Here is a 144179-nt window from a genome sequence, read left to right as displayed (position 1 = left end):
CGCACAGAAGCTCAAGCACTACAATTCGATCGCTCTATCAAGCAAAGACAATTATTACGCTCAATAAAATCAGGAAGCAAGATAGTCTGATCGAACAAATTCTGGATTTGAGTTTATAAAAGAAATGAGAGAATAAAATTTGGTTGGAGCACAAATCATAGCCTTGCAAAGTTGGGATGGTTGAGCGCGTGATTCGTATTTAATTAAGGATAATGTGATGAGCTGGTATGAAAGGACACATGAATTAGGCTGCCCGATGCTATCAAACAAATACATTTTATAATAATAAAAAAATAATTATGTTTAAATTTTACAAAAAAAAGTTTTAAAAGCATATCTAAAAAGATTTGTGTTATATTGTGTCGGATGCATTTAAAATAATACATGCAAATAACATATATAATTGTAATACAATGTGCCTTGAAAACTATAATTGTATGGGACTCGCAAATGGTACATGTATGACAAGATTTAAAGCATTTTTATGAAGTAATTATATGTGTCGTTTATTTGTGATTTTGATATTATATGTTTGAGAATTTCAATTTTTATAACATATATTTTAATTTTAATTATTTCATCTCGTGTATTGGATGTAGCATACATAAGTTTAGTGTTACATCAACATCACGTTAATGTCAAATCAATGTTACTTAAAAAATTAAAATTAAAAATACAAAACAAATATAGTAAATTAAAACTAAACGTATGATAAAAACAAAAACAAAACAAAAGACAATACCAAAAATACAACTTTTTTGTCATTTATTTGTTTGATAATATAAGTTAACCTAACTATTTTTACTATGTGAGTAGTTATTGCATTCCGTTAACTTTAACATTTGTGTTTAGAAAATGAATTAATAGAATCATTAAAATTTTATTAGTTTCTGCAACTCAATTTATTTTTAAAATATAAAAGTATATATATATATATATATATATATATATATATATATATATATATATATATATATATATGAGTAGGTCTCATGTGAGATCGTCCCACGAATCACAATCTGTGAGACGGGTCAACCCTACCCATATTCACAATAAAAAGTAATACTTTTAGCATAAAAAGTAATATTTTTTCATGGATTATCCAAATAAATCTCCGTTTCACAAAATACGACCCGTGAGACCGTCTCACACAAGTTTTTGTATGTATATATATATATATATATATATATATATATATATATATGCATTAAAGGAGAATATTCTCAGCAATCCAAATATTTCTGTATTTATTATGGACGAGATTTCATAAAAATTAATTAATTGTTGAATTGTGGGATTACCGGAATAACCTCAATCTAAAAGTTCTAATATAACCAACAACAGAAGATAATAATAGTAGAACCTGATAGCTGCAGAGCAGGGGAACCGATCGGTTGAATTTTTCAAATCGGTGGCTGCTAAACATTCGAAATTTTTTCTTCCATCATCCAAGAAAAGGGAGAAAAAAGTGGCACTACGCCGCCGAGTTTATTGCGTGGCCCGGCGGTCGACTCTTCCCGTATTCCCCCAGCCTGAGCATGGCAAGCCTTCCGCTCCGCAACTTTTGTTAATTTACATGTGTTTTGACATTTCCAGGTATTCTATTTTAGTTTTATTGTCATTCATTTTGTTAATGAACTCGTTTGATTCGGGTGATCAGGAAATGGGATGATTTTTTTTTTGGTTGGATTTGTTGAATTTGGATGCTTTTGTGATTCTTGAGTTGCAGATTGCGAGGTTTTGTCGAAGAGATCGAAAACAACTGTGATTTTGGAGGAAATTGATAGAGTATATATATATATATATAGTAATGACAAGGCAAATCGTGCTGCGTCCGCCAGGTTCGATGGTTGACCGGCGGCAGCCGCTGCTGGAGAACTCAGACAGCAGGTCACGGGGAGGCGTGAGGAAGGTGAGGCTGGCGGAGGTTGCGGGAGGCACGGCGGCGGAGTGCGTAGCGGTGTGCTGCTGCTGTCCCTGCGGGATTGTCAACCTTCTTGTGCTGGCTGTATACAAGTTGCCTGCGGGGCTATGCCGGAAGGCCTTGAGGCGGAAGCGGCGCATGAAGCTGATGAAGAAAGGGCTTCTGCAGCCACGGAAGTGCGGTTGCGATGAAAAGGAGATGCAGATGCACTCGGTAGCCATGGTTAATACTCTAGAAACGGGGGACAACAAGGAGGTGATTGAGCTGGAGAAGGAGATGTGGGAAAAATTTTACAGCGCTGGATTCTGGAGGAGTTCTTCTCAAAAAAGTGAAAATTAAAACTGTAAAAAAAAAAAGTTCTAAAATTGCTGCTTAATTTACTGGGAAAGTGTTTGATACATATTGTTTTGTTTCTTGCCCTTTGAAAAAGCTATTAGAGAAAATCTTTTTTCGTGATGGAATTACTGTCTTTGTATTCCCTTTTCATGTTAATGTGAGAAATTCACATTAAAAAAAACATTCTAATACATGTTGATAGTAAGATTCTTAAATTTCGATTCTTATTATTCGGAGAAGGTGAGAGTTTTTTAACTCATGCATGTCGATTTGAGTATGTCTTTTGTGAGACGATCTCACGAATCTTTATTTGTGAGACGGGTCAAACCTACCGATATTCACAATAAAAAGTAATATTTTTTCATAGATGATCTAAATAAGAGACGTCTCACAAAATACGACCCGTGAGACGTCTCACGTAAGTTTTTGGCCTTAGATTTTACGTCAATGTGTTGTTACGATTGCTGCTTCAATGTAGCACCATTTTTTACGCTGGACTAGACCAACACCACAAGCTGCTCAGCACCACAATTTTTTTATGTAATTATTATTTTATATTTAAATTAGATAATATATTTTATAATGTTTTTTTTTTGTAATTTTAAATAATTATTAGATTTATTAACGTTGAAATAAAAAAAAAAATTATTATTGGAATATTATATTGTAGTCAGAATGTAGGGCTAATGGGTTAAAAATGATTTTTACGTAGAACATATATTGCGCCATGGATTGCAGATATCTAATACACTAATACGACTCCAAGCCGTTTCCCGTTGAACTTGTATAATTGTAGCAAATGACTAAAAATTGATGGTTGGCAAATGGGATAGAATTTAAAATTGACAGCACAATACATAAGAACAGAAATCGACATCCCTCAACATTTACGAAATATATTAATTAATCTACAACTCGCCGTATAAATATATTTAATAAAATTCTTTCAACATAAAATATATAAAAATATAAATAATATTTAATAATTATACATTTCTTAAAAAATAAAAAAATTTGGATCAACCAAATTTAATCTGAATCCGATTATTTTTTCAGGTCAGATATCGGATCCAACTCATCCTTATCCGAACCCGAAACTTTCAACCCAACTTTATTTTTTGGGTCAAATCAAATGGGATTGTCGGATCATATTTGACACCCTCTATTAACTATTTTATAAAACGATTCGATAAAAACAATTGTAAATAAAAATGTGCGTTTAGGTTCGGACTTCGGCCTGTGATGCTCAGATACATCGGACTTTCGGTTCGTTTTTTTTTAATGAAAATGATTAATATGTAAATAATCTTCAGAAGTTAAAAGCATCTCTTTCTAATAAATAACTTTTTCCCCTCGTTCCCCGTTAGACGTTAGTATTTACCAAGTTACATTTTTTACACAACAATAAAAAATTCCACGATTTTTACATTATTTCTCACACTTCACTTTTTCTTATTTAACATTTTTTTTAATATTCTGATTATTTATATCATCAAAATTATGTTTATGTTATTGTAGTTACTAGATTATAATTCTATTATATGATTTACAAATATTAATTTATGGACACTATTCCTTCTTACGTTTTACCAAAATTATTATTATTCGTTCATGTTTATATAATTTTTATTACTATAGCAAGTAAATCTTTCGTGAGACAGTCTCACTGATCTTTATATGAGACATGTCAACTATGTTCATATTTACAATAAAAATTAATATTTTTTTATAAGTGATCTAAATAGAATATATATCTCAAAAAATTGACATATAAGACTATGTCGCGCGAGTTACCCTCTTCTAAAAAAAAAAAAGTGTATTTGTCAATAGTAACCGAGATCATAATGATGAATGTGACAATTGACATCTAATGGACCATACATAATCGATTATCTTCTGGTAGTATTCTCTTAAGTAAACTTAATTATCAAAAATAAATTATATTTTCCGGCATTTTATTTTAATATTCTCCTTTATAATCATTAAATAATATCTTGATAGGAACGTCTTTGTCACACACAAAGACGAGTTAATGTTATTTGCTGATTCTAGAAGGCGAAGAAACTACAGACTTCCATTGGAGAAATAATAATAATAATAATAATAATAATAATAATTTATTCTTACTAAATCAAGGGGAAACATCATGTCCAAATCTAACTATTAACCTCCTTTAAGTTTAAGAACATTTTAATTTTTGTAAGTAAACATTGTCTTAATTGATATTAATTATGGGTGTTTTGGTAAGATATGTCAAAAAATTTCCACCTAAATGATCGATACGAGAAAAATTATGCCGATATCATATTAAATTTTGGTACAGTACAAATAGCATATCGATTATACTGAATTTTTCAGGTATATTCGAAATATTGGTATTATACCGTTCATATCAAAAAATCGATTGCTACAAAAAAAAAAAAAATTGCAGTTTGGTTACAAAAGATTTTAAACAAAATTGTACTCAAATAGAAGAACATGATAGGAAAATAAAAAATACTTCTATCACACAATTGTTTTCTTATTTTATTTATGATTTCATACTTAAAAATATTATATTTTAAAAATTTATAAAAGTTGCTTCGGTGTTTCGGTATACGCGGAAATACCAAAATTTTCAAAATTTCATATTGATATTATGTCAAATTTTTTGGTATAGTTATCATATCGTCATGAAATTTTCAGTACGATGACTTGGTTATGGCAAAGATTTCAGCGGTTTTTCCACCCTTAGGATTAATAGCTATATTATAATTCATATGCCTTTTTTTAGGGGTGTCAATCGGGTGGGTTGGGTTGGGTTTCGAGTCAACCCGCGAATTTTTTTCCCAACCCGAACCCGAAGCAACCCGAAAACCCTCAACCCGAACACGAACCCGACTCAACCCGTATAACCCGCCTAACCCGAAATTTATTTATTTTTTTAAAAAAAATTAATGAAAAAAGTGATCTGTAACTCTGTATCTTAAATATTTGGCTAAATATTTAACAAAACTCACTTCGTTCACCTGGATGGCTGGAAGAGAAGCAGATTATCCGTGAAGGGTTTCACTTGGACTCTTGAGTGAGAAGCGGAGAAAGATACATCATACGCCTAACGCCGGGAGGCTGGAGTGCTGGACGAGATGTCGAGATAGAAATGAGAAGTCAACAATGGTTCATCTTTAGATACAGTAGAGAATTAATGGGTTGGGCTTTATTTTAGTTTAAAAAGGAAGAAACCATGTGCCTAGAAAATAGTTGTGTAAATTCACCAAATTGTAAAACTTTCTTTTTAAAAAAAAAACATGATGGGTCGGGTGGGTTCCGGGAAATTTTTTTTTTCGGGTTTGCATTCGGGTCCGACCCGTTTCGACCCGAACCCGAAAAGCATAAACCCAAACCCGATATTTTTCGTGTCGGGTTAGCGTGTCGGGTTCATTTTTGACACCCCTACTTTTTTTACGAGATAATTCATATGCTAATAACCCCAAGTAAATGTAATCTAAACACATTAATTATGTTCAACAATTTTTTATATTATATTAAAATTACTCATTAAATAAAGGTAAAATGATATTTTTCTTTTTAAACATTTTTCAATAATTTTCTTAATTTGAAGTGGAACTAAGCTCGAGTCTCATAAATACTAGTTACTCTGCACACGCGATGCGTGTGTACAATCTTTTTTATTATTATCGATGGACTAAAGTGAAATTTGAAAAAATATGGAGGGATTAGATTGATATTTGAATGGTTGAAAAAATAAATAAATAAAAGTGTTTGTTGAAATTTAAAAAAAACAAAAAACAAAAGTAAGGGTAAAATTGGAAAAAAAGTTGGTGTCCTCTCAAGGTAGTTAGTATAGTGCCCTCACACTTAATAAATAGTATAGATATAGATATATATTTTAGGAAAAATAAACATTTGGAAAAGAAATAAGGTGATCTTGGCAAATCTAAAACTAAAATTTTGAAAGGAAAAAATTAATACATATCAATCGGATTTGACCCAACTGAGACTGGAGTGAGTCTTATGTGAGACCGTCTCACGGATCTTAATTTGTGAGACGGGTCAACCCTACTCATATTCACGATAAAAAGTAATACTCTTAGCATAAAAAGTAATATTTTTTCATAGATGACCTAAATAAGATATTCGTCTCATAGATACGACCTGTGAGACCTTCTCACACAAGTTTTTGCTCTGAGATTGATTTTGATTTTGATTCTGACTCAAAATTGGTTGTAACTTTATTTGCCCCAAAATTGCTACGCTGTTTAGAAAATTGATCAAAAGTTAAAAAGAGAGTTTTGATTGACATAATAATTGAAGGGCCGTACTTTGAATATTGAGGGGTCAGCGTCGGACGGGGAGTCCAGGTGCTTTCGAAAATGGTTGCAATATTGCAGAATGAGCCTCCACAAAATGGTCCCCTTTGTCCTCTCTCATCAATACTCCCCACATCTCCTGACTCTAACTCATCCAATCAAGTGCCCAAATCGTGGCACACTGCCCAATTCTACGAAAAATTTGAAATTTAAAATGTATATTGATTTTAGTAGGATAAATCAGGTAAGCTAGATTGACGATTTACCGGACCAGATATGTGTTTCATGAGAAAGCTAGAGGCTGGACAAATAGTCCTCGAACGGAATGATATGCACACTTTTAAGAGCAAAAACCGTCAGTGAAACATCCAAGATTTTTCAAGCGTGGTCAGTCCGACACTTAAATCAACCAATTGTTTATGGAAAAGAAAATGCAATGTAGAAAGTATATATTGAGTCTTGAATTTGTTTTCGGTGTCCGATCGCTCCTCATGGTAAGATGACTGTCTGTGCTTTGCTCCTGACAATGTCATATATATTTATAAAATTTAATTAAGATTGAACCTGTTAGTCGCTCAACCTCCCCTTCTTACATTTGTGTCAAATTGTTGTGGAAGTTGGGGTGGGATCAAAGCACAATTCAAATACCGTGGCAATCTGTGAGGCATATTCTCAAATTTCAGACTTTAAATTTAAGTTATATCGATGCTTTTGTATGTAATGTAAATGGAAAAAGAAGTGCTCTTGTCGGATCATGCGATGTTCTGGACATCTTGGGCAACGCATTACTTATGTAGAGGTAATGGTATTACATACTATGCAAATTGTTCGAATCTCAACATTCATTACACCCTATTTAACATTGAGGCAATTTGGTTGGGCTTTTGTTTGTTTCTGGAAAAGAATACTGACACTTCGGTCTATATTTTTCGACATTTGCTCATAACTCATCTGGTCTCATGTTTGGAACGAAGTTTTGGGTCTGAGATCCAATTGTAACAAACTAGTGAAACTACAACTAAAATAAAAGTCAGTTTTTTTAAAAAAAATTGGCCAACAAGTACATTATTTAACCTTTTAAATAAAATTAACTTTGATTAATATAGGGATATCGTTATGTGAAAAAATATATTATTGTAATATTAATTTTCTGTCTACATTTTCAAGCCTAGTTCCTCTAGACAGGGAAAAGATTTTGTTATTAGCCCAATTCACCACCCATTCACCTTTGGGCTGTGAGAAGGATAAAATAATGAGTAAGAAGCCCCAACCCAACTACCCAAAACCAAATAAAATGTGGTCCATATGGTGACATGAATTAACCCTTTTCTTCCCCCATTATTCGAGAGGACAAATCAATTTTTTTTTCTTCTTTTTTATTTACAATGGAGGAGGGGAAGGTTGGAACATGAGTCTATGTCAAGTGTAGTTCCGAATATTTGTCGTTTTATTAAAAGTTATAGCTTCGAATAACGATGCAGCTCAAATCTATTAAATTGTTCAACAACTCAAACACCACGTTTCGATTACTCTATCCAGCATGCATAATTATTGTACCCAACAATCTTTCTCTCAATAATTGTATTCGTTACAACTGAAGAGAATCGAACTTGTAATCTTAACTCTGATATTAATTGTAGGACGTTTTACTAAAATCTATTCGCTGGTGGTAGCAATCATGAACAATTATTGTACTCTACTCAACAATCTCTCTCTCAATGACTACACTAATTGCAACCAATGAGAATTGAACTCGCGACCTTGACTCTGATATTAATTGTAGGATCGAGTGCTTTTCGATTTACCAAAACCTATCACGATTAGTAACGATGTAACTCATATATTTTAAACTGCATAACAACTCAAATTACACGTTTCGATCGTGTCACCCATCTTTAATAATTATTCCACCCAATATCAATAAATGACATTCATGATGCCACTTGGACTAACGCCCACCGGCCACAAATCTATAGTTTTAAGCTTCACTAAACGATGAAAAAAAATTTGTAACTAAACCCCATAATTATTTGTAATTTAAACCCATAACAAATTATTTTGTAAAAATACACTCGAGGTTCGGGCGAGAGACTTCAGATTATTTTCTTTCAAAAAAGTGATTTCGATTCATTACAATGATTTCGAACGCAAAATCTCATTTGAAACCTAAATTTTTAGTGTCAAATAAGACATTGAATTAGATAATTATCGAATTTATGAGATTGTCATTTATCCAATTTGGGAGTTCCGAATAATTACATTTCTATACTAAATGTAAGATTAAAACCAAACACCCACCGAGTAATTTATGATTCGGAGCTTTGATTTGTTTCACTTGAACTGTGGGGAAATTGGTACATAATGTCTTGAATAAAAAAAAAATAAATGAAATACCCAAAAATCGAAGCAAGTCGCTTAGCATTAACAATATATTCATAGATACATATAATTTTTAAGAGTATATATCTTGTGAGACGGCTTCACAAATATTTATTTGTAAGATGGTCAATCTTATCGATATTCACAAAAAAAGTAATATTATTTTATGAATGACCCAAATTAAAGTTCCGTCTATGATTCGTGAGACTATCTCAAACAAGTTTTTATCCATTTTTAAAATATATTAAATAAGATTCACATTTTTTATATTGCATTTATATATATGAATTGAGAAACGACAGAGCATCGGCATTTGGCCGAAACGTCCTAGTTGAAGTGTGACTGTGACATAGAAACAAGCGTTATTTTTACGCGCTTCTTTAGGGGCGTGGACATAAATCATTTTCGGACGTGAACGCTGGCCTCTTCACGAGTTCCCTTGAAATGTTCCAACCTCTTACACTGCTTGCTAAGCCACCGATATGCATTTATTTTTATATTGTATTATTATATAACAAAATTAAATACAATTTTTTTGAATCGATCCAACTGGTTTTTGATCAAAATTTGATAGTTTTGATTGATAAAACGATGGTGATGTCCAGATCAGACTCGTGACTCATTCTTTATCGAACTACTGGTTTGTTTGGATTTTAAAAACACTATTAGCAGGAACCCAAATATAACACCGAGATAACAGTTAAAAAATATACTATGTCTCTTGTAAAATAGTTTAATAAATCTTTATTTGTGAGATTAGTCAATCATATCAATATCCATAATAAAAAGTAATACTCTTAGCATAAAAAATAATACGTTTTCATGGATGACCCAAATAAGAGATCTGTCTCACAACTCGTGAGACCGTCTCACAAAATTTTTTGTCTAAAATTTTTTACATTTTTCTTCCAATTTTATTCTTATATGATACTAATATTATATTTTTGTTTTTTTTAAAATTTCAACATATACTTTATTTTTATTTTTTTATTTCAATAATTTAAATACCAATTTAGTCCTTTTATAATTTGTTAAATTTTATTTCAGTTCATCGATAATGATAAAAATGACTATATATACATCCGATGTATGTACTAACTAACTAGTTACAGAAGACCGATGATTCTCAAATTTAACAAAAGGAAAAAAAACGCTACGAGGACGGCTTACTGAACGGTTCACCGACTGCTAACTCCGCGTGGTCCCACTACCGATCTGTCTTCCATATGCCCTTTTTTTTGTCTTATTTTTCTTCGGTTATTTTACGCAACAAAAATTTCGACTTTTTATCTTAGATTATCCTTTATATTTCTGGAAAAAATATAATTTATGATTATATTTATTAGAAATAAAATCTTTATGTAATAGAAACTTATTATAAAATCTTGAGATTTAGTCAAAGTTAGTGTTAACAAAATGAGGGAACAGTAAATACAGGAAACATCACGTCAACCCTTTCTCCTTACATTACACAGCCCACTCCCCAAAGCTGAAGCCACATTTCTCTTGCACAAACCCAACCCCACTGTTCCTTATTCTCCACAAATACGCAAAGGAACGCTACCATTAATCTTCTTCTACACTGAGACACCAACCCAACTCACTCCTCTAACGCCATGGATTCTCAGATCTATGGCGTCCTTAATCTTGTTTTATTCACCCTTTTCGCTTTTCTGGCAATCACGGCTTCTGCATTGCCTGAAAATCTCTTGGTCAAGTCCTCAAACGCGGCGGCACAAATCAATTCCAATTCGGTTCTTGTAGCACTTTTGGATTCTCACTACACCGAGCTCTCGGAACTCGTGGAGAAAGCACTCTTGCTGCAGACTCTTGAAGAGGCTGTTTCTAAGCATAATATCACTATTTTTGCTCCTAAGAATGAAGCTTTGGAACGGGATTTGGACCCGGAGTTCAAGCGCTTCTTGCTGGAGCCTGGAAATCTCAAATCCCTGCAGAATCTTCTTCTGTTTCATATGATTCCAGCTCGCATTGAGTCCAAACATTGGCCCGTGGGGGTAAAAAAGAAGTCTGTTCATCACGCCAGCCTCTGCCGCGATGCGAATGGGGAGAAGATTCAACTGACCGAGACGAATGGTGAGAAAATTGTGGGAATGGCGAAGGTTGTCAAATCAGATGATGTAGTTCGTCCAGATGGAATTATTCACGGCATTGAGAGATTGTTGGTCCCGAAATCTGTTCAACAAGATTTCAACGCGCGGCGGAGCTTGAGGGCAACCTCTGCCGTAATACCAGAAGGTGCACCGGAAGTTGACCCAAGGACCCACAGGCTGAAGAAACCTGCGCCGCCTGTACCAGTCGGTTCTTCTCCGATACTGCCCATCTTCGACGCTTTGGCTCCCGGCCCGTCCCTGGCTCCGGCACCGGCTCCCGGTCCTGGTGGACCGCACCACCACTTTGACGGCGAGAGTCAGGTCAAAGACTTCATTCAAACCCTCCTGCATTACGGAGGATACAACGAAATGGCGGATATCTTGGTGAATCTCACCTCGCTGGCTTCAGAAATGGGAAGATTAGTCTCAGAAGGTTACGTGCTCACAGTATTAGCTCCAAACGATGAAGCAATGGCGAAATTGACTACAGACCAATTAAGTGAACCCGGTGCCCCGGAGCAAATCATGTATTATCACCTGATTCCCGAATACCAAACAGAGGAAAGTATGTACAACGCGGTGAGGAGATTTGGGAAGGTAAAGTACGACACATTGAGACTGCCGCATAAGGTGGCGGCGGAGGAGGCCGACGGGTCTGTCAAATTCGGGCAAGGAGAAGGATCCGCCTACCTGTTTGACCCGGATATCTATACAGACGGGAGGATCTCTGTTCAGGGAATTGATGGGGTCCTGTTTCCAACAGAAGAAAGCAAACTTCCTCCTAAAGCTGCCACTGTTGCTAAAGTTGCTTCCAAACCAAGAAGAGGTACGATGTTAAATTAATTAGTTACTGTTCTTAATTACACTTTCGTTAATTAATTAGTTGTAGATAATTGGTAGTGTTTGAGTGGCCGTAACCTGTGAATCGACGAGGATTCATGTTGTCCCCGATGTGACAATAATTGCCACATAATTCGGTGTCGATGGACGTGTCGAAGAGGAACACTAGCATTAGGCTTTACAGCTGCCATGTTATTTGGCTTTTTCCATCGTTTTGGTGTCGGGAACCAGTCCATTAATATGGGTCTCAACTGCTAACGAGCCTGTTCATGCCTAGGTTTAACCACCGCAAGACTTACGTTTCTTGCCGGTTCTCAATACCTTTGGATGCAAGAAAAGTCTCGGTATTTTTTTCAGGGATACATTAGGCTGGCTGTAATAATCACCATATTTCACTTTCAATACCCTTGTTGGCCAAAAAAGTGCTAGTTTTTTGGGGGTTTTCGTTTTTAGAAACCAAGGAACGAGATGACAGGCTGAAAGAAATATTTTTGTGTTGATAGTTTGGGGAAAAATTCGATCCTCAATGGCCAAGATTATTAGGTATTTGCTTTTTGTCGGTTGGGGGACTCGATCCCATGCTGTAGGGAACACCAAAAATAATCTTCTTGATATTTTAAAAGAATTTGATGCAGACAATCAATGGGCTTCTGTTGAGGCTCTATGGCTTGTTAATGTTCCTTAATACATGAGGGACCTATATGTAAAAAATAGCAACTCGGGTCTTTCCTGTTTACAACGTGAGATTCATGCAGCAAAGAATGTTTCTTTGATCCTTGGTCTGCATGATTGTAAAACATTAACATGTTGTAATGCCTATGTTACATGTAAATCATTCACTTGGTCAGCATTTGCCAAAACAACAATAAAAGTATAGAACACGCATAATGTCATAAAAACCATTTCAGCCTAGCTGTGTGGCATAATACTATTCTTGATTTTACGGCACCAGTTTTCAGACCAGCCTGTTTTTTGATGAGTTGTTCAATTTGGTGTGCTGTGGCTTTCAGTGAATTTATGTATAGTTGTTGACAGAAAAATATATCTTAATACTTCCTTTATGTGTATAAAATAAAGTTGGCATCAAATTTATTTCTCCTCATTTCGTCGGTGACAATGAATATAAAGATTGGCCCCACGGATAATAATGCTAATAACTTTGGAAAAACAATGTACACATAAAATTTGCAAGGGTTTGCTAAGTAAAGTAAAAGCTCTATAATTAAGCTTTGTGAAATTTCATATCTTTAAAAGTTCGTTTTCCTTGTTTTCACTGAAATATTTTAAAATCTTGAAATATTTTAGATGAATAGGGTATTAGTTTATAATCTTGAGAAGGGATTTTAATTATTTAATCAAATTATTGTATATATTTGTATCTTTTTGGTGGAATCTTACTATTTTGTTTGAATTTTTGTACAGGAAAATTGTTAGAAATGGCGTGTACATTGCTTGGGGCTGTTGGACAAGACTCTCGTGTCTCTAGCTGTTATTAAAAAAGTTCATACTTGGGAAATGTGGAGGAAAATAATAATAATATAATAATAAAAATAATAAATAATAATAAAAATAAAAATAATAAAATTTTAAAAGGATACAAAATGCTTCAGAAAAAGGTGAGTGAAATATTCAGTTTTTCTATTTAAATTTAAAATAGTATATCATAGAAATATGTTCGGAAAATAACTTATTTATTTATTTAAAAATGCAGCTCTTGATCAGAGGAAGGCCGTAAATGGTGGTGTGGTTGGTGCTTGCGTTGCAGTAAACGCTTGAACTCTCAGAGTAGAGGTTTTTGTTTTTGTTTTTTTTTAAATTATTTTTTCCTTTTTTTATTTTGATTTAAATACTGTAATTAAATGTCGATTTTTTTATTTGTAATTAAGTGTTTTTTTCCTCCTGCCGACGGTTTCTGCAAAATATTTAAGCTCCTTCCTTTTCTCTTTATTTTACTGATGTTTTTTGTATTTATCAATTATTCATGATATTAAGACAAATCAATCGCAATTAAAAAAAAAATTCAAGGGACAAAGAACAATTAATTCGTTAATTATTTTAATGTTTTTATATTGTTGTCAAAGAATCGTGCAAACTTTCATTTGAATATATATATATATATATATATATATATATATATATATATATATACATATTATATATATAATAATGCACGATTGACTTTAATACTTATATATATATACATATTATATATATATATAATTAATAATGCACGATTGACTTTAATTACTTATGCAACAAATGTTTTATTTTAAATCTTGCTTACATGAAATTGTTAAATATTCAAGCAATCGAAATATAAACGTTTTTTTCTTAAAAAAACAAAAAAAATTATTGACTTTATAATGTAGAAAACAAGTTACTAATTTTGAATTGTCTGATAATCCCTGTCTTGTTGATTTTTGAAGGCCAGAGATGGGACATTGCACCTTACGTGAAAAACCATGTATTAACCACCATTTTAAAGTCATTTTCAAATATAATATTATATATATATATATATATTTATATATATTTATATATATATTTATATAAGTAGGTCTTTTGTGAGACGCTCTCACGAATATTATCTGTGAGATAGGCTAACCCTATCGATATTCACAATAAAAAATAAAAATGTTAGCATAAAAAGTTATACTTTTTCATGGATGACCCAAATAAGATATCCGTCTCACAAAATACGACTCGTTATACCGTCTCACACAAATTTTTGCATATACATGTCATTATCAATTATTGGTACACGATCAGTTTGCTTCCAACTAATTATTACTCCATCCATTCATTAAAATACATTAAATATTTTATTGCGATGTGACCAAATACATTTCTTTTTTTAATTAATAATTAATTACACGTTCAACTCTTAATCACGCTATAATCAATAAGAACTGAGCTGTCTCGCGTGGAATTAATAGTTTGTGGGGACTTAACAATTCGTCCACTTTATTCTTTTATTTATTGGCGACCCAAAAAGTCTCAAGCATCACCAGCAAATCTGAATTACATTTCTAATTTCTTCAACATATTATTTTTTGAAGCTCATGTTGGTCAAAATTAATTCAAATTCGACCACGAAAATTCTCCGACCGACCGTTCGTCTCTCCGACTATTACAAATACTGTGCATTGTTACGTGTTCAATTATTTTTACAGATTAATAGACAATAATTTGATGTAGTTTTTGGGGTTTATTCAATTGATTAACGACCTAAATCTAAGATAATTAATAGCTTAAAATAATAAATCATGTCTCTGAAAATTTCTCTTCGATGCACATCTCACAGCTGTGCAATCTCTATTATGGATCCCTCTAAATTTCTCTAGAAATCTATTTTCAAGACAAAAACTTGTATGAGACGGTCTCACGGATCGTATTTTATGACATAGATATTTTATTTGGGTCATCCATGAAAGAATATTACTTTTTATGCTAAGAATATTACTTTTTATTGTGAATATAGGTATGGTTGATCCGCCTCACAGATAAAGATTTGTGAGACCGTCTCACAAGAGACATACTCCTATTTCTATTGACATTGTCAAAATTATGAAATTTAAAAAATATCCGGGCTTGTTTGATTTAACTTTTTTTTAAGACGTTTTATTTATTTTCAAGTATAGAAAATTCACCTTTTGGGCCCAACAGATATAGTCCACAAGATTTGGACCAAAATCCAGTCCAGCAAGAAAACCTAAAACGATGTTGGCCCATCGACGGAGAGATCCAATAATCAACGTCGGTTCATTTTCTTTTAACAAAATAAACAATAAAAGAACCATCTTTTTTATTTCGTACAAAAATTTGTATATTTTTGCCTTTAATTCTACGCATATGTACATATATGAATTACATTTATGACACTGAAAAAGAAAATCTGTGAAAAAAAGAGGAAATCATAAATAGAAGTATTGAACTTAGCCCAAAAAAGAATTCGAATTTAGTGCAACATATTATAAGAATATGGAAATATGATAAAATTCAGCATCTCTTTTTTACATAGCATTGTAATAGACTGAAAAGAACATATTTATACGACTCAAAACATTAACATATAACAACAATATTCACAACAAAAAGGCAAACTTCAGAGTCTGAACATTGTGCAAGAACCCCAATTTAAAGTTTGATTAATAAATAAATGAATAAATCCCTTTTAACCTTGAGTAACAACTTCAGAAGCAATTGCCACCGAAGTTGTTGAACCAAGAAATTTTCCATTTTCATTGGAAAAATTATTTTCTGGACATTCTTCAACCTGATTCTCTAGTTCCCGGATTTCTTCTGAGCTAGGTGCATTGATTTGCACTTCTTTTTTCTCTGTCTCCCCGTTTACTTTTTTAGCAGCCAAAGATTGTCGTGTACGAGGTTTGGATTCCAAGCTTTTGATGGATTTCTTTACCGAAACCACATTGCCCTTATCACCATTTGCCTCAGAAGAATTATCTAACGCCTGATTTTCTTTAGTTATGATTGGACTGAGAGTGGAACCTCCATTTTCAAGCGAGTTCCTAGCAGTGGATTCAGTGCTTTTACGCCTTCCAAGCTTAGGAGATACGGGTCGTGTAGTTGGAATCTGATCAAATGAAAAGACAAAATAAAAGGATCATGCTGAACTAGTTTTACTAGTTTGATCATCAAATATTAATGGGTCTCACATACCTTCTTGAGTTCAGCTTTTGGAGGGGGATCTTTGTAGAAACTCGGCATAGGTGTAGCTTTAAAAGTCAAACTCTTCCTCAATTGCTTAATTTCAGCCTCTTGATTCTCCTATCACATCAAACACAAGAACATAAAATCATGAAACAAACCAAATTCCATCATAGGTATGAGAACTTAACAGCACATCGGTATCCTGTCTGATCTCAAGCACCTTGGATTTTGCTTCCAGATTGCTCACTTCAACTTCCTTGGCATGTATTTTCTTCTCAATATTCGAATAAAACTGATGATCAATAGCATGTTATTCATCGGAAGGTTCAATATTTTTTGAAAAAAAAACAGAGATATGTATGGCACATGGTCGACCTCTTTTCGCTTTTCAGCGCGCTCTTCCAATCTAAAAGGGAATGCTGAGACATTATTCTTATGTTGAGAAGTGGCATTTCTGTTCAAATCATGCAAATTCATCAACGTTTCTGTTCTATGGGAAAAATTTAAGACAAGAAAAAGGAAGATAATGGTGTCTAATCTGAAACACTACGATGAAGTAATGGAACCAGTATCCTCCTCCTCCTTGACAGGCAACGCATTGTTGATATGCTCTGAATTCTTTTCAACCAATCTTCGAATATAAACAAAAAATCAACAGTCAGAGCATCATTCAAAGAAGCATTCCATTAAATCACGAGCTTCTCAAGTGACAAAAACCAATGAAGTATAAAGAAAAGCCACTCCCACATACCCAGCAGAACCCGGATTGGCCGCATTTCCATTCACATTTTCATGTTTCACTGGCTGAGTCAGCCACAAACAATTGCTCAATCGTCAGAGAAGATACTGAGAATGCAAGAAAAATGACGGGAAAACATGCAGAAATTAAGGTTTACCCAAGATTGACGAATCCTCGGTGCGTTCCCTGAACTTGTTACGCCCTCAAAATGCTCTGCTTTTGCACCATTTTTCTGCGACTTCACTGGATGCGTGTCAATGCTTCTTTTCATAACATCGGAGTGGCGGCCTTTGGCTGGAAACGAGAGGCTCTGGCTCAAACTAGGCTTAGTATTACGGCCAAGCACAACCGATCCTTTCGAGCCAGTAGATTGATTCTTTGATGATTTGTTCTTTGGACCATTACCATTGAAATCTCGTTTAGTTTGAGTTGATGCTCTACTTTTTGATACAAATTCAGACAATTTGGCTTCTGGACCAGAAAAATCGACACCCTTCTTTTCCTTTATCAAATCTTTGTACACTTCTTTTCCACCAGAAACTGGTTCTCTGTGGCTGATATTTTCTGTCTCACCCAAAGTTGACTCTTCCCCATTAATTTCCTCTGTGTTGAGTTTCTTTTCGTCATCAAGTTGAGCTCCATTATTCGATTCCATCCCAGAAAAAAGTATCCTAGACAGATCCGCAAAAGTAAAATAATCAATGACCCAAAATAAAAAACCACCCCATTTTCAACTGAATCAAAGCAATAGGTAAATGAAGTCAGCAAATCTGAAACATATATATAAGAAAACCAAGAAAGAAACTTCAAGTCTCGAGTTGCTGACATTGGATCCAGATTATTAGTTAACAAGGTACATATAAAAAACTGATTTTTTTCCCAGTAGTAACAAAGCCAGTTCAAGATTTTACACCGTAAAATCAAACAGAGCATTGGGCCGAATGCTAGAGAAATACCATACTTAACAATAAACAAGAGATTCCAGAAAGATCAGAATTGAAAACCCATGGATCTTGAACAAGTTGGTGTCAAGAAACTTGAGCAAAATCTAGAATAACAGTGATCAAAACAGTAAAATTTTGATCCCATTCCAAAGCCAGAACAAGATTAGAAGCAGTTAAGAACGATAAAACAGAAGGATTACCCTGTTTTAAGGAAGTTGGACTGATGATGGCGAGATCGTATTGAAGCGCAAAACTGTGCCGCAGAGTAGAATTATGAGTGGAATTTGAATGATGTTTTCTATAAAAAATGACGTGTGTAGTTCGACAAAACTACGTGTGAAGGAAGAGAGAGGCAGGTGAAATTACCGTAATGACCAGTCAACAAACCATATTCAATAATAATTTTATTTTTAACAAGCAATACAAATTCTTAAAAAACCAAAATAATCTGTGTAATATCAGATTTGCTCACTGTTCTCAATCTCTCAGTACGAGTCATTTTAGTTGAGAAATTTATAAGGGGTTATTCTTTCTAGAATTGCGCAGGTGTGCACCAAGTCTTCAGTGCAATCTTAATTGATAAAAACTTGTGTGAGACAATCTCACGGGTCGTATTTTGTGAGACAGATTTCTTATTTGGGTCATCCATGAAAAAATATTACCTTTTATGCTAAGAGTATTACTTTTATTGTGAATATCGGTATAACTGATCTGTCTCACAGATAAAGATTCGTGAGATCATAAGTTTACTACTTAGAATGAATGTTCCTATGCTTGGAGAAGAGGCAAAGGTACTTAGTCTCTTGGATATTTACTCAACTTGATAAGTTCATGGTAAAATCAAGAAACAACCAACAATTTCACACAAGTCATTTATTTTATGCCATTTATGTGTAGCTTGCCATGATGGTAGCAAAAGGACACCGGCATGCTATATTCAATGTAATGTTTTTTGAGAAATCAACTTTTTGCTTGACAAAACCGGTACAGTAGTTCATCTCAATTGAGTTTTATGCGTTCGACGGTAAAAAATATGAAAAATAAAATGTATCAGTTTGACGTTTAGTTTTATACATTTAGATTTCTATAATGAAATTGAAGTTACATGGCTTATAATTGTGGTTTGTCCCAACTTACAAATATTCATATATGAGTCGATATGATACTGATCTTCAAGGTAAGTCGATGTAATAATAATGTATTTTTCCGATCTTTGTTTTTGCCATTCTGGAGGGTAAATTGGATATTTAAGCATCTCCATAAGTCAAATATTGATCACGGCGGCTGTTACAGGGAGGGGTAAAGGCGTAAAGTAACATTTTTGCCAGTGAAAAGTACAAGGGCGATGTTGTAAAAACGGAGAAGACAAATGATTGATTCAAATAAAACCAAGCGAAAGAAAAACTGTAGAAGAACGTGGGGGGTTACTAAACTGGAATGCTGGGGGCCATGGGGTGTCGAGCGGAAGCTGACGTGGTTATTTGGAGCAACCTGATTGGTCCTCTGCTTGACGTGTCATCACCTAATCTTGATAGCGAACTGCGTAAATTAGGATAATGCTCCAATTATTGTTGTTTTTATAGTGGAAGATGTATGGATATAAACGAATTCAAGAACTTGACTGCTTAAAAAATTCAATCGAGATCGTTCGTTAAGTTTATTGAGCAAAATTCAAGTTTGAGTTCGAGTTCAAGCTTAAAGATATTTGGTTTGTAAGCTCATATAAATGTTCGCGAGCTCGAGCTCGGTTCATTTATGTGGCTCGAGCTCGGTTAGTTTGTTGGACGGTAAGTGTGCAATAACTCTAGAATTGGAAGACAACTATATGATCTCACATCGATATCTTAGTCGCACTTTTGACTTAAAATGCTCGACGAGCTCGAAAACGATCTTTCTTGACTAGCCGAGCTCGAGTCAGTCTCATTATACATGATAAACGAGATATTAACAAATCGATCTCGATCTACTCGTGACATTAGTAATTTCAAAACGAACCGAGATCGAGCCTCATGAAAAAATATCGAATTGAGCTTGAGCTCATCTTAAATTAGTCGAGCAAGTCTGATACTGTTTGACTCTGTTCATTTACATCCCTAATGCACACACAACGATTACTATTGTTTTAAGTCCATCAAATGATACTAAACAATTAACACTAAATTGTTCTCAATTTAGAAAGATTCCATATTTTGGTGTTTCTCAAGATGGTTACCATGATGTCTTATTTTTTATTTTATATAATAATATAGATGATATATTATATTTATATATAATCAAAAATTTTTTATTAATAAAACCGAGTAGCATCTTATATAAACTAAAATATCAATAATATCACTTGTAAATAATTAATTCTATACACAAGTTATATATTTTTATATATATAAGAAAACTATAGTGAAAACGTCTTAAAAATTAATTTTGTGAGATAAATATCTGACATGACATATTTCAAGAAAAACTATTATTTTTATGAACGATTTTCTGAATACATAAATAAAAGATTTTAAAAAAATCAACCAATAGCACATTTCGTATGTATTGAATATTGAGGTGGGCATAGTTCCTTTAGAGTGATATTAGCCGTTGTTTTGGGTCAAAGCAATTTTCCGTCGTTGGATGAGGAAAAAGGCCGGGGGATGCTCGTGGGTGATATGTTGTATTCAAAGCTGGCCGCCTCTTGTGTACAACTGGAATTTGTGTCGATCCTAATTAAGCTCTCATTTATTATCCATTTAATTATACTCTTAAATTAAGTGTCTCTCTTGATGGAAATTCTTCGATCGAGCCATATCCATTAATCATGTTTGGACCAAATTTTTTTAATGAGATTTCTAAATCTTTCGTCTCCCCATGTATTCATAGATATTAAAAAGATTTCGTTTATACATCATTTCAAATTTATGAATTTTTTAATATTCTTCTGTAAATTTAAGTCTAAATATATAACCTAAGAGTTTTCGGATCAATCACGACGTCCTTAATAAAAATTTGTCTTATGGATGGTTAGGTTGCAAATGAATAAACATGAGCAAATTGAGATCCAACACACTATGAAACACGAAATCCATGGATGATTCCTCCACTCACTCCTTCATAAAAGTTGCGCGCATCACTTTCACTTAGATTTTATAGAATAAAAAATCACTCAATTTAAATTTTATATGAGAGAGATATGTTCGAAATACTAGAATTGCTTGAAAAACAGTCCGAAGAATGGTTGAAAGTTTTTTGACCTTGTCCAATGATTATATCTCTTGAGTCGTTGATTTATGAGCAGAGTCTTGAACATAAAAGTTGTAACCATTTTTTTTTTATTATTTTTCCATAGAATCAAGAATTACTCAATTCTAAATTTTTATGAGAGATTTATGATCAAAATATCAGAACAGGTCAAGTCTAGCAAGCAGCTGTATCTGTGTACAGAACCAGAAAAGTCATCACGATTATCAGATTTTTAACCTCCGATTAGGACTTTGACTTTAGAAGATGATTTGTATATCATTATAGTGGCTTTCTAACGCATGCTAAATCATTTCATTACGATAATCGAACTTAAAGATATGACCAAAATAACAGACATTGTCAAGCTGTTTGGTGTATCCGTGACTTCCAGCTTGATCTTGAAACCACTATTTCACCTAGATAACATCCGAACTAGCCTGACCGACCCGATAAATGATTTGTTGCAAATTGGGTTTTCTATCCAGTCATTTTACCCGCTTGTCAATTTGATCAATTAACTATGAGATGTTATTGAAATACTGCAATTTACCATAATCTAGCTGTTTGCTAATGGTAGTAAATTCTAACTTAAATAAATATATTGAAAACACAAAGATTACTAGCATTTCCACAACCCAACGCTAGAAAGATGGGAAGGACTGTACGTAGAGTTTAGTCATTGACAAACATATATATTATTTGTTTAAAGTATGATATTGAAATCTTTATTTTGAAGCACTGACAAATGATATAAATATATATTTTGAACATATCTTATTTATGTTATTCTTAATTTCCGCCTCACCACTTATATGATTAAAATATATGAGACTAATATCAGTTAGCCATGACATTCATGATATGTTCCATGCATAAGTTCGATATCCATTAAATTATGAATATCTATAAATACACATACTATTTTTATTTTGAAATTTCCGTTGAAAAATGAATTTAAATGCCGAGAGGATTCTCCTGTTTACCGAGTGACGACCATATCAATCATTCACCCCCTCTCAGATAAAAATGAAGAAGAGATCGAGAAAGATGAGCATTAATCCAATTATGGGGATGGTGAAAGAGATTTGAATAATTCAGTAGAAGTTTTTGTCATATTAATTCCCTATTCCATGATGAATTTTGACTATTATAATATAGGTAAAAACTTGTGAGACGGTCTCACGGATCGTATTTTGTGAAACATATCTCTTATTTGGGTCATCCATGAAAAAATATTACTTTTTATGCTAAGAGTATTATTTCTATTGTGAATATCAGTAGGGTTGACCCGTCTCACATATAAAGATTCGCGAGACCATCTCACAAGAGATCTACTCTATAATATATTGACGAAAAACTCTTTTCGAGTCAACCTAACCTTCCATGTAATCGTAGTGGTCCATCACAAAACCTTTACATTGTAGATAAAGTGATTTGAACTTTCAACATTCAGATCGTGATTAATAAAATGCCGTTGGTCGGCGGCACGGCCGCAGGTCCGTAGACCCCATTTTTTAATGAGGAAATTTCCAAGGAAACAAAAGTAGCATGTGACAAGGTCTTCTCCACAGCTTAACTATATATAAAATACCTAATTAATTAAGCTTCAGGTACTCTTTGTCTAAAATTCTCTATTTCTTTATTAAATCCCTCCTTTCCCTTTATCAAGACCGCACAACAGAAGACCGGCAAAAAATGCATGATACTGAACATTTTATGAACAAGAAGAAGACAGTGCCAACGTTGTTGCTTTCTTCAGACAAGCCAACTAAATCCAAGAATGTTGCCACTGATTCATTCCCTGCATTGCCCGTCCGAGGATCCATCAAACGCCAAATCTTCTCCAAAATCTTTCGTGTTTTTAAGACGGTTTTCTGTGGCAATTCTGTGTGATAATTAAGAGATTATTTATGTCACTTTTCCATCGTTGGGATGTAACTCTGGTCCAGTGGTCTATCTATAATTTATTTCAGTCGTTGCACGTGTATTTCGGTAACATATATAACGATCATTAATTCACAAATATATATGGCTTTGTGTGGCATATTTGCTGTCTTCATTTTCACATATAAGCGCAGCTTGAGCTTATATTAATCTGTTCTTTAACGCTCTGATTTTACAGTTTCAAATGTGAATGCATTGTGTAAGTTAAAACTTTTGGAGTTCTTTCTTTCTTGAGTCTAGCTAGATGTTTTATGATTTGGTTGGAAACATTAGATCTTTGAAAGAAAGATTAATCTCATGAATTCTACCACCTTCAATAGGCCACCTGAAGGTGCTGCAAGTATTGAGCCAAGAGATCTCTTTCTAGCAACAACTTGTACAAAGGATCCCCATAGGATATGCAGGAGACACCAGCCGGATCAACCAAAAGTGAGTGGTTTTATGCGACTGATCTTTTGGTTATTCCCTCGAGCATTCCATAGCCTGAAATCGCCTATTACAAGATATGACAAACCGATATTATTACTTAAAGCATGTAACTCTTGCAAAGGTTATCTTACCATAGTCGGTACTTGGATCTTAATTCTATACAAGCAGACCACGTAATAGTGCACCTGTTGGAGTAATAGCAGAGATATGTGGTTGGAAATTTCTCCATGTTAAGAAAATAGGATGATATTTTAAGACGAATTATTACATAAAACTTTTCTAGTTTGAATGTTATTTTATGATTTTTTTAAGTAGAAAAAATTGATTGATTAATTATTTATTATATACTAGCGATGACGTGACACAAGTATTGCGTGTATATAATATAATAAATATAAAAATAGTATCTGTTGCTTATATTTAACATAATTGTATTTAATATATTTTTTTACGTTTAAATTATGGTTAAATACATTAAAAAAATGATTTAAAAAAAGTATAGATAGTATACACACACAAAATTTCGTCCACAATTCACTCTTCTTTATAGAATTCTCTAAGGTTTCAATTGGAAAGATCTCAAATGATTTCATGGGATCCAAGCACGTGAAAATCTTGGATTTTTCCAAGAATAATCCACAGAACAAAAACCAAAAAATTTGAAATAATTCACTGTATAATTTACAATCAAAAGCTTATCACTACAAGAAAACATGTGTTGTAGAACCGGTTTATAGGACTATCTGAAGCGGTTTATCACCGCTTCGATTTTATTCGAAGCGGTTTATGTACCGACTCCATTTCGTCCGCTCTTAGCGTCTATTGCACCGTAACCACAGCCGGTGGTGAAGCAATAAAAACCGGTCCTAAAGACTGTTATTGCAGCGGTTTAGAACCGCTCCTGTAAGAGGAAACACAAGCGGTGATGTATAACCGCTGGTGCTGAAGTTCGTGTGAAGCGGTACAACACAGCTCTAAAAAGTGGCAACACAAGTGGCTAGTAACCGTTTGTGGTCCATTTAGTTTGAAGCGGTTTGTATCCGTTTGTGGTCCATTTATGTTGAAGCGGTATATAAACGCTTCTACAAGTAGCAACACAAGCGGTTTTTCACCGCTTGTGTTGCGTATTTTTTTTTTGCAGCGGTTGGGATCATAATGAAAAGACCCGCTCTGGTTACTTTGCTCTCGAGGCGATATAGGAGCGGTTAAGTAACGCTTGTAAATGCAATACATTTTTATTTGTAAGAGCGGTTGCAAACCAATTCATAAGTATTTAAAAAAAAATTCCAAATTATTATATTAATTTCCTTCTACACAAGAAAATGAAAAAAAAAAAACATGATACATATAAAATAAATAACTCGAAATCAACAAAAACATTTGTCATTTACTGGGAAACCAAACAAAATCCACAAATAAATATCTAAGTTTGCAGAAACATGAAATTCTAAAAAAAAAAAATACTGATGATTGCAAACGAAAGCTAAAACTAAAGTATGTTTTTTCTTAAATATCTAATCACCGGATGAACTTTCTGGAGGAGTTCTGCTATCATTTTCTCTTTCATTGGATGTGGCATAAATGTGTTTCTGAATGATGTTTGTCATTACAGCTGCCATCTGTAAAAATAAATCGAAATTATCATCAAGCAACCAATTTTTTCATTTGATATTTTATAACATGTAAATACCTGTGTTGGTAACAATTCATGCCCACTAGACCCTCCATGTATCATACTCTGCATAACCCGTGTACAACTTTCGAATTGATCTTGCATTTGTCTCATTTTCTCCATTTCTGTCTGTAGTTGTGCTTTTTGCGCCTCCATTTCTGCTCGCAACTGCGATTCACGCATCTCCATATCTTTCTTCATTTGTTCTTGCATTTCTTTGAATTTATTTGTCATCTCCAAAGTAGAATGATAGTTTTGCCTATTGTAGAATGAGCTTCGCCTGCATTGTTCAGGGAAGACTTGGCTAGGCAGTGCTCCTGCTCCCAGACATCGAACTCGGCCAGAATGCTCGGTTCCAAATACATCACTGCATAAAACTTATAATTAATACACATATTTTGTAATAACATTAACAAAAATAATATGAAATTTTAAAGAAAATATAACCGAAATGCATCCTCATGCACTTCTATTGCTTGTGTCCCCTCAGCCATGTCTTGTAAGCGAGTTTGAACAGCCTCATCCAACAAATTCTAACAAACAAAACGTCAAGTAAACGAAAAATTTATTCAAAAGTCATTATATAAAATTGTAACTAATTAGCACCTCATAGCGTATGGCTTCAGCATCAACTGGAGCACCTCCTTTCTTTTTACTTCTCCGACTCAAATGCATTATTTCGATGCGAGTCGGCTTCCTACCATTCTCTTTCAACTAATAGAAAAACAATATCATATATACAAAAAATATGACTGCTGAAATTTTACAAACAACAAAACTTATACTCTTAATTCACACATTCACAAACAACAAAATAAATGATAAGAAAAACTAGAATCGATCATTAACAACATATCTTTAAATTTTAACTACATCATATATAATTATTAATCTATATTTACAACACCATAAAAGCATATAACACTAGATATCTATAACATCAAAGTTCAAATAACAAATAGGTAATATGAGACTTTTTGCAAAGAAAAATATAGGTTAATGCTTACAAATTTGTCTTCCAGAGAAGGGATACTCGTTCGTCCCTGTCATGAGTTCCTTTTTTATTTTTTCCATTTTCTCGATTTATTTTAAAACTTTTCTGAAAAAAAAAAATTATGTTTTAATATGAATATCCATAAAAATATATACACATATATTTAATAATAAATATTCATGATTACCTCAGTAGCTTCCAGTACACACATAATCTTTCCCAAACTTCTGTAGCCAACTCATGAGGAATAGGGCGAATGGACACAAGCTCCTCTAATGGGATATTGGAGTCATAAGATGTAGCTTTAACTTCGGTCCTCCATCGCCTCCATGCAACCCCCATCATTTACATCACAAAATCTTGATGTTGATCGGAGATTATGAAACGTGCCTATAAACATAAACATAAATATGTTAATGTTTGAAGCTCATGTGTGATATTAAGTAGTTCTCAACTTACAATAACAAGTTTCCATGCCTCCTCCAACCGATGCTTTGGAACTTTTCTCCAGTCTAAATAATCAAGGGGCAACAAAACTCCATTCCGAGCTATTGTCCCCACATAATTTGCCAGTACCGGTTGTAAATCTCCATAAGGTTGGCCTCTTTCATTAAACGTTACATGTAACAAATCATCATGATGCAATGCATGAACATCCTTCATTACAGTTCTCCCACGTCTATTCGGCGGCCTCTGTGAAGGCAACACTTCATTTTCGCCTGATAAATATATATATATATATATATATATATATATATATATATATATATATATATATATATATATATATATTTGCAAATTATGATTGTTATTTGGTGCTTTAAATTAATCATATGTAGTAAAAATATATTTCCAACCTTCCTCATGGAACTCCTCGTCATCTTGTTGTGATTCCAGTGCATTGTTTTGGGTCTCCGGTGGTGAATGTGATGTTATGTCTTGTGATCCAACTTCATCGTCACACCTGTTATTTGATTCTTGTCCCCTAGATCGCTTTCTGATATTCTTAATCAACTTCTGAAGTCTTTTGTTTGTCATTTTTCATATGTACTTGAGAATAATAATAATATAAAATTACAACAGTCAAGAAGATGGTTAAAATATAAAGAAGACCATAATTTGCGTTTACAATGAATACTAAAAGAACCAGTTGCAATGAAAAACAAAAATAGTATATGGTCTACCTTTGATTCTCAATTCAATTTTGACGCATGGGCCACAGTATACTAAAAGAACCAGTTTGACGCATGGGCCACAGTATATGTTTCCTGCCGAAATTGTAATTGCGGTTTACTTCATATCTAATGCCATATATCTATTATATTCTATTTATAATATAATGCCATATATCTATCTATTCTTTCATGTTCGTTTTTTTGTACACACGAGTTGAATAAAAAGATCCAGAGGATTCATGGTCTTGTCCTAATCTTTAGTCACGACTTTCAAAGTTTGAAAGGAATGAACGCCAAAAGCTTCCAGGTTCTTCATCAGGCACAGCAGAAGTCTGTCAGCAGAATACATTTTAGCCAAAACTGAGCTACAGCTAAAATTTAATAGGCTAAATCTAATTAAAAACGGGTGATTATAAGAGTTGATTATTGTATTATCCTAATTTATAATTTTAATCCTTGTTGGAATATTCTAGAATGCTGACACTTTCTAGGAAAAAAATTTGGGGGAAAAAGAAATTATATATACTATTCTAGAACTAAATTCTAATATTAATTACACAATTAATAGACTAGGTATAAATTAGTACCAACCTGGGGAAAAATCTGATCAAGACCAAACCCTTCAAAGCTACAATCCATCTGATTCACTCCGTCAAAATTATCAAGGGCGAAATCTAAGGAATCGTCGAACGGAAACGTCCGGCCCTTATGGTTCGACTCGACTGCTGTTTCTCCATCCACGTTGTTGCTGGGAATTTCATTCACGTTCATGACCAAGTTGTTTGAAACATTAGCAGATCTTTCAATTTTCTGTTTCATGTTGTCTATGCTGCTTGAAACATTATTCTGTGTCATGTTGTTTGGTTCAAGTGAACCGATAGAATCTTCTACGACTTTTGTGGGAGGAGCTTGTTCATTTCTTTCTTTATTTCTGACGAGAAATTTAGGTTGAGCACCCTTGGCTATACGAGGGTATGATCCATGCCTTTTCGGCTTCGAAGGGCCGTTCGAATCGTCGCTCTTCGAAGATACTGAACCATGTTGGTTGCTTTCTTGATTAGGTTTCCAACCTTGACGACACTTCTGCATAAATTTAAATGGAGTGCCGTGAAGCAAAATTTAAGCAAATTAAGGTGAGTGTCTATTACAAATAATTAACTTTATTATTGAATTATTAAGAATAAATTATCCATGAAAATCTGATTGTTTGAACATATTATTTATAAAATTAAAATAATAAATAAACTGAAAACTGAAAACTGAAAATATTTTGAGCATGGGAGTTAGAAAGCAATCAAACCTGAAGATGGCTGGCAACTTGCATTCTCTTCAAACCTGGCACATTCATCAGCTCAAGAATGTCTCTTGGAAAACATCCTACTCAAAACATCAAATACATGTTCCACTCCATGTTAGCTAATAATGTTAAACCGAAGAAAACGATTCGTGATAAGATGCATGCTATCATCTCGACCATCAGATCCACTGGTGACGACGTCCCTGGGGTGATCAGTGGAGATGGTACACTACAAGAGAAACTCATGGATGGCGACGGTTTTAAAAAAACTGTCGCTAAAAAAATCCGTCACCAAAGATTTGATTTTGCACTACTGTTTTTACTAATACTATTGCTAGATTTAGCATTTTCGGGTATTTTCCCTCATAACACGAGTACGTACTCATTAAAAATAAATAAAAAAAATTAAAACTTTATACGCGTATGGAAATGAATGATACCCATCTCTCTCGAAGAATATTAGTGTATGGAGATGAATGAAAAATTAAAAAACAACGTGCATGTGCCAATCTCGTGCAAGAAGATGAGAATACATACTTCCTTCCCCAAGTTCCTTGACCGCCTCGATGAACTTCTGGTGAAGTTCTTGATTCCATTCAGTGCAAATCTTCGGCTTCTTGCTCTTATCCCGGGTGTCATGCTCCAAACCAGGGACGGATCCAAGAATAAGAGTTGGGGTGGGCTTGAACTCAATATGATAAATTATATATTATTAAAAAAAAGTACATTATATCGTTCAACGAAGTTGTGCCTTACGGGATTTTAAAACATAAAATTCATCAATAATAGAATTTACATCAATATGTTTAGCTAAATCTCGTTCAATATAGAGTGTCAAACAATCGGCAAGAAAGTCATCCTCCATTTTATTGCAAAGTGCCGTCTTCACATGCTTCATTGCTGAAAAAGCCCGTTCAATAGTGGCAGTAGACACAGATAATGTCAAAACAAGATGAATCAATCTAGTCAACATAACATAAACACTTGACCGTCCACTCTCGGTCAATTGCTGACACAACTCAACAAGTGTAGAAACCTTTAAATTCTGCATCACATCGAGTTTATAAATGTATCAATGCATACTTCAAAACAACAATTTCTTGATCTGTGAAATCTCCAGGATAAAACTTCTTCGCAAGCTTGCAAATATCATCACTGTCAAATGAGTCAAATGAATTTTTAGGATCTAAAGCTATACTAAGAGAAAGAAGTTTCACCGATGACTCATTGAACCGAGTATTTAACTCCATCAAAATGAAATCTATTGCTGCATTAAAAACATCAAAGTGGTAATGATGTTCTATTGAATAAACCGTCGCTAATTAAAACCACCGATCCACCTTTTTTTTATTTTTTAATAATTTAACGACGGTTTTAGCAATAACCGTCGCTAATATTTGCGACGGCTTTTGATAAAACTGTCGCCGATCCAATCGGCGACGGTTAACTAACACCGTCGCAAAAGTAGCGACGGTTATCCAAAAACCGTCGCTAAAACCGTCGCTAAATAAAAAAAATTGGGCTGGGCTACAGCCCAGTATAACCCTAGCGTAGATCCGTCTCTGCTCCAAACCACCCTTTCGATACACCATGTTTCTTGATCCGAGTTCATACACATTGATGTTGGCTTCAATATTATTGGGATGGATAATATTCCCTCCAGTACCGTTGAAGATGAAGTTTGAACTCTGCATGGTTCTTATCATTTCTCTAAATTTAGCACTTTCTTTGGCTTTTCGGGAATTTTCCCGGAGCACCTGTTGCCAAAGGTACTTGAACACTTCCATGGTGGCTGGCTTTTGGATGAACATGAACGCTCCATCTTCTATGGCACACTTCATTAACCCCATATTTGGGTCATCTGACATCACTACATTTGCACACAAATAAAAAAACGTGATTAAACAAAAATTATTTAACACGTGCAAGACCGTATCACAAAGAAATTTATTTAAAGGTGCACATTATGTGCACTAGACGAGTACGCGCGCACACACACAAATATTGTTACACTTACAAATGACACTGTACCCCATGTTGATTGCGTCGTGTGCGAGCTGAAATACTTGTACATCAGATGAGCTAACATCGACCATCACAACATCGTACTTCATCTTTTCTTTGGCTAACATTGATGAAGCCATGGGTCTAGCTAACTGCCGTGACTGTATTCGTTTATATACATTGAAAATTTCAGATAAATTCTTCAAAATTCAAGTAACTTAAATATTCATGAGCATTAACATCGATTTGCTAGTAAAATCAATAAAAACGTGTGCATAAAATATAGCTCAATCGAGGATTAATGAAAGAAAGGAAAAAAGAAAATAAATAAAAGGAGTCGTAATAAAGAATCCAAAATATATAAAATTTGAGATCTAATTAAATTATTCCCGTGATATGGTAATAATTCAAGCTAAATTATTCTCATTTGCTATCCAATTTGTAATCTAAACAAGTTTTTCAATTCAAAATTTCTCATGTTCTTGTTGAAATATTCGATCAAGCCACAAAGATGGATCAAATGATATATGAAAATTTAAGAAAACAAAAAGCGCGGGAAGCAGAGATTTAAGTTACCATGCATCATTAAGCCCGCGGATACCAAACCATGCTATATAAAACGATCTCCCGATCGCATTTAAAGTAAAATCTTCCAATGTTATTCATCTAAAAGATTCAAATATAACCATTCAAACTGACTATAGATTCGAGAATGAGTCTAATTTTTTTTTTTCCAATTACTCAAACTTTTAAAAGAGATTCGAACAACTAAAACAAATTATGGAAAAATAAAAATCGAAAATCATATATATAAGCCACGAATTTCTAATTATTAATTACCTTTGTATGAGTTGAGCTCTAGCATTTTACTAGTCTCAAGAAGGCTAACCACATCATGCCCAACCAACAACACGTGAACCTCAATCATCATGTTTGCATTGAACAAAGCCATTGAGAAATTAAATTAGTAAAAACCTTATTTAGAAGACAAGATTCTTACGACGATTCAAATGAGAAAATGGGTATAAATAATGGATAGAAAGACCAAATTCGGATGCTTATTTTTCTCGCTGGTAAGACTTTCTTGTTGGTAGATATTTGTAACCGTTGTTTTATACATTAAAGTAAGTGAGTGTGCCTTTGGTCATTGGATAAATGTATAGACAATGCCACACATGTATCCAAAATCACAATGTAGGGGAAAGAATGGTTCATTATGAAAAAAAGATTCCCAAGTTTCATGAATTCTTTTATAGAAAAAGTTACGTGTTGCTACCATGTCAAAGTTTTAAATTGGTTTTGCACTAAAGAATTCTTTCTGCATTCTTTTGAATTTTAGAAAATATATATATGGTCAAATCTATCTTAAATATATAACAGCTTGATGTTAAATTTCCAAGAAAAAGCAAACTTTATATATGGTGTGTTTTATGTTGAAGAAATTAATGCACACACTGTTGGATTAAACGAATAAGCAAATGATGTTAATTTATTTAGGGCTTTTTGACATACGAAACAAAGCACAATCTTTGTTCTCATTGCATGCTATATACAAGTACTTTTCGAAACAAAACCAATCCCGTGCCTCATTTCCCAAGTGGATTGATTATTAATTAGATTGAATCCCCACCAAGGAAAAAGAATAATTTTACTTTGCACCAGGTGCTTTTAGCTTCGGAATTCAAAGGGTCGATTGATGAATTACAAATCTATGATTTTACGTATTTCAATGTATTTTTATTGTTTAGAGAAATAAGGCCATAAACTTCAAATAAATAATTTACATATTTATATACTATTTCATGTTAATTAGAATGAATTTCAAGTTCACCGAATAATATTGTCATTCGAAATACATTTTATTTTGTATTATTAATGTGCAAAAAATTAATATATAGATTTAATATTTGTTCTATTGTTTCATTGTAACTAATAAAACTAATCGAAATCCAATAATTTGAAATGTATCAATCCAAGCATAACTTTAATATATTTACATTATATATGAATTGTGTGGCCCATTATTTCATATTATGTCGGGTTATTACTTCATTATTATTAAAAAAAATTATGAGAAAAAGGGAAGGTGAATGTTTAATGTTTGAATTAATTTTAATATTCTGATAATAAAATATATAAGAATCGTGATGGATATTTAATTAGAGATAAAAAAATAAAAAAAAATCATCTTTATTGTATCACCGACTTTCTGGCAATATTCTATTTGCAGAGATACATGCATGATATATCTATAGTTGACTCAAAATAAATTTCTATATTCATATTGTATTGAGTAGATGCAGGGATTCAAGCGTATATGATGAAACATTCAACACTTAAAAATTATACTAGAATAATTGGTCGTCCATCAAGAATTTTATTTAATGTAATAACATATCCACTCCAGGGGCGGAGCATGTGTGGTCCAAATTTTTTTTAAAGTATATACGTAAATTTTGAAATAATATGATATTAGTTCGGGTAGATCAATTTAAAATATTAAAAAATTATAGAGTCTAAAATTTCAGCCAGCCATATTTCTGGCTCCGCCACTGAATTCCACTCATCTATAGAAAAAATCCAATAAATATTATACTCAAAACTAAACATAAAAGGGTGCATACATGTCAGCTGGTATGGTATTAACTAGTCAATGAAGATTCAAAACAAAATTAACTCATCATATTAGGCTAAAATCAATGAGCCATTGGCGTAATGGCATGAGGTCGCGATCTCGAGTTCGAGACTATTTGTAGAATCTACCCCAAATTTGTAGGAAAAAAATCAATGAGACGTGTGAACGTGATGAATTACACAGAACAAAAGTATTTCATGTATATAAGCTGCGTAGGCAACGATGACTACATCAACTTTTTTCTCTATTGTCATGACTAATTTGTTTTTAATAAATGCAGGGTTGAAAAATTTGTCTAGGAAACTTCACAGGAGAAAAAGGCCAAAAAACGGTTAATGGGCTTTTCCACACTTAATTTTCTTTATGTGGGTTTAACGTTTTAAAAAAATCATTTAAATTTGATCGATATGATATATATATTCGTTTCTATTTGATATGTTGTTTTCGAATCGGCTTGTCGTTCGAAATTAGATATGATATCGAAAGTATATTTGAAATCCACGGAAATGATTTGAGTTAGAAATAACAAAGAAAATTCTAATGTTTGATTTGATATGACCCGGATGCGTTGAAATATAATAATCGTTTATTTGACATAACCCCTTGGAGGAGCAACATGCAGAAGACTTGCTAGAGTATATGCCCTCCAAGCCAATGGTTGACTAGGGAATTTATTGACTCAAGTGAAATAAACAATCTTTATTTTAATATAATTTAAATTTTTATGGTCTTGTTATACTTTATCTGTATACCCATGCAAACAGCATAGATAAAGTCCTTGATTATGCTTTAATACAAATGAATCGTAATTCGATGTTGAAACTCATTTGTAAACACTGCATATTCTAAATTCGTTCCTAGTCGATTCAGCCGCCTAAAACAGGGATAAAGGCTGCTTGAGCTCGAGACTAGCATATGTGATGTTGTGTACTGTGTTTCTTGGTAAGGGCATAGAGATGTCCAAACATGCAGATGGGTAGTCATATGATGATTATACCAAACAACCTTCACTTGGACTTTCCAAGTGGTTATCATTCATCGAGAGGATAAGCCCGTGGTTATGATTGTACACCATTAGTCCTTACTACCCGGGACAACACTGAGGCTCTATATGCTAGGGCTGTGCTTTGACTCGTTTACCGGCTCCAGGAGAGTCATCAGGTGGCGAGGTTGGGTTTAGTTGCGACACATATAGAAGCCAGTGCATTGTACTCGGGGATTCACCACTCACCTACGGGTGTGGATATCCTGTGATATGATGAAATAATAGTATATAGAATCTCTGGTCAGAATATGAGATGTACGTTAGAGAAGGAGTTCTCAAATAGTACACGTGACGCCACTATTATAGTTATCACATAGTTATCGAATTATTATGCAACCCTCGATGAACCAATGGTTGCAGATTCGATCGGGATATATGAGATGAAGGGACCGTACTGTACGTTAATCATAATCGACTGGTTCTTGCAGGCACTATCAATGATACCTAAGGGATCATGGGACGATGCTACTAGATGCTCTTACCATGATCCGATGGGTGAATTCAGAAATGAGTTCTGACATTCTTGATCAAGGTGTTGATGAAAAGAATGTGGCTAACTAGGGTAAGCCCAAATAAAAGACTATGTCCTGAATCACAAAGAGTTGTGAACCCACGACTATCTGTATCCTTGAACCATTGAGGGTCACACATGCACTGGATCGTTTGTTCCCGTTGAGAGAATAAATTCAAGAGGTTGAATTTATATCATATTAAAATTCAAGGATTTGAATTTATGATAATTAAATTTTGAGAGAATAAATTCAAGGAATTGAATTTATAAAATTTGAGAATTTAATTTATTAAACTCAAATGTCGGGTTATTAAATATTAAATTTTGGAAGTGATGAAAATTCAAGTAGTTGAATTTATAATTTAAATAATAAATTCAAATGTTGAATTTATAATGTATTTAATTTATTAAGCTCAAAAGTTGAGTTGATTAATTAATAAATTAAATATGGCGGGTAATATGTTTAATGGGTTTGTAGGAGTACAAGTTCAGCATAATAATTAATTAAAATTTTAATGGTTCTTGATTAAATTAATTAAATTAGTTGGACTAGCCCAATTAATTAAATCAATCCCATTAATGTTAATTATGTAATTAGGCTATGACTTAATTATAAATAGGGGATGCAAGTCAAAACCTGAGCCTACCAAGACAACCAATTTCGAAAATCACTCTCTCAAACCCAAAGAATTTCGGCCATCTCTTGTAGAGAAAGGGTTTGAGTCGTCTCTCAATTATTTTCTCTCCTACGCAAAATATCTTCCATATTTTCTAGTGCAAATTGGAAGAGGTATAGATCATCCAGTCGTGGACCTGATCATCCAGTCGTGGACCTAATTAGAAGGAAAGAAAGGAGTCTCTTGAAGAAAGTTCGTAGGGATTCATCAAGAGCTAGATCTGTAATATCGGATCAGTTGGTGCCACGTGGTTTATTCACAAATTAAAAGGTATAACCTTTAAACTCCCTATGAATGTTTATGTTAAAATCATACGAGCGTCCAAAGCAAAACACATCTTGAATGTCAAAATTTAAAATTTTTAAAAACTTCCGCTGCATTTGGGCGTGTAAAAAACCCAGATCCAACAGACTTATCAGTAAACTATCGAAAATAAGACGATTTTCAATTTTATGTTTGTATTTTTGTTCGTATTAGATTCATCATGCTTATAATCGAAATTATGATTATGAGATGTATATATATATATATATATATATATATATATATATATATATATTGTATTATTGTGCACGATCGGTCCTCACTTGTTAAGTGTTTTCTTAAATACTCATCCTTTAATCTCCCTCCCTAGATAAGAGTAAAGATCAATTAGACGAAGATGAGACTATGTTTTGGGAGTGGTGAGAAAGATTGGTTGGAGATCAAATATATTTGAATTCTGTCAAGTTAAGTTATAATCAACCTATTCGAGATGGTTTTTTCTCTTGCAAGTATAAAAACTTATAATCTTTCATTAATTCTCTTCTTAAGCTTTGTTTACAGTATTTATACAAGTATATACGTGAATTGTAACTAAATTTTCCTACCTATGTATTATAATACTACTACCCCTATTTGCTCATATTATTCCACTATTATCCTACATACCCATTGAATAATTGAATATTGAACCAATTGATCTTTCTCGATATCGTATCAAAGGTCGTTGTCATTATGTTATTCTTTTGTCATTAGTTTTCTATAATGTTATTTTTACAAGGAAATCAGCAAGTGGGATGGAAAAATTGATCTGGTAAATATATAATTGAGGAAACTTCGTCGAAGTACGACCAAAACTTGGGTAGAGTACCTTTATCCCTTTCCCTCGTTCTATCTGTACAAATATAGCCACCATTATTTCATTTTCATCACAACCTATTCAGTGCTAAACCTTTAGAAACCCCATAATCAAAATATCACCTATACATATATGAATACCTTTTCTGGCTCCAAGAACAACAAAATGTTTGTCTCTGATCATTCCGACGAGAAGAAGAAGTCGGTAGCATTACTGCTTTCTACGGGCATGAATATCACCAAAATCAAGAAAGTTACTACATATTCTTATGCACGGCGAGGAGCCATAAAGCGCCGGATTATGTCCCAACTTGTTCGTTTCTTAAGATTCTGTTTCCAGGGTTTTGTTCGTCTCTTCACAGGACGAGATTGAAGACACTATCAGTTGTAAGTTATGGATGATCGACGTTGAGCTTTCATGCACGTTAAATGTCCGGGCTGCTTCCGCATACTTACAACTTCGGGTTTTCCGGTACTTTGAGGCGTGGTTGTTCGTTTTGTGTAAAGTGTCGTGTATGTTATATCGATCGAGTCATACCGCTCTTAATTTGCACATAGCTAGCCAGCTGTTCTGTAATATTCATATATAATAATACAGTCCTTGTGTTTTTGTGTTCATCAAATCGACTCACAGAAAGCTAATGTATATATATAGAGCGAGAGAAGGTATACTGGAATCATCAGAATTAATCATCTCTGTCTGATTCTTAAATATCCGTCGCCACGCTGGTGAAAACCTTAAATATATATACGTACATATGTATATATATAACTTAAGTATACTTGAAAGATGCTGAATCAACATTCATTGATGGGTATAGACCTCCGCTAGGCACGACTCCAGTTTTCTTGTTTTTAATTGACAAACAGAGGGTACCGATGGGGAAATCTGGAAATGTTTCACGATATTTAATGCATGTGAGTGGATCAATGGTATAGATGCCAAGATTCACATCAGATGATGTAAACGAGCTAGCATAGATATATGATATCAGTTAATGGACATAAAATCTTAAAAAATAATTATGTGATATAGATGTTTTATATACCATTTCAAACATATTTATTGACTTGAAGTCATCCAATGAAAAACTCCCATTTGGGTTACATAATTTGACCATTTTCACATTTCCATAGTCCACAATACACATGAGACTGATCACGATCTTAGCAACTCTTTTGAATGCGGGTCCAGTCCATATGGGTTGAGGGTTGGGACAGTTCGGTCCCCCATTATCTAAAAATTGATTTTTTGACTAGTTACCTCGCTTAACCGGCAACTTCGGACTGGTTGGATTGAGTTGAGGTTTTCTCAATCTGCAACTTGGGACTAGTTGGATTGGGTGGAGGATCTCCCGACACGAGACAGTTTGCACGTGCTTTTCTCTGGGACATATCGGCAAGATCATCCCTCAATCCGTTAACTCTTATTTCATGGATTTCCTTGAACTGAAGGAGATTTCCAAGAAAAGTGACAATTCCTTCAACCTTGTCTTGAACATATATCAAGACCTAATTAAGCTTTAGATAGCTTTGTCAAAAGTTCCCCTTCGTTTCTTTACTGAAAACTCTAAATCAAGATTGAACAAAATGATTCTTTGGTCTAATTTTTTTTTTTTTTTGACTACGGGTCTATGTTGAAGGAGTTTGCTTTCAACTAATAATCATGCTTGCGGTTATATGACCACGAAATTAAATTGTTTTCAAAATAATGAAATTATATTGATTATTTAATAATTTTATATTAATTTTTTTTTACAAAAAATAGCATTATTACAATATTTGCGATAGGAAACGCAGTCTTAATTCAACCTTATAAAATAGTTCAAATAATTATTTGCCAACATTATGAAAGTAAGGCATGATTTTGGACATCAAATTTGGTATAAACAAGACTTGGGAGACCCAGGACCACTTGTAAGCCAAGTCTCCTTTCCATTTATCTGAGGACTTGAGGGCACTTTTAACTACTCTGAATTAATTTGACAGCTGATATTTTAAGGAAAAAATAGCTGATGATTAAGAACTAATCAAATTTAATTGCAGAAATATCTATGTTGAATATCTATCTGTTCCTATTACTGTTGATTATTTTAATAATTTTTAATCTAATGTGTTTAGAATTAATTAAGATTATTAAAATGTTTATAAATTATACATATAGTCTTGATTCATTATTTAAACCTTATAAAATAATCAAAATAATTTTTTGCAATCAATAGTGTGACGTATTCACATGAATGTCATGCATTTTTTTTTTAAAATATATTCAATTCAGACAAACATAAGATATTATAACTATTATTGGTGTTTGGATTGACAACACAAATTAGAATCTATTAATAAATAAAATATTTCATCTCTAATAAAAATATATATATACTTGAAGCATACAGGTTGCCGATTGGCAATTTAAGCATGCTGACGGATTACTCCAATAATGATCGAAGCTAAATCGGATTGCTTCGTCGAAGCCATCGATAGCGAGGACCCGTGATATTTGACCACAACGATTGTTGTGATGATACATCGATCGTAAGAGGCAATAATCTTCTCGTCACATCAAATTTAAAAAAAATTAATATTGTCTACATGATATCTTTAAAATTCTACATTAGACGGTTTTATGCGTTTTGTCTTTTCGTGATTTTGGTCGTTTGAATCGTCAAACTTCAGTATTATTCGTGTAATTTTTTCACGTGAGTGTTAATGCGTCATTGCATATATCAGAGTCTTGTAGTGAAACCCACATCATTGTCATGTCAACGTTATGTCGTAGAAATAACTAGATGTATTTTATATTAGCACAATTTGACAATATGTGAGATCAAAAATTGTAAATGAATATACAAGATTTTTTTTTTAAAATTTCCTTCTTTTCAAATTATTTTGAACGGTCATCGCCCCATCACATCCCTTCGATTGCTAATCTTGAATGTATATAAAGTTTCTTCCAATAAAAAATGCTCGTTGATTATTATCGTCCTTCGAAAAAAACTAAGAAATTAATGTTCCTAAAGTAGGGGTTTTCCGTGTACGTTGATTGTTGACTAATTAATTTGTCGCGGCGACCAGGGGCGGAGCTACATGGATTTGTACTTAGGTTTTATCCCGGGCGGTCCAATTTTTTTTTTTAAAAAAATTATAAATAAATTTTGTATAATTTTGAAATAATATGATATTAGTTCGGATATATCAATTTAAAATATAAAAAAATTCTAGATTTAAAATTTTAGCTCGAATGACTCGTCACTGGAGTGACGACGACCCCTCTTCAACAATAGATTTCACAAGATTTCAAGCCGCGAAATTCACCAGAAATTATATTAATCAACATCAGCCCCTGGCCCCTGCCGACTCCTAAGAAATAGACGTATTGATTCAGAAATCAATTCGATCTCCGTGCATAAATATAACACCATGTCTCCTCATGATCATACCAAACCCAACTTTCCCATATTGCATCATTTCTCCCACGGAATGCTTGATTCTTGTGATAATTCCAAGAACATGACGAACCAGCCACTGCTTCTCACGTACAAGCTGAAGAATCTGGGCTGCACCCGAGTTCCCGTCCGAGGAGACGTCAAACGGAGAATTTTCCTTGACCTCTTTCGTATGTCAAGCAACTGTTTCCGGGGCTATGTCCGCTTCGTCACAGGCCATTGACCGTCGTTAATTTAACGTCGATTCTTGTTCAGATTCTCTGTGTGTGTGCATGTTTTCTTTTAATTTTCTTCAAACTTTCGCCTACAGTTTCTTTGGAATGTAAATTGCAAACGTTTCCTCTTTTGTGATATATATACTTGTACAGTCCTAATGCTTCTTGTTCATTTGATCTCTGCAACTCGATCGACCTAATATATATGCAGACATAACAAGATCGGGGACACCAGATACTTAACATCTGATGCTGTAATATATTAACTAGTCTCCAACCTCAATTGAATGGCTTCACTTTTTAATATTGATAAATTAAATTTTTGGTTCTGTGACTTACAAGTTCGATCTTCATTTTTGTTTTATTTTGGTCGATTTAGAGGCATATATAGTCCATCAATTACATTTTTTCGGGTTTTTTCTTTTTTATCACACCGTTGACGTAGTACAAAAAAATGATGACTTGATATCGGAAAATTATAAAGTCATACGTCAACATTCCGGTAAAAATGATTAAAATTGAAGAAAGTGCAAATTAACAGACTAAAATTATGAATAAAATTGAAAAAAAATGCAAGTTACGGACAAAAATTATAAATTAAGCGATATGATAACAAAAAAAAAAAATATAAATCGCATAAATTACATGAATTTTCCCATTTTAACACTCAAATTCTAGCCTAAATGTCTTTGAGTTGTTATTTGAAATTTAACTCGAATCAAAATTCAAATTTACAAAACTAACTGTTTTTAATTAGTATTAAGTTTGGTTGTGGGAAATAATCTTGAACGTGCACCTTTAATAAAATATATTATTTTAAAAATATTTTTGAGATAATTTATAAAGTAAGTGGGTTTTCAAATTAATTAGTATTAGTCAACCCACCACCTTCTAGCTTCCTCAAACCTACACGATACGGAAGGTCGATATTTGCATAATAGAATGTACGGTATAATAACACACCTACGTATGACTTGCAGTCGCTCACATTTATTAAATATTTTGTGGATTTGCCTTTACTTTATTTTATGTAATTTAGAGTATTATTTATTTAAGCAAAAATGCTGGCTACGAGCTGCTAGAGTCATCCAATAGCATCATAATTACATTATCTGACTTTCTACATTAATAAAAATTACGCATTTATTTAACAAAATTTAATTTTTGATCACTACTATTAAATTTTTCAAAATTGACTGAATTATGTTGATTGCGTATACTAGTTGGAAACCACAAAAGATAAAAATTTGCTACACTTGCCAATTTTTTAATTTTTAATACTTTTATATTACACAATCATATGATCCTTTAACATTATATATTTATGTGTTTTCATATATTCACCCACATGGATAAATATAATACGCTTATCTCGATGAGATCTTGATCTAATGGTTAAAGTTGAGACTCTGAGATTTGTTGATCTCATGTCGAGTCTCGCTGATTGCGAGTAGTTTTCCGAATTTATTTAGGTAAATTTAGTTGTTTTTTTTGTACTCTTTGTCCGAGATAAGTAAATATTGGGTTTACGTGCGCTTAAGTCCCGCCAGTAGTACGGACAGTTATATTATATTTTTATAGTCTAAAACAGTATTATACTTGTATTCTAAAAAAAATGTAATAGGCTTATATTCTCATAATATTATATTAATTTATGAAAAACACCTAAAGTTATATCTTATCTTATCGTATTCGGGTCTTGTATTCGTACCATGCTATAAATATAGATATAAATGCTATCTTGCTAACTATATGCTCTATATATATTTTTAGGGTAAAATATTCATTAAGAAGACTTCAGAAAGTCATTAAATATAATATCAGAAAATCACGGTGGTAAGCCACCATTGTACGGTTGTATCATTCTAAACTCGACAAAGACAATAATACTTCACGAGCTAAGCGATGTGCAGGGCCTTTTGCCGACCTTCTCATGTGTTTTTAAGGAAAGGAAATTTGTGGAATCCAGAAGTGATCAGATATCTGATAACATAGAAATAATATCTAAGAATAAAATCCAAACATGATGTACCTCAGGGAAAACAGAAGACAATCGCAAGTTATAGCAAAATCAAACTTGCAAAAATGACAAACACTCGTCGTTGGAACATGTCTCGAACACAGATTCACGACAATCGGGATAAAGTCTCGGGATGGTCGCCACATAAGATACAAACTTTGGGAGGAAGATGGGGAAGCCGAAGTTGGCTCCACCAAAACTGATCGAGGTGAACCAGCTTTCGCAAATGGAAGGCTAGGAATCCACAAATCTGAAAGTACCTGTAGGATACAAAGTATATATATATTTTGTTTGATATTAACAATGAGTAAGATCGAACGTGAACTAGTAAAATCATATATAATCGGCAATTTTTGTTTATCATAATTAAGTGTTATGCGAAATGTTACGATATTTCAGACAACATGCGGCAGAATATAAAATTTTATGACACAAATTAACGTTAAGTAAGTTGATACCCCTGTAAGAGCCCGGGACATGGATGACCCGGAATATCAAATGGATTCCCAAATCCGAGTGAGTCTGCAGATGGATTCTCCTGGAGCCGGGCAGGTGAAGGCCCATGCTCTACTCTCCGGGCAGTCATAGGCCCGGGCTCTTGTAATCTCCCGGGAACTTTCTACCCGGGCCACCTCGATATGAGCACCGCACTCGAGTATACTAGCAGAATAGGGTGTGGGTGACTGCCCTATCTCTGACACCAGGCCGATGGGTTGACAAAATCAGATAGACGGGATGTGACTAGTATATGAATTGACGTATCAGGATATAGGGTACAGTCAGCCGCCCTACTATAATTAGTAGGTAGCACGGAGAACGAGGTCATCATTACTTTTCCTACTATAAATATCAGGTTCTCTCTTTACATTTACATTCATTCATTCATTCACACCAATATCACAGCCATCATTTGGCTACATTGATTTTATTGTTTGAATACTCTGCTGACTTAAGCATCGGAGTGGTCACGCCGGACACCCCTCCGGCGCCCATTCACGAGTTCCTCTCCTTGTCTGCAGGTCATAGTGGAAGCTATAGCTCACAAGTTCATCTACTTTGCTCATTTTCCTGAACCACGTTATAAATTATTGATTCGATCCGGTGGAGCACCCGACCCAGCTCACCCATTTCACTAGGATCGCATCATAAGTAATGGACCAGAAATGAATTTTGCACAAGTATAAATACTTGTTTATATTTGTGCGGTGCCTCAAGGCTAAAATAATCACTAGAACGGTCTTGAGAGCAATCTAATTCCAGCACCAAAAGGAACGACCACTCTCTTTCCTTAACGTGCTTCCTTTATTTATAGTTGTCTCATCTTTTAGGATTCATCTTCAAAGAAATCTACAAGATCTGAAAATCAAGAATTCTATTAGAAACAATATCTTTTTAAATCAATAATATCATATCTTAAAAATCATTATCATAAATATCATATCTAGAAAGACAAAACCATTAATTCAATATCTCATGAAATCTTATCTATAAAGAAGTTAAATTTAAAAATTATTTCAAGGGATACATTTTATTTTTAACCCAAGATATTTTTTTTTCAATCTCCCTATTTTTGTCTTTCTGGACAAAATCAGCACAATCACGTGTTATCAGAAATGTTAGCATCACAGAAGACAACACAGGAGAAGTTCAACTTTTTACTGCATAAATTTTCAGATAGAACATAAGGAAGAACATCAAAACAGGAAAAAAAAAACACAAACATAGAAAGATGATCGCAAAACATTATGAAGAATCACTGATCATTGTCGATGTCATCTCCTTCCAGAGTTCCGGATGGACTAGCGCCATCACCATCAGTTTGTGCTTGTGCTTGATCTTGATCTCCCTCTTTTTGTCCAGAATGGACAGCTACTTCCAGTGTCAGCCGATAGATAAGTGGCAACAAGATCTTCATAGTATGCCAAGTCATTCTTGGCTTGAACAATCTTTGCTACATGATCAATTTGTGCCTGGATGACAGTAGTGGAGAGCATCAAATGTCCAGTGGGTGTGTGCGTATCAGGAGTGGCTTGGGGAGTGTCTTCTGTAGCACGAGAAGTGTGCGAAGCATACCAAGGAAGATCAATCTTCCGATTTCCCCTGAAGAGGGCATGAACAATTTTCAACCGTTCGCTGACATCTGATGATTGCTTGTCAATATCACGAATGAAACCTTGAGATCAAAGATGCCATAAATAAGCGATGAAAATGGCAGCTTAGAAGATCTTATTCTAGGAATCTAAAAATAAGATCATCTCCCAGCCGTTTGTTGCATCAAGCAAATTGATCTCATGAACAATAAAATTGCATTAACTGAACTTTAGGCCATATATAAAAATAAGGAAAGAATTTTAATACTTCCCACTTGAAACACTTATGGACGATTTTCATCACGTGTTTGGTTGCTTTTTATGTGAAGAAGAAATTTTCATGGATGGGATGAAATAAAAAAAATAATCAATATCATTACCTAACACGTATATGGATAGAGCAGTGTACGTACAATACAAAACTGGGCTGGTTCAATAACATTAAATGGGTTTGATTTGTTGTGCCTAGTACGCTGGCCCATTCGTCTTTGGTTCAACTCGAGGCAATCTGCAGATGACGATACCATCCCATTCTTGTAAAAATAATTCGTCCTACCGGATTCTGCCACGCATGAACGCGTATAAAAATTAAAGAATGACTGGGCATAAGGTTATAGTCCCATTTTAGATTCCAATAACTTGTAAAATAATTCCAATAGATGGATGTTTTAGAATAGTAGAATCAACCCGATAAGATTTTTAGCGCACGCAGTTAGAACCAAAGAATTATAGAACAAATCGAAAACAAAACCAAACATGAAAAGGTAATAGAATGGACAAGTAGGAGGAATGATTAGGGGTCGGCGGTGGTGATGTGGACAACTTTGTGCTTGCAACTATGGAACTATTTTTGGCTCATTGTGTTGCCGAAATTCATCAGAAACCAACATAGTTGACCTCCGCAGACATCTCCCAAGAAATAGAAAAACTAATATCCTTATTATATTAATTTCTCCACGTATAAATACGACACCACGTCTCTTCAATCATCCTTGGTACATAACCCTATCAATGAAGAAGATGAGCAAGAACAAGGAGAAGCCACTTCAGTCCACAAACTGCAGCAAACGGATAAGAATATTAGCCGCACCCGGCAGGTTCCCGTCCGAGGAGGAGTCAAACGCCGGATCTTCTCTAACCTCTTTCAAATGTTGAGCAAGAGCAACTGCCTTCGAGGTTTTTTCAGCTCCCTCACAGCCCATTGACTGTTTTCAGTCTTTAACGTTGATTCCTCGCCATGTGTCTGCGTGTCATGTTCACTTTGTTTTCATGAAATGTTTGTCTCTATAGTTTTTGTGGGTTGTTGATTGCGACACTTCCGGCATTGGTGTGTGATCCATGAATAATATATGTATACATTCCTCGTGTTTTTCTTGTTCGTTTGATTCGTGGAACCCGAGCAAATTTGTAGTATGTATTTGACTCGAGTCAGTAGTCTATCCATGAATATTTACTAGTCAAATTCTAACTTATAATTTGACGACTTGAAACATTCAAAACTCGAACTTCAAAATTAGCTACTTTCGATTAGAGTTCGGCTTAATAAAAAATTCTCATTGGGGTTTAATTTGATTGTTTAGGTTCAAATAATCTTGAATAAATGTTTGAATATTTTTTTGAACCTTTAATTTAATTTTTAAATATTAGTAATATTCAAAATTGCAAACATTCAACGAGTTATTGAATAAAATTAATATTTTGATTATGTAACATCAAACAATTTGTGATAAAAATATAAAATTTTGAGATCTCTGCTCTTTAATATTAAACATCACATTCTATTTTTAACTTTATTCACTTTGATGTGGGAAGGCGTGCTGATTCCACTTCTATCTTAAGCAAAAACTTGTGTGAGACGGTCTCACGGGTCGTATTTTGTGAGACTGATATCTTATTTGGGTTATCGATGAAAAAATATTACTTTTTATTGTGAATATTGGTAGGATTGACCCGTCTCACAGATAAAAATTCGTAAAACTGTCTCACACGTACTCTCCATCTTATTCCAGCCGACTAAGCTAAATACTTGACTCCATTAATACTACTTAGGATGTTGTTCTTTACCCTAATAACAGACAGTGGTGATAAGTTTCGAATATATAATAATATTTCTAGTCTATTTATGAAATCAATATTGGATTTACTGGGTCTAGTAGCTAGCCCATTTACTTGGCCCAACCCACTAATATAAGGTAAGTTTGTGACTGGCGATGACGAGAAGCCCATTTAAAGTTGCTACCAGTTTTTTTTTTTTTTTTGGGACAAAAAAAAATCCATGATGTAATTATGGAAGCAACGAATTCGATTTTACTATCAACCAATATAAATTTCGTCTGAAAATTCAATTTTTAGTTATATTTTTTTTTTCAAAAAAGTTGTAGATGACTATTTGTGGCAAAAACTTGTGTGAGACGATATCATGGGTCGTATTTTGTGATACAGACTTTTGTTTGGGTCATCAATGACAAAATATTACTTTCTATGCTAAGATATTACTTTTTATTGTGAATATCGATAGAGTTGACAAATCTCACAGATATGTGAGATCGTCTCACAAATAACTATTCACTATTTGTTATTTGATTTGACGTATAACTGAAGTCCAGCCTATTGGTCACAGTTGATGCGAACGCATTATATACTGTATGTTATTTTAATATATATTATTGACGTAAAAAGTATCAATTGATTTATGAGTTCATTAAAATTTAAGATAAAGTTGAGCCACTTAATTATTGAGATTTTTTTATTATTATTTTTGTGATCAGTTAATTCAATTCTAAAAACTAGTTCAATAAAAAATAATTATTTAAGTTCATATATACAAATATCTAAATCTTAATACAACCGATGTAAGATATCTAAAAATTATATATAAACAAATTCTTGGTAAATAAACAATATTACGAACACATTACTTACAATATATAAATATATATTGTGTTCGTAACTGTGGATAATATGGTGTGGAGGATTAGGGTATCGGTCTGGTTCTTAACTATTAAATTAATTACCTAACATTTTGTCATGTGGCTGTTGGCATGCATTAATGTCACAATCGTACAAGCCAATTTGTATTTAATAATATTTTCATTTTGGTGCTCTCCATTGTGTTTCTTGAAATGCTCTTAGATCCCAACACCATGCCCACGGCTACTTTCCAATTTATAATCATTCTTTATTTTACTTGAACAGATCAAACAACGCATTAATCTTTTTCATTAAATTGTTACTTACTAATATTTTTACAACTCCAACGCACCACCATTCTTGTTCGAATTTCCTTTTAATTGTTGTGACATACTCCAATTTGATATTTGTTACATACTCAATTACTAATTTATTTTATTGTAAGACCGTCTTATTGATCTATATTTGTGAGACACGTTGACTTGATCTATATTTACAGAGAATAATAATTTTTTTTCGTATATCGTGCTGAGTTAAAGATTTGTACGTATCACAAACTGACTTGTGATACGTTTTTTCGTGTTCATGAAATCAGAATATCACGTGACCATCGCATATGATATCAACTTTCGAATTCAAATCCAAACACCAATTCAAAAACCCTATGTCAAGGCTGATGATTTTTTTGTATCTTGTTGAATTGAATTTAAATCTCGATATATCAAACACCGCCTTATATATGTTAAGTGTCTCTTTCAAATATAGGTCGTGTTTGGTTGATTTCAGCTCCATTCAACTACAATATTTAATTTAGAAAACATTTGTAATGTATTTTAATGTTTTTTTAGACAATATAAAAAATCTTATTGTTGGATAATTAATCTCTATAAACCATTAAAAATATTTTAATACTCATAACCGCTTAATTATGTACAATTTTCCTCTCAATAATCATATATTAAATAAAAACGAGACGAGAAGAGACGAAACGAGACGGACATTCATACGAGTATATATAATAATGATAAGGTGAAAGACAATATAGATTGGTGTGTTGGTACACGGCCTAAAATCAACAGAAATAGAGGGGCCCTCCTCCATTAAAACCTCACCAAAAAAATCTGCTAGTAACGTGACAAGTTCGAAACAATCGCACCACACAAACTTCCCCACTTTCGAAGGCTCTAAATTAAAGCTGGCGAGGCTGTGTTTTTGTATACTCGAACGTGTGCTTCTCGTTGGACGTGTAAAATATATATGTTTATCCCTTACACATTACACATGCAAATATCTCCCCCTTCCCTTGTTTTGTGTGCTTCCAAATAATGTGCACGTGAAGAAGTCAATCCTTCCAACTTTTGACGCTCACATTAACCATTAGCTGGTTTAATTTATGGATGTGTCTGATTTCAAGATTGATTCGACTTCATCGGTGGTCGGCATACAACATGACTAGTCGTAGGTGTAATTTGTGGTTTTGAAATATGTTTTGATTTACCAAGTCAATGATATTGGTTTCTTGCATTTTTTTAGTGGACAAGGAATTATGATAGTTTTACTTATTTCTTATAAATGGAAAGCTCGATCTGTGCATAATATCAGTAGATCTTATATAAGACATTTTCATGAATCTATATAATGAGACCGTAGAGGACTGAGTGCTTATCGTTTTACCAAAAGTTATAGCTGGTGATAATGATGCAACTCAAATCTTTTAAACCGCACAGTAGCTCGAGCACCACAGTTCGATCGCTCTACCAAGCAAAAACAATTATTGCACACAACAATCCATCTCCCGATAGTTGCACCATTACCACCAGCTATAGTTTTTGGTTTGCAGGACAAAGTACTTACCGCTTTACCAAAAGCTATAGCTGGTGGTACTGGTGCAACTCAAATCTTTTAAACCACACAGCAACTCAAGCACCACAGTTCGATTGTTCTACCAAGCAAAGACAATTATTGCACCGAACAGACCGGTCGATTCGATCCATAATTATATTGAAAAGTAATACTTTTGTTATAAAAAAATAATATCTTTCATGAGTCAGATCGAGTTATATATTTATCTCACAAAATTGATTCGCGAGACGAACTCATTGGAATTTTTGTGATATAACGTTTGCCGCACTCGAGTGGTTCAGAAGATAAGATCTTGTCTCGAGAAGCGCACCTGACAGAATCTTATTGATGTGACGTGATGGAAAAATAGGGTGTGATGATACCCCCATAATGTTAGGACCAATGGAATCCGGATATCTCCACGCAGGTATGATATTGTCCACTTTGGGTTTTAACCCTCATGGTTTTGCTTTTGGAACCACCCAAAAGGCCTCATACCAATGGAGATATCATTCCATCTTATAAACCCATGATCTTTCTCTAGATCTTCCAATGTGGGACTTTGGTTGCATCCCAACAATCCTCCCCTCAAACGAAGTTCCACTATTATTCTCATAGTCCGAGCCTCCCCTCAAGCCTTATTCGCCCTCCAATCGAGGTTACTCCACTTCACTGCGTTGTAGCGCACGCCTTACATGAATACCGGGAGCATCAACCACCTCGAGAGTTTAATCAAGGATTTTTACCGGGAGCTCTCACCTCCTTCGTTTAGGTATCAAGGATTCCACCCACATGGCTCGATCTAGACCATGGCTCTGATACCACTGTTAGGACCAATGGATTCCGGATATCTCCACGCAGGTATGATATTGTCCACTTTGGGTTTTAACCCTCATGGTTTTGCTTTTGGAACCACCCAAAAGGCCTCATACCAATGGAGATATCATTCCATCTTATAAACTCATGATCTTTCTCTAGATCTTCCAATGTGGGACTTTGGTTGCATCCCAACACATAAGGGCCCGGATCATGGATGACTCGGGATATTAAATGGATTCCCAAAACAAGGTCAATATACAGAGTGCTTTCTTCAGCAGCCCGGCAAGGAGATGTCCGGGCTCTACTCCACGGGCAACCAGAAGCTCGACCTCTCAGATAAGCTCCCGGGAGACATTCTACCCGGGCTATCTCGATAACAGTTCCGCACTCGAGTGGTTCAGAAGATAAGATCTTGTCTCGAGAAGCGCACCTGACAGAATCCTATTGATGTAACTTGATGAAAAAAATATGGTGGCTTGACAGGAAGTCAACATTAAAGGCTATGAGTGGTAGGTGTACGCGCAAATCGAGATAATCCTTGATTTTCCTTCCGATAAATAGCAGGTATGCATATCATTTAAAGGGCCCTAAATCTTTGAACTCCCAAGCACACATATATTCTCACATATATAGCTTGTGTTCTTTATTTTCAACCTGCTGACTGAAGCATCGGAGTGCCACGCCGGACACTCCTCCGGCATTCATTCACGTGGTTATCTCCTTGTCAGCAGTCACAGTGGAAGCTATAGCTCACAGATTCATCTACTTTGCTCATTTTTTTGAACAACATTATTGATTTGATCCGGTGGAGCACCTGATCCAACTCACCCATTTCACCTGGATTGCATCAACGTTTATATCACAAACTTAATATAAGTAAACAACAAAATTAAGTTGAACATTTGGAACATCATTCCAAACGCACTCCTTGCTTTTATCATCAAAATTTAATTTCTCATGTTATTTTTACCTCGTGCTCTTAGAATTTCAAGAATCAGACAAATTGAGAGGTCTACAATAAATTTTCTAATTTATCATTTTTTTTGTCCCAATAAGTATGAATTTCTAATTTGTTTTTTGGGGAAAAATACAAGCAACACACTTTTCAATTATGGCACGTTAAAAATATTGAGGCAATGATCATTATAGGGTGCATGCGCTCTTATATATTTTTATATATGTAATAATATTTTTCATAAATGGCTTGGTGATCTTGTAATTACAATGCTCATAATATCGTAAAATACATAAAATAATTGAATCTGGATTTGATAAAAAAGGGATTATTATATAATTATTCCTTTATATTTTTATAATAATTAGTCAGTATATCAATAATATTTCAATAATCTATCATCGAGCCTATTGAGTAAATTGAAATTAAAAAAATGGAGCACATCAATTTATAAAATATTGTCCTTTTTCACACTATAAAATCTAGATATTGTATTAAATTATTTATATTAAGATATTTTCGATAATTTTAAGAATTATGTAAAATGGACGAAGAAAACTACGATATATGTCCTAATTTTTTTGGCCCATCTTTACAATTAATTATCATTTTACTAAAATAAACTAGGAAAATAGTCATTAGATCGTAAATTTAATTATTTTTTATTTATCTTGTGTTTGAAGTTCTGACGATATTTTCCATTTTATTTATTTGTATATTATTATTATAATTTTCCTAAAAATGGGAAGATTAGCCAAAGCCCGTAACTAATCCGAATCTTGAATGCGATCTTCAATTATCCAAAAACTCGGTAACCAAGCGATCTTCAATTATCCAAAAACTCGGTCACCAAGTCAACTTAGCTGCTTCCTCGCTTTTCCACTGTGTCTATCTCTCTCTCTCTCTCAATATATATATATATATATATATATATATATATATATATATATATATATATATATATATATATCCATGTATGTATATATATCTCCATGTATGTATAGGCACGCTGCGATTATTATACCTTGAAAAGCCAGGCTAATAACGGCATATTCTTCTCCATCTTTTCGTTATTTCCGGAGAGAAATCCTCCAAATAATTTATTGTGGAGTCCTAAAAAAAACCATTCTTTCCCACCAGCATTCTGCTTGGGAAAGAAAATCCATCGCTATTCGCAGATCATCCTTTGTTTTTACTTGAACTGGAATTTCTGAAGGATTTTTTTTTTCAAATCCATATAGAGAGAGGAATCTTGGTTCCAAAGTTTCAGTCTTTCTTGATTCCTTTTCTGTTTCTTGAAATTTGACCAATATGGTGGTGAAGATGATACGGTGGCGGCCTTGGCCGCCGCTGATTTCAAGAAAATATGAGGTGAAGCTTGCGGTGCTGAGGTTTGAGGGTGGCGATTGGGTGCAGGAGAGTCCAGAGAAGGAGAATGGTAGTCTGGCAGTGGAGATCAGATGGAAGGGTCCGAAGTTTTCTCTGGGCTCGTTCAGGAGAAGTGTGAAAAGGAAATGTACTCGCGAGGAGACTGTGAGGAGGGTTGATGAGCTAAACGGTGCCGTGTTGGTGGAGTGGGGAGAGGAGTTTCAGACCATATGCACCCTTTCTGGTTACAAGGACAATGCTTTCCATCCTTGGGAGATCAACTTCACTGTTTTGCATGTAGGCTATTTTCTCTTGCATTTCAGTGTATTTTCATGGATTTTATTTATTTATTATTGTTATCGTTTTTGTGTGATTGATTAGTTTCTGTAATTTTACTCGTGTAATCCTCAACTTCAGTTGGGGGTTTTGATCTTTTTTCCTCTGCATCTGCATTTGATGCTTTGATTTGAGAAATTGCTGTCTTCTTGGAAACACTCAGACGTGAGAAAAAAAAAGTAACTTGCTATGGGGTTAATTAATTGGTTTAAGATATATTGATAAATTTTTATTTTTGTTTTGACTGGTTTTGCGTGTAGTACTGCTGCAATGTATATATTGCATGTGCTCTCATTCTCGTGACTCTGGTTTTGGTTATTCGTTATTTCTCTCCAGTTATCATAGGAGGATATATATAATTAGGGTCCATGATCTTTTCTGGTTGTATTTCATTCTTTAATATTTATAATTGCTATTCTACTTGTATATCTCTTTTATGCTCCTATTCTTGTGACTCTGTTTCTTTATGGATCTTGCTATGTCAAATTTGTTGTACTGTTTGTCACATTATTTCTTATTTGAAAGATGAATTACGATGATAATCATTAAAATGGTGGTTATCTATCTATCTATCTCCCTGTCTATCTATTTATCGGTCTGTCTATCTATCTCGAGATAGTAGATTCTGCAATTGGATAATGCTTTTCATTGATCCTCATCTCTGATGCCAAAATCTTGTGCATTGTGCTTTTTTTCTTTTATCATTTTTTTGCCATTTAATTTAGTTGGTCGTTTGGTTAAAGCATGATCAAATGGCCTGAGATGCCAATGGTTATGGAACCTGCAGATTGTTTAGTTCTCTCTCTTTACGTGCACTTGTCAGCATAGGGCTACCGAGTGAATGATAGCCAGCTTAAAAAATTAAAATATTGGGGATATGAGAACTAAACCTCTTTGGATTTTTATCAGGGGATGTATCAAAGGGTGAAGAATAGAATATCTGTTGTTGGATCAGCGGTCCTTAATCTTGCTGATTGTGTGTCTGGGACTACTGAGCAAGCCATTGACCTCAAAATTCCCTTGACATTATCTAGTGGCGAGGTCGAGCATTGTCCCTTCCTCTATGTAAGTAACTGATTTTTTACACTAAATCATGATCTGAAATTTGCCCATGTAAGTAACTAGTCTTCAATTATATTTCAGATATCTCTTGGCTTATTGGAACTTAGAGCCACACATGAACCGACAGAACTGTTGCAAAGTCCAATAATACATGTTCCATCTCCTGCAGCATCTGCAGAAACTTCTTCTGCCGAGAAAGACGAGGTTTCTGCATTAAAAGCTGGTTTTAGGAAGGTAAAATTATTTACCGAGTATGTTTCTACTCGTAAAGCTAAAAAGGCATGTCATGAGGGGGGTAGTGACAGTCAGTGCTCAGTCAAGAGTGAGGGTGAATATGCCTACCCTTTTGATTCCGATTCTCTTGAAGATTTTGAGGACGGGGAAACTGACGAAAATAAGGAAGAATCAATGGTTCGAAAGTCATTTAGCTATGGGACATTGGCACATGCTAATTACGCTGGCGTATCATATTATTCCAGTTCTAGAATCAGTAACGAAGCTGAGGATTGGATTTACTACAGCAACAGACGTAGGTCAGATGTCGGCTGCTCTCGCATAGATGATTCGAGTTTTTCCATACATGAGAAATTATCGATAGAGAACCCCAAACGTAGCATTTTGCCTTGGAGGAAGAGGAAGCTGAGCTTTAGGTCTCCTAAGACAAAAGGGGAGCCATTACTTAAAAAAGCTTATGGAGAAGATGGTGGGGATGATATAGACTATGACCGTCGGCAGCTCAGCTCGGACGAATCTCTTTCTTTTGGGGTAAGAAATTTTGTGTTAGGGACAGATATCTATGTTATTTTTTGCTTCATAAGTACGTTTCTAGGCACAAATGTGAAATTTATAGTTTTATCTGACATTTAAATATTTTTTGCCATTGTCAAGGCAAATAATAGCTATGCACTTTCTTTGCAGTGGCACAAAACTGACGAAGACTCCATCGCAAATCGATCATCGGTATCTGAGTTTGGTGACGATAGCTTTACCATTGGCACATGGGAGCAGAAAGTGATAACAAGCAGGGATGGGCATATGAAGATTCAAACACAAGTCTTTTTTGCCTCCATCGATCAGAGAAGCGGACGAGCTGCTGGAGAAAGTGCATGTACAGCTCTTGTTGCTGTTATTGCCGATTGGCTACAGAACAACCATAATCTCATGCCCATTAAATCACAGTTTGATACTTTGATCAGAGACGGTTCCTTGGAATGGAGAAATCTTTGTGTCATTGTTTCATACATGGAACGGTTCCCTGATAAGCATTTTGACCTGGATACTGTCATCGAAGCCAAAGTCCGCGATCTTTGTGTAGTTCCTGCGAAATCATTTATCGGGTTTTTCCTTCCTGATGGAGTGGAGGGAGGAAACTTCGATTTTCTGCACGGTGCAATGTCGTTTGAAAGTATATGGGATGAGATTAACCATTCCTCTAGTGATGCCGAGGCTAGAGTTTTCATAGTTAGTTGGAACGATCATTTTTTCGTTCTAAAGGTTGAAACAGATGCTTACTACATTATCGACACGTTAGGGGAGCGACTGTATGAGGGATGCAACCAGGCTTATATACTGAAATTTGACAAGAACACAACCATCTATAAACAGCCGAGTGTTGGTCAATCACCAGAAGATAAACCTATGAACTCCGCCGAAGCTTTGGAAGAAGGGAAATCTTCGATTGAATCCGAGGAACAAATGACGAACGAACAAGAAAACGAGGTTGTTTGTCGAGGTAAAGAGGCCTGCAAAGAGTACATAAAAAGTTTCTTGGCTGCTATTCCAATTAGAGAACTTGAAGCTGATATCAAGAAAGGTTTGATGAAATCAACGCCTCTCCATCAAAGGCTGCAGATAGAGTTTCACTTCACTCGACTACTACACAACCACATGCAGTAGAAGTTACTGCATTCTAGCCACCATAAGTTAGTAGACTCAAGAATCAAGCAACTGTATATATCCGAGTAGTAGTGTGATTATCTCTAACTTTATTTAAGTTTTAGATGTTTGTGGGGTTGATGGGCTGCTAAAAGAGTGGCTCTCACTAAGGCCATCTCCAACCCATATCCTCTATTTTTCATCCTCTATCCTCTAAAATAGAGATCCGTGATCTCTATTTTTAAAAACCTTCTCCAACTCATATCCTCTAAATATATTACAAAATACTCTAACTTTTTTTCATTTTCAAAAACACACCCATATAATTATATAATTACATAATGTATTATATAACCGAACTTAATTAATTCGATAAACATAATACAATAAAACATGATTATTATTTTAAAAAAACACACATATAATTATATAATTACATAATGTATTATATAACCGAACTTAATTAATTCGATAAACATAATACAATAAAACATGATTATAATCTAATAAATTATGTTATTAATTTTTGTGATCATTATCTTGTTTATTATTTCCATTTCATGATTACTATAAACAATAAACTTATAATTAATTCATGAAAATAATAAAACAAGTAAAATAAATTAACTAAGTATAAAAATTATTTAACATTAAAATTAATAAATTAAATAATTTGAAATATAATAATATAAAATAGAGCAAAACAAATACATAAAAATACAAAAAGACTATTTTGCAATTGTTACGATGGCATTTCAGTAATTATTTCACACTCCTTTTCAATCCTCTATATGAACAGTGATACTCCATAAATAGAGGATCACTATTGCATACTCTAAAATGGAGGAAACAAATAGAGTACGATTGGAGAAGATTTCGTCCTCCATAATGGAGGAATCCTCCATTATGGAGGACGGTTGGAGATGCCCTAAGCAGTGACATACTAATTAATTAAGAATATCCAAATTCCATCCTCGATTTCTACGAGGAACACATTTCCTATAAAAATATATTTTCTCTACTGCATTATTTCCTTCTCTTTTTCTTAGTATATTTGTCTTCTCATGCTACTTTTTTATATATAAATTTATTCCTTTTGAACTAACTATTTTAGAATGCCTAGTTACAAATAGAGGTTGTTAATTAGAAATGCTAGTTTTTGGATTTGAATACAATGCTTTTATTTTATAATCATATATTATATTTCTTTTATCTATTCTTTTTTTAATACTCATTTACTAATCATTCAATAATCTCGTTATTCGAACTAGAATGGCACAGTGGAATGCATACCCGCAAGTCTTTGTTTGCTTGTGAGGACTATATCAAAATCAACAGCAAGTGAAGTTTTTTTCATTCCACGGGAGCTTACACTTGTCATCAAGTGCAAATTAATGGAACACCAAATCTTACCCAAAAATTTCCATTTAATGCAGTAGATAGTCCGGCAAAGCCTTCTTAGCAATAATTCTAGCAATGGTTGGACTAACGGCGGTCATTAGGCTGAAAAAATGTGTGGTAAATAACCTAAGAAAAGAGAAACAACTTCTCAAAATCAAAGATATAGTGACCTCGTGTTCTGGCTTGTACCGTTTCACTAAATTTTGAGTGGAGGTGACAGTGACAATCATTTACCCACACATATGCTCCGTTGAGTTGCAATAATAATAAATAATTTAAAACATGTTATTAATTTAGTTAAATTAACATAAAATTAATCGAGTTATACCGATCACAAATCAAATGATCTCATCCGAAAGCAAACCAATATACAATCCTAACCACACTTTACCCCAACTATTTCATCATGACAAATTTTGAGTGGAGGTGAAAGTGACAATCATTCACCTATACATATGCTCCGTTGAGTTACAATAATAATAATAATAACAATATATTATTTATCAGTAATCATAATTTAGTTAACATAGTGTGATACATGAGTAATATTTAAACATAATTGTTTAACATTAACAATTTTGTAATTTAAAAATGAGGTTAAAAGTTTTTAATGTAATAAAACTAAAATGAATATAGACTAATATATAATTCGGAAGAGGAGAACTTAAAATGGCTATCAAAATAAATCCTTAGAAACTAATATAATTTCATAATTTTGTGAAAGATGATAAATATATTATATAGGGTAACCGAACAGTAAAAAATATGAAAGAAAAGACTAATGTAACGTTAAATAATTAAGTAAAAAAACTCATGGAGAGAGTAAAACAGATAATTACTAAAATAAAATGAAACACTAAAAGGTCTAATGCATTAAACAAATTAATGTAATAAAAGTAAAATAAATATATACTATATAGTTTGGATAGGAGAGCTCAAAATAACCATCAAATTAATCCTTAGAGACCAAGATATAATCTTCAAATTTTGTGAAAAGTGACAAGAATTAAATGAACTCTAGAAAAAATTAACCTTAAATTAGTGTGCCAAAACAAATATTTGAAAATTAAGTGGACTAAAACCAAAATATGGAAAGTTAATGGAAAATTAAGTGGACTAAAATCCAAAATTTGGTTAGCAGATTACTTTACATTTCCCATTGCGCACTAGTGCATCATTCATCTGCTACTTCGGTTGAGAAATTGTTATGTTTTGCAGAGGCGGATCTAGGATTTCGATACTGAGGGGGCCGCTTACAAAAGACAAACAAAAATTTAGAAAGGAGTAGACAAAAATTCTACTTTGACAATAACCGTCGCAATATAGCGACGGTTTTGACAATTACCGTCGCAATTTAGCGACGGTTTGGACAATAACCGTCGCAATTTAGCGACGGTTTTTCAATAACCGTCGCAAATTAGCGACGGTTTTGTCAATATCCGTCGCCGATCTATATACTAAAATTTTTTTTTAAATTTTTTGGGGGGGCCGTGGCCCCCGTTCGCCCTACACTAAATCCGCCCCTGATGTTTTGTATACAATTTGTATGCAGCGGAGAATGAAACCTGTCAAGATTGATAATGTGAGTTTGAATAATTTAGTTTGTGATATTAATTTGTATCTTCTAGCAGAAAACTGGTTCAAAAAATTGTCGTGTATTTGATATTGGAAGATATGGATTGTTATTGCGATTGTAAAACATCGTTTGTGTGTTTACTGTCATGCAAGCATTTATACAGGAAAACGACTAAATTTTCAAACCAAAAAGACCAACATTATTAAATATGGAAGTTATGAGATTAAATTCAAGTGAATTTCAAATTTATTCTATGTCAAGATTGTGAGAGCCCAGACCAATTTATACCCCAAGCCCAACCCATTTAGTAATTAAGTTAAATCAAATAAATAATAATCATAATAATAATGAATGTATTGGCTCTTTTCTTTCGCAACTTTATGTAATTCCGTCTCAAACATTCCACGTAATTCTTGCAACTTTGATTGGCCGTATCTTTGTCATCGGTGATCATTTTTCGATAGTAAGTATAATTTCGAAAACATCTCGACAAGGGCTATCGAGTGATATCCTTTTTACTAGGAAAACTCGTGACATTCGTAAACTCGTCGGAGACCGCTGTCTATTTCGTCGAAAAATAGGAAGAAACCTTGATTTAGGTAGTTTGAAGCTTGAATTCGAAGCTTAGAACAAGATTCAAAACTTTCAAAGATATAATTCAGATTTTAGTGTTTCGAATTTTGGATATTTTAATTCATTTCAGTTCCAACAATTAATATATGTTATATTGTTGATTGTAGGAGTTATATTGGAGCTAATTTGGGGTATTAATAAAATTTCAGAATTTAATTAGGCATAATTTCGAAAATTCAGAATTTTATAAATGAGTTTCGAATTTAAATGTTCAATGCTTAGATACTATAAAATTGTCGTATATTAATTTTAGAAATATTAAAGCCTAAATTAAGTATTTTTGGAATTTTAGGCTAAATTTTCAAATATTGAAAAAATAAATAAAACTTGATATGAAATGCATTATTTGCCACATGATTGGATTCTTTGAGGAATCCTTAAGATGTTTCGGTGGTAAATTAGGTGTTCAGTTCAGGTATGCATGAACTGTTTCATTATGACATCTATAATGATGTGGAATGAAATTAAGTATTTTGGTAGAGAATTGTGGCGTGTCTTATGTGCCTCAGTAAATAATGTGATTGCATTCACGTATTTATTTGAGTTGATACTACTAGTACATATCATTTTGAGCTTTGACTCTGTTGATGGCTATCATTATTGATTTTTTGAGCTGTTGAGTCATATATGAACCGAGTGATATGATTAAATCATTTCTGACATCTTATCGATGAAGCGAATGATAGAATTAGCACACTCCTGATGACTGCACGAGGACAAATCGGGTCGTTACTGGACCCTTGATGCGACATGCATGAATGAGCGACTGCTTGATGTTTCGTTGCTGCATTCCTGACACGGGTTGTCATTGTTCCTATTGCCGACGCGTTTCATTTGGACTCCGTTTTGGTATCCGTTATTTCGTTGTTACTGACACACATTGCATTACATTTTACTTTATTTTATTTCATGTAAGTTATATTTGTCATAATTTTACTGGTTCGTCGTACTTGGGCATGACCCTTCTTTTCTTTTTATGTTATAGTTGTTGTATATTAGTCCTGGTCGGTGCAGATGTATGTTGTGAATTGATATTATGACTTTATTTCGAGTATATAAATGTTATATATATTGTTTGAAATTTTTGAGATGTCCTACTTATGTGTAGGTTGTCAAAATTTCTATTGGCCTAAAAGGAAAATTTTTAATCGCTTTTGCTGTTTACTAATATTAACGAATCCTAGTTGTTTGGTCATCAAACACTAATCAGGAGCTCGGGCCGCCACAAAGATAATTTATTTTAATAATAATTACGGTGAATTTCATGTATATCGAATATACATATCATTTGAAATTCATTCTTCAAATTGTTTCTTAAATTTAATATCTTCTAATAAATCAATTCCATCCAAATGAAAAATGGGAGTTTTTGGGGAAAACAAATTAATTATCCGGAAATCCTTGAGTAACAATTTTGTTTATTGCATTAGATTCCTATTTTCAGGAAATACCTATATTTTACATATTTAGAATGTCTAAAATCTTATATATTGTATATTAATATGAGCATAACATGGACAAAACACTTGTATCATATATTCGAAGCTTTTAATTAAATTACGTACCGTGCTACCCCATCACTTGTTTTTCCTCCCACTAACTTTTACTGTGGGGGCCAGATTTTTTTATATATATTTATCGTTATTATCAGACAATAATAACAACCTACATCAAAAAAATGATAAATATATTAATAAAATACTAAGATTTGCGAATTATCGAAGTAAATAATTTTAGTTCGAATTTGATAAAAGTTGAATACAAACCAAATGTTATTCGAGCAAGCTCGAAAAGATCGTGTACCCTCTCGATTCCAAGCAAGCCTAGTCTTGAATTATATATACTGGAGAGTATATCATTTTATATGCGTGTCTATGTATCACACTTTGTTAGCCATGCCAAAAGAAAATCTTAGGACTCATCATTTATTTAATTGTTTTCTATTTTCTATAATTAAAATATAACATTTACAATTACGATTACATATAGACGCTGAATCGATCATAAATTGCATATGCCAACCAAATCAGGTGTACAACACTAAGCAATTATAAGATAATCAATTAAGAATATCCAAATTCCATCCTCGATTTCTACGAGGAACACATTAATTTCCTATAAAAAAATTGTGTATCCATTGCTCTTTGTTTAAAAAAGGAAATAGTTTGCCATAATTGATACAGCATTTCTTGAAATTCCGTGTCACATTTATGATTATATGATATAAGTCATCAATTACGTTTTTTTTTTGGAAAAAAATGCAAGAAAGTTGTTTGAAATTTAGGCTTCTTAATATCTTGTTCACAACTCTTTTGTATGTTCGATCTTCTTCGTTCCCTTCGTTCCAGATCAATGGTACAGGTTGTAGCCTTGATTTCTCTTCATATCCCTATCGACCTGTCGGAGGATGCTCTCAAGTTCAAGAAAATCTCGATGATTGGAATGGCTTCCCTGTATCAACGTGCTGTCAAAATGCTCTCATCGTTCTCTCCTTTGGCTTAGCTCATCAAGCACTTAAAAATCCATGGCGAAACATTTTCGTCGACGAAGTTCTCTGGAATGACTGTTCCGGACCCTTTAGGCAACAGCCAAACGTGTCGGCGGATAACTGTGGTTTTGATGGTTTCTACTATGGAAGTGGCCTGTGCACCACGCTTCAGCTGCGGATTTTCGACAAATATATTAGAGATCAATGTTCCCTTTTCAGTTCATTATCATTTGATCATGCCTGTGACAGCTGTACGTCTGCATTATCAAATGCTACGAATTCGTTATTAGGTGATTTGAAGGCCGATGGAAGAAATAGTACAGAGAGAGCTACCTGTCTCGTTGCTCTTATTGTGTCAGTAATAGCTGAGAAATTGGATGATTCCTCTGAGATTGATGATTTCAGTAGATGCCTGCCTGCGTTGGCCTTACCAGGTGAATTCTCCTTTCCCATGTTGCGAGGATCCAGCAAGCGGAGATATAATTTTCTTTTTTCTTTTCTTCCAAATTTTGTATATGATTTTTTTGAAACTGCAAGATTCGGTACTCAATATCCTTTCTTTCCCTTAACATCTCTCTCCCTTCTCCCGAATTATTCGATCCGTCCCCAAGAACACGAGTGTGTTCATCTATAGGTTTCTATATTAATTGCTGATCTGACATGCTTGTTTGGTTGTGAGCAGAAAAAGAGGACTATATCAAGATCAAAAGTAAGTGAAGAATTCATTTCATTTAACAAGAGCTTATACTTGTAATGAGAAAGTTCTAACTAATGGAACAGCAAATCTGACCAAACTTGCTATTTGATTCAGATAGTCTTGCGAAAGCCTTCTTAGCCATAATTCTAGCGTTGATTGGGCTAACCGCGGTCATCACCCTGATAAAATACGTGATAAAGAACAGAAAAAAAGAGAAACAACCTCTCAAGATCAAAGATATTTCGACCTCGTGTTCAGGCTTGTACCGTTTCTCTAAAGCTGAGATTGAGAGCGCGATAAATTATAGCCCCGAGAAGAAGTGTCTGGGAAGAGGCAGTGCCGGGAGGGTGTATAAAGGTATGCTACCCAGTGGACAAATAGTGGCAATCAAGCAGATATACAAGAGTAACACCTCAGATTCCTTCACCAGAGAAATCGAAGGTCTTTCAAGAGTGAGGCATTCAAATCTTGTGTGCTTATTTGGTTACTGCGTTGAAGATGGGGAACATTATTTGGTGTATGAATATTGTTCTAATGGAAATCTAGCTCAGCGACTCCTGAGTATGTTCATTTCTTCACATTTCATATGATATTTAATCTTGTGCGAAGAAATATAAGAGCGCTAAGTGTTGATGAACTTTCAGGGAAAGACACGGTCCTAACATGGGAACTAAGAGTCAAAATCTTGAGGGATTGTGCATTCGCTCTCAAATACCTTCATACTCACGCAGATGGCTGCATTGTCCATAGAGATATAAAGGTACATCTTGTTGTTTCTGAAGGTTTAGTAAAAACCCATCTTGGCTCGTTCGGATCTGATTAGTGACAATGTTGCCTTTGTAGCTTACAAATATCCTGCTAACTCATAATATGGATCCTAAGCTATCAGATTTTGGACTGGCAAAGATGCTAGGAATGGAAGAGAGCAAAGTGTATACAGATGTTCGAGGGACGATAGGTTATATGGATCCAGAGTACATGAGCAATGCCAAGTTGACTAGTGCTAGTGATATATACAGCTTTGGAATTGTGATTCTCCAACTTTTGTCCGGTCAAAGAGTGATTGCGCTAGACTTGGATGCAAGAGACCAACTCACGCGAAAGGTAGCTTTAATTTGTTACACCAAAATACGCCTCCTCGCTCATAGGTTCACACACTCTTTCAAGATCGAGTTTCCGGCCAAGCCATCGATTATTGCCCTTGTGGCAGACACTGATTCTTGAAAATCTTTGCAGGCAAAGGATGTGAACATGATGAAACGGCCTATAACAGATTTCCAGGATCAAAGGATGAAAGGGGATGTGATCACAGTGGACTTTGAGTCCATACTGCAGATAGCAGTGCTGTGTGTGGCGAATTCAAGCACAGGTCGTCCAACAATTGATTTGGTTTGTGAAGAGCTGGACAAAGCTTACAAAAACACACAGGCAAGGAAAGAGAAGAGCTTATTGGTTGAAACACCCTCGAATTCACTTGATGTGATTCGTGGATTATGAGGATATTGAGTGCAGAAACTGACTGAAATTTTCTGAGACACTTCGTTCAAATAATAATTGAAGGAATCAGCAAAATGTGGGATCATTGGGCATGATCTTAGGATATAATTAAATAGTGTACTTGGCAATATATTTTATTTAAGTTATTTGTTGTTTTTCCCCCTATTGGTTATGTAGTCACTAGCTCGGTGTATATATAGTTTTCATGTCAAATCTTCGCCTCAAATAAATTATATTTATCTAACGAGATCTCTAAATTTGAAATATCTCGTGTTACCAAATATTTTTATATTTCAATTTCAAATCCACTTACCATGTAACACATTGCGATCATGGCCCATACGGTCTTTGCTTGGTTAGTTTCTTCTAGTTTTGTAATGACTTTCCTTTGCTGTGATTTGTATTTCATCTCAAACTTTGGACTGACATTTCAGATTCGAAATTCGATTCTAACAAACTTCTTCCCCAACTCTTAGAGTTATATATTATTTGCAGTTGGTTTGGTTGCCTAAGTAACCCGGGTAGGCGTAGCCAAATTGCAAAATATTATATATTCACTATTATGACAAAAACTTATGTGAAACGGTCTCATGGATCGTATTTTGTGAGATCAATCTCTTATTTGAGTCATCAATGAAAAAACTATTATTTTTTATGCTAAGAGTATTACTTTTTATTGTCAATATCAGTAGAGTTAATTCGTATCACAGATAAAGATTCGTGATACCATCTAACAAGGGACCTACTCCACTATATATATATATATATATATATATATATAGATATATATATATATATACACACACACACATGATACATACTCTTCTTCATTTAAAAGAAAAAGGGGCTGCAATGCAAAAATGTCAAGGAACTAAGGATTGGTGGGAATATATATAGACAGAGCAAGGCCAACTTATTTAATATAATTCAAGAACAACCAGTAATGAACGTCAGAAAACTTGTCGAAGAATTTCAAGTTATATCTTGTGTGTAATCAATTTTTCATCTCACACCAAAAAAAATCACAGATAAATGACTTGCGCCCTTTTTCTTCAACAGTCTTCGTAACAAGATTTATCCATGGAGTATTTTCTTTGAAATATTTGGAATCCGCTTGTAATATAATAGATGGATTGCGAAAACGTTAATATCCAATCATATACTTGGATTGCAAATCCCAGTAGATCTTGGATTGCTTCACCATTTCAGCTCGTTCGGAAACCGATCTCTCATTCCAGTATTCCTTGCAGCTACACAGTTGAATGCATAAAAATGGGTCAACTTTAACCAAAAAGACTGAAATAATATGTACTCCATGTGAGGTTTTAAGTACTCACTGTTTCTTCAAGAGCAAAGACAATTCCATCATGTGTACCGCATTACCATACACTCCCGCCTGCATTAAGAATCAAGATTTCAAAAAGAGCCTGGTGAGTAGCATTTTATGGCTTCAAAATTCTAGGACCAAGCACCATTATACCAAAAATGATAGTCCGACATTTAATGGCTTAAAAACTGTAGATAATTGTAGGAACCCATTAAATTATCGTTGATATCATCTACAACTCCAATTTTTTAAATCGCCACTGCTTATCCTTGCATGACAACAGGTGTAGTTGTTGCTACACAAAAAAGCCGCTCGGCGATTGTTCTACTAACTTACAATTTGTGGAAATCTAATGCCCAATTTAGGTTCTTACAACAATTATAGTACAAAATGTTTATCGTTATACCAGCAGCTATAGCAAATAATGTGTGAGTTCTAATCTTCTGAATTGTTAAGCAAACCAAATGCCTGCATTCAACTGTCGTTCTGTATTGACGGGTGCACGAGCGGTAAAGCTGATTATTATTCCCCAGCTATCTAATTGAAGATCTTATTACTAGAATACATATATTTTACATCCAGCATAGATGCCATAAAGAATAAAGAAATAATGTGGATTAGCTGACCAATAAGGAGATAATGACATTTCAAATAGTGCGCAGTCCAGCGAAGTTAATAGTGTCTAGTAAAATGGAAATGATAATTAAACAGACATATAAACAGAATTTTAATACCACAAGTATCCACATATCTAACCTCCCTGCAGGTGGGGCATCTTGAATCGGAATCTGCAGCCTTGAGGCCTTGAAAGATCATTACAGAAGCTGCAGAACAAGCACATAATTTGCAAAAGAGATGCCCACATCCCAATGCATATGGTTTGAAAACAAGTTCCTGTACATTATAAAAATTGAAACTCAGGTTACTGCAAAAGAAATTAATTTCACCCTTATCAATAAATCCTAATCCAGAAAGTAACCTTACCAAGCAAATAGCACATGTTAAACTGTATTCTAATTTCACGTTGTCTGGAAGAGTCAGCGTCATAACAGGATCTGAAGAACTTAAATCACAAGAGAATGGATTGAGTAGTTCATCAAGCTTTTCATTGTTCGATTCACTAAGATTAATAAAGAAAGCCCCAAGTTCTATCAGCCACGGCGATTGCAGAATCTCCATGTGCTCTGACCGCATTTTAGATTTGAATTTCCTGCCATTATCAGAACTGTGTACCTACACGGACATACAAAAATAGAAGAAATGCAGAACCCAATTAGATACCATCTCTACGTTTTTTAAATCTTATTGCTTCTGTATATAAAATCATACTTATTCTTGCTTACTTTATCATACTTCTTGAGGATTTTCCGCATAGCAACAGCATTCATCATTACATATTCAACTAACATTTGACATTCCTGTGCCTTGCCATTATGGGGGCTCGTAAAACATCGGAGGAAGCTTGTGATGTATCTTCTCATTCCATGGTCTTGAAGATTGAAAAGGCGCCTAACTCTCGAACTAAAGCACCCAGCAATGTCTGAAACCTCCTTTGTCAATTCAGAAAAGAACTTCTGATCACATACTACAGATGACAAAAAAATTTAGTTATTTAAACTTTTTAGATGCAAAATAATCATGTAATAAAAATGCCAAATATGCAAAATTTGGAAAAAAAATTGACATCATAAACCATGAAACACATGCATGTTTCCTATCTTCAAAACAATCAGTGAATAAAAATGCTTAAATGCATTTTTATGTATATTTAACAAGAAATAATGTGATATCCAACTCATTACAAGCCTTGGGCATGAATAAATATGATAAAACATGGGGAGATGGTTAAATTGTGTTTCAGGTCTGTGGTTCTGTTGTAACTTCTTATTTTGTTGCAGGGCATCCATTCATTACTCTGTTTTCCATCAGTTCTTAAAGCCCAATGTTCCAATCTTGCTCAGAACCAAAAAAAATATCACCTCATTCATATAAGAGGATAAAAAACATGAGATCTTAGAAGTGCAATATAAAAAAACATGTCTGTAAACGGCCGAAGCACCTTTCATCATGAGACATTAGAAGTGCAATATTAAAAAACATGGGTCATCAAAAGGAAGTTCGACCTTGGTCGTTAGTTAAGCAAATTAACCAAGCTGTAGCTCAATGAGCTACTACAAGTCATGTCTGTAATTCTGACCAATCCAAGTCTATCTGGAAGGACCTCTGTGAAAAATAAATCCCTCATCCCCTGTTACGTTTTACAGTCTTCATATTTAATGAGTTGATAAAAACTTTGAAATCCGAAAACGCAGCTAATTCTTGGTGGCATAGTAACGCTAAATGGTTCACAAGTTTTTCAAGTTAGCTAAAGTCTTGCTCGATTCATGTTTGAAATTATCAAACTTGAGCCTATCCGAAAACATGCCGAGCTTCAACATTTTAAATTATATTTCAAATGTACCTAAAATTACATGAGCTTGAGTTCAATTTAGATTGCAATAGAGCCCGATAATTAAGTTCAAGGAATTCTAACTCGGAGACGAGCCGAACAACATAAAAAGTAGAGTGTTCGAATTTATTTTCGTTTGCTTTCCAGGTGACACAGACGAGAAATAAACTAGCAGCATATCTATAGAATTTTAAGTCCATCTATGTTGGGAAAGATAGCCAAACTAAATAACTTTTCTTACATCAGAACGTTGATTCTTTTCCCTTTAGCGGTAATATCAGATCAAAATATTTATACGATATCAACAATGATAATAATTATGAAGAAAACGTCTCAAGGATTTTTACGTGGAAAACCCAAATCAGGTAAAAACCATTAGATCGAAGTCCAACAAAAGAAATCTCCACTATATCAATAATGAGTACGAATCGTTCCTACAACAATAGGAGATAACAACAACTCTCCCTATAACAACTTAGGGGACACCGAGAACTTCAAAAATAATTATTCTTGGATGACATACTCAATTTCACTTTTAAAGTGGAACTCACACAACTCTAATCACATAGAAAATTCTTTCTGATGTGGAAGATCGGACATTGCCGCAACCACATAGCATACTAAAATTTATTTAAATGAATAGGCTATACAACACTCAATTACTTTTATTTTTGCATGTCTTGGGATGGATGGATGAATGCAAATGTATGGCTATTTATAGGAAAAAATTTGGGTTTAATGAAGTGTGAATGATGGATGTATTTTCAAAGTTTGGTAGCCTAACTTTGAACCAAACTTTGAAAAATGGTTTGAATACAAATTATGCTTGAATTGTCAACAATTCTCCCCCTCAAGCTTCATTTTGTATATTCAAACAGACCTGCCACATTTCTATAGTTTTCCAGCTTTTCTTTGGACAATGGCTTCGTAAACATATCAGAACCATTATCATCGGTATGTATCTTCTCAAAATGTAACAATTTCTTGTTCAACGCATCTCAGATCCAATGATATCTTACATCAACATGCTTTGACCTTGAGTATAAACTGAAGTTCTTACTCAGATGAATTATACTTTGACTATCACAGTATAGCATAAACTTGTCTTTTCTCAAGCCTAACTCTTGTAGAAACTTCTTCAACCATAGTAGTTCTTTACATGCTTCAGTTGTGGCTATGTACTCGGCTTCTGTTGTGGACAATACCGCACTTTTGAAGTTTTGATTGCCATGAGACTGCTCCCCTGCAAATGTCATCAAGTATCCGGATGTGGACTTTCTAGAATCAACACTAGCCATATCTGCATCAGTATAACCTTCTAACACAGTTTGACTAGTTCCAAATCTCAAACAAAGCCTAGAAGTACCTCTCAGATATCGGAATATCCATTTCCCATGTTGACCAGTGATCTTTGCCAGGATTCGAGAAAAATCGACTTACCATCACCGAATCGATGCCGATCACGATGATAATAGCACCCAAAAATGCGGAATAAAATAACCAACAAAAACACAAAGATTTACGTGGTTCACCCAGAATAGGCTACGTCCACGGAGCTACTGCAAATATTTTATAACAGGAAGAAATATTACAAGTGTATACACCAATACACTCAATATTTCTCACTCTCAATCTGAGTATACCAAGAAAAATAATTTCTCTAACTCACACAAGAGCATTCACGTACTCAAGACAAAAATACATTTTTTTCTATGCACTATCTTTTTATCAAAGCTGAAAAGCTTTTGATTTTGTGATACAATAACTGAAGGAATTGAGCTCTATTATAACTAATTCCCTCCTGCAACTTTTGTAAACATTCGATGTGGGATATGTGAGTTAATATTATTTTATTTAATGTGGGCCCCACCTCATTAAATAAATCTCACTTAACAACCATGCCAATTGCTTCGTATATACCATTGCATACATCAAACTGCCGACTGCTGAAGCATAAGGAACCATTTCTATTTCTTTCTTTTCTTCCTCACTTGTGGGACATTGAATGGAACTTAGTTTGAATGACCTGCAAGTAGAGTACCAACAGCCTTTGCTTTATCCTATTTTGAATCTTTCAACAACTTTCTCAATGTAATGTTCTTGAGATAACCATAATTTCTTATTGGTCATATCCCTGGAGATCTTCATTCCAAGAATCTATTTTCCTGGTCCTAAGTCTTTCATTGCAAAAGACTTGTTAAGCTCTCCCTTAAACTTTTCTATCTTGCTTGGATCATGACCAATGATCAACATATCATCAACATACAACAATAATATGATGATATCATTCTGATCATATTTCTTAACAAATACACAATGATTAGAACTGGTTCTGTTGTACCCATGATTCATCATGATTGTATCAAACTTCTTGTACCACTGTTTTGGAGCTTGTTTCAATCCGTACAAACTTTTGTTTAGTCGACACACCATATCCTCTTTGCCTTTAATTATGAATCATTCCGGTTGCTCCATATATATTTTTTATCTAGATCACCATGAAGAAATGCAGTCTTAACAGCCAATTGTTCTATTTCAAGATCCATACTAGCTGTAAGTCCTAGAACAACTCTGATAGAGGACATCTTCACCACTGGTGAGAAAATTTCATCAAAATCAACACATTTCTTCTGGCTGAAACCCTTCACAAATAGTAGCCGTGATTTATTTTCTTCAGTCTTCAACCTGTAAACCCATTTATTTTTTAGTGCTTTCTTCCCTTTTGGTAGCTTTACTAAGTTGTAGACGTGATTTTCATGAAGCGATTGCATATCTTCTTTCATCGCCTCGATTGACTTATCTTTTTGTGTACTTGATACAGCTTCTTTGAAACTCTCTCGTTTTCCGTCATCAGTGATCATCATATACTCATGTGGGTTGTATCTCGTAGAAGGTATTCTTTGTCTGGTGGACCTTTTGATCTATGTTTCTGAAGGTGGAGTTGACGAGTTTTCTTGAGCATCTATTGGCTCAACTAACTCGTCATGCTCAGTTTGTGTTTCTCCTCGTGATCTTGAGTTGTGGGGAAATAAACCGGATCTAAATTTACAAGAATTTCTGAATTGGATGATTGTGATTGTTTGTTATGTTCCACATCAGAACCGATTTCATCTCCCAGGAATACAACATTTCGGCTTCTAACAATTTTTTGATTCTATGGATCCCATAATCTGTATCTGAACTCTTCATGGCCATAACCCAAAAATATGCACTTTTTGGATTTGTCACCAAGCTTGGATCTTTCATTTTTTCGTATATTAACAAAGGCTTTGCAACCAAACACTCTCAAGTATTTGTATGATACATCTTTCCCAGTCCAAACTTTGTTAGGAACATCACCGTCTAACGAAGCTGATGGAGAAAGGTTGATCAAATCAATTGCAGTTCTCATAGCTTCACCCCAAAAAGAATTGGGCAATTTGGAGTGTGATAACAAACACTTTATCCTTTCACAAATTGTCAATGTTCATTCTTTCAGCTAGACTATTGTGCTGAGGGGTTTTTGGAACACTTTTCTCAAGCCTGATACCACGAGTTATACAGTATTGCTCAAACGGACCCCTGTATTCACCACCATTGTCGGAACGAATACACTTCGGTTTCTTTCTCGTTTCTCTTTCAACTTTTGCGTGAAAATGCTTAAAGACCTCAAGGACATGATCTTTAGATTTCATCGCAAATCATCAATAAAGGTCACAAAATATAGCGCACCACCAAGAGTTCTGTCTTTCGTGTAACACAAATCTGAGTGTACTAACTCCACGCATTGAGTTTTTCTAGATGAAGAAAAACTTTGAAATGCAACTCTCTGTTGTTTTTCCGGCCAAACAATCAACACAGGTTTCCAAATGCATACCGGATACTTCAGGAAAGAGTTTTCTCTTAGCTAAGAAGTTTCCATTCCCTTCTGGCTATTATGTCCAAGTCTCTTGTGCCACAACTCAATGGATGAGGTTTTTGTAGATGCATGAACCTTTCCATTGGATATTTTTGCTTGCATGAGGTAAAGAGAATTTTGCTTCATGCCTCTAGCAATAATAAGAGATCCTTTGGTGAGTTTCCATTTTTCTTCACCAAAGTGACTGAAACAACCATCATCATCAAGCTTGCCTGTAGAGATGATGTTAAATCGAATATCAGGAACATGTCCAACATCTCTGAGAATGAGATGACACCCTGTATATGTCTCTAAGACAATGCTCCCTATACCAACGACTTCAGTCAATCCTTGATTGGCCATTCTAACTTTGCCAAAGTTTCCACTTGAGTAGGACGCAAACATATCTCTGTGTGGAGTAATATGATATGAAGCTCTCGAGTCAATAATCCAATTAGTTTGCTGGTATGATATAGTGACTCATGCATCATCACCAAGGATGATAATATCTCCACCAGATGTAACTGCAGCCGTGTCTTTCTCTTCCGACTTTGTCACATTCCTTTGATCTCTCTTCTTTTTTCTGCATTCTCTTTCATAGTGGTTTGGACCTCCACAATATGGCACTTGAATTCTTTTATGGTCTTGGACTTTCCTCTGGATTTGTCTCTTCCTTTATGAGGTCCTCCGGTTGTAATTTCTTCCTCGAAGTTGACGCTTTGGCACATGAAATTGGTTGTAAAAAAGATATCTTGCCAATAAAGTACCTAGGGGTTCCATTGGGTGGTGATCCATCGAAGATAGATTTTTGGGAACCGGTCTTATCAAAAATGGCAAGGAAACTAGCTTCATGGAAAAAAGCCTTCCTCTCAAAAGGGGGAAGATTGGTTTTGATACAGTCAGTGTTGAGCGCTTTGCCGTCATATTACATGTCTTTATTTAAAGTGCCGAGAAGGGTTGAGACGCGGATGGATAAGTTGATGAGGGACTTTTTGTGGGATGGTGCAGATGGGGATAGGCATTGTCATATCGTCGGCTGGAAGCAGGTTACTAAACCTAAGGACAGGGGCGGTTTGGGTGTGGGGAATATAGGTTTGAGAAATCGAGCTTTGTTGGGAAAATGGTGGTGGAGGGGGTCGCTGGAAGGAGAAAAGTTATGGAAAAAAGTGATAACAAGCATTTATGGTACTCGAGAAAATGGGTGGGATGTGGGTTTGGCAAGGAACACAACTTCAGAAGCCCGTGGAAATTTATCTCTCGATCTTACCCGGCTTTCCTTCCTTTGGTTGGGGCGGTGTTAAGAGAGGGTAATATCATTCGATTTTGGGAAGATGTTTGGGAGGGGGAGTCATTTTCACAGAGCTTTCCTTCACTATATAGGATTACCACAACTCAAAACAAACCGATTAGCAGCTTTCTGGCATCACATTCTGAGGGACCCAGTCATATCTTTCATTGGGACATTCGTTTTAGAAGAGAGTTAAATGAGGTAGAAGTGGGTGAGTTCACAAACCTATTAGGGGTTCTCGAGTCGGTGAGACTGGAGAGGGGTGTGGGGGATTTTAGAGTTTGGATGGGAGACCAGTCAGGAGTGTTCTCAGTTAGTTCATTTTACAATTCATTCTTTCCTATATCATCTGTTCCTTACTTTCAAAGAATCTGGAAAGTACCAATCCCTCATAAAGTACGGGTTTTCGCTTGGATTTTGGCTCTAGGGAAACTCCCCACTTATGATTCCATTCAAAGAAGGTGGCCCTCGTGTATGTTGTGTCCTCAGTGGTGCGTGTTATGTCAGAGACAGGAAGAAAATCAAGACCACTTGTTGGTGCATTGCTCTTTCGCAAGAGATATTTGGACGAAAGTCTTGACGGAATTGGGTTTTCAATGGATACTTCCGAGGTTCGCGGCTGATATGATAATAATGGATTTGGGAGGAGTTACAAACAAAAGATTAACGCAATTCCTGCCAATTGTCTTACACTGTACGCTTTGGTCTATATGGTTGGAGATGAACAAAAGAATTTTTCAAGACAATTCAGACTCCACAGACGAAGTTTGGGAAAAGATAAAGTTCAGGGTTGCGAGCTGGACTATCATTGTTAAAGATTTTCAGCATTTGTCTATTTCTGAATTAATTAGGGACTAGAATTATGTGTGGGCATGATCTTACTAGGATAGTGCTTAATATGTTATGTTCTTAATTCTACTTAGTTTCATAGTTGGCTTCTTGCTTCTTTCTTCTGGATACTTCATTTAGAAGACAATATTTGACTGTTTGTAATGTCAGTTTTCCATCAAGAGCAGAATTATTGAGCGACACCACAAGAGTATCCCAACTATCTGGCAAGGAGCTCAGTAATAATAGTGCCGTAACTTCGTCATCCATGGTAATCTTCATGGTGATAGATTGGTTGATTAGACCCTAGTAAGCATTCAGATGCTCTGTCATATTTGCATTTTCTTTGTATCTCATACAAGATTTCTGATTATCGAAGCTTTGTTCAAGGCATTCTTTCTCTCAAACATAGCTTCAATTTTGGTCCACAGAGCATCAGTTTTATTCTCGTTCGCGAAGTGATGAAAGATACTATGTTCAATAAAACGCCGTATGAAACCGACAATTTTCCAATGCAGTATAGTCCATTCTTCGTTTGATAGGTTTTCTGGCTTGGCACACTTACCACTCAATAGCAACTACAGATCTTTACAATATAACAGGTCCAACATGCTTGTCTTCCATATGAAATAATTTGATCCGTTGAGTTTAAACATCCCACCAATGGATGTGTCCTAATGTAGCTGATAACACTTGTTGGGAAAGATTGCCAAATTAAATAACTTTTCTTACAGCGGAAGGGTTGATTCTTTTCCCCTTAGCGGTAATATCGGATCAAAATATTTCCACGATATCAACAATGATAATAATTATGAAGAAAACGACACAAGGATTTTTAAGTAGAAAACCCAAATCAAGGAAAAATCACGAGATCGAAGTCTAAGAAAAGAAATCTCTACTATATGAATAATGGGTACAAATCGTTCCAACAACAATATGAGATAACAACAACTCTCCCTATAACAACTTAGGGGACACCAAGAACTTCAAGAATAATTATTCTTGGATGACATACTCAATATCACTCTCAAAGTGGAACTCACACAACTCTAATCACATAGAAAAAAATTTCTGATGCGGAAGATCAGACATTGCCGCAACCACAGAGCATATTAAAATTTATATAAATGACTAGGCTATACAACACTTAATTGCTTGTGTTTTTGCTTGTCTTGGGATGGATGGATGGATGAATGCAAATGTATGGCTATTTATAGGAAAAAATTTGGGTTTGGTGAAGTGTGAATGATGGATGTATTTTTTTGAACCAAACTTTGAAAAATGGTTTGAATACAAATTATGCTTGAATTGTCAACAATCTACTCTTCTTCACAACCCCCATTCCTGAACTGAAACCAACAAATAAACTCAAAACCCAATAATTACATGTTTCTACACACAAAATTATCGATAAATTAAAAGGTATTAACGATAAATCACAGATTACTAACATGGGCAAGACTCGTATTGACAACACAGAGATAAAGCATCGTCTTCTCCATTATTTTCAGAAGAATCCTTGTGATCCCTGCATCTCCTGCAACTTTTGAGAACCTTTTTAAGCCTTTTGTACTCAACGTGAGTCGATTCCTCGATAAATCTCTCCTGATGCGCCTGCAAATACTCCGTAAACGTTTCCCCAAATTTCATCTTGGCAGATCATTTAACATTGTATTCTCAAAGAAAAATTTATAAATTTCAAAGTCCGATTCAAAAACAAAGATTTCGGAAAAGATTTTGATGGGCTTCGATCGGATTCTATCTTTTACCCTTGGAATTTTTTGTGGAAGATGATTGAGGGGGGAAGTAGAGATTGATACGAACTGGGAGAAGTAACGTCCGGCATTCTCGGAGGGCCGACGGAGAATATATATACATATAACTCTATGAGGGATTCACTATTTTTGCATGTAATGCACGTGGGTGTTGGAGTAGTCACGTGACTATATTTTCCTCGTACACGTGCGATTTTGCCATTGTCTTTGACCAGGTAAATTATATTTTATTTATGATATGTGATTGTCGTTTAAAAAATATTTTTCAAGTGTAAAAACTATTTTGGGGTGTAAATTTTATTTGGGTTAATTGTCAAATTAGTATATAAATTGATTTCATAGTTATATATTTGACAAAAATTTGTATGAGACGGTTTTACGGGTCGTATTTTGTTAGACGGATCTCTTGTTTGGGTCATCCATGAAAAAATATTACTTTTGATGCTAAGAGTATTATATTTTATTGTGAATATCAGTAGGGTTGACATGTCTCATAGATAAAAATTCGTGAGACTGTCTTAAAAGAAACATACTCTATTGATGTTGCTGAAATTGGGGATGCTAACAAGGAGGTCTAATTTTCGCTTGGGGAGCTCGGATCAGACCTTGGTACGCTGGCTGGGAGGTCGGATCTTCGCCTTGGGAGCTCGGATCAGACACCTCGAAATCAAGAAACACAAACAAGAGTGTTAAAAGGGGGCCAGAAGGTTGTTCCGGCGTAGCCCCTCCGACGCTCAAGTCAGAGAACGGAAAACTGAGAGAATAATGTGTGTGCAGACATGGGCGGAGCCAGCATATGCCCAGTGTGGGCTGTTGCCGACACTGGGCCAAATTTTTTTTATATGTTTATATATATATATATATATATATATATATATATATATATATATATATATATATATATATATATATATATATATATTTATTTATGTCTAAATTTTTAATTTATGTATGCTATTATTATATGTTTAGCTGTCTATACTGATCCAATTTTCTTTTAATAATTTGTAGACCCAAATTTTAGACTCAATTTTTTACTTGTTATTAGTATCTTAGTATACACTCTATATAGCCTTCTGTATGTGTTTTTTTTTCTCGAGTCACAAACGTCATATAGTTTGAGCAACAATCATTCCAATTCATTTTCATTACTGCTTAATCTTTCATAATCTCTAAAAAAATCCAAAATATTACCAAATTTTAGGTTCGTTGTTTCGTTCAATGTTTGTCGATCATTCCATTGTTTTATAATTTTATGCTTTTTCCAATCGATAATGAATTAATGCTTATTTTTCGAACGTATATTTTATATCATATTTTGTTTTGATTTCGGATTTTGTACACATCGTTGTTCCTCATTTATGACGTTTTTCCATCAATTATCAATGCTATTGGCTGTGCGTAACTTGTGTTCAAACTTTATGACACATTATTTTTAGCTGTCGATTAATTATTGCTCTCTTTTTTGCTTTATTAATTATAATATATAGTTGCCTACCTTGAACCAAGATCCTGGCTCCGCCCCTGTGTGCAGAGAAAATGTGAATTGAATTTTAGAGTTAACGAAACCTAGTATTTATAGGTGAACCGTAGAGTCCTAGTTTGGTAGGTTTAGATCTTCAGAATCTTCGGAAGATTTGGTGAGATCTTGTGCCAGATTTGATTAGATATCGTGCCAGATTTGGTTAGACTCACAACGAGCCTTATTTTTCTGGGCTTTGCTCTCCGTGGGCCATGCACTTAAGATCTGAGCAAGAATTTTCATATGTATGAACCCGCCTGAAGGCTGGACCTCCTGGGAGCTCAGCTCGGGAGCTCGGCCAAGATGTCTCCCATCACAACGATACTACCATCTTGGAGGTCAGATCGGCTTGGGAGGTCGGTATGGGAGTTCGGCTCGGGAGCTCGGCTGTCCTCTCCGATCGTCGCAACTGCTGATACGGGAGGTCGGCTGGGATGACCTCCCGGGCTTCTTAGAATGCTAGGCTTCCAACAAGATGGGTTGTCGAGAGCTGGCCGAGTCCATCCTCCATCCGGGGGTATCATCTATATATTTAACCAACAAAAAAAGTAATTTATTCACCATGAAAAAAGCTTTTCCCGTATTTTTTTAAGAAGGCACTTTGACCCAATTAATACAATAGGCATTATTTTAATTATTTAATAATATTTTGTGGATGAGTTGATCGTACATATTTTGTTCGAACTAACGATTATAGGTCTTTTGCATCTCATATTTTTAATAGCTCTATTTATTCAAAAAAATATATAATGAAAAATTTATATATATTTATCAATTTACGATTTTGATTTTAAATTATCAAATTCCAATTTAGGTAATCAATTATTGTTATTTTGATAATTTATATATTTTTTGATATGATGTTGCTATGACATATTTGTAATATTTACGTGGTTGTTGTGTGTAATGTATAATTAAAAATATCTAAAATAACTTGAAAATGAATTATTAAAACTGAAATTAAAATAGACAAAAAAATACTATAATGGTGAAATACCAAATATATAAAATTAAAAAATTAGGGCAAAATTATATTAAGCTACGCCTCTTTCTATAGACATAAGAAGCCACGGCGGAAAAATTAGGGCAAAATAATAAAAATTGGGTAAATCGGCCGTTCCTCTCCAATTAAAGCCAATATACATTCCGTTCCAGAGAAAAGGCTGTTCCACCGTTATCCCGGTGATTATCGGGCCTCTGGAGCACCTTCCTTTGTAGGTATAAAATATGTCTGGCGATTGCAGTTTTGCTTACAGATATTGCGAACCATTATGGTATCATGTTTGCATTCGATGCTGATAGAAACGTTGTTTTGTTTTATGACGTGTGATGTTTTTGTGAAAGAAAACATGTACTTTCTTTGATAAAAACCCATACAGATTGAATGCATGACTTAAACCTGTTTCATATCTAGTTTTCATGAGGAAGTATTTCTTAACATTGCACATGCACTACATTTACATCGGCTACACAGGCTACTGTGAAGAGAATAACAAGCTTTGGAGGCTCGTCCAGTTAAAAAGGCCAAACCTTGAACATAAATTATGGGGTAACTGATAAGCTTGGGATTCTCTCCCACTTATAATTAAGTGTTGAAGATTTGGGTTCCCCTCTAGAGTATATTGCCCGACATTCGGACATCAAAGGGAGTGTAAAAATTGACCAACAACCATACAACTTGGGCCAAACAACTTGACCTTGTGCTCATGGTGGTCACTATACTCACCGCTTAACACAAATAAAACTGTACAGCCTTGTTATTACCGGTCATCTGAATATTTTCAGTTATGAGTTCTTATTCTCCGAGTGGAAATTGTTTCCTGACATGGTTCAATATATGCAGGTCAAAACCAATGGTGAAGCCAAAACAAAGATATGTTCAAGTTGTTGCTAAGAATAAGAAATTCAAAGTGTTTCCGAAGTTGATCCACTTGGTCATGGCAATTGGGCACTTGTCAAGAAACAGCGAGTGACAATTATAATCCCAGCATTACCTATTAAGATGCTGTCCACATTTCCTATTGCAGGGAGGGTAAGCTACAAGAAACGCCTAGAAAAGAAATCCTCAGTCACAATGCCCATCATTGGCACCTTCCGCAAAACAATTAGTTAATCAAACAGAGAAACCCATTAAATTATCTCCCGAGCACACTTCGTCTACAAAAACAGTCCATCTTTACAAACTGTAATATAGGATTGAGGACAATTCATTATGTTATATCCATTTTTTCAAGTTGTCGCAATGTATTGTTTCTGCTGATTTTGAGTCCTGGGATTCCATTCGAGTTAAAATAAATGGGAAATGTTCGATAAAACGCGCCAGGTAGGGGTCGAACCTACGACTTTCTGCTTAGGAAACAGACGCTCTATCCACTGAGCTACAGGCGCTTTTTATTATGTTAATATATATAATACATTCTTATTGGAATTTTTAAAATCCGGCAAACCTTCAACAACCTTGCTAATAAGTGAATCATTTTGTTCGAGTCGTTCAGATTAGTTTCCAGTGGTAATTATAATACACATAGCCCAAATTGGGTACCACACCCAACAAATCGAACTTATCAATTAAGACCTAGCTCATGGAGTTTAATTTAATGGTTTTTAGAGCGTAAATCTCTCAAAAGCCCAATCCAAATTTGTTGAACACAACACGATTTGTCCACCGCCTGGATATCTCTTGAAACTTTGCTCGTGCCTTAATGATATCAAAAGGCCACTCTTTATAAATACCTTCGGAATCTCACCAGGGAAAGTGGATATCGATTATATAAATATGAGATCGTGAAGAGATATACTAAGCATTAAAGGGTCTAATTTTTGTATTCTCTCTATTAGCAACATGAACTGTCTCTTGTACATATACGGTCCTCTATAAAAACATGAAATACAATCAAAACAAAAAGATTTAAAACTCGACCAAAGGAAAAAAGCACTTAATGGAGGCCAAACTATAACTATACAACCCCATCAATCAAAATCTAATAATGAAGCACGATAATATCTACCCACCACCAAAAAATAAAAGACATCTAAGCCTTAAGCCCTTCATCCAATTCCAGATGAGAAACAAGATAATACTGAAAACAACCCATGATCCCTTGCAGATGAAAAAAAGGAACAAGCATCATGCATCTTTCTGCTTGTTCCCTCCATTGAATATTCACACTTCAAGATTTTCGCCTTCTTGTTTCGGTATCAAAGTGAGCATATTTTCAGGTGCATTTCCCACTTAATTGTATATTTTCACAGGTTTCTCCAATGTATGGCGGCTCTGTGATGGTCACAAGGGTAAAATATGATATAAGCTTCATATCATAATCTGGGTAATATTATCAGTTTAACGATATGTCAAATATCACAACGGGAAAACGTTGAATTAGTTCAAAACTCAAAAAGGTAATTCAGTAATGAACATATGAAGTTTCTCTGTAGTTTTGTGTATAGCCTTGAATCATAATAAAACAAAAGGTAAGCGTCAATCATATAAGATCTGTCAGCTATAGCAGTCCGACGAAATTACCTGGCTTGCAGCGTAAGTCCTTTTAGGAGAAGTATCTGAGTGCTCTAACCCCAGGTACTGCTCCCAAGCGCCATAAATGTCTCTCCTCTGGAAGAGAGAAAAACAAAACTTATTAGTCTTGATTTATAATCCAGGAAAAAGTCAAATAATTCACTAACAAAAAATACTGATAATCAAGCAACAAAGACCAGGTTATGAAAATTACCTGAAAACGACTGGATACAATGTCAGAATCCTCGAGATATTCTGGGCGTCCAAGTGACAAAAAGGCAAACTTCCACTGAAGGAAGAAATCCCATTATCAGAAATAGTATTTTAGCAATTGAAAAAACCAAGGGAATTCATTCTCAGAAAAAAAAGGAATGTACAACACATACAATTGTTTAACAAATATCTCTGTAGTTCAAATGTAAAAAAGGGCATACCTTAGAAAACTCATCATCTGGAACCTGCAACCTCTTTTGAATTCGTACTTTAACATTTTCTAGTGTTTCACCTTCGTGGATGACAAGAAAGAAGGGTTCCCCAAAATTCGTGACTTGCTGTTCCATATAATGCAAACAAATAATTAAATAGTTGCAAAGTTCAATATCTACATCCATGCATAAGATTGCATATTAGCGTCACTCAAGATCATCATTGTCAGAGATCGATGACTCTGTATAGAAACAACCAAACAGCATCATATGGCAACTACTGCAGGATATACTTTAGTACCATTTGATTCTGGGCACTCTCCTTTGTAATATGGTAAACATGGATCAACCGGTCATTGGCCCCAAGGTTCTTCTCTTCTTCTGGAATCTGAAATAGGACAAAATTTAGAAATTACGAACCATATAAATAAACAGAAAACAATAGGCAATGTCAGTCTTTTCACCTAACCAGCAAAAAAACTGCAAAGAGACTTGATACATCTCCAAAAACACACCATGGCAGGTTTTTCAAAAAAGTTGTGCTTGCGTATACCTACACTTAATCAGACATTGTTCATAATTCATCTGCTAAATTATACTGAATAACTCATCTTCAATGTTGCAGGCTAAGCTTCAACTTTGAAAGTTAAAAATAGGATTCACAGCAGTGCAGGCAACTGCACAAATAGAATGTGAAAACAAAATAGTAGAGATTTTGAGATGTGAATGTACCTCCTCAGCACGTAGTGTCCAGTACTGGTCATTTATATTCTCGATTTTCTCACTGATAGGAAAGATCTGCAAAATTAAGAAAGCGGAACCCGGAATAAATTCAAAGGATACATAAATTCAGAAAGACAATAAAATCAATGTGATATTAAGAATTCCAGAAAATTAGTGACTGGAACATCTATTCAAGCCAACGCAAATCAAGGAGAACTTTCTAAACAGAATTTCAGGAACCATGCAAGGGTCAGATCAGTTGTTAAAAAATATCTTGCCTAGTATATGATAAAGATGCAAAAACTTTTCTGAACAAGTCATTGCAAATATCAGGGTAGATGAATTACCTTGTAAATCTTGTGATAAAAAACTTCAAGCAACCTAAGTTCTGCACTTGGATGAGACAATTCTACCTATGATTGGATGCATAAGATGTGAGATCCCATCAATATAGTGCCACTACAAAAACAAATATTATGCAAAGGCAATCTTTGACAACCACCTTTGTTTTAATCTCGTTGAGAACATCTCCAACAGTGCTTTGTTTTGGTAATCTAATATTAAGAATTAAAGCCTGAAAAAGACAATGTAGTAAAGTTCAATTATTTTATAAAACCTAAGCAGACAAATGACTTTATCAGTAAGGAGCACAGCAATAGCAGCACCTCATCCTTTGTTGCATGATGGAAGGCGACTTTCAGAGTTTTCAGACATTGTAATTCTGGAAGAGGGATGTCCAGCACTTCATAATAGAGTGTATCAGAGACCTACCACGAGAAATCAAATACCATCGATCCATTAACAATAACAAAAACACCCAGTCTAAGTGTCTAACCAGTCTCAGAATCCCCAGCAGCACCACCACCCCCACAAAAAATATATATATACAAGTGGGCAGAACAGTTTACTGCTGAGCTACCTGATTGTAGTGAACCAGCATGTCTAGCAAATGGTCCACTGATCTATATTTGATAGGATTGGGCTTTGGTTGCTGAGAGTAGCAATTATGAGAAGTAAGCCGAATTTTAGACCGGTCATCCAAGCCGAGGTGCTTGGCCACTCTTTCCACAACATCATCATAAGTGTGATTCTTTGCTCTGTCGATTTAAGCCAAACATGATAATAATTATAATAATTCTATCTGAAGCTTTCAAGGAATAAATCAAAATATTTAAATTTGCAGTCACAACTGTCAATACAATGGTCTAAAAAAACTTACAAATCCAGGGAAAAATCATCTTCCTTGGGTCTCTCCAAAGCTCGAAAATGAACAACCTGCAGAAGGGTAAATATATAATGAAATTAACTCAAGCAAAAAGTAACTACAGATTGAAGTAGAATACTTCTTTCAGAAGTGGAAAGGAGAGGAAGTAGCTTTTCAGAAACACTGCATAGCGCAGAAGCAGCAGAACAGAATGAAAATTCAACGCACATAAATTGTGCCACCCTGTGTGTTGCAATCAATAAATAAAATTTTCATCTAAAATGTACAAAATTGACCTGGCGATTCTTCACATATTCCAAAAACATTGGAACTTCAGGAAATCTGATGTTCTCTTGACCTTCGGAGAGAGGTCGTTTTTGGAAGCAAATAATGTCCCCATCTTCAATCTAGGGAGGATATATGGAGGAAAAAAGAGTGAGAAAATAACAGCAATAACAACAATAAAAAAAAACAGAACCCAATTGAGTAAAAAAATCACTAGGGTACAACATAAAATACCTGACTAAACCGAAATGGAGCTCTTTTATCAAGGCGTTCACACATAACAGATGGCTCATATTTAATTTCCTAGAGACATGGCAATCAACAACATTAGTTGTGCAGTATAGTTCAATACTCTTAAATGGCAAAAGGCAAAGCATATGACCAATAGCACAGAGTAAATAGAGGACCAGAAATACCTCAAAGAGTTCAATCTCTACATCAGGAGCCAACGCAGCCAATTCATTTAATTTTGTCAGGATATCAATTGGTTTGCTGTATCTTTTCACAAAAAGTCTCCCGACATATCTGAAAATTGTGGTAATCAACTTAAATTGGTACCCATAATGAAACAAAAATACAAACAACATATACATTCAAATAAATACCGAAGCTCTTCTTTTTCAGGGTCATAAAACTTGAAGAACAACAGTATGTCATCCTTGTGTTTTTCTGGTGGAGGAACAGGATGTAAACCCTATAATTCATGAACGGAAATGCACGTAAAATAGGAACAACAAATATCCTTCAACGTTCACATTCAAATGCCAGCAATCGAGGTCATAAAATGTTGTAAAAAAGATACCAATCCATCCTCTATTTCCAAAAGCAACTTCAACTCTGCATTGTGGGCCTTACTGGAAACTTCCCTCAATGCTCCCACCTGTACAACATAATTGTGAAAACGCTGAATAATATTTTAGAGGATTGACAAAAAAAGGAAAGTGGAATTAAGTATCTTACAAAGTGTTTGTCTCACGGAAATAGACGAAACATGGTAAAATTAAATGCAAACTAGTAATAAAAACCATCTCCGACATGTATCGCATATCAAGGCAGCGATGGCATCCACATGGGTATGAGGAATAGTTGAACAAGAATTAAAGCCATCAAAATCAAAAAGCTGAAACAGGACTTTTCAAAGCCTTCACACGTGCATAATGCTCTTCATCCTATAAGATATTTTCAGGTGGCATCACTTTGATGAAATTATGGTAAGCAACGGGGAGAGATGTAGGTTGTGGAAAGTGAGGGTAATTTGTGAATTAAGAGACAGTCAAAAAAGCAGAAAGAGAATAGTTTCCTGTCCTTCCATCAGACTAAAGGAATATTGTTTGGACATCTAGCACACAATTCAAGGTAGATTTTATAAGTAATTCAACCGTTTTTTATTTTAAGTATTCACAGGGGTGGATAATTTGGTTGCCGTTTCAGGTAACATTGACTGGTAGAGTTTGATGACTTCACCCAGGTAATTTCTAAGCAAAACTTGCACATTGGGACTGATCCATTTAGCTCCGCTCAAATTGGATTTTGATCATATCATACACGTATCTCACAATTTAAAGTCCTGAATTCACTCAACATATTATCACACTATGAATTCTCAGAAAGGATTTTCTCTGTGATTTTATCAAGTGGTAAAATGGAAAATAAATTGTATTGATATTTACATTTTGTGCCTCCTCCTCTGGCGTCAATGGCCTGTTTGGGCGATAAGTATGGTTCTGCCTTTTGGCCCAAATCCAGAAGCGCTGGACTTGAACTGGAATACCAAATTCTTTAGCAACTTCCTCCTTCAAATTAACATCAGATCATTAGCATTGTTCTATTATATAAATATATTGACAATAGTAAAGTAGGTATACAAAATATAAGAAAAAAGTGAAAAAGAAACAATTAATACACTGGCAGTCTCATTTCAGGATCATAAAAATTATTGCAGCTTTATAAGTAAACATATAAAAGGTTGAGAATTGAAGCTGCAAAATTCCTCAAAGAAGTTACAAACTCAATCTATATTTGCTGATTGTGGACTTGTGGTTAGCTCTGACAAGGAGTGCCGAGAACAAACATGTCAAGACGCATTTCAAATTACTGTAGAAATTAGAATGGCATGAACATTATAGCATGGTGTTTTCTTTTTCCATGTTTTCACCAGCCGATAGAGAAATAGCATCCCACAACAAATTGTGTGTGCGACCCTGTGTTTCTAAAACGCGGTGAGATTATCCTTCGCTCAACTGAATTCCACGGATCTCGCTTGCGTTCATCTATATTTCCATCCTGTCAATCAAGGCTTATCTTTGAACTGAAATCATGGAGGTACTAATACTAATGAACGACCTCACCTCAGTTTATGTAATCTTTCGCAGACCCCTCCCTCAAGGTTACAGAAAGTAAGAGGGCAACCACATATGCTAATGCTATATGCCCGTCTAAAAGCTTTAATTGCACCCAAATATTCATTTTCAAAAGTTTTAAAAGAAATAGATCACAATAATAAACTATTCAATATATTGAACATGAGAAAAGGTACCTTGAAAAGGTTAAATGGCAATTGTTTCTGAATTCGAAAGTTACGGACTTTATCATGGTCAACAAGATCAAAATATATATCCTTTCCAATCTGTTCCTTCAAATCCTCATCACGAGCAACCTGCAAACATGAATAAATTGCTTCAACAACCCATCCCTATAAATGCCACAATCAATTTTACTTCAGAATGAAAATATAACCTTGACGATAGTATAAAGGTGGGCCTGAGCTTTATATCTTTTCTTGTCCTTCTTTTCTTCTTGTTCTTTTTTCAGCCTTATCTGGGGAAAGTACAGTATGACATGTTTAGTGATACACTTACACAGAACAATGATTCATCAAGACAAATCCGTGTTCACGAAAGAAAAAATTACCCTCAGATGTTCAGCAATATCCTTTTCATCCACGTCGCAAATTATTTTATCCTTGTCACTCGCTCGTACATACACCAGCATGTATGCGTTTGAGTACTTTGTAAATTTGAATGGAGTATTATTGTATCCAGGATTTGTCTGTGGCAACTAGAGGACAAAAGTGAAGATAAGAAACAGATCAGAAAGGGAAAGCAAGACGCTGAAATAAAGAGAGAAAAATATTACCTCTTCTTCACCACCATATTGCTCCTCCAATGCTTTCTTCACATCTTCCTTGGTGACCCTCTCATCATCAAATTTGTACCTATGAGGAGAATCACCATGCAGTTTCAAATCTCAATACCTAAAAATTTTATCATACTAAAGAGAGTGTAGTCATCTAGCAACTTAGACAAGGTGAACCGATGGATGAATTACAAAAATTATACATAAGTTGTGTCCATATACTAAATAAAGATGGAAAAGTGGGTGGGAGGGTGGGGGTGGGGGTGTGGGTGGGCGCAGGGGTGGGGTGAGGTGGGAAAAAAATTTCACGAGCGCGTGCAGTACCATTGATCGGAGAGTGTCGGCCTCATGAAAGCATGATAATGTCCACCATGCACTCCGCCACTATGAACCAAAACACTGTTGGGAGGAAAAAAGTGAGAAGGAAAGGTAAGTAAGGCCAAGTTCAAAATCCAAACAAGTAACAGCCTAATTATTGTAGCTAATGTCATGGACGACCTTGCCAGGGCCTAGTCACACACGAGCCAAAAATACATAATGATCATTTTCAAAGATCAGTAATATGACCATTTGATGCCATACCTGACAAGTTATCAACTAATTTAATTACATTTTTCACTCTAAAAGGATATGATATCAATACTAAAAAGGTAAAAAATCGTTAAAAGTCGTACATAAAGATGCAACACCAAGGTTAGGCAAGTCTTTACTGACACACCAAACTATATACTAATCACTCAAATTCAAGTTGGAATTGCCAACAAACAAAAAAAATCTACAGGCAGCAAGGACAAGCAATGAGAAACTGAGACATCATGCAATAAAGTTCATGCAAGGAGAAGGCCGACTTTTATAGAGTTTCAAATATATTCCTCATGCCAAGTAAGCAGTTGCAATCGATACCCACAAGAAAAGAGAAAGCTAAAAGGTTGAAAACATAGATAAAGTTAGTCAGATAGATAAAACACAAAGGAGGCACAACCACCTATGAAGCATGTAGAGGTTTTGTATGCTCCTATCTGCTTCTGGAGACAAATACTTTCCATTATCTCTATCAAGATCAAGTTCCAATGGAAACTCATAGCGGTCATTTATCTGCAACCATGAAGTAATTTTTCCGAAGTTGCGTACAAGGCAGGCATCACGTCAAGGAAAAATTTAAAATCAAATCAATCCAAAGTTATGTAATTATATCAACAGTCATCTAATAGACAACAAATTAAAATAACATCTATGAGATAAGAAAAAAAGAGAAACTTCTGACGAAGCTTGTTTCTCAGAGAAAATCTGCCTCAAAAAAATGTAGAAAGGAGGAAAAACCATATGGCCAAACTACATTCACACAAATCGCATCAACATGACATTGGATAGTAAGATTTAGACAGCATCAACCATGGATGCCAAGTATAACAGTCATTTGAAATTACTGTGGGAATATATAGTGAACACCAGCCACCAGCACAACCAGGAAACTGAGGCTGAAATAGTATTGTAATATTATACTCAATGCAGGGAGGGAGAGATCAGGGATCAATCAATGAGTAGAGTCAAGGACATAACTACTGAATATGAAATTAACTTGACAATCGACAACTGTTCACGTCCCTCTTAGATGAATTTCATGGATGAAGCCAATAATTGTGCACATAACATAAGAGGTAAACAAGACAATACTGTATGAAGAAAACACAAGTAACAAATTTTACCCTAAAAAGTAAAAACAAGCAAAAGATAATCAAACATCAACATTAATAAAACAACAATGAAACTCCAAAATTTATATTCGCTAACCTTAACCATTGTATCCCTCATGAAATCATACTCAAAACGCTTTAACTGAAGCTGCAGAACTGGAGGAAAGTCAATGAACAACACCCCCTTCTTGGCATCCTAATGTCCAAAAATATTTTCAGCTCGTTTTTTAGCAAGAGAACTGATTTTAGAGATAAATTATGTACAAATAACAAAGTTGACCGAGTTTCAGAACAAACATAAACATAAAACATAAACCTCGAATAAATGTTCATTAGATAAGCATACGGTTCATTATACTTTTTCAACAACCATCCATGATTGGTATGTCCCCAATGAAAATCATCCTGCTGGAAAAAAATGTTCAAACAGCATAAAAGATGATTTCTCTAAAGAAACATAATTTCGAGACACCCTCTAATTTATAAGCACCAAGTCAACTTTTCAACTCCTCTTTATAACACTGTTAAAAATTTAATTTAATTTCAATTTCTCAGCAAGCCAACATCAGTTCTGTGGGTCTTAATCATGCTTCAGCTCAATATAATCTACTATTCATCCTTATAGTCCCGGACAACAAAAGATAAATAGTAACATTTATGGATTAGACATTTATCAATCAGATCAGCAAAAACCTGCAAACCATTCTCTTCAGCATGGTACTTGTTATCTCCTTCAAGCCGTTCAACTTCAACATACTTGTCAAAGGAAGCATAAACATCCTTACATCCTTTTACATCAAGTTGAAGGTCTGCCACAAATACAATAACATGTAATAAACAATGAATTTTGTGGCCTACACTAAAAGATAAAGAGCTACTCTAAGAAACAGATTATACCATAAAATGATTCCTTTCGTGTGGATTTGAAGTCTACATTGATACATTCAATGTAATTCATATGGTGCCCTTCAAACAACTTTTGTATAGTCCCCTCAACAACAGTTCCCTGTTCCAGTAAAACAACTATATCTACATCATACCTTTTTATAGATAGTACATCAGAAAATAAAAAAACTAGAAAGGTGGTCACATCAGATCCACTTACCTTCATCTTGTCTTCAAGCTTTTCGCATAAAACTCGGTTAAGCTCTTGCACATCATGCTGCATGAAGGAATCATGTGTATCCCATCCAAAAGATTTAGTTAATTCTTTGGTAGCCACACTGGTGTCATTATATTGTAGCTTATAGAATAAGCTCTGTAATGCCAAGGGGATGCTCCCTGTGGGGTCGTCATTCTCTGTTGTTGGCATATGGTATACAGCCTGATACAACATCATTCAGGTGAGGCTTATTAAGACTCCCCTAGTAACAAGCCCATTCATTTAACAAACATGGAAATCAGAACTAGATAAATGATAAAATCCTATTAATACCTTTCTAAAGTAAGGAATATGGTACAAAGTTTGGAGAAGAGAGTTCATGTAACAAGTTGCTCCCTGGTTCTTCAATCCAACATGACCTGTCTCTTTCTTTGAGTCATAGGACATGTAATCAATGACCTTACGAACAGCAACATCAGCCTCAATAACACAAGTATCATTCACAAGGTATCCCTTGTTCGGATCATAGAGCTCACTAAGCGGCATGAAAGATGTGAAACCCCAATCACTCTCCCTTTGATTGAACTGGTGTTGTGTGTCTGTGATACCCACAAACAAGGATTGGTTCACAAAAATCATAACTCAGGCAGAAAATGTTTTGTTTCAGAGGAAAATTGAATCGGTATTGATGTTCCATGGTATAACAACCAAGCAAATAATTCAAAGAATACTTAACCAACAAGTAACGTCAATTCTAAAGTAAGAAAATATTTTACAGTTTTCTTTTCAAGAATTCCAATCCAAACCTGATTTCTATTTTAATTACCAAGATCCAAAAGATCAATTAGCTAACAAAAGAATATATGTACAAAAGAAGAATGGTTTGATGTGAACACCGATTACAAACACTAATAAAATAAAATTCACAATGAAAACAACCAATTACTAAAAAACTTCATGAACAATCATATACAGACTACAGAAGTATGCGAGAGTGCTTGTATGTATGTGAGTAGAAAATACACAATAGCCCGCAAAAAGAACAGATGAACAGGTAATTCATCATAAATACCTTTTTTCATTGTATATCTGTTATGCACCTGATTAACTACAGCCAGGCTAAATTGTGCATATCTATTCCACCCATATGGCAAGGTTGCTGAGTCAGCAACATCTAAATACATCGACAAGTAATCAACGTTATTTCCTTTTGGGAAAATAAGCACGCGCCTGCAAAAACCAATGCATGTCAAAAGGCAACAAGGACATTTAATGAATGCATAGCAACATAAACACGAAATCTAGTTTTAAAGTGCATGATGACAGAGAGCTAAAGAATCATTCTTCTATTACACGAGCCAATATAAAAGGAGAGAGGTAGTAGCATTTCAGCTATTAAATACCATTTATATCCCCCAACAACGAAGACATCAGAATAAAGCTTCTTCACATTCAATCGAGAGAAGTTCTCTATGGTCCACGTGTAGCGAGATGCCTGAGGTTCATCATTTGCCTGGTTTTCCACAATTTCAGCATTGTCCGCTGGTGCCACTGGGAAAGTGAAAGCGTTTAAGATATACATACAACAAAACACCATGAAATTCACTTTGGTTAAACAACATACTGAAATCTGAAAAACCCAATAACCACATGCAGCATGTCGGACTGAAATTCAAAAAAAATCTCACTAAAAATAAAGAAAAAACCCGGAAAGTACTTAATAAAAAGCAAACAGATAGATAGCAAAACGCGAGCACTGATGGAAAAGATCACCTTCCATGGGCTGAGGACCTTCCAGTAAAGGCTGGGGACCTTCGACCAAATCAGAGTGCGGTACCAGCATCTCTTCATCTTCCTGCTGCTACAGTTTCACGAGAAGAAAATAAAATAACACGCCTGATCCAATAACCCAAGCCATTTTCCCAATTTAAAACATCAATAAAAAGATTAAATTCGATTGTTGAACTCGATAAAATTGAAGTCAATCACTTAAAAACCTTCACAGTCACTCAAAACCCTAGTAGATCACAACCATTCAGGCCCCATAGACCAGCACGAAAAGCAAAAGAAAAAAGAACAAATTGAGAATTATCATCACAGATTACAAAATAGAAAATTGCATGCGCGCACACATAACACAACGGCGTCGAAAATTGAAAATGGGACTTGATGAGAAACGAGGGCGAAGAAGAAGAGAGCGGAGTTACATGCACCGGCTGAGGAGTCATCATCGTCATGTCTGAATAGATTGTATCTGCTCGATCGGTGAATCAGCGAGAAATCGATGATTTTCGACAGAGGTGGAAGATCGGAAGAAGAATGGAGAACAGGAAGAGCATTTTCGGTTATTATTTTATTATAACTAAATGTTTGGGTCTCTTAAATAATATAAAAAAAATATTTTAAAAAATTCAATTTTTTGAATCAAATTTAAATCCTACTTATTGTATTTACGAATATATAAAATACATCATCAGAAAACTAAAAATCTAGCTAAATAAGAGAGTTTTAAATATGAGTATAAAAAATTTTGTGTGCATTAAATATTATATCTTTAACAAAATAAAATAGAATTAGAAAATAGTATTTTTGGCCAATAACTTCATTTTGTTAAAAATGTTACATTTAAGACTAATTGTTGGATGATTGAGTTTTAAAATTAAATGTAATAATTTATTTTACATAACATTCATATATAATATATTAATATTTGTTCATGCATATTAGTATTGTACTTTTTTTTTTCTACTTTATAAATCTTTCACTTAATATTAAACAAAAATGATACTTTCCGACCACGATAAAACAATGTGTATTCTCGATTTTCAATTTGAAAAAAATTTAAAAGTTGTTGACATGATAATTAAATAAAAACAGCCTTGAAAACAAATTCGACATAAGCACGATCAAGAGTTCTGTTTTAGTGAAAGTTTCCATCGTCTTCTGTCACCTGCCATTGTGTTCGGATAAATTATATAAAGACGCCCGTGAGTTATACGAGTCATAGTCGATTTCTCGAACTCAGATGGATCGTGGTTCTGTGCCGCTCAACGACAGGCATCATTGGAACCAGAGCATGATACAAAGCACTGCAAACAAGAATTTTTACTATTTAGCTCGCCCATGATGAGCAGATAGCAGTAACCACAAGGTTCAAGATGGCAAAAAAAGTTAACAAGACTTGGAGGGGAAAAATTGATTGAAATTATTGAAAACAGTACAAATTCAAATCCTTCGATGAAGATCGAATTTATGTCAACTACATTTACCAACGTCAAAATTCTAAAAGAATTTTTCAGATTAGACTAACACACGGGCTCATCTCCCAGTAAACTTGAATCTTAATCTAAAAAATAGCAGCAAAGTGCAAGGAAATGTGTAGTTCAAAAAGACATATTCGATTTGTAATGTTTTGAAAATGCATGCTAACTAGAAAATCATCGAGAAAAGTTAAAACTAATGGAGAAGATGAACAACTTCAGATAATACTTTTCGTTGAACTAGTATTAAATAATCAAACTTACATGATTGTGATAAAGGAAAGGGTAAAGGCACTGTTACTCCTCCCAACCATCTAGTCTTGTCCCGGGGTCATAGTTTGTAAAAAGACGAAACTCATTTCCAAGCTTGCTTGAGTGCTGAGGTCGAAACCCACAAGGACGAAGGCCTAAAAGCTCCGCCGACCTGTCCCTTTGCACCTCACCTACAAAAAAGCAAAATGGGGCAAAGTTAAGCCCAATATTTCCTTCTGAGTTTTTTTAAATCATTGTTACCACTCTAAACCCGGTAGCTGTTCAACTGAGGTTGTTCTAAACAAGCAGAGCATAACGTTAAGTTTTATGTTGAAAGCTGGCAAGACTACAACATATTAAAGCAAACCTGGAAAATTTATTATTTTGACACATTATATAACTAAACTATTATTGACGGCGTGTTTAACAGCAGGATATGGCTTGTGATGAATGAATTATTAAAGAATCACCAAATAAACAAATCCTAAATAAAGAGTAGAAGAACAAAAGGCACAAAAATCTAGCCCAATCATGACATCCAGAAAGAAATGAAAAAATGCGAAAAGGGTTCTGCTCTTGGCAGCACAGGGAAATTTTGGGGAATAGGCTGATCGACCTTTTTTTCAAAACATAGCCCTCCCAATTTATCTGAGGGAGAAGCTGTGGCTAGCCAATCCAATCTCGTTTTATGTAAAGATTATTTTTTTTCTAGTTAAGACTATTTTTTGTCTTAGAGTCATTAATAATTCCTTTCAATTACTTAGTTCTAAATTTTCTATCAAGTGTAGCTTATCTCCCTTATGTTAAGTGTACCTCGGTTATTCCAGTACTAATTATGTTAAGAGTATTAACTTTGACTCAGATTGCAGAGCTTTGATGTGTGCTCTTTTATTATTATTGATCAGTTAGTTCATAAATTATTTTATCATAATGAGGTCAACCATATTTTGCCCAAGCTTCGGAATTCTGGTAACTGCATGGTCGATATATGTAGTTGTTAAAAATATAATACGATTTTATGTGAACTAGATATTTTGATATTTATCACCATGGTGATATACATACTATTTTTTGATTTTGACGCAAATGAAAAATGTAGGTGCTAATATGCCTTTTCTAGGTTGAAATAGGATAATTATAATTTATAGTGTGGAATTAATATTTGATTTTTTTTTTGCTAAAACCGGTCAGGGTAAGTACTTAACCGTGGGCTTTTCGGAGTCTGCTATATTTTCCAGTTAGCTTGCATTCGGGAAATTATTTTATTTCTATGTTTCAAAGCAATTTGCATGCCAAGTACAAATATACAATACACAAGGCATAAATGTAGCAGGGAAATTTTTTAAAAAAAAAACGGAATTTAATCACAAAAGATATAATGTAGAACCAAGAAACTAATGTTGTCGAAAAGCAGTAATTAAACTGATCAGAGATAATATATACCTGTAAGTAACAGAATGTAAGATTCATTGGGTCGCAACAGAAACTTGATTGTCTCAGTTACTTTCTCCAAGCACTCCTTGCTCTGACACAAGATTCCAACGTGATGAATGATTTACCATGTCATAAATATTAAAGAATTTAAGCTTTAAATTAAATCAGAACAAGTTGAGAAGCAATTTTCATATATGCAGCATAAAAGGTTATTTAATTCCTAAATCTTTGCCTCGGCAGCGGCAATAAAAGATAATCTCAAAATTCCTACTGGTTTTTATTCAGAATTTAAACTCAAGAATCAACATTATTCTCTAATCATAGAATGCATCCGAACAATAGCAAGTGGTGAGCAGAAGACACCCTAAAAGTTTCAAGTAGACGGAAATAATGAAAGGAACCATCCATGGTCTTCAAGACGTATTTCATACTAATTAATAAAACAACAAAAGAATTTTCAGTTCCAACAGATATAGTGCATTTCAGAAAGTAAGTGTGACAAGGTTTAACATCATTAGTCCACACTGTTATTGAAACCAACAAATCTGGCCAGTTAATATTCATCACACAATCAAGACAAAACAGAAGCTGATTTGACAAATTATCCACCTTGATGACACTCAAAGTGTCTTGCCATTTATTTTCATGCAAAACAAGGCCATAGGAACATATAGCAGGTAAGTATGGCAGCAAAACAAAATACAAGTGAAGCACAAGTAGTCAGTAGAGCTTCAGAATTTAAGCTAGAGAAAACTCCGGTTGAAAATTTAGTTGTCAAACTATTAAGCATCTAGAGATAGAACATTCTCTTGAAAATAATTACCAGGTAAGGGGGATCTGCAACTACAATTGGAAAGGTGTGCCTCAACAACAGTGGAAGATCCTCAGGCTGGTTGTAATCATAAAATGTGAACTCATTCCCATATTGCTCAAACCTCTGGTCATACTCAAGAAGCTGTGCTGGAACTTGAGGATCAATTTTCTGAACATTCAAGTACAGAAACTGTAAATGACTCAATAAAATTACAAGTTGCTAACACAGATTGAACAGAACTATTGGTCGTAGATAAGTTTTAAGTGCCGAATGCAACATCGTGCTGCACAATTCTGCGTATCAAAAGATCCTAATTCCGCCCGAGCTCCAGAAGAATTCGAAAATAAGGAAACCCAGTAAATTAACATAATTAAAAAACCAATCTCGAATAAAAAAATTCACACTTAAGTCCGAAAATACACTCTGATCCCAATCAACTAACTCAAATCTCTCTAAGGCTCAAGTACCTTGAGGTAGGCGTACAGAGTGGGGCAAGCAATGCAAGCAACGGAAGGGGAACGGAGGTTCCGGCAGATGGTAAGAACTTCGGTGGCAATGGTTTCGGCCGTGGAGCGATCATACCAGAATTGGCTGAGCCGCCAGTTCTCCGCCACGAGAGCCACTTCCTCGGACGCGTCGTCCCCCGAGTTAATTTCGCGGTTCTGTTCGGAAAGGAACTCCTTGAGTGCCTCCAGGGCTTGCGAGCTCAGCATTGGGGTATCGTCTTCTTCGGCGTCTATGGAAGCAGCGACGTCGTTTGATGGGCTTTCTAGAATCAATCTAGGGTTTTCCCTCGCGGTCTCCATGATCAAGCTAAGCTGCTACAGCATACATAGTGTTAGAAACTCCATATATTCAATAACTTTATTATAATACACTAATATATTTATATTTTTAAAATTAAAATATTTTAACGTTTGACACAATAATATTTAATATCAAAAAACAAAAATCTTAAAATATTATATTTTCACGATTTTTTTTTTTGAATTTATACCATCAAAATTTTAATTTCATCGGAAAAAAGAAGTGTTTATTTATGTAATTAATTAAATAAATTGTTTATATTTAAGTAAGTAACATGACCCTCGATTATTATCGCCTTATCGGATGCTAGGCTATTATAATATTCTAAAAAATAAAATTAGATTTAGATTAATAAATTATTAAGAAACTTATAAAAAAAAGACACCTTTCAATTCTCGACGCATGATCAGATTGCGGCTCAGCTCGACCAAAGCAAAGGAAACCTTAATGAAGAATTTTTTTTTTTTGACAAGAAATAATGAAGAATCTAAGATGAGTTAGATGGGTCAATTCTCTCAACATTATTTTATGTAATTTTTTAAAAACTATATAATAACTAATGTGGATATATGTCAGGCTTTTTTTCAAAAAAAAATTATTATTTTAGATCGTCTTCTCATTGAAAATATCTAAAATCAATCTTTTTATCTTATCAAAAAAATATATCCTATAAAAAGAAATGATGTTCAAATTAAAAGAAAGAACGATTGAAAAATTAGGAAATGGAGGGGGAAAACATGTATGGTCTATCACACCAATTTTTTCCCCTAATTTTGCAACAATAGTCATATTTCATATTTAGATTTCATTCAATCAACTTATTCGTAATACCAGAATTTTCACTATTTTTTCCCCATTTTTTTCTCAACAGACTCATAATTCTAGATACAGCGAACCTTAACTAAATCAAGTACTTATAATTCTTTATTTTGTAAAAAAATTAAAAATAAATAACTTATTCTAAAAAATAAAAATATATCATGCATACATATATAATATTTATATATTATATTATATATACGTATGTACAATTATGCTAATTACTATATTGTATATAAGCTTAAAATGGTTTGGGACGCTTTTATCATATTATTAATATTATTATAAATTTATAATAACTTAGTGTAATGTAATAATTACAATCACACTATCATCCTTGGACATTTGATTTGGGTTCCCTTTATTGGCCCTAATATTATATGCACTCCAAAGCACTTGAAATGAACACTGGACCAGTACAATGGTAGTGCCTTCTTGTTCAAGTAGATCACTTATAACCAGGAGAGAATATACAGAAAGATATTCTTTCAGATTATGAACAATTTATTACTCATCCAAAGTCCAGCAAAAGTAAATAACAAGTGTAGTTCATTAAAAAATATGATAGTATTACACACAGGCAAGTGAAAGTTGACTAGAAAATGAGTATACAGCGGCAAGCAAACACAAGTTCTAATATCATAAGAAAAAGAATAATCAGAAGTAGTACAGGACAGGAAAACAAATCCCAACTGCATTACTTATGTGTATTTGTGAATTTATACATTATATTACATTACCCGGTTGGTGGGAGAGCTAAGCACCTTTATTGTTCTGCCAGGGTTTAAGGACACCGACAACTATGATTGCAACGATAATGAGAAGAATGATGATAGCTATGCACATCCATTTTCTTGAGCTTCTTTGTAAACTCTTCGCCTTCTGAAGGGCAGTGTTCCCCGATTGCACATGGTCCACAGCAGATGAAACCTGATATTTGAAACCATGAGGAACAATTCATAAAGATATCAACTATGTCGATCCGAATTCCAGAAAATATTATAATTTTCCAGAAGCAAGTTGCAGCAGTAATAGAGCATGCTTATAGTATAGTATACCTGTGACTCTATGTTATCAAGCATGTCCCCTTGAGCTTCAACCAGAACTGCCATATCCATGAAGATCTACGAGGGAAAATACGATGAAGTAATAATCATAATTTGATGTGAACCATTATTTTTCATTTGGAAATAGCATATTGAGATTAGCGAAAATAACATTGAAATCCCTCAAGGCTTCATCTGATCACACAACCACCTTGATATTTGAACAGTTATTTACAAGGACACCCCAGAAAGAATGTCATTGCATAGGTTACCCTTGTAAGAGAAGGTGAAAATGTAAGTTGTAAATAATGATAAGTCACTTCATATAATTACAAAGAGACCTTGAGAGTTGAATAGTTACAAGGACACTCCTGAAGGAATTTCATTAAAAGATTAACCCCTTCAACAAGAGGTGAGAATGTAGGTTGGCCCAAACCTCGAGGGTTCCTGTTGTAATGTTAACCACACAGAGGGAATCATCATAATCATCAAACCTAAGGGCATGACTGCTTAGTTTATCCTTATTTTTATTACAGACTAAAATAACTGGTACATTCAGAATCAACAAGAAAATTAAACTTTGGACTTATCTATTTGCTGTATACCATACCTGTTGCAAATCAAGAAGCTTCTTCTCTAAATCTCTAACAGCATCATGTCGCTCTTGTATTTCTGCAAGAGTGTCCATCACCTACAATATAAATAACAAAAGCTACATAACTATTGTGCATGACCGAAAACATTCCTTGCAAATCCAAAATGGTGCTACAGGAAACTGAGCTGCTCTATCACAGAAAATTGTAATGGGAAGATCCCTCACCCAAATTTCTAAACGAGTAATACTTCATTTATGAAAAAAACTGTATTGATACAAGTATCAAGCCTAATTATTTAAATTAATGACGCATAACGGGGACGAAACGATAAACAAGAAAAAACATTAGAGGGGGGAACCAAACCTGGCCTCTGCCTTGTTCTCGGATTGCTTTCTGAAAAATCTGCTCGCTGTCTCCAGTCTCTATCAATTTATCAATTGTCTGCAGGAAAAGATTAAGTAAATGCACTATGTGTAAAGAAACTAGGGTGTTCTAGAAACTAAATAAGTTACTTAAGAAGTCACCTCTTCATCAGCCCGTGTGCCCGTAACTGAATCACATTAAAAAAAATCGTCAAATGGGAAACAGATTTTAGAAACCTGTGGCATTAAGTGGCAAAAGTTATGCTCTTGGACAAGTAGTTTCAATACCTGTGAATACACGCCTCTCTACAACCTCACGATACTCCTGATGTATGTTTTCTCTTAAAGTCTGCAAAAGTATTTACTATGACCTAAGAGAAATAGGTGCTATAAAGTATAAACTGAAAGAACCCAAAACCACACTATCATAATATGCAATTGACCAACCTGAAATTCAGACATCCTGTCTTTAAACTTCTTCTTCAAAGCCCTGCATGTAAGCACAACCATATAAAGCATATACTTCATTTATCTCATCAGTTAAATGTTACTCTAGTCTACGAATTCTTCAAACGAGGATAGGAACAGTGGAAAATTGCGCAAGTAACAAAGTGAGCTCTTGCCTATACTGCAACAAATTGACCGTGGTTAATTTTTTTTTGGCTTTTTATTGTTATAGTCAAAGTACTCACCTGATTCAACAGCTTTTACGCGCCAGATGAATGGTTTACTCTTAAGTTTAGAAGTTAAAAGAAATTATCGCGATGTGTTTTCCCTGGGAAGGAAAGGTTTCACTGAACCAATATAACATGACCATCAACAGCATTCAAAACAGCAAAAATCACTTGATCATTCTGCAGCTAGTGCATGTCTTTGGTAAATACAGGTAGAGAAGAAAGATGCTGGCTAAGTTCAAAGGTTGACACTACAGTGTTGGAAAATATATTCCGAAATTGAACTCTGGCTACACAAGGAAAAAAGAAATATACATTTTTTCCTTGTGTAGCTAGAGTTCAATTTCGGAATATATTTGAATGTTTCAAAATTTTAATTGGTGCTTGATTATTTTCAAGAATCTCAACATTATGCCGATTTCAATGATCAAATGGACATCTTTGCTTTAAATAATACGCAAAAACAAATGAAATCTCAGCAACTTATGAAAGAAGAATAAACAGGATATCATAAAAGAGTGTGATTACACTGTTGTTGCTGTCCTTGATCTGTCTACTCCCGATCCCTTGCCACATCCAGGCTTTTCTCTATTAGCTAAATTCTGGAAAAGAGTTTAAAAAAATTTCTATTATTAGAAATCTCAATTGCCAAACTACGAAAAGACATTAGCCATATTTTCTCACCTCTTTGTCAAGTGCCTCAATTTTTGATTTAATGGAACGGGCAATTTTTCCAACCTCATCAACATCCTTCTCCATTCTCTGCTTGATTGCTGCAGATCATATGACATTAATCATGAGAAGTTAAATTTGTGAGAGGTCCAGTTCAATTAACACCACGACTAATATGTGACCAAAAGGTTAAAAAAATGTTGATAGCTCCCAAAATTTTTACAACATTAAGTTGCTCTTGTTCTAAGCTATGTCATAATTTGTTTTTAGATATGGAAAGGAGAATCTAGTCTCTTTCCAAAAAAGATTCATTCTGTGATTGATAAGTGGACCCATGTTACAGTGGCAATTTTCTTTTAAAAAAACTTCAAAATACAAAATATACTGGAAAACCCATTTACTGCAACACCGGTCAAATAGCTTCTAGTCAGATGGAAAAACCTACCTTTCATATTAGCAGCCTTGGTAATAGCCTTTGATTCCTCATGAGCATCCTGTCATGGATAATGGTAAATGATGATATTCACATGCTGGAAGTAGATTTTTTTTAAAGCTTTAACTCCATATAAAAATAGTCCGAGCAGCTCACAAGGGAAGTTTGCACCAACAAGTTGACAGCATATTATTTAAATCATCGTACTACATTAGGAACTAATCATGCAATTGTAAATAGCATGCATACAATCCTGTGTAAACCGGGGGAGTAAAGAAATAGTCGCAATTAAACATCAACTGACACTTGCAAAATTGTCTTCAGCAAAATCGTGAAAAAATCATGATTGTGTCTAGTCACGTGTATTATACAGCAATGAGTTTCAAAAAAAATTCATGTTTCCAATAACACAAAACAGTCTTAACATCAGAAGTATTAAAAAAAATACTAAGGTGATGCGAGGGCAATACTAGTAAATCATTATTGTGAAACCTTAGAGGTGGAGGAATTCAAAATATTGAAATATGAATTTCATATCTGCTTAAGATAGATAAACACCAACATAATACATGTCACAGTTACCGGAAAATTTATCAAGTGAATATGGTAGTGAACTCATATGGCTAACAAGAGCTAAAAAAGATGAAGATCAAGTAAAGAGGGTATTATAAGCTTCTTTTGTATTGATTGATGTTGTTAAGATTGGAACATTGACCTAACTCATCCCAAAAAACTAGCTCAAGGGAGAAGATTGTCCAATCCCCCTTGAGATAGATAAACACCAAATTATGGACTGAACGGGTGGCCTAATTATAGGCAGTCCAACACATAACGGTGGAACCCGGGCTCTGATACCACGTTAAGATTGGAACTTGGACCTAACTCAACCCCAAAAGCTAGCTCAAGGGAGGAGGATTGTCTAATCCCATATATACCACTCAAAGGTTATTTATCCAACCGATGTGGGATAATTAACAGATGTCCCTTACTCAATTGTCAGACCAGTATATGGGGATTATTCTAGTTATAAAAGTATAGAGCTGCCTAAAAAGACAGTACAATCAGAAATCATGTAAACTCCCGAACAACGCAACACGCAAGCCTGACACAAAAAATTCCAATACAATTGTTGTAGATAAGAAAGTGTTAGCTTTAGTTAAGTATGGCTTTAGTTAAGTATTTGATCCCTTCTCCTACACCTTTGGATTCAAAAGATAGGACACATAAACAAAAAAGTACGAACCTGAAGCTTTCTCAGCAGGGTATTGAGCTTTTCATATTGCTTTTCGATATCCTGAACCTAGAAATACAAAATCAATAACAAATCAAGTCTTAAATAATAAAATAAGATGGCCAATTTTTAGTTAAGAAAAACAATTAAAAAACAAAAATAAGATGAGCAAAAAATTCCATATGATTTAGGGTATTTGGAAATAAGAAAGGAGCCGAACAGGTCCTTCTTGAGATCATTGTGGGGCAGTAATTATTCTAAGTCGTAGCCACCTGCTTGAAGAAATTTTCTAAGCCTAATTCCTCAGAATTATTTGATCTCTGCATCCCCATTTCGATATCAGCATTCCTATTATTTTGATCCTGAGGGATCACAAAGGAATCCTGCAAAAAAGCACACAAGAACCTTGTCAGAAGCACATTTGAATAAACAACTATTGGAGGGGAGTGTGGATAAACTTTTCAACTGTGTAGCTAAGGAGAAGCATGATGCGAGGAACCAAATTTCTCTACCGATAAGTTGGAAGTCCAGATGCAAAATGGAGCTCCATGAAATCATGCATATGATAAGTTTCAAGCATAAATTCAAAACAGGCCTTCTAGGAGTAGCTCAATACCTCTTGTTTCTGAGTGTAAAACATAACATATAACACCAAAAGATTCACAAACTTAATACTTTGGATGCTTATGGAATCACAAACTCTGTTAAATTTATAAGAAATTCGTTTGAGTTAAACCATGTGAATCTTAAATAAATGATAACATGGGTAATGTGCAAACTATGTGGTACATCAGCAAGCACAAAGAGGCAAATCGAGCTGCACCCAACGAAATAAAAATTTCAAGGAGTGTAATTATATCAAAATGTCAAATGCTTCATGCGCATTTTATTGCCTATCAACAAGCTTAACAATGGAGTAGTAAATTTCATGTGTCGAGATCAATGTGAGGGCGTAAAATACAAAAATAAAAATAATCATAGATGCGCCCACATCTTTTACCAAAAAAATTCAGTTAAGGAGCCCATTCCTGCAAAGAAACAGGAACTCGAAGTCCAATAAAGACGAACCTATCCAAAGCTTCCAACTTTGAGACTCAACACACCCCTCCCCGAACAGCAGAATAGGCATTGGAAAGAAAATTAACATAACTGACAACGTTTTGAAGATCTGATCTCTACATCGTTAATTCGACCACATTCAACAAATAGAAATTTCATAAAAACTGATCGAAATAAAAATGAAAGCAATCTACGTCCCAATTCTTCTCACAAACAATTTCTCCAGATATATAATTATCAAAATTGTTGCATAAAGGTTTTTATAAAACAAAAGTAAATCTATTCATTCCATTTCCAGCTGATAAATGCTACATTTCGGCACAAGACTTCAAAAGCAGATAAATTTTTGTATCGCTTCAAGATTTAATGAATCAAAATAAGGAAGAAACTCACCGACAAAAGGTCGTTCATCTTCAATAGTTGGAGAAACGAGAGAAGAATTGATAGAACGAGGGATCTTCTTCTCCCCTGGGAAAAAAGGCTCCTCCTCTCAGTTAGTGTTTAGGCGTTTTGTGATTTAAAAATTAAAATCAGACGAACAGCTCAGAAAGAGAGACGGAGCGTGAAGGCAGGTCTTTTCTTTCAAGTTCACACACTATCAAATAATAATTAATTTTTTCCCTATAAAATAATAATAATTAATTTTAAGTTAAAAAAAAAAACTAATGAATCAAGTTTATAAAAAAAATATAATTACTGTATTAGGGTGCTTTGGGTTGATAAGATTGTATATATAAATGAAGTTCTTGTCATTATATAAAAGAAATATATAGGAGATGATATTGAAATTCTAATTCTATAATTTGATTGATATAAAATAAACAATTAATTATTTCATCAATGTGAATAAATAATAAATATCCAAAATATATTTGATTGTATTAGATCATTAGTCCTTTCTAACCGATTAACCACAACATTAATATACTAATAATTGAGTAGGTTTTTTGTGAGACGGTCTCACGAATATTTATCTGTGATATGAGTCAACCCCATCGATATTCACAATAAAAAGTACTACTCTTAACATAAAAAGTAATATATTTCTATTGATGACCCAAATAAGATATTCGTCTAACAAAATACGTAATGTGAGATCGTCTCACACAAATTTTTGCCATAATAATTTAGGTAGATATGATCATGATTTGAAAACTGACGGTTCCGCTTCCAATGAAAGGTGAAACTTGAATTGAACCCGTTGGATATAGTTATGATACTGGTTTTACATGGTTTTCAGTTCTGGTCCGATTGTGATTTGAATTAACGGGAAATTAGCCTTCAGTCCTCAGTCGTCGATTTTTTTTTTGTGTTCAGTCCCTGAGTACTTTTTTAGTACCACATTTCCACATGAAGTGTATCACATTTCCACATGAAGTGTACCACATTTTGTACAACATAGTACCACAATTTTGTGGGTAGTGAGTGAACACAAAGAAATATTTTGATTGGGGATTTTTCATCAACTTCCTCTTGAATTAACTTGAATTAAAATATATTTTTATAAAATTTAAGGTAGAAGGAGTAGTGAAACTAATTCAACAATCATGCCATAAATTGATATCGATATATATTTAAAATAATTTAAAATTAGGGGTTATATTTAATTTAGTTAGATCAAATAGTTTAATTGCTTAAATTAAATGCATCTACATATATACTACAAAATCCTAAAAATTAAGAATTAAGGCAAAATGTAACGTCCCAGATTCGACGACTCTCTTCACTATACCAAAATGAGTCTTTTTAACGTGCTTATGTCCTCACTCACACGCACCCTAAGAAACTTCCCAGAGGTCACCTATCCAAAAATTACCCCAAGTAAAGCAGACTTAACTTTAGAATTCTTATGCGATGAGCTACCGAAAAGAAGATGCACCTTCTTGAAGAGAGTCGTCGAATCTGGGACGTTACATTTTCTGTGCAACCTCATGGCACCGGCGATCACCCTCCACCCCCTTCGGCCCCGAGCCTCACACAAGTTTTGTGTGAGACGGTTTTACGAGTCGTATTTTGTGAAACTGATATCTTATTTAGGTCATCCATGAAAAAATATTATTTTTTATTGTAAATATCAGTAGAGTTGGCCCGTCTCATATATAAAGATTCGTGAGATCATCTCACAATAAACATACTCTAAAATTAATATAGAGTTCTGGGTTAGCAGGGTTTAGGTTCTTTATATATTTTATAAAAAAAAAAAAAAAAAAAACTAGACCGTAAGTCTATCGTTCCGATTACGGTTTCGGAATCGAAAAAAAAAAAAACGGCTTTGGTTCCGGTTGTGGAGATACGATTCCCGATAACCGTGGCAGGCTTTGAGTACAACTTGGGGTGCGGAACTTCTGTTTTATTTGTGTTGAGAACCACCGAGCCTCTCCCTTTTGTTGGATAGATTTATGTTTACTCGGTGAGATACTGCCACTCACCCTAATTAATTGGCCAAAATTGGATCGGCGGTTGGGTTTATTTGGAATAATCAAAGACTTCATTTAGTTTACTTGGTAATTGAGAAAAATACCGACATACTCAAATTGTTTAAACGTAAGTCCAGTTTGCTTTACTTTAAAAAGTTAGTTTGCTTTACTTTAAAAAGTTTGTTTCGACAAGTTTAAATGCCTAATTTTTAGTTAGATGTACAACTATATTAGAGAAAGTTTGTTTTAGTCAATTATTCCTGAAAATTGGAATTTTCATAATTAAAATTGGGATTGTTGGTGCGTAAACGAGTTTTATTATCGGATCAAACGTGTTGACGTGATGGACTTGAGCTTTCTCCTCTTGGTTCGAGCTCAAATTAAAAGTGATATTTTTTCGAGTATGTGGATCGGGGCTTTTTCGCATTTCGAGTTTAACCAAATACTAAATAGTTTTGAAGATTGTAAATTCGATTGTTTGACAATGAAAATTTTTATAAGCTGGACTATTTATATTTCTGGTCTTGATATTAATTTTTTTTACAAAAAATTATACATTTTAAAAAATAATTTTTTTAAAAGCTTTCAAGATATCAACAAAATGTAAAAATTATTTGAAAATGTTTATTTTTCAATTGAAATGCATGGTCGCTGTTGCCATTGCTTAGATCAACTCTTGTGTTTGGTTGGGTGGATTAAATAAGGATAGATTAATAGTCCAATATTTATTGTTAAAATTTTAATATGTTTTAATAATCATTTTGACCCGGTTTAAGATCCAATTTTATTAATCAAATAGTTATCCATAAAATTAGATATTAAACCGGGTCAAAATGATTATTAAAACAACTTAAAATTTTAACGATAAATATTGGACTATTAATCTATCCTTATTTAATCCACCCAACCAAACACACCCTTAAGGTTTTGGGATTGGGCCAAATTTAATTGTTTTATAACTAATAAAAAATGAACCAATATCTTTTATGAGCAAAAAATATATAATAATATACACACAAAATAACTTCAGTCGACATATTCCCGTGTGGCCGTATACAATGTACACCAGCTCCTAGGGGTGTCACCGCAATGGACCCGTCCCAGACATTTCAAATGGGTCACGCGGCGTGTCTCAAATCTAATTTTTCAGAATCGTCCGGATATAGAACGGATCATAGGTCAGATAATATTCGGTTCATATGTATGCATATAAATACTCTATGGTTTTATTTTTATTAATATCCATTGGAGATGTCCATATTTTTTTTTTTGGAGAGTTAATAACTATTTTTTTATGTAATTCATTATGTCGTGAATGTATTTTGTTTGTCATCGTTTAGTGTTGTCGAAGAGATAAATTAGTTTTCTATTATGTTGTATTTAGAGACTTGTTTGTTTTTATAATTTAGTCATGCGAGAAGAAAATTATTATTTTCATTTTAAAAAAAATCCAAGTCTCACGGGTATAACTAGCCCTGTTTTGCACTGCGGGTGGGGCGGGTTCGAATAATATTTAACCGAGGTGGAGCGAGTAATGGATCAAAGTTTTTTTCATGGGACGGGTCTTGGGTCTAATCAGACCCACTCCATATCCAACCAATTGACATCTCTATCAGCTCCAATTGTTTCTTGTACATTCACGTCATATTCTCTTGCATTTCTCGATGAAAATAATATTGATATAAAAAATATAAAGTAATATCGATATTCACAATAAAAAGTAATATTTTAATACTTTTATATGGATGAACCAAATAAGATATCTGTCTCACAAAATACGATCTGTGAGACCGTCTCACACAAGTTTTAGTTTTATAACTCACCCAAATTCAAATTTAAGACATAATCTCGTAATTCAAACTCAATTATAACAACTTCTCAATCAAAAAAAAAACGTTACTTGTATTAATTTCTTAGCGGAGAAGTTTAAAATTATTTATGAATCATTAAAAAGATAAGGTAGATGACAGATATAATTTAATTTTCCATTGATTCACCGACATATACAGCGGTAAGCTAGCACGCACGTAGACGTGGGTTTCATCCAGGGGCCCGCAAAATAGATCACTCCGCGTCCCTACGTGTGCGTTTCTCACACGGCCAACCGAACCCAAACGCTATAAAAGAGCCGAATCGGATGGAGTTCTTGTAAATTTCTTGTATCGATCGATTTGCGTTGCTTCGAGGGGTACGAAATTCTTTTTCATCTGGGGTCAAATCTGATGTTAACTTATTGTGTTCTTATTATTCTTAGGCTTCTTTGAATATTGGTTGGCTTCGAATTTGAAGAGTGGTGATGGGGGGCGATCGAGTCACAGTTTCTACCGAATGAGAATTTTTTCAATTTTACCATGTGAATATTCATGTGAAAATTGCTTAGAACGTTCAAATTTGTGCCTTATTTTTCAGTTTTTATTTTTTTAGGATTATTTAAATTATAATTAATCTGTAATAATCTTGAAAATTCAAGCGTCGTCTGATTGTGTCTCTGGAGGATGATGTTATCTGTGAATTTGGATTTCTTGGTGGTTTTAAGGCATTATTTGATTTAGATGATCAAAGCTTGAGCTGGTTTATCTTGTTTCAGATTTATGGTCGATCGGTTCTTGTCTTTTTAATTTATAATTGAATTTGAGGTTGATCATGGAGTTACTCCCTATTTCCTAGGTACTTGGAAGACAACGTTAGCGGCATACATTAGTTGCTGGGCGGAAGGATTGTAATGGATCATCAACCCGGTGGATTTCTTGTCAAAGAAGAGATGGAGAAGGAAAAGCTTCATTTGAAAATGGTGAGCAAGGTCGAAAAGCCGGAGGGAACCGAGGAAACGTCTAAGATGACACTTGAGCTAGAAACCAGGTCAAAGACGAAAGATGAGCGAAAAAACGAGGAAAATGAAGAAAAACATGAGATAGGTGACGAGAAATTGAAGTGTGATGAGGAAGGTGAAATTGATGAAGATTCTTACAAGAAAAAAATTGATGGAAATAAGGAAGAGGGTGAGGTAGAGCTCGATGAAAAGAAGAATAAGAAGAAGAAGGAGAAGTTTGAAGAAGAATCTAATGAAAGGAAAGAAAAGAAGAAGAAGAACAAGGCCAAGTTAGAAGAAGAATCTGATGAAGGGAAAGAAAAGAAGGAGAAGAAGAAGAAGAAGAAGAAGAAAGATGGGAATGATGAAATAAAAGAGAAGAAGAAAGATGAGGATAGAGGGAAAAAGAATGAATGTGAGAAAGAGGAGAGCGGAGAGCTGGAAATGAGTGAGAAATGTGGAGGAAAAGATAAGAGCACCAAGTTGGCAGAAAGTGAAGAAGAGGGAAAACGGGAGACAAAAGAAGAAATGGAGAAGGACGAGGAGAAAGAGAAAAGTAAGAAAGGTCAGAAGAAGCAGAAGAAGAAAAAGAAGAGTGATCAAAAGTCTGAAGGCGGGAAAGACTATAAAGGCGAATCTGATGAAGAAACGGCAGAAGAGATACATGAGGGGAACGGAAGTGAGGAGAAAGAATCGAAGGACAGAAAGAAAAAACACGAAAAGACAGGTAAGGATTTGGAAATCGGTACTGCAGGGAAAAAAGAGTCGGAGGGGGGGCCCGATGAGGGATATGAGTATGAGAATGACAAGGAGAATGCAAAAGAGAAGGGCGAAGAAGAGGAAAATAAAGATAAGAAAGCGAAGAAGGTTAATGAAAAGAAGGGTATAGATGAAGATTCCGAAGGAGAAGCTCTCAAAGAAGTTGAAGATGAAAAAGAGGAGAAAAAAGACAAGAAAAAGAAGCACGGGAAGGACAAGGAAGTTAAGAAAAAGAAGAAGACGAGCTCCAAAGGAAAAGAAGATGAAAATCCTGACAAGGAAATTGATAAAGATGAAGATCCGGTTAAACAGGATGGCAAGGCTAGGGAGATTGAGATAGATGGGAATGGAAAAATATCGGCCATTGAAACGGATAATAAAAAGGAAGAGAAAGCAGAGGTGTGTGACGATGATAAAAAGGATGGTGAGAAAAAGGAGAAAAAGAAAACTAGAGATGAAAAGAAGCAAAAACTCAAAGAGAAGTACGACTCCAAAAATCTCGACAAGCTGAAATACAAGTTAGAGAAGATCGATAAGAAAATCGAGAGTCTTGTTGAGAAAAAAGAAGACATTTTGAAGTTGATAAAGGAAGCAGAGGATAAAAATCATGGGGGTGCTGAGGCTATAAACGGCTCAACTAAGAAGAAAGACCAAGATAAGGTAGCAACCGAGCCGAAGTAGCTTCATTGACATTTGTATAATAAAGATAATATATCAGACCACTTGGCAATTTGTTTTCTTTTGTTTTCTGGATTGTATGTGTATTTTGATCTTACGGTCATGAACTTTCACTTGATATAATCGCCTTCGCCATTCGTTTTTGGGGGGTTTTGAATTCAGATTCTTCCTGGAACAACTATATATGATCGTCATTTGATCATGCTTGATTCACAGAATATAGAATCCGTGGGTTAAAATGATCTGTACAAGATCTCTTAACCCGCAATAAACAGATCCGTAATTGTACAGATTTAGCTTTTGTTTGTTTTAACTTGTGCTCAAGCAAGAAGATGAATACTCGAAATGGAATTCCGGTATTAAAAGTGAGGACAAGTTTTCAAAATGGCAGATCAGACACCTAGTAATTTTCCAGTTAAAATCACCAAGGAATATGGTTAGAAATCAATTGTCCTGAAAGCTCAGCATTGACTTTTGAAGGGCTCGTGGAATTGACTGAATAATAATAATATACTTCAATAAACACCATATCCTTTTGATCCTCAAAGCCATCCATCCGTAATTCATCCCTTTGTGCAAAGTAAAAAGCGCTCACTCTAAATGTGGTGGTTCTTTGAATGCAGCCATCTGCAAACAGGGACGAAATGTGGATTTCTTGTTTTCTTTTTGAAAGGAGAAATCTTGATTTTTACAGGGTATATATTTGAAAATATTTGGTTTCAGGGTCAACATTATATCTTCCCGAAGTATGTGTGCTTTGACTTTTTTTAAAAAATAAAAATTCGTTTATTAGTATTGTTCGAATTTTTAATGTTGTCGGTAACTTAGTATTCTTGATTTCATCACTACGTTAGGTCGTTTACATGGCAACTATTTTTGGATTTATCGGACTACAGCATCCGATCCACAAGTGAAGGCAACCGTTGGAAGAAATTGAGGGCCGGTGTAGGCATTCGGTCCCGAATATTGGATGCCTAAGATAGTAGAATCCAAATGCCATAGCCATCATTTTTAAAGGAACCAAATACAAGATAAACGCCGCAACAAAACATAATCCCACAAAGATCCCCGTGGCACGCGGATCCCAACACTGTCTGGACACGGGCCCCAAGCATTCGCAACTTGTCATATCTAACACGTACCATTTCTTCAGGCTTCATACAAGGCATGGCATCGAACTCTTCATCAAGCTCATGGCGATCTATCAACTCTGTTAGTAAAATCTTTGTGTCAAAGTGAAGCAACGAAGCTTTTGAATGGAACCTGTAGTTCCATGCACCAATCACAAAGACATAGAATGCAAGTGTGGTCAGGGACGGATCCAGGAATAGAAGTTGGGGGCTTGAACTCAATATACGAGATTTTAAAACATAAAATTCATCAATAATAGAATTTACATCAATATGTTTAGGTAAATCTCGTTCAATATAGAGTGTCAAACAATCGGCAAGAAAGTCATCCTCCATTTAATTGCGAAGTGCCGTCTTCACATGCTTCATTGCTGAAAAAGCCCGCTCAGTAGTGGCAGTAAACACAGGTAATGTCAAAACAAGATTAATGTTCCATTTTGAAAAAGTTCAAGTTATAATCCTAAACAAGAATAAAATAATTATTAAACAAATAAACAAGTAATAGTCAATCAACAACTCAACAACAAACAATCAAGAAACCACAAATCACGCACAGAGAAGCTATAAAAAACAAAATAAAAAATGTATAGCCGATTCTTACCTGGATTGTTGCCTTGCCGATGATCAATTCGATTTCTTCTGGAGTCCGCAATTCTATTTTGTCGCTAAAGGGTTTGGGACTAGGGAGAGAAATTTTATGGGATCAATTTGGTCTCATCCTTGTAAATGGACGAGACTTGATTGGACTAAGACATTGATGTACGACGGTTTTTGAAACAACCGTCGCTATTAGCAACGGTTTTTCAAAAAACAGTCGCTAATAGCGACTGTTTGAATTAAAACCGTCGTCGATCCAGATTGGCGACGGTTTTACTAAAACCGTCGCAAATATTAGCGACGGTTTCTGAAAAACCGTCGCTAAAAAAAAAGTGGGCTGGGCTACAGCCCATGCATAAATCCGTCTCTGAGTGTGGTAACAATCAGATCAGGAAACCACACAAGCATCACAAACAATGCGTTTACTAGTAACATCCCTGTCGAGTTCTTCCAAGAAGCCGTGAAGTTTATATGAAGCATAGCTCTAACTCGATTAAAATCATTAAAAAAATTATTTTTATGTCAAAATTATTATTTTTCATGGTATATATGAATCGAATTGACATGACTCGTGAATATAGAGTCGTGACAATTAATATATTTGATTGAATGTATGTACCATTTGTTTTTATTAACAAGATAAACAAAACATTATGTTAATAAGTCACAAAATCTCTTGAACAAAACGACTCACAACCCGATGCAATGATAAAACAAAAGACGAACTCACCGCAACGGTAATTTAACCATGCATGCAATAGTACGTAATTGGAGAGAAATCTAAAAGCTATGCCAGAATGATATATTTTACGTGTAAGCCTTTTTATCGATAAATAAATACCTAAAATTATTCATTCATTCGAAACATAAATGTGCTTCTTGGCTGAATATTAAAGTACAAAAAAACCCCTAAGATTGAATAAATCAAATGAAATACGGGTCTGCGAGAGTAGAGAAATTGTACTTTCTCATTATAATAGAAAACCACTTTTTTTATGATCATAAACTCAAAGTCATATGAAATTATCCAAACGATAGTTTTATACTTTAACGAAAACACATATTTCACGAGTCATCTGAAATTATCCAAACGATCGTTTTATACTATAACGAAAACAAATATTTCACGAGGAAAGAAATGTTGTTGATCTTTCTTCTCGGTTCTGAATAATGTGCATAAACATTAAGTAGAGGCAAGGATGTTCTTTTGTCTGCAAGACGAAATTGTCCGTATCACAATACTCTACGTTGAAAACAATCGCCTCTAAAATACAACGATTTTGAATCGAGAGAGTGCAGCACTAAAATTTCTTGATAGCAACGAACAAAAATATGCTGTAACTTTCAAGGACGAAGAGAATGTGAGATGCAGCAAAATGGCAAAAAGATTCTTAATGATTTATGAGAGGAATTATTTATAATTGATCACCGGATGCGTAGAAGAGTCATGACTCTCTGCGAGTAGTCAAGGGACACATTGTTTGGTGCAAACAACATCCTGGAGCATGTGACAAGCCAAAGGGCGCACACACTGTTTGGTGCGATCAAAACCAGTAGGAGGCGCGCACATGCACACTCCGGGTTCATCGGGTTATGCACACTCCGGGTTCATCGGGTTCTATGACATGCGCGCTGCGCGTTCCTGGCATACTGGTGCGCTATTAACAAAATTTATTCGGAAAATAAATTGGTCCAAAATGATTATTATTGGTCAACGACCGCAACGCACCGAGCTCATTAGCGTCTTCCCCCTCTTCAAAGCTTCTAGTATCCCTTAGGGCTCAAACACTTAACTCAGACTTTTAGCTTATAAGAGAGACCAAACTTGACTAATTTTTTAATGTGGGACAACTCCACTCTCTTTTTCATTCACCACTCTTCATTTATCCAACAAAAAATATCTGTTGCAATGATATATTCAGTTTCTTTAAATAAATAAAGAAAAATTATGTTTTTGGTCTCGCAATTTACATTTTTCTACTGTTGTGCAGTTAACAATTAATTTGTCTTTATAGTCTCGTAACTTCTTTATTCTTTTTTTTCATTTTTGGTCTTTATATTATAATCTAGCATGTTTGTCGAAAATTGCTTATATGGCTGTCGCAGATGCCGACATAGAGTTCTTATAAGAAAAATTGCACGTGTCATGATACCCATTTTCCAACTAGGAAATAAACTAAAAAAATAAGTTCCGTTAGATAGGAACATAATCGATAAATACTGATAACTATCGGATAGAGTATTATAACGAAAAGATTCATTAGATAATGAATTGTTGTTGCAAATTCCATATGATATTCTAAATGTATATATGTTGCATGCAAGTTTACTTCAAAAAATTTATGTCAGCATCCACGATCTTAACATAAGCAATTTCCAGAAGGCATGATGAATTCTAATAAAAAAAGGCAAAAAAAAAAAATGCAATTAACCCGATTGAAAATGCAAATTCACTTTAGTGTGACCAAAAGAGAAAAATACAAATTAAAGGACCGAAAATATATTTTTTTCTTAAATAAACTGAGACATTGAATATTCATGCAACACTGTTCAATTATAACCTCAAATCGAATCCAAGGAAAAGCCTCTTCGCTTCCCTATAAAGGTGATCTCTTTCCCTTTTCTTGGGTTTCATGCTAACATCATTAATCTTGATCAGCCTAAAATGCATGTTTATAATCCATTGGCAATTTCCCATCATGATCGAGAATGATACAATCAAAAGCCAGCCAGAAGCCGAATTCGATCTCTTAATCAATGAAGTGACACACACATACATATCGGATATGATGAATCATATCAAAATTTTTATTCAATAAATTAGTGTCAACTCATTGATTGACACAAAGGTTGACACAATTGGCTAGTATATATATATAGGCAAGACAAACACAGAGAACTAAATCAATCATGCCTTTTTCAGAGCTATTTAAACTAGCTAGCTTTAGCTACATGATAGAAATATTGACAAGAATAAACGCTGAATGTAACATATAACCGAGAAAAGCCACCAATCTCAATACTCTTGTACTGAAATCATAACTCTAAACCAGAAAATGGAAGTATATTTTACCTGTCCTGAGAATATATGAGATAAGACATGTTTGGGCGTGGAAATTGGAGAGTAAGGAATGAAGCCTGGTCCGAGATCATTCAGCGCTCCATAATTACACACGTATAAGAAGCAAAGATCTTGGAGCAGTCTCCATTCCAAACACACCCTTTCCTTATTTCTCTCCCTTGTTATTGAGCAATCAATGGATCGAAAAAGTGAAGAAATTCCCTGCACACAATTCAACTCCCACAGCAGTCTTCAACTATTAGCCAGTATAATATAGTAGTAGCTATGGCATTATTATATACATTGAAAATTGCACAGTGAAGAGACACGAGAGTGTGGGAGCTGAGGCTGGAACAAAAGAAAACCATAAAAGTACACAGAAAATGAAGCAAAAACTATATATAAAGGAGAATGGGTGGGAAGTTGAAGCACATGATTAGACAGGACATTTGATGCTTCGAATGATGAAAGGCTGATGGGGTTTTGGAGTTTTGGTCTTGCCTTATTCTGTCGCTTTATATTGACTCTTTGTTTGTTTTTGCTTTTTCATTTGCTTTTTCACATGCTACTAACTCAACTTGTTATATACTAGGTTTGTGGGTGATCGTGCCAAAGTTTAATTAATCGAATTGATTTGTTTAATTAATCCAATAATATATATTTGGTTTGGATAGTTTTGTAGATCAATTTTTTGTTTGAAGATCTTGGTTAGTTTTGGTAGTTCGACTCGAGCTCAATTGGTTCTTCTTTCGAAGTCGAATATATATGCAGAATGTTGAAGCAAAAATGGTTGCGAAGATAATGACTACGTGTCTTAGAATATCTGTATGTTTTTTTTTTTGTCTTAATGGTCAATTTATATTCTAATTAGTTTCAATTTCCTCCACATTTATTAGATTGAGTTATTTCAAATCATATATATAACACCAAATGTATATATATGCAAGGCTAAATTTGCAATTTAGACAGGTTTCCATCTTTATAAATGATGCTGCTCGGGGTAGAGTGAGTGCCTGATTCCCGAGCCGCAAGCCTTCGTCTCCTCGTGCATGTGGCCTAAAGTAAGATGACCGAGCTCTCAAGAATGGATTATGATAGGACATTTACCCATTTCGTCCCCTAAACCTATCATGCCGGCCCTAGATCCTACATGCGTCAATTGACATGTTAATGATTTTGGAGCATGATGACCCATATTGTGCATAGCCTTGCCACATCAAACCTAGACCATACGTGTGTTGATTGACATATTAATGATTGATTGCGAGACATCTTGACCCATATTGCGGGCCCAATCCACTCCCCCTAGTCTCAGCCAAGAATTACCAACTCCCTGAACTCAGGCATTAAATCACAAAGTCTATCTTTTCGCCTCGGGGGATCGGCTACCCCAAGCTCCTCACCTCATCCCCTTATTACCTCAGTCATTTCTCTTGCTCGCCCGAGGGCTTTGGTCTAGGTCCTAGCGGGACACGGTAAATATCCAGAGCATCAATAAATTAAAGTACATCACAAACTTTAACTAGTATATTATAAGTATATGCACCCAGTAACGACGACGAACTTTAGCATATTCGAATACGATCAAATTCATTCCCTTTAAATAAACCTGATCAAAAACTTATCAAATGTACGTCATGTCTAACTTTATAAAAATTATCAATTACTCGTATCAATTTGTTCTCAATGGTCTTTCTAGTCAAATTTCTGTGATATATATGGCTGTAATGCATTAGATGAAAATGTGGACTCATGTGATTGGATTCATGCAATCAGTCACAAGAACCAAGCATTTAGCTTTGATGCCTCTAACCTTTAACTTTATACCGAGGTTCCTCAATTTCCAAATGGTCCTAGAACATTTCCAATCTCTCTCTCTCTCTTTGTTCTCCTTTTTGGAATTCCACTGTTCTTTCACTTGCTCTAAACACATACACACTAACGTGCATAAATACATCCACATTATATGTCTTTAATTAGGCAGTTCAAAAGAGAAGTGATGCGATCTTTATCAGCATGATTTTGACCAGTTGTCTCCTACTTTTGCAATGGAACTGAACATGATCTTCTGCATTCTTTCTCAAGTATATGTTGATTTTTATCAGGGAACAAGATGATTATTGTAGAAAAATCTTTTAAGAACCAAATTCAATATTTCAAAAGCAGTTATATCCGATTGTTTGGTCATTCAGGCGACTAAGTCATGTACTCATGTCTGATTACTTGTCAAAACTATTTCGAACTCCGAAAAGAACTTACAAATTACAATCACATAATGGCATGTGATTACAAATTCAATGCTGCTGAATTATATTTTACAATCAATAAGCAAGTGTGAAAAGCTGATGAAACAAGAAAAGTTGTCATTGTTCTTATATCACCAATACTTTATTTTTAAAAAATAAATTATATTTCATCAGTATAAATTATGTAGGCATAATAATAACCCTTTATTCATTTTGAAAATCGTGAAAGCCTATACTTTGTCCACGTATATATACCGTATCTCAGTTTTACTTTTTAAATTATAAACAATTTTAAAATATTTGTTTTATATTGTAGGATCGATTGCTTACCGCTTTACCAAAAACTATAGCTATTGGTAATGGTGCAACTCAAATATTTTAAACCGCACAGCAGCTCAAGTACCACGGTTCGATCGCTCTACCAAGCAGGGACAATTATTGCACCCAACAATCTCCCTACCAATAATTGCACTCCTTGCAATCAATGAGAATCGAACCCGTGACCTTGGTTCTGATACCAATTGTAGGACCGAGTGCTTACCGCTTTACCAAAAGCTATAGCTATTGTTAATGGTGCAACTCAAATCTTTTAAACCGCACAGCAGCTCAAACACCACGGTTCGATCGCTCTACCAAGCAGGGATAATTATTGCACCCAACATATATATTTTATTAGGGTGAACAAATCTGGATTAATTTGCGGTGAGTCCAAATTATACAAAGTTTAGTGGTAATAGAAGTTCATTACGAAGAAGTTGATCTACCGTCTACGGGTTTTTTTTAAAAATAATTCAAATTTTGAAATTAATTTCAAAAGTAATTTAAAAAAAACGTTTTCAAAAATACCCTAATCCGCGCTTACGAAGCGCGGACACTGCAAACGTGGAGCAGCGTCCGTGCTTAGGAAGCGCGGAGGGCAATTGCGACGGAATTTAGCGACGGAATTTATAACACAGCCGTCGCTAAAATTAATTTAGCGACAGTTGTCAAAACCGTCGCTAAAATTGAATCAGCGACGGTGTAATAACCGTCGCTAATTTTAGCGACAGAAAAACCGTCGCTCAAATCCGTCGCTAATATTTGCTATTTCTTTATCACCATACACTGCACGCTAATAATAGTATTAACAGCATGTACATGTACGCGGCGGATAATCTTGAACTTTCAACGGCTTGTATCTTTGCAGCATGCAATGTGCGCTGCGGAAAAAGAATTTGCGCGCTGCGAAAAATCGTTTTTGTTGTAATGAAGACATTAAATAAAAACAGAAAAAAATTCATCACGAAATAAGTTTTTTCATAAACCTCTACTATTCAACCTGGTTTTGCAGTGAGTCAGGGATGACTGACACCTTATAAAATTTATTGACATTATTTTGCAATACACATAATAAATATTAATTAAATAACTTTTCTGATTTTTACATAATTTACTTATGATTGTGTTTTATTTTTTATTTCAGAATAATAGTCTTTTGTGAACATTATAAAGAGATTTTGTAAATAAAATCACAACCCATTTTGATAAAGATACTGATGAAACAATTATTGTTATCATTCAAACGTATCAAACACATTGTGAATATGGATTTAGACGAAATTACTGAATTTTTTCAAAAAAATATTTCTCATTAATTTTATTGAATGTGATTTAAAAATACATTTCTATCACATATTAAAAAATAATAATATATAGTTTTTCGAAAATTTAAGAATTAAATATATATTAAGGTTGGTGGTCGACATCAATACACTAAACACGATATGCATCATGTCATTGCTTTAAGCTAACACAATCTTAAATTTTGAGATATGATAGTGATTAATAGCCAAAAAAATTAACCTACATGCGTTGTATTTAAGAAAGTGTTTTAAAATTAGCGAAAAATAGTTTTATTTTTATATTTTTTTTTCAATTTAAATATTTTTTCATTTTCACTAATTTTAAATAAAATTATCCACCGGAGCAGATGATGTTAATAAGAATTAACGACGGTGAAGTCCGTCGCGAAACGAAGCGACGGTTTGTAAACCGTCGCTGATTCAATTTGAGCGACGGTCTTGACAACCGTCGCTAAATTAATTGTAGCAACGGTTTTTTTATACAGTCCGTCGCTAATGTCCGTCGCAATAACCATCCACGCTTTGTAAGCGCGGACACCGCAAACGTGGAGCACGTGAGCAGCGTCCGCGCTTATTAGGGTATTTTTGAAAACGTTTTTTTTTTAAATTACTTTTGAAATTAATTTTAAAATTTGAATTATTTTTAAAAAAAACCCACCGTCTACGATTGATGATCATAGAAGGTGGCTACAACTGATCGGGGAAGGTGAACAAAAACCAACAACAATGATTAAAAGAAAACTCTGGCAACAATTCATTAACAAACAACATAAAAAATGTTCTAAAAATTTCGTTATGTTGAAATATTATTTAAAATGTGAAAAATATTTGTGTTGAAAATGTGAATGTTGAATGTTGAAAAATAGGTGTTGAATATTGAAAATTAGTGTGTGATGATGTAGGTAATGATGTATTTTATTTTTGGATTATGTGTAAAGACTTCCTATAAATAGATCTCTCATTTGTGAAGAAAATCACAATTGAGTAGAGAGAAAAATATTATAAAGTGTATAGTTTGGTAAATTTTGAGAGTTTGAGATTTTTACTTTTTACCATAAATTTTTACTTTTTTACAACACGTTATCAGCACGAAGCTCTAAAAGTCCTACATACTATTCCAAGCTCCAAACAGAAGAAAAAGGTAACAAAAGTAATAATATTTATTTTACTGTTATTTATTTATTGTGTATTTATTTAATATACAATATAATGTTATTATTAGAAATAATAAAAATAAATTTTTCATAAAACTTGTTATAAATCCTGGGATGTTAAGACGACATCCCACACTCCCGGTAAGGGATACGACAAGTATAAAAGCCTATACGGTTTTTAAACAAAAAGTAATAATATTTATTTTACTGTTATTTATTTATTGTGTATTTATTTAATATACAATATAATGTTATTATTAGAAATAATAAAATTAAATTTTTCATAAACTTGTTATAAATCCTGGGAGGATGTTAAGACGACATCCCACACTCCCGGTAAGGGATACGACAAGTATAAAAGCCTATAAGGTTTTTAAACAAAATAAATTATGACACTCATTATAATATTATGATATGATATACATAATTATTTAAACATGTCTAATATTATATACATCATATTATTACCATAAAATTATACAAATACATACATTTATTTTTTTGTACACCAACGGTCATAAACGGTAACAAACGGCTAGTTTTTGCCCAATAAATATCATCTCACAAACACATTCAATCACTCCAACTTTCTCTTCTTCTCTAAAAATTATTCATCATCAAATTTTTCGAAGAAAAAAGAAGATGGCTTTCTCAAGGATATTTTTAATTATTTTGGTTATCATACTCACGAGTCTTGTATTTATCGGAGAATATCCTCCTCGTGCGTTTTCTTTATTTTTACAAATACTTGTACTTGTTGTTTATCCGTTACTTTGTATTGCAATATTTATTAACTAATAAAATGCATCGTAATTTTTTTTTAGTACCACCATGTCAAATTTAACAAAGCTCGAATTTATTGCGCTCGACATCACGGGAAAGAATTATATGCCATGGACTCTAGATGTAGAAATGCATCTTGAGTCATTGGGTCTAAGCGAGACCATTAAAGAAAATGGCATATGCACGTCACAAGAAAAGGCAAGAGCCATGATATTTTTGCGTCGACATCTCGACGATGGATTGAAATGTGAATATCTGACTGAAAAAAATCCCATGGCTTTGTGGAAGGGATTAAAAGAAAGATTTGAACATATAAGGGAAGTTATACTTCCGACCGCCCGGGATGAATGGAACACATTGAGATTCCAAGATTTTAAAAAAGTCAGTGATTACAATTCGGCGATGTATAGAATAATCTCGCAATTAAAATTTTGTGGACATGAGGTCACAGAATCTGAGATGCTTGAAAAAACATTTTCCACATTTCATGCATCAAATATTACTCTACAGCAACAATATAGAGTACGTGGATTTGCGAGATATTCTGAGCTCATCGCCTGTCTTCTTGTGGCGGAAAAGAACAACGAGCTATTAATGAGAAATCATCAGTCCCGACCCACTGGATCAACAGCATTTCCAGAAGTAAATGCTGTAAGTAAAAATGAATTTATACCTGGAAACCAAAATCAATTTCAAAGACAAGGTTTTGGTCGAGGTCGAGGTCGAGGTCGAGGTCGTGGACGTGGACGTGGACGTGGACGTGGAATTGGTCGTGGTCGTGGACGCGGCCATGGTTTTGAAAATAATAGAGATAGTTATAACTCATCTCAAAAGAGCGTCCCAAACCATCCACAGAAAAGACATCATGAGAATACAAGTGTTAATGAGAATCACTCAAAAAGATATGAAAGTTCTTGTTACAGATGTGGTACTCCAGGACATTGGTCCAAAGTTTGTCGAGCCCCTGAGCACCTTTGTAAACTTTATAAAGAATCATTAAAGGGGAAAGAAAAGGAGACCAACTTCACTGAACGCAGTGACCATTTGAGTGATTCAACTCATCTTGATGCTGGTGATTTTATGAATGATTTCTCTGGAAATGATCCACATGTTGGTGGGATAGAAATGAACAATTTTGATGCTGCAGATTTTCTCAATGATTTTTCTGAAAATGAACAATATAGTGGTAGAATATAAATGTACAATAATTTGTTTTTCATGTATTCATATAATAATGTTTTATTGTACAATTATGATATGTGTTATATTTATATATGTATCGTCAGTAATTTTATTTCATTGCATATTTTTTTGAAGTTCAAATATGGAAAATGCTATGAGCAAAGCTGAAGTTTGCATACCCGATAGTGGTACAACGCACACTATCCTCCGAGATAAAAGATATTTCTTGGAACTAAAACCAACAAAAACAACGGTGAACACAATATCAGGTCCTGTAGACTTGATTAAAGGATGTGGTAAAGCACAATTTTTGTTACCTAATGGTACAAAATTTTTGATCAATGATGCTTTATATTCACCACAATCGAAAAGAAATTTGTTGAGTTTTAATGATATATATTCCCATGGGTATGATACTCAAACAATGAATGAAGGGAATGAGAAATATATGTGTCTTATCACATATAAATCAGGAAAGAAATATGTGATTGAAAAACTATCAATGCTCCCTACTGGATTGCATTATACACATATAAGTCCCATTGAATCAAACATGGTAGTTGATAATTCCTCGATATTAACCAATTGGCATGATCGATTGGGACATCCTGGTTCAACAATGATGCGAAGAATTATAGAAAATACACATGGTCATCCACTGAAAGACCAGAAGATCTTTCAGAATAATAAGTTTCAATGTAAAGCATGTTCTCTTGGAAAACTTATTATAAGACCATCACCAGTCAAAATCCAAACTGAATCACCAATGTTTCTTGAACGTATTCAGGGTGATATTTGTGGACCAATCCATCCACCATGTGGACCATTCAGATACTTTATGGTATTGATTGATGCCTCCAGCAGATGGTCACATGTATGTTTATTGTCAACTCGAAATGTTGCATTTGCAAGATTACTTGCTCAAATAATAAAATTGAGGAATCAATTTCCCGATTATACAATCAAGAAAATTAGACTTGATAATGCTGGTGAATTTACTTCCCAAACTTTCAATGATTATTGTATGTCTATGGGAATCATTGTTGAGCATCATGTTGCTCATGTACATACACAGAATGGATTGGCTGAATCATTGATTAAACGTCTGCAAATGATTACTAGACCAATGATTATGAAAACAAAGCTCCCTATTTCTATATGGGGACATGCAATTTTACACGCTGCTTCATTAATTCGCATCAGACCAAGTGCATATCATAAATACTCCCCATTGCAGCTTGCATTTGGTAAAGAACCAGACATTTCTCATCTGAGAATTTTTGGATGTATGGTGTATGTGCCTATTGCACCACCACAACGAAAGAAAATGGGACCTCAGAGAAAGATTGGAATTTATATCGGTTATGATAGTCCATCAATCATTCGATATCTTGAACCTCAGACAGGCGACGTGTTCACAGCACGTTTTGCTGATTGTCATTTTAATGAGGAAATCTTCCCAATGTTAGGGGGAGAACAGAAACATACCGAAAAGGAAATTACGTGGTATGTATCATCATTGTTACATATGGATCCAAGAACAAAACAATGTGAAAATGATGTACAACAAATTGTACACTTGCAAAGAATAGCAAATCAAATACCAGATGCATTTGCAGACACAAAAGGGGTAACTAAATCATATATACATGCTGCAAATGCCCCTGCTCGAATTGAAATTCCAAAGAAACAAATTGAAAATACTCATGATGTCATTAAACGCCTGAAGCGTGGAAGGCCAGTCGGTTCCAAGGATAAAAATCCTCGAAAAAGAAAATTCATAGAGAAACACGATGATCACAAAATAGAGAATGACATTCCTGAAGAAACACATGATGATCACAAAATAGATAATGATGTTCCTGAAGAAACACATGATGATGAAAATGTTCTGTCAGAACCATAAACTGACGAGAATCGTGAAATATCTATCAATTACATTAATACTGGAAAAATATGGAACCGAAAAGATATAGAAGAAATTGATGATATATTTTCTTATAATGTGGCAATCGACATCATAAATGATAATGAAGATCATGAACCAAAATCTTTTGGTGAATGTAAAAATCGACAGGATTGGGTAAAATGGAAAGATGCTATCCAGGTTGAATTGGATTCGCTAAATAAACGTAATGTTTTTGGACCTATAGTCCTTACACCTGAAGGTGTAAAACCTGTTGGATACAAATGGGTTTTTATTCGAAAGCGAAATGAGAAAAATGAAATAGTAAGATATAAAGCTCGACTTGTTGCACAAGGTTTTTCTCAAAGGCCTGGAATTGATTATGAAGAAACGTATTCTCCCGTGATGGATGCAATTACGTTTCGGTATTTGATTAGCTTGGCGGTATCTGAAAATTTAGAAATGCGTCTTATGGATGTTGTTACAGCTTACTTATATGGATCACTTGATAGTAATATATATATGAAAATCCCTGAAGGATTTAAGATGCCTGAAGCACAAAGTTCAAAACCCAGGGAATGTTATTCTGTGAAATTACAAAGATCATTATATGGGTTAAAGCAATCAGGTCGAATGTGGTATAATCGACTAAGTGATCACTTGATGAAAAAGGGATATGTAAATAATTCAATATGCCCTTGTGTTTTCATTAAGAAAACAACATCCGGATGCGTAATTATTGCTGTATATGTTGATGATTTAAACATCATTGGAACGAATAAGGAAATTCAAGAAGTTGTGTCATACATGAAGGAAGAATTTGAAATGAAGGATCTTGGAAAAACCAAGTATTGTCTGGGTTTACAAATTGAACAAAAAGAATGTGGAATGTTTGTTCACCAGACAAATTATACAGAGAAGATCCTTAAACGTTTTAATATGGATAAAGCAAATCCTTTAAGTACTCCAATGGTTGTTAGATCATTAAACATAGAAAAGGATCCATTCCGTTCATGTGAAGATGATGAAAATATTCTTGGTCCAGAAGTACCATATCTAAGTGCCATCGGTGCCCTTATGTACCTTACAAATTGTACAAGGCCTGATATATCTTTTGCCGTAAATCTGTTGGCAAGATTTAGCACATATCCAACAAAGAGACACTGGAACGAAATTAAACATATATTCCGTTATCTACGAGGAACGACAGACTTGGGACTTTTGTATTCAAAAGATGCTAATTCAAGTATGATTGGTTATGCTGATGCTGGATACTTATCTGATCCACATAAGGCACGTTCCCAAACTGGATATGTATTTACTCGTGGAGGCACTGCAATTTCTTGGCGTTCACAGAAACAAACGCTCGTAACTACTTCATCAAATCATGCTGAAATTATTGCACTACATGAAGCAAGTCGTGAATGTGTGTGGTTAAAATCAATGACCCAACATATCCAAATCTCATGCGGATTATCATTCGATGAGAAACCTGTGATACTATATGAAGATAATGCTGCATGTGTTGCTCAAATGAAAGAAGGATACATAAAAAGCGACAGAACTAAACATATTCCTCCTAAGTTCTTCGCATTCACCAAGGAGCTTGAGAAGAATAAATGTATTGATGTTCGTCACATTCAATCAAGTGAAAACTCATCAGATCTCTTCACAAAAGCACTTCCTACGTCAATATTCAGAAAGCACATATATAATATTGGGATGCGCAATCTACGAAATTTGTGAAGAATTGTTCATGTCAACATCAGGGGGAGTTTACGTGACTGCACTCTTTTTCCCTTACTATGGTTTTTATCCCAATGGGTTTTTCCAAGTAAGGTTTTTAACGAGGCAGTACAAAACACGTAATGAAGACATCATCGTATCATGATCATCATCACAAGGGGGAGTGTTGAAATATTATTTAAAATGTGAAAAATATTTGTGTTGAAAATGTGAATGTTGAATGTTGAAAAATAGGTGTTGAATATTGAAAATTAGTGTGTGATGATGTATTTTATTTTTGGATTATGTGTAAAGATTTCCTATAAATAGATCTCTCATTTGTGAAGAAAATCACAATTGAGTAGAGAGAAAAATATTATAAAGTGTATAGTTTGGTAAATTTTGAGAGTTTGAGATTTTTACTTTTTACCATAAATTTTTACTTTTTTACGACACGTTAATTATAGTTCATTTTTATTTACTCATTTACGTTTTATATTATTTTATTTTTCTTAACTTTATAATATTCCTTTAGCTTTTATTTTTAATTTCTAATTATAAAAATATTGATTTGTAAAATCATAATTATTTTGATGTTGTTTATCTATATTCCTTTCAATTTATTTTATTTTCTAAATTAGTTTATGGTTCTTGAGGCTTTACCGATGGAGTTAGAATTAAAGATCGATTTGAGACTCACGTCGTTTGGTTTAGAAAATCGGATTTCATATTTGACACGATTCCATATCTGACACGTCCGCAAATTTTCATAATAAACAGTTTGGTTTTCAACAAAATCTAAAAAGAATCGCTTATCGAATTCTCCAATTAACAAACAAAACCGAATAATTAATTATAATTAAAAAAATTACAAAGAAAACCAAATCTAAATTTTAGATTTGATTTAAATGATCAATTTTAAACTTTGGATTTTTTTTTTTCAAGTGAATTTTTTTTATTATCTTTAAACATGATTCATTTTTTTTTAAAAAACTGATTAGCTACTATAAATAAACAAATAGCTAGCAATGTATGTAAAAAATATTAAAACATTTAACAATATAATGTAAAAAATGGTATTATAAATAAAAAAAATATAAGCTTTTAATTTGATTTATTTTAACTTAAAAAATAAATAATTGTAACTAACTTTAACTTCCAAAAGAAAGTCCACAATTATATCAACAAGTATCGTTAAAACAATACTGAATTAAAACAAATAGATTCAAGATAGAAATAAATTTATTTACAAGAAGTTAAATTTCTCAATTATAGTAAAATATTATTTTTAAACAAAATATACTATATAGTTTTTATATTTACTAGATCGAGTTGGTTCGATTTAATTCGGATTTTATTGATGGCAAATTTTAAAATGGTTTGTTTGAAAAACGGCCCAAGAGTTTTTGTCACCTATATTATTTAGACCTTTTAAACTTGTAAAATATGAGTTAATGTTTTTAATTTTGAATCATAATTAGTATTTGTAAATGCTATAAAAAAAATAAGATCAAACAATCTACATAGATGTTAAACTTATAAAAATGTTACTAAATTAATTTTATAAAACTCTTTTTAAAATTTTAACCATCTTAATAATTATAAAAATTATGTAAATAACACATTAATCCGTCAAAAAAAAAACAATTTTAAAAATTCAAAATTAAAGAGGTTTGAGTATATTATATATGATGTGTAATGACTCAATTTATTATTGATGTCCAAATTAATTATAAAAACCCAAACCCACTGTACACTCCCAAAAAATCTATAAATAAAAGATGATTCAGAGGATGATTTTATGCTTAAACTTTTTAGCACTCAATTAACATCTTTGAATTATTTTCTGACTTGAGCGTCAGAGTGTCTATGCCGAGCAAACCCCGACGCCTCTGACGTTTGTTTGTGACGCAGATGATAACCCACAAAGATTTCTCACCACCAGTTACTTGGACCCGTTTACGAACCAACAGAGTAATTTGGATAATCACAATTTTTGGCCACATCAATATAATAGCAGTATAGCAGCTACATGATCAAACTTGCTAGAAAATGTCATTTCTAACATTTTAAATTTCTAAATTTTTGGAACCATAGATCATGCAAGAAATGCATATCATATTCATAGCGGTATATTATGATCATGGAGAAGATTATTTTTAGAATAAGAAATCAGAAACGATCTGTACAAGTAAATTTACAGAAGAATGATACCTAAAGAAGGGAAGAAAAGAAGGAATAAAGTTACCATGGCCAGCTATGACTGATTCTTTACGATCTTAACACTACTATAAAATCGCTTGAGGTCTTTCATAGCCTTTTCTTCAATCTGAATCGAACGAATAGAAGAGGGTGTCTCAGTTTCTGGCTTGAACCAGCGGTTCACGCCATTATTCTCCGACGGCGATCCCTGACCTGTTATCACAGAGAATCCAGTGGTTCTAGTCTTTGGACTATGAGACATGTTATGTTGTTTTCCCTGCAAAAATCAAAAGGTGGAACTTCTAATAGTTATCACATAAAAATTGTTACGAGGAAGAATTTCAACACACGTTTGTTTCAGCAAATCTTCAACAAGTTTGGAATTCATGTTGGCCCGCAAGAAAATCATACAAACATCACTCAGCCATGCAAAGTAAGTACAAATAGAGACGTGTGACAACAAATAGAGGAAGCATACCTGCTGCAACTGGATGTTTCTGAGAGAGGGACGGGAAAGAGAAGGTGGGGTACCAGATGCAGCCCAAGGAGGTGTATCTTTTTCGGCTGTAGGTACCTGTGTTTTCTGAGGAGGGACCATAGGTATCGGAGAGGAAGGCACAAATGAACTACATTGAAGTTTTCCTTTAACGATGCCATCAGAAAGCTCTTCTATCTGTTTCGTACGCTTAGTCTCCTTCGTTTTGATCTGCTCATCCTGTATCTCACGAAGTGAGGCTAGCCCCTTTGAGATTTTAGCGCCACCCCATGCTGGCCCTTCACTTTTGGCAACCACAGGAGGTGGGGTGCTTTTTGGTACGTCATCAAGGGCGCCATTCAAGAACATAGAAAGTCCGCCTTTTCGGTTTTTCTTCTTGGATGATGCAGATGTAGCAATCTTATCCTTGGCATGGTCTCTAATTGCTTTCTTATTACTGGAAGGAATTTCCGTGGGCCCTTGGCTTAGCATGGCAATTTCAGAATCTACATCTTTCTCCTATATGTTCAAAACATATTATTTAAAACAAATTTGAAGAACAATTAAGTATGATAAAGAAAGAGTGACCTCATGGGACCGTTGCAACACTATACTGAAAAACAAAGTAAATTATATTGGCGATGAGCTCAACATTAATGAAATCTTGTGATAAACAAGCCGTTTCTGAAAGTCAATTCAAAAATTGAGTTGCCCCGAAGCCCTTTTACTCCATTTCACCACATATAAATCTTAACCCAAGATCATAAAAAAATTGTGGTGATTTCAAAAAGAAGTAAGAAAAAGAGATCGTGCATAAATGCCCGTAAGAACCATTGACACCAAATGATGATGGATGTCTTAAAAAATATCCGTCCGCACCTCATCGGCATCTTGCGGGGCCTCAAAATCCAAGAAACCTTTCTCAAGGCCTGATTTGGGATTGTTTACGACATTGCTAGCCTCTTCTTCCTTTTGTGATGCCTTATGCTTGTTCTTTCTTCTTTGCTTTCTCGATACCCCCCCTCTCTTACCCCCTTTTTCATCAATAGATGGACAATTTTTTGACTGCGTTGTTTTGATTGGTTCACCAAGCTCGGCAAGGGAACTTTCCAAAGCTGACCTCTTCTGAAGCTTTTCGATCTGCTGGTCATCGAGAAGATGACCCTTGGATTGCTTCTCTTCTAGCAGCTCAATCTGCTGCAGCTTTTTCCTCAAATATCTTATTTGTCTGGAGATCCCGTCATTTGCATCTTCATAGGCATGCAGAAAGCCTTCTAATCTTTGAGCTCCATCTTTCTTGAAAGACAGCGACCTCTTTGTACCATCATCACGTGTACGAAAGAGTTGGCTCTCACAATCCTCTTCTTCACAGTCTAAAATGGCTGGAAACGTAGCCGTCGGGGTAGGAAGCCGACGATAACTCCAAGGCTCTGATGACTTAATATCTAATAGTTTCTCAAGATCTACTAAAACATCTAACGAAGTGCTTACAAAAGATTGTGCTGACAAGGTAAGAATGTAATCAAGGTTGCGAATTGCAATTTCCTGCAGTAAATTTTGCACGTCTCAAGTAAATAAGAAGAATTTAAGAATCATTAACCAACGAGAACAAATTTCTGCAGAAGATAAATAAGATAGGCAGTTTAGTGAAGAATCACATGATCTTATCGAGAAGACAATCAACACATTATCTAGAGGCGTTGCATGGATTCATTATTTTATACCCAATTATATTGGTAATAAGCTGTAACTGTGATATAAAAATTATTTTGAAGACAAAACTGAGACTGCAGCCATAGACAACTTCAAGAAAAAGCTTGTAGCACCGAGGAAAGTACCATCTAAAAGAAAGAAAGAAAAAAGGACTACCAGTTTTACCAAAAAAATAAAAAATAAATCGCATGCAGGGTCATGAACGGTAAATAAGGTTTGGAATTATGCCTGACAATATTTCCGAAGATCATTTGCTTCAAGTGAATCTGAAATTTCTAGAAGTTGCATAGCATTCCGAGGCTCCACCAAATGTTCTGCTGCCATTTTCTCACAAAGACTTTTTAATGTAGGTACCCCTCTTTTCTCAGAGAAGTTTCTATGATCTGTCAGGCCTGTGCTCACAGAATCCTTCTGCACATTAGAGATTACGTTCTCGGACTCTAAATCATCAAACATGAAATTTTCACTCAATTCATGTGATTCATCCTCGACCTTTACCTCCTCTGTACCGTCAGCAGTACTAGGAGGATAGCCTGGATGATAGAGTGAGCTAACTAACAATAAATGTGTCTCTCCAACTGAAACAGAACTAGTCTTTTTCACCCCATGCAATCGAGTTGGAGCAGGTGGTTCATCTTTTGCCTTCTTACTATCCCACATATAAACATCACCAGTGATGGTAACAGCAGCAGTCCAGTATTTCCCAGCAGAAACACTGACAATACTTTTCCCACATAGTGAATCGAGCTACGTGATGAAAAATTATAGAAAAAATTAAGTATCTCGTTTATAGGAGAAAATGCATAACACAAACCCGCACACATATATAAACAAAAACCTGCTGGCAATGAAGGTCGGGATCAGATGATTTCCAATAAAACAAAGCGCCATCATCTGTTAGAGCTACACTGTGTGTCATTCCAGCAGATATGGAAACCACATTGAGGTGTTCCTTGCGATGGAATTTAAGTATAGTATTTCCAACTTTTTTTATACTTCTAGCAATGATTACACGTCTTGGACTGACAAGTCGATGTCCCCAAGTGAACACCTGCCAACCATCAACGATAAACCATATTATCGAAACCTCTCCCTCTAGGAAAATAAATTCATATCTCCCGAAGGCTTAGCGAAGTGGTTAATCACATTTCCATACCTCTCCATCAGATCCTAAGGCAATGGAATGATACTTGGCTGCAGCAACGCAACTAAAAGATTTTCCTTTCAAGTACTCAACCACCCTAGGGGCGTAATTTGATGCTGAATTAGAGGTGCCATAACCAAGCTGCCCCTCTTTATTGCAACCCCATGTATAAATTTCACCAGCCTCCGAAACTACAGCAGAGTGTTTGTTAGCAGCTGCAACAGCAACTATTCGTGCCTTCAAAGAATTCACCCTTCGAGGTGTGGGCTGGGTGTCAACAGAAGTATAGCCAAGTTGTCCCTCTGAAAATTTCCAAAGGAGTAAGTCAAATCTGTTAAAACAAGATGAATGGTGATGCTTATAAATGCTAATCGGTCATGTTATTTGCCAAATCCAAGCTCTCTAGCTAAAATAAATTGAAAATCTATCATAATGTGGTTACAACTAGTCTATTATCAATCCAACCTCTCCTAAAGAGATAAACATGAATCTTTGGAGATAAATCATAAGCGAGTACCAAGATCACCACATCCATGGATTAATTTACCTCTATTAGAACCCCAAGTAAATACTTCGCCACCCTCTGTAGCAACAATTGTATGATGCTTAGCTGCAGCAATAGCCTTGACACGACGTGCGCCTAAACCTGAAGTCACTTGACGAGGAGTGATAACTGCAGCTTGCCCACTGCAAAATGACATACAGTTCATCTCATTCTCATAGGACTTTAAACAAGCCAGAACTACCCCAATGGAAAAAGATGAGTGTTTCCGGATTTTAAGAAATAAGAAATGAAAGAAACACTAAACCCCACAGTTCTAAATGACAAGAAGCTCAAATGTTGACATAACAGAAGCCAAATCCAAAAGGATAAATATGAGTAATCATACAAAATATTTTCAGATATCTCAGCAGCACTCAAGGGTTTACCAAGTTCTCCATGAAAATTCAAATTTTCAGTAGAAGAGTGGCAACACCAAACTGATTTCCACTCACCTGTGTATGTCAAAGTCAGGATGGCCAAGTCGGCCACCTCTTCCAAATCCCCAGGTGTAGACTTCCCCACAGGAGCTAACTGCCACGCTGTGAAATTTTGCAGCAGAAATCATTTTGATGAACGAATCGTGAAGTGAATCAACTTTGCATGGTAATTTCTGGATGTGTGTGTTTCCAGTTCCCAGTTGATAATTAACACCACTGCCCCAGCTGAAGAGCTCGGTTGCTACTGAAAAAGTAGAATGTCATCCTAAGTGATGGTCAAAACAATCCAATAATATCATTTTTTATGTCGACATACATGAATTGTTCTCACTCCCTACCGCCTGCATTACAGGCCCAGATAGGAGATCAACAGGAATTCGGGATTTTAAGTCCTCTAATGTAAAAGAGGCGCCAAATTGAAGGAGAACACACGCAACTGCTAGATGGCCAAAATGCAAAGCTCTGTGAAGGCTGCTCCACCCTGATTCCCCATCCTGAGGAGGCAGCATTCTCATTTTAGATCATAGTAGCGAATCCAAATCCACGAGTAAATGATCGATAAAAGAAATGCAATATCCATTCATCGAATTATAATGATCTCCTAAAGCTCACAAGCTAATGACTATGCCACGAAGTAAATTATTTGAAGAAAACATTAAATCGTTTGACTAATTTTCCTCGTACTGATAGTTATAAATCTCTTTATTTTTAGCAACATGGAACTACGAATTCAGTCTCCTTGCTCCAATCGATATGGATGTGTCTTCATAATTAAATCTATCCTGATTATCCAGTGTCTCCACTCAAGGAAATTACGGAATGAAAAATAAATAAAACAAATAGTCCGAAGATTAAAAAAAAAAAGGAAAAAAGGACCTGCTCATGTTGATTGAGATCAAGAACTCCATATGATGCATCTTAGAATAACTTGGCATGCATCGGACTTTAAAGTGAGTAGAATAGAAAATAATAAAATATTGGAGTAAAGGTTGTACCCTAGCATTAGGGTCTGCACCGGCTTCAAGCAGCCTTCTAACTATAGGTATGTGATTCCTCCAAGTTGCAATATGAAGAGGTGTGAGACCAAATGAGTTCCTTGCATTGACATTTGCACCATTTTTCTTCAGCAAGGACAAAGCCAAATCCAAATCAGAGACGGACCCTTCTCGAGTAACAAGCCAAAGATCCTTATAAGTTGAATTTATTCGAGGAGCATGTGTGATCTGCTTCTGGCATGGAGACGCAACAAAATCCTCCATGGAAATATAATAGTGAATCAGGACTCCTAATTTGATCAACAGCCAAAACTTGTTGCCCCTTAGAATGAAAGGATAAACCACTGTCAAGAAGATGTCTTCCAATTTTTGTAGGGAAATTAACTTAAATCGGACATTGAAAAACAATACAATGCATCACGCAATGCCCATCCAGATGACAAGATTGCCCGTTATAACCTTGGATACCAGCCCTAATAAATATTTTTCATGAACCAGCAAAGCGCCCCATACTCTCTCAATAGCTTACCCCATACTCTCTCAATAGCTTAATAGATATCAAAGGAAGACTGCAAATGCAAGAGTACAGTCAGAAAATTAGGCTTATTTAAATATACAGCAGAAGCAATGACAAGCATTTGAAATTTTTTTGTTATTACAAAGACAAAATATTTCGATTTTATCATTTACTGTTTAAACAGAAGCCGAGTGAGGCCAAAGGGAAAAAAATATATTAAATCAACCAGGATCAAACCACGAAGTCCGGCAATTAAACAATGTACGTGAACACATCAAAGAGACAACCAAAAGGAAGGACTACCCTTGGATAAAACAGTTCAAAAAATAAATCTTGGCTACCATTCTCCATGTTTTTTCGATTAGAAATCATATCCGATCAAAATGACCCTAATTATTCCTAGTAAAACGACGAAATCTTGAAACCCAATTGACAAATCTCTGCGTTCAAAACGATATAAACATCAAAACTCCACGCGTTGATCAAAATGCCAAAAATAAAACCCAAAAACTCCACTCGATTTCAACTAATTGAAAACGCCACAGAGATCCCCAGCCCAAAACCACCATCATAAACGATAGCTTGAGAATTACAAAAACAAAAAAAAAATGCAACAAAAATCCCACATCCCAACAAAACAAGCATGCAAAAGAAAACCCATAATTGAATGATAATATAAAGGAATCACCTTGAATTTACGGGACAAATCAATCACCAAAACAGAACCAATCCATTTGCACAAGACAGAGAAATGACTTCGAAATCCAGTTAACTCCGAATAAGTGAACCCATATACACAAATCACAGACGACGTAAGAATGCCCATCTGTGATCAGTTCATAATATTTTATACTGCAAAAAAAAAAAAAAACAAACAAAAATTGGCAAACAAAAATTGGCAAGAGAGAATATACCCCAAAAAACCCAAAAAGATGCAAAACGGGAAGCGGAAGGAAAACAGGTGCGTGAAGTTCAAGGACAGCTCGGTCAAATCTCGTGAATTCTCGGGAGACCAAAATGCCCCCCGGATTTAGTAAAAGCGAAAGAGGCGGGTCGGGTCTGATCCGAACCAAATCTTAAGCGGCCCCCAGTCTTTCTCTTCTGTCGGAGACTCGGAGCGTCAATCGTGTGGAGCTATGGCAGTCTTGTTTATCGACACGTTAAATATTATTGATAAAAATAAATAAATAGATTATGTTTTAAACTTTCTAATTATTAATTATTAATGAGTTCTTCAAATAACATAAAATAAATAAATGAGATATAACTAGAATTTAAATTGTGATAATAATTTAATTCTTTGCTTGAGGCATAATAATCAGCACAATTAATTCATTTTCGAGTAGGTCTCTTGTGAGACGGTCTCACGAATCTTTCTCTGTGAGACAGGTCAACCCTGCCGATATTCACAATAAAAAATAATACTCTTAGCATAAAAAGTAATACTTTTTCATGGATGACCCAAATAAGATATATGTCTCACAAAATACTACTCGTGAAGGCGTTTCACACAAATTTTTTATCTTATTTTTTGGAATCATATACCCTAGTCACTCCCACCTTCAACTTATTCTAAAATCAGAAAATTAGTGGCATTTTCGTTATTGGCTCGTAGAAGAAAGGGAGTCATCTTCATTATATTATTTATAAAATAAAATACGATATGGTTGGTAATATACATAAAAATATAGTTGAAAAAATATTTGAAAATTGATTTATAAATAATAAACCTAACTTGAATAATTTTAGTAGGTTGCATGTAGAAAATGAGTGAGCACCGAAAACAACGTTATGTTACACACCAAACATTCCTAATAACTAATTGACAGTAAAAATATGTAATGACATTTACGATAGATCCAATTTACCGTCATTTGTATATGGGGTTTTTTTTAAAAATAATTTAATTTTAAATTTTTTTTTCAAAAATAATGTAAAAGAAAAAACTTTTGCAAAACTAAGGCAATCCGCGCTTACGAAGCGCGGATGCTGCTCACGTGGACCACCGTCCGCGCTTCGTAAGCACGGACGCTGGTCCACGTCAGTGACGGAAAATTTTAGCGACGGAATTGATAGCAAACCCGTCGCTAATTAGCGACGGTTTCAAAAACTGTCGCTGAAATTGAATCGGCGACGGTTTATAAACCGTCGCTATTCCATAACGTCGCTAATTAGCGATTGTTTATAACTGTCGCTAAATGCCAAAATACCCATAATTGTATCAACAGCGTGCATTTGTACGCCCCGGATAATCTTGAACTTTCAACGGCTTGCTACTTTACAGCATGCAATATACGCTGCGGAAAAATAATTTGCGCGCTGCGAAAAATCATTTTTGTTGTAGTGATGACAGAGAAAAACAAACAAGAAATTTATCAAGAAATAAGTTTTTCATAGGATTGTGGAGATGTCGTAAGACTGGGATATCTCAATTGAATGTTGTTCATATTCCTCAACATCATTCTGTGGTCGAATGTCATGTACTTGATGAATTTCTTGTCTGTTTTTTTCTCTGTCTTCATTACAACAAAAGTGGATTTTCGCAGCGCGCAAATTCTCTTTCCGCAGCGTATATTACACGCTGCAAAGTTGCAAGCCGTAGAAAGATCAAGATTATCCGGGACGTACATGTGCACGCTGTTTGTAACGCCCCGAAAATTTTAAGGCCACGTGCATACAATTATTAAATTCTCGTGTATTTTAATTAAATATTTTAATTGCATTAATTAATTATGTTGTGCATATTTACGTGTTTAAAATATATTTTTCTACATGGTTGCATTAAAATATATTTTTAAAAGTTATTCGAGTTGCGATCGAGGAACGGAGACCGATGGCTGAAAAATAAAAAAAATGTTTTTATTAAATAATTGTTTTTAATTATTTAAAATAAGGGTGATTCTTTTTCTTATTTTTGAAAATAAAGGGTTTTGAAGTGATTATATACGTCGGGACGTAAATTTTATCGGTGTTGGTTTTTCAACAAAAATACGAACTTTTTGGCAATCCGGCTATTAAATTCACAAACTTATTTTACAAAAAATATTTTTATTATTTTAATTAAGACTAATGAGCCTAATTAAACCCATTAATAGACCTAAAGCCTAATTACGTATTTAATTAGTGTATTTAATATATTAAAGCACCTAAACCTCACACAATTTCTTGTTTGTTTTTTCTCTGTCTTCACTACAACAAAAATGGTTTTTTCACAGCGCACAAATTTTCTTTCCGCAGCGTATATTGCATACTGTAAAGTTGCAAGCTGTTGAAAGTTCAAGATTATCGGGCGTATATGTGCACGCTGTTGATACAATTATGGACATTTTGGCAATTAGCGACGGTTTACAAACCGTCGCTAGTTTATTAACCGTCGCCGAGTCAATTTAAGCGACAGTTTTTTAAAACCGTCGCTAATTAGCGACGGTTTCGGTATATATTCCGTCGCTAAAATTTTTAGTCACTGACCTAGACTCCGTCTGTGCTTACGAAGCGCGGACGCTGGTCCACGTGCGCAGCGTCCGCGCTTCGTAAGCGCGGATTGCCTTAGTTTTGCAAAAGTTTTTTTTTTTACATTATTTTTAAAAAAAAATTTAAAATTAAATTAGTTTTAAAAAAAACCCTTGTATATGAGATTTTATCGTTATATCATTAAATTTTATATTCAATATAACATAAGATTTTGATAAATTAAATTTTTAAATGGATTTCTTTTGTCATATAAGATTTAATGTGCAAATATCAATGTATATGTAGCATCACCCAAAACAAAGAATATGCTTATAAAGTAAAAACCAATGTTTTCAAAATCGGATCAGGTCGGTTAGTTCTATCAGTAACAATCACCGATCCGGCACGAAACACCCTCAAAAACCGCATTAGATTTCAAATTTATCAAAATCAAGCAAGAATCGGTGGAACCGGCTATGAACCAGAAAAACTGTTTTTTCGATTTTTTTATATTTTTAAAAATCTTAAATTTAATTTATATATATATCATTGGTTTTTTAAATATATGTATATAACTATTTAATTTTTAAACTTTGACAAATATATTTTTTTGTTTATTTATATAAATAATTTTGGCTTTAAAATTTAAAATATATTATTCATCATATTATATTAACATTTATGTATTATAACAATATAATGGTCCGATCTTCTAGTTTAACATCTGAACTGTTAGACAATTTTTTTTAAAATAAACTGATTCAATCATCTGTTTGATTACGAAAACATAGATAACAACATCATAATATTCTCAAAAAAAAAAAATACTAAAATGTTATCATACTAATAATAAGTAATCTCTATGAATCATTTTATACTATTTTATCTTTTATATAGAAATCAATATATTATTAAAAATTACTTCTGGTTAATTTCAAAATTTTATGGGAGAAATATAAATTATTTAGAAATGTGAATGATTTTGTATATACACAAACATAATCTTTTGTTTACTTAATTAGTTGATATTAATGTTAATGACTTAGGGTGGGGGATGTCAACGTTGACAGTTGAGAAGGTTGTCCTTTTAATAATTTTTTTAAGGAAATTGAAAAGTGCAAACCTTGAATTTGCACCGACAATTTTTAGAACATATAATTTTTATTTTATCTGTCCCATAATCGAAATTTAAATCATAGAATCCCTTTGAGACAGCAAAATAATACAATTTATGACATAGATGAACACCTGACCGACCTGTGTATATAAATTAGAAATATTTATAAAAATAAATATATTTTAATATTACATGTTATTTATATTTTTTTCTCATTCTAATTAACAGTAAGTGTTAATATATAAACACTACATCAATTTCAACAAAATATCTTTAAATTTTTTCTAGAAGAACAAATAATAAAACTTGGCTTCACAGGTCTTTTGTGAGGCAATAAAAATAACTTCATATTTATAATAATATTTTTTTAAATATAAAAAAATATTTTTTTATAAATGATTTAAATAAAAGTTTAAGATGAATCTAATAAAATTAATTCGTGAAATCTATGACAAAAATAGTTGTACAATTGACTTGCGTGCTTGGATAGCTCGAATGTGGATGGCTAATTCGGTTTAGTCAATAACCGAATTAATCGAATGCTCACCCACGTGGATAATAGGGCTGGCAGATTCATTGTTTAGTCCGATCACGTTTTATCTTGGACTCGTCAAACCTCCTCGGAAGTCGAGCCAATGCTGAATTTTTCATATTTATAAATAAACCATTAGTCATGTTTTTGCCTTTTTATTACATTGTTTAGTCCTTTTTTTATTATTATTTTAATATTTTTTAATATGAGGTTAACTTGTGATATATTACATAGCATTTTCACAACAATTGATTAAAATTGTCAACTCATAATAAATAATTAAAATTCTCGAAATGAAAAGATATATAATTGATGCTGAAACTTTACAATATAAAATATAAATTTTTCTTGTTATATGACCAAATCATTATTTATATCCATCACATATTTTGTACTAGTTTATAGCATCAGAGTAAAGGCAAACTCCAAAACTCTTTATTTTCCTCTCTCAAACCACATCACCATCTAGACAACACCATACGCCTCGTTGTCACTCTAAAACTCACATCCACAAACTACACAACCTCATGGAGGCTCCAATCTCAAACTCTTCTCACACTCGAGTATATGACACTTGAATTGCATTACGTTTTTAGTTCGACACAGTGAGACGTATTTTCCCGAAATCTGAAGAGGAAAATCCATTGATGTCAGCGGGGTAAATCAGGTAAGTTGGATAGAAGATTTACCGGGCCGGATATGTGCTTTACGGGAATGCTAGAGATCGGGCGGGTAGTCCCCGGGCTGAATGATCTTCACACTTTTAAGAGAAAGAACGTTAGCGGGGCACTGGAAGGTTTTCCAGCTTAGCCACTCCAACGTTCAAATCGGTTAAATGTTTACGCAAGGAAAGTGCGATATAGAAAGTATATATCGAGTCTTTGTGAAAAGTGTTTTGTAAATAGAATTTCTTATGATAAAGTAAACTTGGGAATTTATAGGTCAATGACGACGTTATTTTCAATGTCTGATCATTCCTCATGGCAAGATGGATGTCTATACACCGCTCCTTGACACTATCCCAACTGAAAACCCATATTGCTTCTAGTTTTGTGACATCACCCCTACGTGCGCTGAATGACATGATAATGATTTTGAAATGCCCAAGCAGTTATCGTAATGTGAGAACATAGACAGGCCCCCTGATCCGTTACGTATCTTACATTTCTCGGGCTAAGCTAAGAATTCAGGCTTACTAGAGCATGCACTGGTCTGATCGTCCAAGGAAGATTTACTAAAGAGTCACTTTATCCCAGCTGGTTCTTACCTCAGCTTTCTCCATCTTTTTGATCTATCATCTGCCCGAGTTCCAGGATGACCCGGGCGGTTCCCGGGGTATCACCACTCCCTCTTTTTATAGTTAGGCTATAGTCTTACTCGTTGTCCTGAGTGATTAGGTTGGACTCGAGCGATATATTAATTTATATTTTGAATTTAAGCGAGGCTAGGGCAGATGACAACATGACATAAGCCCTAATAGTCAAAAAGACAGATTCCTGACAGATGCCGCTTCATTTACAAGACCCGACTTTCCATCTTCTCGAGTCGACTCATTTCAATTTCCGAGGTGCATCACATCCTTTTATTTCGAGATCAACAGCTTGAATCGCTTTCTTCTCTCATATAAATACTAACTGCCTTACCTCACTTTACACATTTGCATCCTCGAGCTTTGTTCTCCTGCTCCTAAGATTCTGACGTCACCTTCTCTATCTTCGGCGAACTTGTGTCTTTTACTCCGGTTAATTTCTTCTTTATTTTACTCATAAGTAATATTTTTTTTCCAAGATATGTGCAATTCTACTTCTTCCACATCGGGTGCCAAACTTGTGATGCCTCGGACCTAGAGTCTGCCATGTTGCACTCCAATTCCACCCCTTCTGTGTGTCTCTCCATCTTCCTCATCGTTCCTTCAGAAAAACTAGTATTTTCCCTCCCTTCCAAAAAGTCCAAAAGTATCCTCCAGACTGTCTGGCCCTCTAATGCCCGGGAGAAGAGTAATGGCAAAGTCTGTACTTCTACCAAGGCTAAGGTCGAGTCCCTGAGTACCCCATGGTGTTCTGCCATGGTCAGTACGCTTCGCCTAGGGATCGACGAGGACTGATGAGCTGATATCCCGAGTATTCCATGGTGTTCCAAAAATTCTTTCTTCACACTTTATCTTTATCCTTGGTCCCTCAAACCAGGCTGACCAGCCCCCAAAGAGGTTCTATACTTTCTCCTGAGATTAGGTCCGTATCGACCTTTTATTTCTCATCCCTTATTTTTATAATGAGGTGGCTCATTTTATGAATGTACTCTTGAACCATCTTCATCTCAATTCTTTCTGTATAATGGCATTGACATACATTCTTTTCATGATGCACAACCTTCTAATCAACCCACTTATTCTATACTTCTTCTTCCCCGAAATTCCCGATTGGCTTCCGACCCAACCTTCTTGCCGAGCATGAGCTCCCTGGTCACTATAAAACTCAAGAGGCCTAGATCATGAGCTCGTGGAAGGGCAAAAATTTTCCTCTTCTCTCTTAATCTCAAAGGAAAGCCTAGTGGCTTTTGGGTTGAGCGCCCAAGCTTAAGACTTTGTGGATAGGGCAATAGACGAGTTTGAGACCTCGGGTGCTCAACCTGATAATTCTTCCTTCCTCTTTTTTTCTTCCTTTTGTCTTTTTATACTTTGTTGCTTGACAATTTTCCCTTCTTTGCAGGTAATACCGAGATGCAAGAAGCCTCTGCCAAGAGAAGGACTTTGAGAAGGCAGCAGAAGAAAAGAGACAAGCAGCTCAGAAGGTGGCTGCCGAACAGAAAGCACTAGCCAAGATTGCGGTCGAGGAAGCTCGGGCAGCTACTGACGAGAGGTTGGCTACCGAGGTTCGGGAAAAGTCTGAGGCTTGGAAAGGGGTTGAGACCAAGACCACCAGGACCCAAGCCGAGGAGAGAGAACCCGGTCGCTCACTCTCTCCCAAGACCTCTCTTCTTGGGAAATCGATCCCTCTTTCTTCACAGTAGCCTCTGCAGAGCGATATAACCCCATCCTGCCAGGAGCTGAGGTAAATTTTTCCTGGAAAAGATGATATGCTTACTTTTAAGAACAAAGATCGTTAGCGGGGAGCCAGAAAGTTTTTCCGATGTAGCTACTCTGATGCTCAAGTCAGTCCAATGTTTACGCAAAGGAAGCGCGATATAGAGATTGTATACTGAGTGCTTGTGATAAGTGTTTTGTGAATAAAATGTCTTATGATCAAATAAACCTGAGTATTTATAGGGTAAAAGTCAATGATGATCTTGTTTTCATTGTCTGGTAACTCTTCCTGGCATGATGGATGCCACTACCCTGCCCCCTTACAGGCTGACAACTTATATTGTTTCTGGTCTTGTCACACCACCCTTACATGTTTTAAATGACATGTTAATGATTTCAAGGCATAGCTTCCACACCCGTGGATTCGGAATCTTCAGCTGTCCCGAAGTGCTGGGGTAGTGATCGTGATACGAGAACATGAATATGTACTGTAAGGCTCGAGATTATTAATCTTCATTAACGTGAGACTCGGAATATATGAGAATGCATGACGTGCAATGAGGGGAGAAAGACATGAGAAATTAGAGTGTTGATAGACCGCACCCGCGCTTAGAACAAGAGTGCACCTGCGGTTATTAATTCTGGAATTTTGAATGTACTGTCGAAACCACACCGCACCCGCGGTAAGGAAAGACACCGCACCCGCGGTAGCATGGACAGAAAGTTGCACATTTTTACGAAGCAAGACCGCACCCGCGGTGTTAGAAGGACCGCACCCACGGTGCAGCTACAGTGGGGTGACCGCACCCGCGGTAAGAACAGAACCGCACCCGCGGTCGTCATTTTTGAAAAATAAAAGCCATGCCGAAGCATGAGCGCACCCGCGGTGCAAGAGTGACCGCACCCGCAGTGCTGCATGCGAGAAATCCACCTTCGATTTTTATGATGACACATGGCATATATATATATATATATATATAGAATAGCACCGAATCTTCATTGTTGAGTGCTCCAACAGATCAGAAACAAGAGAGAAGGGAGTTATAAGCTTTCATTTCAACTTCATCACTTGGGTTTGTAAGAATTATTCATCCAAACTTTAATCCAAGTATAGATTCTTGCTTCTCTTGACAAGGGCTATCAAAGGATGTAAGTTTCTTTACATTCCTGCATGATTTAAGATATTGATGTTGGGGAAAATGCTGATATGCTTGTAATTATATGTTCTGAAGAGAACAGACATCGTAGTAACGTAAACGGATCGGGGAAATGATGACATACGTTATTGTTATGAATTTCAGCATGTTTAGAATTAAATTATGCAGATGTTGGATAGTATCATAAGAGTATGATGAGATTTATGAATTGAGAATTATGAATTAGTGATATGTGTTGAAAGTTGAATTGATTGGTACCGCGAGAACACGTCGTTATGCCGTCAAATTGTATCAAGACTAATTACAGATCGTATATATATGTCTTGGTTGAGTTAGAGATTGATAAAGCGTGTGTCAACATTGCCATTTCAGATTGAGATTGACAGATTCGTCTTCGGGACTTCGATCACGACAAGAATACGACAAGAAAGGTATAATTCATGTGATTATAGGGAAGACACGACTCAAATCAGATTTGATTAGAGTTTCTCAACAAAATCACATACTAGATTTATTATTGAATCTTTTGATATGTTTTGGATTTGTTTATAGATTTATATTCAAATCTATTGATATGATCATGCTTTGTCTATAGATTTATATTCCAGCATTGAGATAGGAGAGTCATTGACAGATTTGTCAAAACTAGACGTTCGGAGTATCGACGCATAGGAGCAGACTTCCTCCGATTGTAGACATTCGATACAGACACGACCGGAGTCTAAGAGTAAGACATACAGTTACCCCGATTGGGAGGGTAGGTAACAGACAGTGACGTCTTATTCACCCCGGGATCCCTAGAGTAGAGTAAAGTAGAGTCAAGACATGAGTTGATTTACATTGCATGCTTATATATGTTGGTTTCATAGACTATGGAACCTATGATGTAGATCACATGCATGATATTGTGTTTTATGATTTTATTATGCATATGCATGTATACATGTTTTATACTGGGATGTGTTCTCATCGGAGTTTCCGGCTGTTGTTATGTCTGTATGTGTGCATAACAACAGGTGGGGCAGGATCTGGGTCACGACAGAGATGAGTACGAGATAGCGTGGTGACTACGGACGCAGAAGATGACTAGTGGCTCTTACTAGACTTGTAGTATTTGTATATATGGTTTGTATTAAACTATACACTAGTTAGAATGATGTATTAAAACGAGACACATTTATCATGTTTGTACATTATGTATGATGTAAATTAATAACGAAAGATTACGCTTAGTGATGACATTTGATTTAATGTTAAAAAGCGAAAATTTGACCCACATTTTCTCACAGATCCATTTAATCCCAGATAGAATTTGATTTAGAGCCCGGGTCCCCACAACATGTACTCTGATCCGTTAAATATTTTTACATTGTCCGGGCTAAGAATCTAGGCTTACTGGAGCATACGTACTAAAAAGTTTATTTTCCCCAGCTAGTTCTTACCCCGACTTATCTTATCTTTCTGATCTATCCTCTGCTCGAGTTCCAGGATGACTCGAGCGCTACTTGAAGTATCATCCATGATCTCATATCAAGAATCAAGATCTCTCTTAGTAAAATAATCGTTTTCTCAACATCAACTCTCCATTTAACTATCTTGATAGTTTCACGAACACTACATACAGGGACGGAGCCACCCCAAAGGCTGGGGTGGCTCCAGCCCAATCTATTTTTTGGGTCTAATTAAGAATATGGATTGAGTTTTCTTTCTTTTTTTTTTTTTTTAAATTTTAGCCTTATATTTTTTATTTTTAGTCCAATATTTAGCCCATTTCCTGAGAGTTTTCTTTCACAGCTGTCCCCCATGATGGAAACAAGAGGATGAGAACTGCTAGTCTCCTGCTGATTGGAAATTTCACGTGAAGGAAATTTTAAATATTTATCATTTAATATTGTTTATCAATTCATTCCGCCCATGATGAAAATATTTTTTGACACGTCCCAGACTACACATATCTTGATACTTCCTAAACATCTTTGTTGAAACT

General features: G+C 34.6%; 11 protein-coding genes, 2 long non-coding RNA genes and 1 other non-coding gene across 19 annotated transcripts; 5 read left to right on the top strand and 9 right to left on the bottom strand.

Annotated features, from left to right (window-relative positions):
• Positions 1–1201: 1201 nt before the first annotated feature.
• On the top strand, positions 1202–2388 carry LOC140837978 (uncharacterized). Its single transcript, XR_012119514.1, has 2 exons — positions 1202–1596; positions 1730–2388. It is a non-coding gene; the product is annotated as an uncharacterized lncRNA (long non-coding RNA).
• Positions 2389–10403: 8015 nt separating this feature from the next.
• Positions 10404–13847, top strand: LOC140839728 (fasciclin-like arabinogalactan protein 17). The gene is made up of 3 exons (XM_073206650.1): positions 10404–11886; positions 13323–13516; positions 13612–13847. Exons 1-2 carry the CDS (start codon positions 10566–10568, stop codon positions 13394–13396), a joined length of 1395 nt encoding a protein of 464 aa, XP_073062751.1. The 5' UTR covers positions 10404–10565; the 3' UTR covers positions 13397–13516; positions 13612–13847.
• Positions 13848–15869: 2022 nt separating this feature from the next.
• On the bottom strand, positions 15870–17965 carry LOC140839727 (uncharacterized). 2 transcript variants are annotated; one of them, XM_073206648.1, is made up of 7 exons: positions 17468–17965; positions 17323–17375; positions 17122–17202; positions 16947–17025; positions 16765–16863; positions 16581–16688; positions 15870–16494 (listed from the first exon to the last, which is right to left on the bottom strand). In XM_073206648.1, the coding sequence occupies exons 1-7, from the start codon at positions 17963–17965 to the stop codon at positions 16075–16077; spliced, it is 1338 nt and encodes a 445-aa protein (XP_073062749.1). In that variant the 3' UTR covers positions 15870–16074. The 2 variants fall into 2 exon arrangements, with proteins under 2 accessions (XP_073062749.1, XP_073062750.1); XM_073206649.1 differs by having other exon boundaries at positions 16792–16863.
• Positions 17966–25366: 7401 nt separating this feature from the next.
• On the bottom strand, positions 25367–26612 carry LOC140839266 (uncharacterized). Its single transcript, XM_073205905.1, has 5 exons — positions 26532–26612; positions 26131–26238; positions 25972–26057; positions 25543–25891; positions 25367–25471 (listed from the first exon to the last, which is right to left on the bottom strand). Exons 2-5 carry the CDS (start codon positions 26197–26199, stop codon positions 25367–25369), a joined length of 609 nt encoding a protein of 202 aa, XP_073062006.1. The 5' UTR covers positions 26200–26238; positions 26532–26612.
• Positions 26613–52268: 25656 nt separating this feature from the next.
• On the top strand, positions 52269–56935 carry LOC140839725 (uncharacterized). The gene is made up of 5 exons (XM_073206646.1): positions 52269–52943; positions 53892–54047; positions 54126–54809; positions 54963–56090; positions 56853–56935. The coding sequence occupies exons 1-4, from the start codon at positions 52590–52592 to the stop codon at positions 55938–55940; spliced, it is 2172 nt and encodes a 723-aa protein (XP_073062747.1). The 5' UTR covers positions 52269–52589; the 3' UTR covers positions 55941–56090; positions 56853–56935.
• On the bottom strand, positions 55819–61638 carry LOC140839726 (uncharacterized). The gene is made up of 2 exons (XR_012119780.1): positions 61566–61638; positions 55819–56079 (listed from the first exon to the last, which is right to left on the bottom strand). It is a non-coding gene; the product is annotated as an uncharacterized lncRNA (long non-coding RNA).
• Positions 61639–61775: 137 nt separating this feature from the next.
• LOC140837977 (calcium/calmodulin-regulated receptor-like kinase 2) lies at positions 61776–64368 on the top strand. The gene is made up of 6 exons (XM_073204061.1): positions 61776–62451; positions 62700–62726; positions 62829–63275; positions 63359–63474; positions 63558–63818; positions 63951–64368. The coding sequence occupies exons 1-6, from the start codon at positions 61788–61790 to the stop codon at positions 64209–64211; spliced, it is 1776 nt and encodes a 591-aa protein (XP_073060162.1). The 5' UTR covers positions 61776–61787; the 3' UTR covers positions 64212–64368.
• Positions 64369–65105: 737 nt separating this feature from the next.
• Positions 65106–75831, bottom strand: LOC140839723 (probable E3 ubiquitin-protein ligase BAH1-like). Its single transcript, XM_073206644.1, has 6 exons — positions 75432–75831; positions 66882–67123; positions 66523–66771; positions 66295–66432; positions 65549–65607; positions 65106–65461 (listed from the first exon to the last, which is right to left on the bottom strand). The coding sequence occupies exons 1-6, from the start codon at positions 75628–75630 to the stop codon at positions 65356–65358; spliced, it is 993 nt and encodes a 330-aa protein (XP_073062745.1). The 5' UTR covers positions 75631–75831; the 3' UTR covers positions 65106–65355.
• Positions 75832–79592: 3761 nt separating this feature from the next.
• On the bottom strand, positions 79593–79665 carry TRNAR-CCU (transfer RNA arginine (anticodon CCU)). Its single transcript has one exon. It is a non-coding gene; the product is annotated as a tRNA-Arg (tRNA).
• Positions 79666–80075: 410 nt separating this feature from the next.
• Positions 80076–91713, bottom strand: LOC140839721 (ubiquitin C-terminal hydrolase 12-like). 2 transcript variants are annotated; one of them, XM_073206641.1, is made up of 32 exons: positions 91567–91713; positions 91133–91220; positions 90763–90910; positions 90432–90589; positions 89693–89958; positions 89363–89581; positions 89155–89263; positions 88951–89066; positions 88355–88453; positions 87549–87658; positions 86888–86962; positions 86564–86642; positions 86339–86485; positions 86165–86245; positions 85965–86084; positions 85099–85221; positions 84231–84308; positions 84034–84122; positions 83845–83953; positions 83663–83731; positions 83440–83550; positions 83159–83214; positions 82859–83036; positions 82605–82706; positions 82442–82513; positions 82287–82352; positions 81949–82014; positions 81518–81604; positions 81226–81342; positions 81006–81080; positions 80801–80887; positions 80076–80551 (listed from the first exon to the last, which is right to left on the bottom strand). In XM_073206641.1, the coding sequence occupies exons 1-32, from the start codon at positions 91594–91596 to the stop codon at positions 80510–80512; spliced, it is 3372 nt and encodes a 1123-aa protein (XP_073062742.1). In that variant the 5' UTR covers positions 91597–91713; the 3' UTR covers positions 80076–80509. The 2 variants fall into 2 exon arrangements, with proteins under 2 accessions (XP_073062742.1, XP_073062743.1); XM_073206642.1 differs by having other exon boundaries at positions 91133–91217.
• A 457-nt stretch (positions 91714–92170) lies between these two features.
• LOC140839724 (uncharacterized) lies at positions 92171–95967 on the bottom strand. The gene is made up of 5 exons (XM_073206645.1): positions 95587–95967; positions 95129–95287; positions 94315–94396; positions 92884–93062; positions 92171–92448 (listed from the first exon to the last, which is right to left on the bottom strand). The coding sequence occupies exons 1-4, from the start codon at positions 95923–95925 to the stop codon at positions 92917–92919; spliced, it is 726 nt and encodes a 241-aa protein (XP_073062746.1). The 5' UTR covers positions 95926–95967; the 3' UTR covers positions 92171–92448; positions 92884–92916.
• A 1310-nt stretch (positions 95968–97277) lies between these two features.
• Positions 97278–103388, bottom strand: LOC140839720 (syntaxin-132-like). The gene is made up of 13 exons (XM_073206640.1): positions 103212–103388; positions 102032–102142; positions 101772–101828; positions 100541–100589; positions 100108–100196; positions 99952–100025; positions 99197–99239; positions 99038–99098; positions 98912–98937; positions 98751–98828; positions 98402–98482; positions 97804–97869; positions 97278–97675 (listed from the first exon to the last, which is right to left on the bottom strand). The coding sequence occupies exons 1-13, from the start codon at positions 103227–103229 to the stop codon at positions 97502–97504; spliced, it is 927 nt and encodes a 308-aa protein (XP_073062741.1). The 5' UTR covers positions 103230–103388; the 3' UTR covers positions 97278–97501.
• Positions 103389–107216: 3828 nt separating this feature from the next.
• LOC140839719 (uncharacterized) lies at positions 107217–109642 on the top strand. The gene is made up of 2 exons (XM_073206639.1): positions 107217–107423; positions 107903–109642. Exon 2 carries the CDS (start codon positions 107958–107960, stop codon positions 109482–109484), a length of 1527 nt encoding a protein of 508 aa, XP_073062740.1. The 5' UTR covers positions 107217–107423; positions 107903–107957; the 3' UTR covers positions 109485–109642.
• Positions 109643–127024: 17382 nt separating this feature from the next.
• LOC140839718 (uncharacterized) lies at positions 127025–133811 on the bottom strand. 4 transcript variants are annotated; one of them, XM_073206637.1, is made up of 11 exons: positions 133603–133811; positions 132398–132966; positions 131719–131896; positions 131418–131646; positions 130969–131108; positions 130434–130723; positions 130116–130328; positions 129506–130024; positions 128444–129109; positions 127568–128080; positions 127025–127366 (listed from the first exon to the last, which is right to left on the bottom strand). In XM_073206637.1, exons 2-11 carry the CDS (start codon positions 132659–132661, stop codon positions 127145–127147), a joined length of 3234 nt encoding a protein of 1077 aa, XP_073062738.1. In that variant the 5' UTR covers positions 132662–132966; positions 133603–133811; the 3' UTR covers positions 127025–127144. The 4 variants fall into 4 exon arrangements, with proteins under 4 accessions (XP_073062738.1, XP_073062736.1, XP_073062737.1 ...); XM_073206635.1 differs by having other exon boundaries at positions 127568–128083; positions 133603–133810; XM_073206636.1 differs by having other exon boundaries at positions 127568–128083; positions 131418–131643; positions 133603–133810.
• Positions 133812–144179: the final 10368 nt, after the last annotated feature.

Source organism: Primulina eburnea, chromosome 8 (assembly GCF_022965805.1).
Source record: "Primulina eburnea isolate SZY01 chromosome 8, ASM2296580v1, whole genome shotgun sequence".
NCBI lineage: Eukaryota > Viridiplantae > Streptophyta > Magnoliopsida > Lamiales > Gesneriaceae > Primulina > Primulina eburnea.
Note: the sequence above shows the minus strand (reverse complement) of the source record. Positions and strands in the feature narration are given on the sequence as shown.

What these genes read in the sequence shown, in the direction of transcription:
- LOC140839725 (XM_073206646.1), top strand. Translation starts at nt 52,590, where the DNA reads ATGGTGGTGAAGATGATACGGTGGCGGCCTTGGCCGCCGCTGATTTCA. An exon ending in TCAACTTCACTGTTTTGCAT is followed by an intron (nt 52,944 to 53,891) that starts GTAGGCTATTTT and finishes GATTTTTATCAG; the next exon opens with GGGATGTATCAAAGGGTGAA. An exon ending in ACGAATCTCTTTCTTTTGGG is followed by an intron (nt 54,810 to 54,962) that starts GTAAGAAATTTT and finishes CTTTCTTTGCAG; the next exon opens with TGGCACAAAACTGACGAAGA.
- LOC140839720 (XM_073206640.1), bottom strand. An exon ending in CAAGGCTGCTAATATGAAAG is followed by an intron (nt 100,197 to 100,540) that starts GTAGGTTTTTCC and finishes TATGATCTGCAG; the next exon opens with CAATCAAGCAGAGAATGGAG. An exon ending in AGCTTCTTGATTTGCAACAG is followed by an intron (nt 97,870 to 98,401) that starts GTATGGTATACA and finishes TTTCCCTCGTAG; the next exon opens with ATCTTCATGGATATGGCAGT.
- LOC140837977 (XM_073204061.1), top strand. Translation starts at nt 61,788, where the DNA reads ATGCAAGAAAGTTGTTTGAAATTTAGGCTTCTTAATATCTTGTTCACA. An exon ending in TCTAGCTCAGCGACTCCTGA is followed by an intron (nt 63,276 to 63,358) that starts GTATGTTCATTT and finishes ATGAACTTTCAG; the next exon opens with GGAAAGACACGGTCCTAACA. An exon ending in TTGTCCATAGAGATATAAAG is followed by an intron (nt 63,475 to 63,557) that starts GTACATCTTGTT and finishes TTGCCTTTGTAG; the next exon opens with CTTACAAATATCCTGCTAAC.
- LOC140839723 (XM_073206644.1), bottom strand. Translation starts at nt 75,630, where the DNA reads ATGAAATTTGGGGAAACGTTTACGGAGTATTTGCAGGCGCATCAGGAG. An exon ending in TCAATACGAGTCTTGCCCAT is followed by an intron (nt 67,124 to 75,431) that starts GTTAGTAATCTG and finishes TGTCATCTGTAG; the next exon opens with TATGTGATCAGAAGTTCTTT. An exon ending in TCCTCAAGAAGTATGATAAA is followed by an intron (nt 66,772 to 66,881) that starts GTAAGCAAGAAT and finishes ATGTCCGTGTAG; the next exon opens with GTACACAGTTCTGATAATGG.
- LOC140839718 (XM_073206635.1), bottom strand. Translation starts at nt 132,661, where the DNA reads ATGGAGGATTTTGTTGCGTCTCCATGCCAGAAGCAGATCACACATGCT. An exon ending in CCGACCTTCATTGCCAGCAG is followed by an intron (nt 130,025 to 130,115) that starts GTTTTTGTTTAT and finishes TTCATCACGTAG; the next exon opens with CTCGATTCACTATGTGGGAA. An exon ending in GAAACATCCAGTTGCAGCAG is followed by an intron (nt 127,367 to 127,567) that starts GTATGCTTCCTC and finishes TGATTTTTGCAG; the next exon opens with GGAAAACAACATAACATGTC.
- LOC140839266 (XM_073205905.1), bottom strand. Translation starts at nt 26,199, where the DNA reads ATGCATTTGAGTCGGAGAAGTAAAAAGAAAGGAGGTGCTCCAGTTGAT. An exon ending in CTGAAGCCATACGCTATGAG is followed by an intron (nt 26,058 to 26,130) that starts GTGCTAATTAGT and finishes TTTGTTTGTTAG; the next exon opens with AATTTGTTGGATGAGGCTGT. An exon ending in GTGCATGAGGATGCATTTCG is followed by an intron (nt 25,892 to 25,971) that starts GTTATATTTTCT and finishes AGTTTTATGCAG; the next exon opens with TGATGTATTTGGAACCGAGC.
- LOC140839719 (XM_073206639.1), top strand. Translation starts at nt 107,958, where the DNA reads ATGGATCATCAACCCGGTGGATTTCTTGTCAAAGAAGAGATGGAGAAG.
- LOC140839721 (XM_073206641.1), bottom strand. Translation starts at nt 91,596, where the DNA reads ATGACGATGATGACTCCTCAGCCGGTGCAT. An exon ending in ACGAAAGGAATCATTTTATG is followed by an intron (nt 89,067 to 89,154) that starts GTATAATCTGTT and finishes TATTTGTGGCAG; the next exon opens with ACCTTCAACTTGATGTAAAA. An exon ending in TCAACGAGATTAAAACAAAG is followed by an intron (nt 82,353 to 82,441) that starts GTGGTTGTCAAA and finishes ATCCAATCATAG; the next exon opens with GTAGAATTGTCTCATCCAAG.
- LOC140839724 (XM_073206645.1), bottom strand. Translation starts at nt 95,925, where the DNA reads ATGGAGACCGCGAGGGAAAACCCTAGATTGATTCTAGAAAGCCCATCA. An exon ending in TTGCAGATCCCCCTTACCTG is followed by an intron (nt 94,397 to 95,128) that starts GTAATTATTTTC and finishes ATCTTGTGTCAG; the next exon opens with AGCAAGGAGTGCTTGGAGAA. An exon ending in TTACATTCTGTTACTTACAG is followed by an intron (nt 93,063 to 94,314) that starts GTATATATTATC and finishes GCTTTTTTGTAG; the next exon opens with GTGAGGTGCAAAGGGACAGG.
- LOC140839727 (XM_073206648.1), bottom strand. Translation starts at nt 17,965, where the DNA reads ATGGAATCGAATAATGGAGCTCAACTTGATGACGAAAAGAAACTCAAC. An exon ending in GCGCTGAAAAGCGAAAAGAG is followed by an intron (nt 16,864 to 16,946) that starts GTCGACCATGTG and finishes ATTGATCATCAG; the next exon opens with TTTTATTCGAATATTGAGAA. An exon ending in CAAAAGCTGAACTCAAGAAG is followed by an intron (nt 16,495 to 16,580) that starts GTATGTGAGACC and finishes TCATTTGATCAG; the next exon opens with ATTCCAACTACACGACCCGT.
- LOC140839728 (XM_073206650.1), top strand. Translation starts at nt 10,566, where the DNA reads ATGGATTCTCAGATCTATGGCGTCCTTAATCTTGTTTTATTCACCCTT. An exon ending in TGCTTCCAAACCAAGAAGAG is followed by an intron (nt 11,887 to 13,322) that starts GTACGATGTTAA and finishes ATTTTTGTACAG; the next exon opens with GAAAATTGTTAGAAATGGCG.